General features: G+C 39.3%; 1 protein-coding gene across 1 annotated transcript; it reads left to right on the forward strand.

The window, feature by feature from the left end:
• Positions 1 to 27,548: 27,548 nt before the first annotated feature.
• On the forward strand, positions 27,549 to 91,289 carry LOC149187817 (purple acid phosphatase 2-like). Its single transcript, XM_089411475.1, has 8 exons — positions 27,549 to 28,076; positions 28,222 to 28,422; positions 29,616 to 29,727; positions 85,710 to 85,933; positions 88,337 to 88,475; positions 90,262 to 90,482; positions 90,591 to 90,712; positions 90,874 to 91,289. Exons 1-8 carry the CDS (start codon positions 27,891 to 27,893, stop codon positions 91,067 to 91,069), a joined length of 1,401 nt encoding a protein of 466 aa, XP_089267601.1. The 5' UTR covers positions 27,549 to 27,890; the 3' UTR covers positions 91,070 to 91,289.
• The last annotated feature ends 52,890 nt before the right edge of the window (positions 91,290 to 144,179 follow it).

Consider the following 144,179-nt stretch of genomic DNA (forward strand, 5'->3'; position numbering starts at 1 on the left):
GTTAGCTTTAGCCAGAAACTAAATATTTTAAAAAACGAACCTTGCGGCTCGAAGTTAGCTTTAGCTGGAAACTAAATATTTTCCTCAATGTTTCTGATTTTCCGAGATCACACTAAGGCGCAGCGGAAAAGAGCATACACATGAGAAAAATCCTTCCTTTCTGTTTCTGATTTGCCTAGATCGCACAGAGTCGCAGGGCAAAGAGCATATGCAGAAATGAAAGGTATAGATCCGGTAATAAAAAAGCTAAATAAACCGAAACCGAAATAAACAGAGAGAAAATAACTGTAAACTGCAAATAAACATTGTATACCTCCAGATATTAAAAATGACGCAGCTAGGGCTACCGGAAACCTTTTCGCGTGAAACGAAAGGGGTTCCTCACTGGAACAGATGCTCCCAACACAACAGAGCAGTCCTCTCGGCCCGAAAGCAGTCAGAAACAGTAGATCTAGGAAACGGCAGTCGGATGCAGTTCTACCGGCTTCAGATTTGGATCACCAACGGACGCGGCCATCAAACAGATCTAATACCATGTAGGAATTTACAGGGTAAGTTCCTCAGACAGAACACCAAAGGACACCACTCACAAACAGATCACAGATCAATACACCAGTATTTTGACGTGGTTAAAACCCTCAAAGAGGGAAACAGTCCACGGCTTGAGCCAACGCGGCCACTTCAGGAAATTTATTAATAAAAGAATGAAAATTTACATATGCTTCTCTCATAGACGGATTACCCTACAAATGACCCTCCATGCACTTTAAATAGAAATCATGGACCAATCGGGTGTTAAGCCATGGATCAAGTGTCGGTAATACCGAGGAGAGAATGAACCGTCGGATCACTACATATCGTGACCGTCAGATTGTAAGTTACAAATGTACAAGGTAAAGAAACACACTTTACCTAACTCTATACCTAACTCTATACTAGACCAAGTTGTACTTAACTATTTCCTATGTGTCGAAATATCCTAACAAACATGTCTAGTCCAATTAAAACCTTGTTTACTTAATCACTCCAACTGATAATAGTATTACAACTCTGCCCATAAAGTGCCTCAAACAAACTCATCTTCAAATATTCTTGATACCCATTATTTTATTTTTTTCTAGTTAAGACTAACCTAAATACCCACGGGGGATTTGAACCGGTGACCTATCGCAAGGAGTGCTTAACAGCGCACCCATTCACCGTCAATCCAAAGCCCCGTGGGCTTCTTGATACCCATTATTATACACAAACTCTTCCCACTTTTGTTGTTGATGCAAACATACATTCTCAACCTATCCTCAAGAATTCTATTGACCCTCTTTGTTTGTCCATATGTCTGTGGATGATAAGTTGTACTTAAGGCCAACTCTATCCCCCAACCTGCAAATAACTCTTTCCAAATCCTGGAAGTGAACTCGGCATCTCTATCTAACACAATCTTCTTCGGAATACCATGCAACCTCACTATATCTTTGATGAAGACCTATGCTACCTCACTAGTTGAATTCGTAGACTTCACTAGAATAAAGTGTGCTACCTTTGCCAACCTGTCAACCACAACCATGATGGAATCATGTTGCCTAGATTTCCTCGACAAACATGTAATGAAGTCCATGGAAATGACCTCCCATTTCCACTATTGAATCAAAATTGGTTGCAGTAATCCACTTGGATACTTACACTCTACTTTTACCTATTGACAATCCAAGCATATCGCAACAAACTCTTCCACCTCTTTCTTCAAAGTCGGCCAATAGTATAAATTCTTCACAGTTATTAATGTCTTATGATATCTCGGGTGACCTGAATACGTCTTGACATGAAATTACTACAAGATAAGCATCTTGAGCTCTTTATTTTCCGACATATAGATCCTATCACTAAATATGACCAAATGACCTACCATAATATGATAATACACATCTTGTTCATTTGTACCATGTTGGTGTAACATGTGCTTAAGATGTTGGTATTTTTCATCATGTTGTCCTGCCTACAAGATTTGATCCTGTAAATTTTTCCCATATGAACTCATAGCTGCTATGTGATTTACTTGTACTCTTCTGCTAAGAACATCTGCAACCTTGATCTCTTTTCCCTTGATGTACCTGATCTCGAATTCAAACTCACTGATCGTGGCCAACCATCTAGATTGGCCAGAATTCAGATTAGGTTGGTCAAACAAGTATCACAATCCACTATGATCTCTCATCAATACAAACCTCCTGCCAAGAATGTATCATTTCCACATCTTCAATGCATGAATAATAGTTGCCAACTCAAGATCATGCTTCACGTAGTTTTGCTTGTGCTCATTCAGTTTCCTTAACTCATAGCATACTACATGTCCTTCCTGCATCAAAACCCCACCAAGTCCTCTCTTGCAAGAATTTGTACATGCCACAAACTATTTATCCGAATGTGCAATCTTTAGAACTGGAGCATTTGTAAGCAACTACTTTAATTTCTCAAAACTCACTGCGCATTCCTCTGTTCATTAAAATTTCTTTCCTTTCCTTTGCAAAGATGTAATAGGATAGGAAATCAGTGAGAAGCTCCTAATGAAGCTCATGTAGTAACATGATAACCCCATGAATGATCTGACATCATCCACATTCTAGGATCTGCTCGTTCCATGATAGCTCTGATCTTTTCTGGATCCACTATTATACCTTCCTTGGAAACCACATGCCCCAAGTAATGAACCTTTGTCTGAAATAAACTACATTTACTAAGCTTGGCATACAACTTGGGTTCTCTTAGCAATTTTAACTCTACTGCCAAATGTTTTGCATGCTCTTCCTCATTCTTAGGATATATTAATATATAATCAATGAATACAATCACAAAATTGTCCAGATAGGGACATAACACACCATTCATCAAACACATGAAAGTAGTTGGAGTATTAGCCAAACCAAACAAAACCACAAGAAATTCATAGTGCCCATACCTAATCCGGAAATAAGTCTTATAAATGTCCTCTTATTTGATGTGTACTGGTATCCTAATCTCGAATCAATCTTCAAGAACACTTTTCTCCCTTCAACTGATCAAACAAGTCATCAATTTGTGGCAAAAGGTACCTGTTCTTAGTCATCAACTTGTTCAACTGCATGTAATCAATGCATAACTTGAGAGTACCATACTTCTTCTTCACAAACAATACTGGTGCACCCTAAGGCAACACACTTGGCCTTATGGATCCCTTTTCAAGCATTTCCTTTAATTGCAACTTTAGTTCCACTAACTCTAGAGTGCTCATCCTGTAAGGTACCATTGATGCAGGTGTTTCTCCTGGTACCAACTCAATACAAAAGTCCACTTCCCTGTGAGGCGTCAATTATGAAATCTCTGCTCAGAACACATCCTAAAACTACTATAAAATAAGATACCTCTTCAAGACCTCAGCATCCACGACATTCTTACATTTATCACTGGAAATATGAACTGCAAAGAATCCACACCCTTTCCTTCGACTACGCTTTGCCTACATAGTTGTAACCATTCCAACTGATGTTGCCTTCTTCTTACTGTTAATTTTAGGTACGTTCTATGCTTAGAGCAATTTACTTCAATTTTCATAGTTAGCTCCATATCTTTTCCAGATTAGCAATCACATCAACATTAAAGTAAACTGCAAATATAACATAAACATAAATCGCAGAAGAAAATCCAAGACAAGAGGACACAAGATGTGGCGCTAGCCAGGGACAAACCCCAATGTGGAAACCCTTGATCAATTCACCTTATATGTTCTTCAATAGTTCAACAGAGAGAGAGAGAGATAGTACGTTTACAACAGAAGTCAACACTTTGACTTATCTAGATAAGAGCATAGATCATTTCTAAGAAGATGATACATGAGCTCAGTTGAACACATGCTGCTTCAACTGATTCTCCAAGGTGACTCCTTCACCTATTGTTGTGCTGCATTTCGTCATCATGTTGCACCTCACCGTGTTGCACCATGCTGCATCTCATCATGCTTCATTAATCATGACTGTACCCATCATTGTACTACATTATGTGCTATTGTTGTACCATGTTGCCATACTGACTGCATCTTGCTTGCTTGTTGTCCCTAGCATGCTTGTTGTCCTTAGCATGCTTGTTGTTACATGCTAGTTGCCCCTTGCATGCTAGCTGTAACATTGAATGCTTGGTGTATTTGCTGCTAAGTATCATACAACTGTCCCAATGTTAGTTAGTTTTCCCTTGCATGCTGCTCTCCTTTGGAGATAGATGCTCCGGTTGTTTCGGTAGTTCCCGGTAGTTTTGGCAGTTCTAGTAGTTCCCAGCAGTTCCGACAGTCCCGACAGTTCCGACTTTTCTGACAATTCCAACTTTTCCAGCAGTTCCGGCATTTTCGGATTTTCCAGCTTTTCCGGCTTTTCTGATAGTTCTGACTTTTCTAGCATTTCCGGTTGTTCCATCTTTTCCAGCAGTTCCGGCTTTTCCAGCAACTCCGGCTTTTCCGGCAGTTCCAGCTTTTCCGGATTTTCTGGAAGTTCCGGCTTTTCCGACAATTTCGGCAGTTCCAGATTTTCTGGCAGTTCTGGCTTTTCCGGCTTTCTGGCTTTCTGGCTTTTACGGATTTCCACTTTTCCTGCAGTTTGACTTTTCCGGTTTTTCGGCTTTTCCTGTAGTTCGGCTTTTCCGGCAATTCCGGCTTTCTTCCTACTGGATCAGGGCAACGTTATTCCTTAGGATCTTTACTCCTACTAAAACCTAAAGACAAGTAGAGAGAGGAAGAGATCCCAAGTGTGTTGAAATGACTTGAAGGCCACCTCTATTTATATTAAAACGTTGAGCACATGTGGGGTTTATTTGGTTGCTGGCTGACCTTGATGAAATGTCTTATAACGCAAATAAGTTCATAACTCCATGAATACTTATCGGAATCAGATGATCTTTAGATCAATCCTACACCTCTCGATGAGAGGGATCCAAGAAAAATATCAGCTGCCATAAATAATATGACCCACATGGAGTTTGGCCCTAATTTCCAATTTTAACACTCCCTCTCAACTAGGGAGAACTTCATCCGTTGATCCATATGTCCGACTGTACTATCTCTGCCATCAGTGCCCTGCTCTGCTCTGATCTGCTGAGTTCTATTCTGCTGAGCTCTGCTCTGCTTTGATCTGCCAACCTCTACTCTGCTCTGTTGAACCATGAAGAAGAAGAATTGATCGAGAATGTCTCATACCATTCTCCACTGACCTAAAGTCAGTTTCATCTGAAGAGAGTGTGTCACATCACTCTTACCGACCCGAAGTCGGTTTTATTGATCCCAGATCAATATCACAAGAGAGTGTCTGAAACCACTCATATTGATCCCAGATCAGTTTCATTGATCCCATATCAATGTCACAAGAGAGTGTCTCAAACCACTCAAATTGATCCCAGATCAATGGAGGTCATCCTAGCATAGGGAGTACGGTAGATATAGCGATGCGTCCATCGATAGTACTACTATGGTCCCTATCCTCATTTCCCTGCTCATTGATCAGATGAGAGGTACTTCCCATGAGTCCCGAACTGCATGGGTAGGATGCCTCGACAGGAGAACTAATCATCATGTTCCACAATGTCCATGGGAGAACTAATCATCCCGACCCACCGAAGAACTAATCATCCTATTCATAGCGCACCACCAGGGGAGGGTGAGTCGCCCTGTGGTCGTATGTTGCTCCAGTAAGTACCCCATTCCCCCCAGATCTCCCAGAGCTCAATGTATGCAACATGCAAGACCCTTATAAGAAGGTCTCTCAACGACTCCAAGTCATTCAGGAAAGTCACAGATTTGACCTTTCCCCGGGGCTTTGACAAAATGCCTACGACCTGTACATCAGTCTCAATGTGATGTAGCCTCCTCGCTCATCGACTTACCATATCGCAGATAAGGCAGTATCTGATGTCTATCTGCTGAAGCAATCATCGAATATAGGATTCCTCAATAATCGAATCCCCCCTCTGTTTTTCACAGAGAATCATAGTGGTATTCATCATGTGTACAAACAACTAACTTAAGAGCTTTTGCCACCATGCAGCTTCAGACAAGATCATACTCGTAGCTATGTATTCGGTCTCGACGGTGCTTATAGCAATCGAATTTTGCTTCCTGTTCGTCCATGATATCAAAGCAGAATCCAAAGAGAATCCGCACTGAGAAGTGCTCTAGTGATCGTCCACACTACCTGCCTAGTCAACATTCGAATAATCATGCAGTTTCATATTTCCGGCAGTGTATCTCAATCCATGAGAGATTGTGCCCTGAAGATATCTCAGAAGATTCTTTGCACCAATCCAGTGAGGCTCAACCAAATATGATCTCACCATGCTAACTGCAAAACATATGTCCAGAAGAAAGTTCGCCAAGAACATCAATGCAAATGAGTTTATGGAACTCAGAGGCATTTCCCAAATCTGGTTCGGCATCATCACCATATAACTTCTGAAAGTTAAGATCCTCGAGGTAGTCACGGGCTTGCAGTTTACCATTCCACATCCAGAATCCAACTCCCTCTTACTTCTGCAAGTGAGAGGGTCTGCACCTGTTTGAAATAGGTCATCCTCAGAAGGTGCTGGTATGAGAGGTCTATCATCCACAACCTTCAAACAATGGTTTGGATTGGCTTCACTCTTAGTGAATCTCAGCTTCATCTGACAACTATCAATCCTCTCATACTACGCCCGGGGTGTTTTGCTTCAAGCCATAGAGGGCTTTCTTCCACCTGTATACATGAGATTCCCGATCATGAATCTCAAACTCCTTGGGTTGTTCCAAACCTATGGATCTGCTGCATGAGGGGAATGGTCCCCTTTTTCCTTCGATACTTATCAGACATGTACCTTCATGCTCTTCTTAAATTCAGGCATCCCTATCACCATCTGACTCACATCGGGTAGGGCCCCATAGGCAGACCTCCAGTGTTATAGATGCGATATGTCAATTCACATGATCCCCAATGGACCATCCTGCAACTTGATACAAATTTCCAACCCTGAACCCATGAGAAAAAACATCTTTGAAAATTCTATTTTTTAACACGTACCTTTCCATCGATGAATGCCACCCTGAAAACTTTGACTTCCATTTCCGAGATGGACACCAAGTTCTTCTTGCGATTAGGTACATAAAAGAGATTCTGTAAATGAATCGAGTTACCGTCATTCAATTGAGGGATAACATTCCCTACACCCTTTCCGGGATAGGTGGCATCGGCTCCAAGTATAAGCCCACGATTGTTTCCATCTCTACCAAATTAGAGAGTACACCCATCTATCTGATGAAGTGCCTTGAAGCACTACAATCAATAAGCCAGATTCCCAAAGAATCTGAAGGAGAGGGCCAATACAAGATAACGCTTCTTTATCTTATCAGAAACAACATTTGATTCTTCATATCTGGGGTTCCTCGCTTTCTATGAAGAGTCGGCCATTTCCTTGATGACCTGCATTACCTGTCATTCCTTTGATCATTGAATATGTCCCTGGAATGATTGTTATCATCATCAAGTGATGTGTCCTTGCCATTCATACACTCCTTCACATAATGGTTGAACTAGTTATCTGCCTTTCCTTCCACCCTGAGATCCGGTCTTCCAATGAAGTGATCTTTAGGTATACCATATTCCATTGCGCCATTCTGATAATATTCTCTGCTTCGACTTCACCCTTGGTGAATTTGAAGAGGGATGAGGAATCCACTGATCCTTTTGTCCTTTCCCAATTGTCTTCGGTGATTTTTCTTTCACTCTTGCTTGGGCATTGTCTTCACCTCAACTTTGATACCATGTTAATTTTAGGTATGTTCTATGCTTAGAGCAATTTATGTTCTATGCTTAGAGTAATTTATTTCAATTTTCACAGTTAGCTCCATATCTTTTCCAGATTAGCAATCACATCAACATTAAAGTAAATTGTAGATAGAACATAAACATAAATCGTAGAAGACAAGCCAAGACAAGAGGACACAAGATGTGGCACTATCCAAGGATAAAGCCTAATGTGGGGAAACCCTTGATCAATTCTTCTTATATGTTCTTCAATAGTTCAGCACAGAGAGAGAGAGAGAGAGAGAGTACGTTTACAACAGAAGTCAACACTTTGACTTATCTACATAAGAGCATAGATCATTTCTAAGGAGATGATACATGAGATCAGTTGAAGACATGCTGCTTCAACTGATTCTCCAAGGCGACCCCTTCACCTATTGTTGTGTTGCATATCGTCATCATGTTGCACCTCATTGTGCTGCACCATGTTGCACCCATCATCACTATGCTGCATATCATCATGCTTCATTAATCATGACTATACCCATCACTGTACTACATTATGTGCCATTGCCGCACCATGTTGCCATACTGACCTATGTGTTGGTTGCATCTTGCTTGCTTGTTGTCCCTAGCTTTCTTGTTGTCCCTAGCATGCTTGTTGTCCTTAGCACGCTTGTTGTTGCATGCTAGTTGTCCCTCGCATGCTAGCTGTTACATTGCATGCTAGTTGTCCCTTGCATGCCAGCTATAACATTGCATGATTGGTGTATTTGCTGCTAAGTATCACACAACTATCCCAATGTTAGTCAGTTGTCCCTTACATGCTGCTCTCCTTTGGAGATAGATGCTCCGGCTGTTTCAGCAGTTCCCGACAGTTCTGGCAGTTCCGGCAGTTTTGGTTGTTCTCGGCAGTTCCGGCAGTCCCAACAGTCTCGATCGTTCTGGCTTTTCTGACAGTTCTGACATTTCCGGCTTTGCTGGCTTTTCCAGCTTTTTTGGTAGTTTCGACTTTTCTGATATTTCTGGATGTTCCGTCTTTTCTGACAGTTTCTGCTTTTCTGGCAGTTTTGACTTTTCCAGCTTTTCTGGAAGTTCCGGCATTTCCTGCTTTTCCAGCAGTTTCGGCTTTTTCGGTAGTTCCAGGACAGTTCCAGATTTTCCGGCTTTCCAGTTCTTTCGACTTTCCGGCTTTCTAGCTTTTCCAGCTTTCCGGCTTTTCTGGCAGTTCTGGCTTTCTGCCCTCTAGATCAGGGAAACACTATTCCTTAGGATCTCTCCTCCTACTAAAACCCAAAGACAAGTAGAGAGAGGATGAGATCCCAAGTGTGTTGAAATGACTTGAAGGCCACCTCTATTTATACAAAAACGTTGAGTGTTGGGTTGTGTTATATTCTTTCCACGACTAACCTACGTAGTGAACCAGGGGGGTTAGAGGGGGGGCGGAACCCCCCCTTCGTTGCGCCGATTGCGCGGCGGGGGGGGGGGGGGTGACAGGGGATGCGGTAGCCCCCCCTGTCCGGGGGGTTTGAGGGGGGCGGGTAGCACCCCTCTATGGGGTCTGGGGCAGCGCCCCGGGAAAAAAAAAATTGGACCCTATATTAGGTTGGGCAAACCTACCTATGGTTTTCGGTCCATGGTATTGGATGCTTCGGCATGTATAAATATGTATTGTAACATTGAAAGGAATATAATGAAAAATCAAGCTGGTAGTCCCGGTTTTGGGATCCAGGGGAAAATCTTTGTGTATATGTGTTTTATGTGTTATGCTCTCGCATTGTTTATTTTCAGTGTTTTAGAATCCGTATGCAGGTAATTTCTGTATAGGGTTAAAACCTACATTTGGTATCAGAGTTGTTTTGGCTTCAAGGGGACGCCTTTGTTGCTGAGGGGTTTCGCTCGGGCTTGTGGTAGACCCTGTTCAGTGGGAGATCTGTGAGATCGATTCTGGTGGTGAAAGAAGATGGCGAGCAGCGGAAAGATAGAGATCGAGAAGTTCAATGGTCAACGTTTTGAGTTGTGAAAACTCAAGATGGAGGATCTGTTGGTGGATAAAGATCAGTGGATCGTGGTAGATCCAGGTACTAAACCAACGGGAGTGACCGATGAAGAATGGAAGAAGTTGGATCGGAAGGCAAAGAGCACAATACGATTGTGTGTCTTAGATTCAGTATTGCTGAATGTATCAGGGGAAGCTATGGTGAAGGCTTTGTGGGACAAGTTAGGGACTTTGTACCAATCTAAGTCTCTGGTGAATAAGCTGTTCCTGCGGAAAAAGCTGTATAACCTGAGGATGAAAGATGGAGACTCGGTGACAGAGCATCTGAACGCATTTAATACTGTGGTAAGTCAGTTAGCGTCTGTTGATATTAAAATTTCAGATGAAGATAAGTTCATCAATTTGTTGTGTTCTCTACCAGATTCATGGGATAGTCTGGTTATTGCAATAGGTAGCAATGCAAATGCTTTGCAGTTTGATGAAATAATCTCAGCCTTTCTGACAGAGGAGATGAGACGGAAAAATATGGAGAGCCAGAATGGTGATGCCTTGTCTGTACGAGGACAGTCCCAAAATAGAAGCAAAAATAAGTCATCGAGTGGGAGATCTAAATCTAGAGGGAGATCTAAATCTCCAGGAAAACCTGTAAAGGTGGTGTGCTGGAAATGCGGAAAGGAAGGGCACTGCAAAAGGGACTGTAAATCTAAAGCTCCTGATAAAGGAAAGGGATCTGATGATGCTCCTTCTACAGAGGCGAAAACCACCTCAAATGAAGGTGGGGATGTGTACTTGGCTTCTTCAAGTACACATGTAGATCACGAGGCATGGTTGATTGATTTAGGTGCATCCTTTCACTTCACTCCCCATAGAGAGTGGTTCTGCGAGTATGAGAAATATGATGGTGGTGATGTCTTCTTAGGAGATGATAGGAAGGCTAGAATCATTGGTCGCGGAAAAGTAAAGTTGAAGTTGCAAGGTGGAAGGGTTAGAACACTTCCGGGTGTTCTGCATATTCCTGCATTGGCCAGAAATCTGATTTCTATAAGCAAGTTGGATGATGCATGTGTAAAAACGATGTCCGAGAAGGGTACCTGCAAGATGGTTCGGGGAGCACTGGTATTGATGCAGGGAGTTCGGACTGGAACTCTGTACAAGCTGCAAGGTAGCACTGTTGTTGATGGATGCAACAGTTCTGTGGTTCCTGAAAGTGGAGCTAAAAATCTAGTGGTCTCTGGAGAGAAGACCATGTTGTGGCATTAAAGGCTTGGACATATTGGAGAGAAGGGCCTTCGAATACTTCATGGTAAAGGTATGGTAGAAGGTATGAGTAATAGCTCTCTGGATTTTTATTTCTGTGAAAATTGTGTGTATGGGAAGCAGAATCGAGTGAGTTTCCCCTCTAGTGCTAAGAGGGCGAAACAGATATTAGAGCTTGTGCACAGTGATGTGTTTGGACCTGTGAAGGTTCCATCACTGGGTAAGTCTGTGTACTATGTATCATTTATAGATGACTTCTCAGGGAATACATGGATATATTTCCTTAAGAAGAAATCTAAAGTCTTTGACAGGTTTAAAGAATTTAAGGCTCTGGTGGAAAATCAGACAGAGAAGAAGATAAAGGTGCTGAGGACAGATAATGGTGGAGAGTTTTGCAGCAAGGAATTTGAAGAATTATGTAAGAAGTGTGGTATAGCACGGCAGAAGACTACTCCATATACACCTCAGCAAAATGGAGTCGCAGAAAGAATGAACAAGACGTTGATGAAAGGGCAAGAAGCATGCTCAGTGGTGCCGGGTTAGGACAAGAATTCTGGGCAAAGGTGGTGGATACTGCATGTTACTTGGTCAATAGGTCACCTTCATCAGCGTTGGAGGATAAGAATCCACAAGAAGTATGGACTGGTAAGAAACCCTCTCTTTCACATCTGAGGGTATTTGGATGTGATGCATATGTACATGTTCCAAAGGAGAAACGAACCAAGTTGGATAGTAAATCTGAAAAGTGCATCTTTATTGGGTATAAGGATGGCTTAAAAGGTTATAAGCTTTGGAACCCAGTCACACGGAAGGTTGTGTACAGCCGAGATGTGGTGTTCAGAGAGGTAAAAGATGTTATTAAACATGAAGTCCAACCAAAGGAACCTGAGAAGATAGAGTTTGAGCTAAAGGAGGAAGAATCAGACTCTGCAGCAGAGGAGGAATCAGAAGATGAAGAGCCACAAACTCCGGCTGTGAGAAGATCAGTTCGAGAAAGAAGGTAGCCAGAAAGGTATAGTCCTTCTGCTTTCTGTTCAAATTTTGCTTTGTCTATTACTGATGATGATCCCAGAACTGTGAAGGAAGCAGTAGATTCAGAGGATGGAAAACTCTGGAAAGAGGCCATGGTTGATGAAATGGCATCTTTGCACAAAAATGAGGCTTGGGATCTGGTGGAGTTGCCGATTGGAAGGAAACCCATTGGCAACAAATGGGTTTTCAAAAAGAAGACAAATGCAGAAGGGAAGGTGGAGAAATACAAAGCTCGGTTGGTAGCAAAAGGTTATTCCCAGGTGCCAAGAATTGATTTTGGTGATATTTTTTCTCCTGTTGCCAAGGTAACTTCTATTAGGTTATTTTTATCTGTTGCTGCTGCTTTTGATTTTGAGGTAGAACAGATGGATGTGAAGACAACATTTCTTCATGGGGATTTGGAAGAGGAAATCTACATGAAGCAACCCGAAGGCTTTGCGGTGAAGGGTAAGAAAGAACTGGTATGCAAGTTAAAGAAGTCTCTGTATGGGTTAAAACAGTCACCAAGGATGTGGTATCAGAAATTTGATACATTTATACGGGGACTTGGCTTCACCAGAAGCAAAGCAAATCACTGTGTGTATTTTAAATTAATTGGTGACCGTGTTATTTATCTGGTCTTGTATGTGGATGATATGTTTCTGGTTGGAAATGACAAAGAAATTATCCAGGACTTGAAGACCGAATTGTCCTCCAAATTCGACATGAAAGATCTTGGTGCTGCAAACTATATTTTGGGCATGGAAATTAAAAGAGATCGGGCAAAGAGGAAGCTCTGGTTAAACCAGAGGAAGTATGTCGAGACAATACTGCAGAGGTTTAATATGCAGGATAGTAAATCGGTGAAGGTTCCTATTCCTGTAGGTGTGAGGTTATTTGCTGAACAGTGTCCCAAGACACAAGAAGAGGAAGAGGACATGTCCCGTGTTCCATATGCGAGTGCAATCGGTAGCCTGATGTATGCAATGGTCTGTACTAGACCAGACATTGCACATGCAGTGGGAGTATTGAGCAAGTTTATGTCAAAACCAGGGAAGGAGCACTGGACAGCAGTGAAGCAGGTTTTCAGGTATTTGTGTGGAACTAGTAATTATGGTTTGTGCTACCAAGGAAGACTAGGATTGGACAGAGTGTTGGATATTTGTGGCTTGTTGATGCAGACTGGGCTGGAGATCTGGATCAGAGAAGATCTACAAGTGGGTATGTGTTTAACCTATTTGGAGGTGCAGTCAGTTGGATGAGTAAGAAACAATCTGTAGTGGCACTATCAACTACAGAGGCAGAATACATGGCAGCCACTCATGCAAGCAAGGAAGCAGTTTGGTTGCAGAGATTGTGTTCAAGTATGTGGTTAGTACAGGGAGCTATAAGAATATACTGTGACAGCCAAAGTGCAATTTTCTTGGCAAAGAACGCTGCTTATCATTCAAAGACAAAGCACATTGATGTTGAGTAACACTTTGTGAGGGATATTATAGAAGACAAAAAGGTGTTGCTGGTAAAGGTGGACACTTTGAAGAATACTGCAGATGCATTGACAAAATCTGTGAGCTCTGAGAAGTTCTCTTGGTGTAGAGAAACAATGGGCATTTTAGGGCTGGAAAAATGACTAAGCTCTCCTGTGGCCCCCTGTGGAAAGAAAAGAACAAGTGGGAGATTGTTGGGGTTTTGTTATATTCTTTCCATGACTAACCTATGTAGTGAACTAGGGGGTTAGAGGGGGGCAGAGCCCCCCCCTTCGTTGCGCCGATTGTGCAGCGGGGGGGTGACAGGGGGGGCGGCAGCCCCCCTTGTCTGGGGGGTTTGAGGGGGGCGGGTAGGCCCCCTCTACGGGGTCCGGGGCATCGCCCTGGGAAATTTTTTTTTGGACCCTATATTAGGTTGGGCGAACCTACCTATGGTTTTCAGTCCATGGTTTTGGACGCGATGGTTTTCGATCCATGGTATTGGATGCTTCGACATGTATAAATATGTATTGTAACATTGAAAGGAATATAATGAAAAATCAAACTAGTAGTCCCGGTTTTGGGATCCAGGGGAAAATCTCTGTGTATATGTGTTCTATGTGTTATGCTCTCGCATTGTTTATTTTCTGTGTTTTAGAATCCGTATGCAGGTAATTTCTGTACAGGGTTAAAACCTACATTGAGCACATGTGGGGTTTATTTGGTTGCTGGTTGACCTTGACGAATTGTCTTATAATGCAAATAAATTCATAACTCCATGAATACTTATCATAATCGGATGATCTTTAGATCAATCCTACACCTCTCGATGAGAGGGATCCAAGAAAAATATTAGTTGCCATAAATAAGATTACCCACATGGAGTTTGGCCCTAGTTGCCAATTTTAACACTTACCCTGTAACATTCTCTATTCTCCATTGTCACCCAAGCATTCAATAGTCTTTTCATAACAATCTACCTTATTCCCATGAAGATATAACCAATCCATACCCAAGAACATGTTGTATGATCCCAACGAAAGCACATATAGATGTGTTGATGTAGGCATACCATTTAAATTAAATGCACAAGCTCTTACCCAATTATGAACTCTTTTCTTAGTACCTGTAGCCAACTGCACTAACCAAGACTCTACATGCACTTCTTTATTCAAACCACACTTATCCACTAGGTCACGGCTGATATAACTATAGTTAGATCCAGGGTCAATCAAAATAGGAACGACTTGATCACAAATCTTATCATCCATCTTGATAATAGATTCCTGGTGATACGCTTGCCTATCATCCAACACTGCATAAATATGAGGAATACTTTGTCCAACATCACCTACTTTTTGTACCTCATGAACACTGTAGATCTGCAGTCTACCACCTCAATGTTGTGGACAATCTCTCCTGCAATTATTGTTGCCACAAGTCCTACACTATAAATGATTCCTGCCATCACCCTTGTTCTTCTCTTCATATTGAAATCCCTGTCTTCTGTCAGATGCATTGAACTTCTTGTGCGGCACTACATTCTCTTTGTTACTTGTGTCTTATAGTCTTCCTCGCTTCTTATCTCATTTTCCTTTAGTCTTGTCATTACCTTTCCAATCTTGTTTGGACTTAGACTTGCGGTTCAATTTCTCATAACAATGTTTCAACTTTCTGATGGCTTCCTCCAACGATCTAGGCTCATCAAATTCAATATTATCTTTGAATGCTACCAATAACTCATTGATGAATCTCTAAGTATTTGCTCTCACCTCCTTCAAATAAGGAACATATCTCAACAACTCCAAGAATCTACTAATATACTCCTCATCAGTCAGAGATCCCATCTTCAACTCATAGAATTCCTTCGCCCTGTCATCATAGTATCTCTCAGATAGATACTTCTTCCTGAAAATTCTTTTGAAACTCACTTCAAGTCAACTTCTTTTCCTGAATTCCTTTGAAATTCATCACGTCTTCCCACTAGATGTCTAATTTACCTTTAAGACTATAGATAACTATCCTAGAGTTCATGTTCTCTGAATAGTCATGCGACCTCAAGAACTTTTTCATCCCAAGAAACCAAGCTTTTGCATCCTGTGACTTCTTCATTTCTCCATCAAATGTAGATGGATTTGCTTTTTTAGACTCTTCTAGAAAATATTGCTTCTCATTGCCCTTATACAGATCATGACGGTCGTGACCATACTGTCTCTCTGAACCAAAACTAGGATATAACCCAAGATCACTACCCCTCCGGTCAGGTGTATCTAGAAATCTTCCATCTTTGACTATATCCTCTCTATCCAACCCGTGTCTTGTTCATGACCTGCTACCATATGTGTTAATTGTTTTAGGGCTATATTGTTCTTTGCTTTGATAATTGCATTTCTTCATTAACACATTACATTCACCCCATAACATCATAACATTATTTATATTTACATCATTATTCAGAAGCATATGCAACTATATATAAAGAACAATATCATCATCATCAATGCAGCGAAACATAAAGGAATAATAGAAGAAAAGAATTCACACATAGAGACACTAGGATTGGTCAGAGACTAGGGCAAAACCCACTATGGGGAAAACCCAAATTATTCTTCTTATTAGATTGCCATTGAATGATTTATCAAGAGAGAGTACAATGATCCATATCTTCATCCATACAACTATTCAACATAACTATAAAGAAACAATGACCATGACATGAGCCCAATAATGTTTATACTAAAAACCCTAATTCTGAAGCCTGTAATGAATTGTTACTGTCTGCGGTTAACTTCTGAACCCTGCAGTCAATGAGTGAAACATTTAGATGACTGAAATTTCATCATTTAGGTCCAGTCACATGGAGGAGGATTCATGTGTGAGACTAGGAGGTCCAACTGCTCCGTTGAGCCTGGAAGCCAGCGACTGTGGTCAAATTCAGTGTTTGGAAAGCCTGCGATTGCGACTCAGAAACCCTAGTTTCCAGTCGCATGGAGGACAAGATGTGCGTGCGAATGAAATGCTTTAGTTGCACATATGGTCTGAATAGCGAGCAACTGCAGTCGATATCTCTCTGTCTTGTGACTGTGACTAAGGCCCAAAACCTTAAAACATAAATGCGATCATTGTACTTTGCAATTTGTCTTTTTTGCGAACCCATTCTCTGCGGACATGCCTTAGACTTGTGCGATCCAAAACCAAGAAAGATAAATAGAAGAGTGTCTCATGATTATATCCAAATGAGGTTGTGGTCACTTGTATTTATAACCTTCCAAGAGTGTCCAATTTGCTTTAGGGTCGACCTAATCAAATATGCACATGTGGGTTTTTCTTCATAAGTACACTTTCCCTTATTCAATTTGAGTGATATTTAGGTCAATTTTGGTCCTCTCAAAAATAGGAATTCAATGTAGTCATTATCTCCATCAAGTGAGTTGTCCAAAATGGAATTTAATCTTAGTTTCATATTTTAACAATATGCACCATTTGTCATTTCCTCTTGTCCAAGACTGATCTTAAGTGGTCCATGTCTCTGCAAATCTGATAAACTCTGAAGAATCACTGCATTGACCCCTGCTGGCTTCTCATGTTCCCTAGCAAGTCTTTCATATGACTGAATGATCCTATCATTATCTGCCTTACAACTCTTGATCTTTGCTTTCAAACTTCTCGATGTATCTGCTATGTGAGGGGACTACTCATCACCATGCTACTCTTCTAATCTGTAAGGAGAGTCACGTGAATTGTAGTCCACCATTTTTATTGTCATCTTTGATCTTCTTCCTGCAACCACACTATCTTAGATAAAGCAAATATAAACATAATCAAACGTACCTCAATGAAGTTCAGGGGAGGCTATCTCGTCTGCAATATCAATCTAGATTAGCATAACATACACACACACACACACACACACACACACACACACATATATATATATATATATGTATAATGAAATTGACATGTCCATCATCCTAACAAAAAAATCATAAATTTCTACATGACGACACAAAAAAAATGACCACCACCATGCATACATAACAAGCACATATACAACCTATATGCATGCATGACAAACACACCTTGCCCATCTAGTCCAAGTGTTGAACCTAGGAGCTCTGATACCACTCTGTCACCTCTACTCCCATATCTACCCAGTTTCACTAGCCTACCATGGTAAACATGAGAGAAGGAGATACTATGACATGAATCAACTCCATAAGTACAGTTAAGGAAGTGGAATTGACAATATGAAATTTTATCGACTTTCCTTAGGTGGCACATGACCGTCGAGCTAAACAACCACTCCAGGTGCCCAAAACATGAGTTAACTTTATTTTTTCAGTGATCTGGAGCCCTAGTCACTCTGATGACAAGGTAATCCAGTGACTGTAACCTTCCAGTCACTCTGATAACCCTACCTCCCAATGACTGCAATCTAGATTTCCCATTTCCGAGCATGCGACCCTGGAATCCGAGCCACCTTTTCAGGGCCTGAATCCCAACCACAGCTCAAAAGTTAATGAGACCTTCATAAATTATAAATGACACCAATATAAATCCTTTAACACAAAACTTGATCAAGGACTTGACCTAACCTGGCCTAACCATGTTAGTCATTTCGTCAAACACATTAAGAACATGTAATCTACGGGTCGTGAATGCATATCTGGACATAAGGGTCTGATAATTATCTAAGAATCATCAAGGTCTAATGCCATCTCATAATAGCTACCATAAAATCTATTAGATCATGCATTCAATAACCATTCATTTACTAATCGAAACATGTAAGAGCCATAACTAGAATCTGTCATAAAACCATGCTTATAACAGACATAAAGCCATAATAATAAGAGTAATAGAACAACCATCAAAACCACAAAATAACAAGTACAATTACTCATGAAAATACAAGAGGAAAAGAGATCTTATTAACATATGCAAATCTAACCAAGTCAGGGACTTCCACTTACCATCCGACCATAGATTAGGTTGAACCAAATCTCTCTTTCAGCCAATCACCCCGCACCACATTCCAAGCATGGATGTGGGATCTCATGGAATAAACCAATCAAAATCAAACTAGGGCTTCCAAAGGCCAAAACACTTCAACCCTCAACCAGTGATTCCACCTCACAGTAAGACATCACTTACCATCACCTGATCGGTCTCTACCTAAGTTATCCAAGGCTCCAAATCATTTGTTCCAACCTGGCTCTAGGACTAGTAACTCAACCTACAATTGTCGCAGGGCTTTAGAGCGTTTTTCCAACTAAGGCTCGAAGACTAGTAACTCAACTCACCAAGGGCTCTAGAGTATTTCTCTAACCAAGGCTTCTAGGACTAGTAACTCAATCACAGTTGTTCCAGGGCTTCTCGAGTGTTTGTCCAACCAAGGTTCCAAGAACTAGTGACTCAACCCACAACCATAAGGAACATGAGCAACAATTAGAAACAATCAAGTGGGAAACCCACAACACCATGACTATCCAGGAAATGGAAAGGCTAGGCAAAACCATTGTTAATCTAGGCAATCCTCCATGCCAATGAGATATCAAAGCCAAATAATCACATGCATATACCATGCATGCCAAAACTAGTAAGGAAATCATACATGCAACTCAATACCTGCAAAGCAATCCCGTTGTAGCTATTGATCCTGTTGTCCCTTGCACTTTCCTGCTTTTTCTTTGCCTTCTTTTCCAAATCCAATGTAAACTAGAGTGCTCAAAGCATGCTCCAACAATGCTCCAAGATTTCTCTAAGTGTGTAAGAGTATGAGAGAGAGAATAGAAGCGAGTTCCAAGCTAAAACTGACAAAAGGTTGTACTGACAAAAATTATGAACTAATCCTCAGAAGACTTTTTATCATTGAGGCCTCTATTTTCTTCATTTTCCTCTATTGTTCCTTCAACTTTCCTCACATGCAATTTTGTGACCTTTCACCTTCCTTTTCTCCTAATTTCCATTATTTTCATAAATAAAATGCCAATTAATGCCTCTTTGCCTTTGCCAAATTCCATAGCCATTTATTAATCACAAGTGATCCATGTCACTATGTTTTTGTTCCAACATTAAGCTTGGAATACATGTTCCATGACCTTGGTCTTATTTTTCCTTTATTAACTTTATTACATGAATTTTTAACCGGGGATGTTACATTTCCTTCCTAGAAAAATTTCAATACAAGTTCCTGGAAATTAAAATCTATTGTCCCCAAACATTGTAACTATTTGACTCCTAGTACAACATCAACACCACCCGTTGGAATGGAAAACATTGGACTATTCAATACGTATTCCTCCATGGTTAGCTCGATATTAAGACACTTCCCTAAGCAATTTATAGTTCCTCCATTTGCAACCATCACTTGACACTCTTGTGTTTGATATAGAATACAATTTAATTCCTTGGCTATGTTGGAATGGATAAAATTATGGGTACTACCCAAATCAATCAACACTATTACAATTTTCTTCTTGGTATATCCTTATATATTTAGAGTTTGAGGAGCGGTAATTCTCGCCAATGCATTACAAGATATGGTGAGATTTATTTCTTCTTTCTCTAGGGTTTGTTCCTGGTCTATATCCTCTTCTTTTGGTGTTTATTGTTCCTTTTCTTCCTCCTCTCCATAATCTATGTAAAATAATTTCTTCTCAACGCACTTATGACCTTGAATGTATTTATTATCACAACTAACAAAGCCCTTGCACTCTTTTTTCCTCCAGTTGTTGTGGTGTAAACCTTGTAGGTTGTGGGAGGTTTGGAGCAACAACACTTCCATATTTATTGTTGTGAGTGTTAGACTTCCTTGTAGCCATAAATTTTCTTTCAACTTTTCTTGCCACCCTAAATGCATTCTCCAATGACATAGGTTCCCAAGGGCAAACCTCATGTTGGATGTTATATTTTAAAGTCCTTATGAAGACATAAATCATATGCTCCTTTGGAATATCATGTAACTTGATATTCAATCTTTGGAAGTCCTCAATGGGCTTAACCATTAAACCCTTTTGTTTGATATTTATCAATTGTCTAAAGAAGGTATTGCTCTTTGTATTCTCATAATGTTCTACCAATTCCTCCGTAAAAATTGTCCAAGTGATAATTGATTTATGAGAACAAATCCATCGATACCATACATTTTTTTTGGTTCTAAATATAAAGATGAAATGTGTACCTTTTGTGTGTGTGGTGTTGAAAATGCAACAAGATGATGGAGCTTAGTGAAAAGAATTCGCCTTCACTAAGTGGGCCCGTAGGCTATTTTTGGCGCAAAGTCTATTTTTAGACATATGGATCATGGTCTATGAGTTGCAGGATGCTATTTGTGGATGATTGGTCATGTTGGTAAAAATAGATGGACTTCTATTTTTAGACATATGGGCAGTTTCTATTTTTAGACTGCCAGGCTAAAAATAGAACAGTCGAATATTATTGTCTCATAATAATATTTGGACTATAAACATTATCTTATCCTCTTGGAGCACTTCAGTTTGAGCTACAGATGTGGCACATGCAGCTGTCAGAAGAAAATACGCTTTCCTTGTGGGTCAGTTGAGCTATTGCATGCAGGACTTCAGTTAGAACTCATGTGGTTGAGTTTCAGTGGAGTTGATTGTGGAGTTGATGGAGTTGTGTTCAGTTTGACTTGGTTAAACTAGTTGTATTTAGTCTAACTGCATAATACACTAGTGATGAGTGATGTGAATTAATTGTTAATTAATTCACTAATTATTAACTCATAAAGCAACTAAAGAATACATCAGTTAACTCAGTGCATGGACAGTTCAGTGGAGACAGGTGTTAGAGGTTGAGATTGCTATCAGTTGTGACTATAGTTGCGCATGAGATCTTGCACAATCAATGGGATTGAGTAATGCCAATGAGGATTGCATGGTTCAACCAAGGAAATACGAGTTTGCTTCAACGATTCATCAGTATTCTCATGCAGGATTGCGCAGTGGAGGCAGGCAAGCAGCGGAGGAGATTTGAGGCATTAGATCTGAGCTAGTTTGTGTGTAACAGGTTGAGATAGTACTGAGTACTTGTGAGGAGTATTGTACTATGTATTGTTACATGTTCTCAATCATTATAATATACGGATAGTGTGGGGTTTTCAGCTGTATGCTTTCCCCGGGTTACATATTGTGTTAATGTGCGCATGCGATTGATGTTTCATTGTTTTTAATGCTGCTAAATTGATGATCAACGTAGAGGAGGTTATGTATTATGCATACCTTCCGCAATAGTGTATAATCGGGATAATCTCTGTGAATAAGTGTCATATTATTCAAAATTTCTACATGTGGCACATCATATAGATCAAATATCCATGTTTCCGGATCCTTGTCATCCAACTTCCTCATATCGATCTTTGGAATGTGGTGGGTCTTAAACCCAACATTGGAGTCTCTAAAATCATAATTCATATTTCTTTTGTCTTCATTATGTTTTTCATGGATTGCCTTGTCACCACTGGGAAGCGTTCCTTGCAACGACTTTGTCAACCCTTCCAACTTGAAATTCATTGCGTCTATGTCTACTTTAAAAACTCCCATCTCCGCTTTTAAACCGTCCTTCAAACCTTCCATGTTGCCTTTTTTTTTTTTGCTTCCGAACCATCCATCTTAGCTTCTAGTTCATTTTTTGTTACTCTTTCCGAGAGCAATATTGCACTTGGTTTCATAATTTTGATATATCATGTTGTATTTCTTCCTCTTCTTCATGCGTCATAGTAGAGCTTTCTGGTTTCTTACTAGGTGTATCCATTTTTTTTTTAGGCATTTTTGAATCAAACAATGATACATATGCTTCACTATGCCCTTTGAGTCACTTCAAACTTATTTTCAAACCAATATTATGCAAAATAAAATAATTTATACACACATTTTTTTCTTTTAGGAGCTCGATCTTGAAACTGTTGTAGCCCTTTGAGTCTTCTTTCCAATGCCACAAGTCAAACCAATATTGGATTCTTCAAGGTAAAGTTATGCCAAATATCCCACGATGGCCTGATTATGGATTGGTTCAGTACACCAAATTTTTATTGGATTCCATGTGTCACTGTTTCATCATTCAATTGTAAAATCAATGTTTCTTCATGGACAAATTGGATGCAAGGTTGGCCCATATAGAGGGTCATCTTCAATATGATTATGATCCTCCTAATCGTCTCAGTTCGAGTGTAGAGGACCCAACTCCTGTTTCCTCCTTGGATTCTTATTGGTTTGCAAGTTTTCTAGCTTCTTTGGTTTTATGTTATGTTTTGTATTGTCTTAATATAACCAGAATGTTGGTTTTTTTTTTAGTTTCTATGTAATGAGTATGTGAGTAATTCCCTTAGTCTCTGTGGAGATAGTGAGAAACCTCATACATGGAATGAAGAATCAACAATGCATGGATACACAATGTAATTTGGTTTTGAAGACATATGAGGTAATATAATTTTTTAATTTACAAATAAATAATAATAATGGTCATCTGTGTGCCTTACTATATAAGCATCAGTGCATTTGTTTCTCAAGATCATGATACATGTTAATGATTGAGGCACATAAAATAAAAAGCCTCTACAAAAACCTTCAATTGTCCACCTCTACTAGTAACCTTAAGTATAAATAGAGAGTGGATAAATTTTGAGGGCATGTTCTGTAAAAAACCTTCACTACAAGGTGTTCTCCTTGTAGTGATTTTTTTACTCCACATCCTTGGAGATTGCTTTAACCCAGGGACTTTTGGAACTCAAACCAACTCTCTCTTTTCCTTCACTATTCCAACCAACATTAATAAGAGTGATCAACTAAGTAACATGCAATATCCACTACCTCTGCTTATAATTTCTATCTTAACCTGATACCACTAAGCATACTCCTTGTCTTTTCCATCAACATATTATTAATTCTTTCTACAACTCCATTATATTGAGGTGTGTATGGAGTATTTTCCTTTATATTATGCACTTCTTAGATAATTCTTCAAATTGATCTTCGTAAAACTCTTTGCCATTATTCGTCCTTAACACCTTTATTTTATCATCTACATGATTCTACACAAGAGCCTTAAACTCTTTACCAAAGAACTCAAATTTCCTTTGGAGGAAATTAATCATGTGTTTTTAAAGAAATCATCAGTGAATTAAACACGATACACAAATTTACCTAATGATGGAACATGCATAGGTCCAATCACATCAATATGTACCAACTCTAAGACTCCTTTCTATTGTAGCACCAAATAAGAACTTTACTTGATTCTATTTACCATATACACATTGTTAATGGAAATTGAAATTTAACATGCAATCAAACATACCTTCAACCATAACTTTACCATGTAATTCTAGAATGATCTTCTCCCTTGTTTGTCCCAATCTTTCATGCCATAGTATTGTCTTTTCTCTACAATATAGTAAGGGCTCTTTCTTATTCATTTCCACCCTGACAAACAACAATACACCCATCAACTAAAATGCTTCCTAAAATATTTCCACTCTAAACTCCCCTCATCAACACCATTCCTCCTCAAATCATTTTGCAAACTTCCCTTACAAACATATAGGTACACCCACATCACTCATCTTACTTATGGATATCAAGTTCCTAGATAATTTTGGAATGTGCCAAAACCCAAAGGATTGTTCTAATCCTTTCATCCTTGAGAAAAAATTTGAATTTTCCTCATCCCATGATTATGTTTATCAAGTCATCTCCTAGGAAAACATCACCTCCATTAAACATTTCATATTCACAAAACCACTCCTTGTGATGAGTCATATGAAAAGAAGCACTCAATTAATCAACCACACATCATGATCTAAATGTGTGCTTGAAGAAATTAAATGCACATCTCCTCCTTCCTCTGTGGATGTCTTCCCTTTTATGGAAGACACGTCATCATATCCATTTCCTTTACTAATTCTTTTGGATCTAAAATTCTTCTTATAACGCCCAAATTTACCACATTTCCAACATTTCCTAAGGGATTTTTTCCAACATTTCCTCAAGGATTTTGTTAGAGATTTAAATCCACCTCTAGAGTTAGATATCTATCTTGTTGACTTATTTTTATTTCATTCTTGGAAATGATCTCTTATATCTAAGGCATATGCACTTTGGATGTCCATGATTTTTCACCTCATTTTTTTCAACAGTAAAGATGAAACCACATCGCCAAACTTTAATCTGGTTGCATTACTTTTGATAATTACAACTAGGCTATCCCATGAAAATGACAAATAACACAATAAACTAATGCACATTACTTCATCATAAATTTTAATATTTGCATACAACAATTGACTTACCATAGTATTAAAGGCATTTAGATGCTCTATTACAAAGTTTCCATCATTCATCCTTATGAGGTACAACTTCTTTTCAAGGGAAAGTTTGTTTACTAGTGACTTAGACTAATTCAAAGTCCTTAATTTATTCCATGACACCTTGGCTGTAGCTTCTACCAAAACATTCAATAAGTTCATTAAATTGGAAAAACACAATCAGATTGTACTCCTTCCTTTCCTATCCAACTCCATCCAATCTTCCATCGACATACCCATAGGTGCAATATGAGGATCCATAACAACCCATTATTCTTTGTCTACAAGAAGATCATATATCTCAAGCATCCATAGCTCAAATATTTTCCCATTAAATTTCTCAACCTTAGTTTTAGAGCTACCCTCCATTCTCATTTATCACAAGAATGACCACAATAGAGCTCCCACTGAAACTAGGTTTATCATAGACCTAAGATAAACTTGCTCTATCAAAACAAGCTGAACTCTTAGCAACAAAAACATCCTCTTGAAGCCAATAGACTTGCTTTGTTACCAAATGCAAGTTTTCAACCTTTACATTCAACACACACATAGAGAAAAAAAGAGCAAAGTAAACACATACATCATGCACAAATAAACATCATCAGTTACGTTGGAAAACCAACAAATGTTTAGAGTTGCACTTCTAACTTTCTCATTGTATTAACTTCACCATTTACAATACATTACATAATATTGTGTGTAATCCAAAACCTTGATCCATTACCCAAACTAGATTACTTAACTATAATTGTATTACAATATGACAACAAAACATTGACTTAAACACACTGAAAATAGACTAAAAACAACCTATTTTTTTCTTTAGGGGCTCTACCTTAGAACAGTTGGCCAAAGGGGGTCAACATATAACACAATTCTCAACATCTCTACCTTAGAACACTTGGCCAAAGGGGGTCAACATATAACACAATTCTCAACATCTCTACCTTAGAACAGTTGGCCAAAGGGGGTCAACATATAACACAATTCTCAACATCTCCCTTCCAGATTTCCATTGCAAAAAGGGAAGTGTTGCTAATTCCTTGCCACAAAAAAAAGAGTCTATACGGAGGAACATAAGAACCCTCCCATTGGGAGGACTGGAGACCACATCTGTAAGTCTCCCTTAGGTGATATTATTTTGATTATATTGTCTTCTCATTGAATTAATACACACAAATTCTCTTATTTCCCTGCAAATACTCCTTTGCTCTTCTTGTTTTGAATGCATTTTTAGTTAATATATATACTTAGGCATAAATTTGATTGTTGTATTGTTCATTCACATATTTATCTACTCTTAACTCTACAATGAGTTGAGATAGGTTTTTGCTATACATATACATGAATTTAACCACCATAGCAAAGCTACACTATACTCAACAACACCTCATATTTTGCTAAGCTCATAAATATCAACACTTTTAAGATCCATTGGACTCTTGTCACCAACGGTAAGGTTGGGTGGGTTTTCATTGCTTAAATGACAAGCCTCACACCTTCCCTCATACATAATGGATCAATATGCACATGATGAAACTATAAATTAAAATCTAAACCAAGCATAAACATAATTGACTTTATCATTAAAATCATATTGAAACTTATTTCCAAAAACAAAAGGGAAATTGTTTGGAAGTAAGGAAAATTAACCTACAAAATATTTTTTTTGTTTGTTAAAGTTCTTCCTCAAATTTGATGGAGTTTTGTTGAAAGTTATAGTTCCACTTAATTGATGAGAAATTTACATGTAATGATACAGAACTATTTTAAAATGACTTAGATTGTTAGAATTAAAAAAAGAGTAGTTAAATGTCAACTTTCCATCATTGGAAACAATAAACTCATTAAAAAAGTTGACTATCTACACTTATTAACTCAATCCATCTTGACTTATTCTCAAACGACTTAAGTTATTGGAATTTAAAAATAATGATTAACATAACGTGAAATATGATTTTTTAAGTAAGAACAATAAACTTATTTAAAAGAATGAATATCCACACTTTAACTTATTCTATTATTTTTAGACTATAAACCAACACTAAACCACCAATACTTTGAACAAATTGATTATGAAAAACACCTTTTTATAACCTAATATGAAAAAACTCTTTTTTATAACCTAATAAAGAAAGACCCACTTTCTTTTATGCTCAATTTCAAATAAACATATAACACTTAAATTTCAATAAGATATAATACTTAAATTTCACATAGATGATAAACAAAAATTAAAATTAAAATAAATATATTTTAATTTCTATAATCTGCAGGGACAAAAATTTAAATGATTAAAAATGTGAAAATATTTAGCCCCTCTTGAAATATGTAAGTAAAATTCAGTACTACGTTGAATTTATACCAGATGCAAATCTTAGGGTGCACATTTTTCCAATGACGTTGTTTGAACAGACATTTTATCAATATGTACCGTCCTTTACCGTGTGTGTATATGGTTTATTTTTTCCATAAAAGTGGCCCTATTTTAGCCATTTATAGCTAAAAATCTGAGACAGAAGAATGAGAGGCTCATAATCATGGACTTTTGGACGTATAAAAAATGTGAACGAAATCGATCGGTCAAAGTCAACCAAGTGATCAGAACTAGGTACTTATCGTAATGAATGGTCTTTCATAGGTCGGCCATCTTTATGAACTGATGGAGATATTCAACGAAGCAGTTAAATTAGCTCAGGTTAAAACTAAGACTTAGCTTTCGTTTTAATGCAAACCCGCCTCTTAATGGCAAGTGTACTGTTTTTGATTGGTCAATTTTAACAGATATCCAGTCGCGCCAAAATGTTTGAGTTCTCTGTCAATGAGCCAATCCATCCGTGATCAGAAAATCAACGCTTGAACCATTTTATGGACTGTGTTTAACACAGTTTGGGGTGTGTTGTTGGGTAGGCAAAATGGAAAGAGTAGCCAAAATGTTTTGAGTTCTCTGTCAATGAGCCAATCCATCCGTGATCAGAAAATCAACGATTGAACCATTTTATGGACTGTGTTTAACAGAGTTGGGGGTGTTTTGTTTGGTAGGCAAAATGGAAAGAGTAGCACCAACCAAACAGTACTTTTTCCTGGTGTTTGTATTGGTGGGACTGAATGTTCGTATATCAGTTGAGGGGGGAATTACCAGCAGGTATGTACGTAAGCTTGAGGCATCTGTAGACATGCCCATGGAAAGTGATACTTTTCAGGTTCCCCTAGGTTACAATGCTCCTCAACAGGTGATGCTGTTTCTTCTTCTCATTTTGTTTGTCCTAATTTGGATAGAATAGCCACTATTTTTAGACCTCTTCAATGAAGAATCAATTGCTGTGTCTACTGCATGACTTTGATTTTGCTTGCCTTGATCTGCTGTTGGTTTTCCAGGTTCATATCACTCAAGGAGACCATGTGGGTAGCGCTGTTATTGTCTCATGGGTTACGCCATCGGAGCCTGGATCCACAGCTGTTCTGTATGGCCCTGAGAAATATAAGTACAAATACGAAGCAAACGGTATCGTGACCAGATATAGGTTCTATAATTATACTTCAGGATACATTCATCACTGCACTGTGAGAAATCTAGAGGTATGGATCTACTTATATAAAAGAAGAAAGTCCTTTTAGTATTTGTTAAATTATTAGATCACAGGGATATGCACACGAACAAACCTGGTGAATATGATTTCCTGTTTTGATTCTATGGTCTGCAAACTCACCCTGGGTTTATTCAGAAGGATTTCATGGGCCTAGTTACGATATCATAACAAGATGTAAACAAGGTGATTTGGTTAAAGTCACGGGTTCTCTTGGAAGAAATACATGTTCAAAACCCCATCGACAAATTTGATGCTATTACTGGAAAAAAATAATGGTAGAATAACAAGGTGGGTACTGGAACAATCAAAATGGTTTCTCATGTTAGGTGCATTCTAAAGGTTGGGTGGGGTGGGAATGATCTAACTCTTCATGTTTGTGTGCACTCTAAAGGTTGGGTGGGGTGGGGATGATATAACTGTTCATGTTTGTGTGCACTTTAAAGGTTGGATGGGGTGGGGATAATATAACTCTTCATGTTTGTGTGCACTCTAAAGGTTGGGTGGGGTGGGGATGATCTAACTCTTCATGTTTGTGTGCGCCCATGTCCAACAGTGCGTTGAATCTCAAGGATGCCTATCTAGAGTTCACACAAATGGTCCACCTGCAAATATTGCTACTTGAAATATAGAATTTGTATATGACCTGGGTTTAGATGTGTCTGTGCTTCATATTAAAAACCAATCATGAACTTGTGAAAGGCATCCATGATGTCATGTCTGAATGTTGCAAACTAGCTTTGTATCCTCTGTAATGACTGAAATTTAAGTCAAAGGATTAAAAAAAAGTAAGGCTACAAGAAAATGATATGGCTAAGAGTTTCTTGCAAATGGTCGAGCAAATTGCTCTACGAGAAAGATGGGAATAATTCTAGACGGGGAGTGTTTTGTTTGAGAAACAGAAGTGTTAAGATACTGAGGTTAGTTGCAATGATTTCTCATGTTAGTTCTGGTAACCTTGAATATTGCCCCCTAAAATGTCTTCAGGGTGCCTTAAAATGTCTTCAAGGTGCCATGAAAAGTCTTTTCATATTACAAAATTGTATATTATGTTTATTTTCAAAGAACATATTGAAATTCTATTCTGGTTTGAAAGTTTTTTTTTTTTTTTTAAATTCCAAAAACCATACATATATAAACAATACACTGCTTCTAATGTTTGTGGTTTTCTTCCTTTCGGTGCAGTTGAACACAAAATATTTCTACAAGATTGGCATGGGAAACACAACACGAGAGTTTTCATTCTTTACTCCTCCAAGACCTGGTCCTGACACTCCATATACTTTTGGGGTTATTGGTAGGGCACTAGATTTATCAGCCATTGCTTTAATGAATTATTTGTATTGGGAGTTGAATTTTTTTATTTCGTTTACTTTTCCTCTAAATTATATTGTTATTTCCATTTTTCTAACATTCAAGACCCAAGTGATAGACACAGAAGAGCTTATGTTGTCCTAATCCTAACGCATATACATATCACAGTCTATACCACAACTAACCATCAAAGTATTCACACCACAGATGGAAACAGGCCTGACCCTATGCCTCACAATCAAGCATGTTAAAGATTATCAACCTTCTGCTGGACTGTGGCAAAATTTTCTTCAGAGCAGCTAGAAAGAGTCTTGAATTTTGTCTAGGATCAAAGTATCTGGTTGATTATCACTTTGACCTCTTTTATCTCCTTTCAGTGAGGTATGTCATTTCTAAGTAACTCGGACCAATTTCCTTGAGGTTGGCCCAACATCACACCCAATGATAAGATGTACCTGGTACTCAATGAGGCCCTAATTAACAACAAAATTGGATATATGTCACAAACAGTTTCTATGCTTATGCCTCAGACGGGTAATGTTTCCACTGAATGTCATGCAGAGAACAACAATTTGTGCACTCTTATCAATGCCTCCCAATTGTTCTAGCAAATCCCAATTCCAGCATGCATGTTTCATTGACCTCCCTACACTTTGACACTGAATATGTCTTCAGACTCCTATCTGTGTTTTGAAAGCTGATGCTTAACCAAAAGAACTCCATTTGCTAGTGTTCAAAGATGTAGGTACAGTTGTGAATCTTGGTTTGCATTTGAGTGCTATTCAACTTTACAAAACTTTTGGTCCGCAGGGATTCTTCGTGCCATAAACAAGTTTAACAAAACAACTATAAATTTACCTCGTAATATGAAATTTGCCTCTTGCAACCTGAAAAATGCCACTTATGGCCTATAATCTGCCCTACTGGAATGTTAAAGTCTCAGGATAAGTCTATACCAGTCTTTGAAAGTCTATGAAATGTATGGAATGAGTAGAAAACAACAGCAGTAGAACTTAGCCTTTGTTGAGCACCCTCAAACACCAGAACCTGGGAATCTAAAACTGTGCCTTCAATACATGAAGAATCCTGCAATTCCTTTGCTAATCTATAGCACATTGATGTTGTCCACTTGCCCTGAAGTAACATCTTTTATCATTTACCTTTGTCTCATTAGCATGGTTTTAAATTCCAAAGATTGTTCATGTTTATTTCCTTCACTTTAGGGTTTATAACTTTATCACCATGTTTAACTTATCTATGTTATCATACCGCTTATTTTATGTGGTTTCATAAGCAAAAATTTAGACGATATTGGTCATTGATCTTTGTAACTTAAACAACATTCCTTCATCATTTGGAGTATAAGTCTATACTTTCTCAATTGATTACCAAATTCCCATCCCTCGCATTCTTTAACATGTAGGATGTTAGACATGCTGGGAAGGTTAAAAATTATCTAGTTAGGCAACCTACCTGAGCATTCTTACCCAACCATTGTAATACAACTTAGACAACATGTTGGAACCTATTGAGATAGTGGTCAAATTTCACCAAGACAATCTATTTATGTTTCTCTTTGACATCATTTGTTGAACCCCTTAGACATCACTCATCAAACCCCTTTGACATCAATTATTGAATCGCTTAGTCATGTCAATTCGTTTTCAAACTTTTAAGTGTAAAAGCCATATGCTAAAAAATGAAGATGGGTGTTACCCACTAAAAATGGGTAGCCCTATAGGAGAAAACTTTTCTCCTGTATTGGATAGCGAACCAGCCAACAGCCCTACACATTGCTCAATTATGATGATATGCCACATTTTTCTGCCATTTGCATAGGTCATTCACCTTGCTATTAGTTTTTGTAGCATCAGATGGTGTTTTAGTCTCAAACTTTGTGGAGAGGTTAAAACACATGAGATCTCCAATACCGATAAATCGTTTCTGGAAATTCTACCTAGAGATAGCTTAATTAAATTAATTGACCATGATTTAAATTTTTCCTAAGTCTAACTTAGGAAAACTGGTTAATTAATAGGAATTAATTGAGAAAGGTGAGAATTCTCTAGAAACTCACATGGATCAACTTAGAGATGATCTCAACCATCAGTTAATATTTAATCTTGGCCGTTGAAGTCTCAAATGAAGATTATAAGAGGAGTTCGATGAGGTTGATGGAGAACACACTAGTGTAGATACTTGGTGATTTAGATAGTTCGATTTTCCAATGCATGTGATTTAGTAGGAGAGATTGAGTAGCAGGTGGCAGAGGAGTGAGGAAGTATTTCGATGGAGGTTTCTAGTGCCAGAAGAGTCAGTTTGGGGGAGTGTGAATTTGCCCACAGAGAGGTTGTGCAGGTAGCACACAGAGATAGTTCGATATAGCTAGAGTAGGGTTCAATTTAGTTGCAAAAGGCCGAGAAGCAGTCCAGTAGGCCTAGCGAGTCATCTCCAGAGGTAGAGACAACAACAACAACAACAATCAACAATTTCCAGAGGCAGAGAAGAATGACTTGCGCAGAAGCTCATGCAGGGGCTAAGAGGACGACTTGTAGAGCGAGTTTCAGGCGCTGATTTCTGTCGTGGGGTGAGGAAAATTCTTCACAAGAATTTTGCCAGTATTTCTCTCAGATAGAAATGCCAGTTTGGCGTCCATTTTATTGTGCTCAGAATTACTGTTGCATAATAATAATAAAACCCTCATCTGCTGCACCGGTTTTCTCGCATTAGGTTTTTCCAGGGACAATTGTCACTTTTATGTGTGTGTGCTTACATTTCTCAGTTTCCAGCATTTTATTTTCCGTAGTATTTTTTTGGTGAAAAATTGCAGTGTGATTTATTCGTTATTTGCTGTATCAAATAAACTGCATAATTAATTTACAGTTAGAAGAATAAATTTCCAGTTGCTGCAATTAGACTTGTAAATTTTCACATAGAATCAGAGCACAATTGATACACAAGAGGCTCAAAGACGAAGAGGGAGATATTCGTTACTTAGAGGAAGCAACAACATGATTTCTTTAGGGGCTGCACAGTGCCTAGCCAAGCTGTGCGAATTACTGGACATGGGGTCGAATTTCTAGTTGCAGAGTGCAGGAAGTGTTTGATTTGTCTGAGAAGTAATTCCAGCAGGTAGCAGGTGAGCAACTCAGTGTTTTTGCAGAGTAGATTGATTTGGGTGCAGTTGTTTTTGCAGTAGCAAAATCAACATCAGGTGGAAGAGAAATTGCACACACAAAGGGAGTTTTATTAAAGGGTTTCCAGTTTCTAGGGAATAAAAAATTTCCAGTTGCAGAGGTAGAACTAGCAGGAAGGATTGTGCATTTCGGAAAGGGAGTGCGAATTGTAGAGTAGGTAGCCAAGCAAGAGAGGAGGAGATTCTTGTTTATTTCTTAGTTTTTGAAGATTTTGCAGCTTTGCAGAGATGGTCGTACGAGATTTCCAGAGCAGGCTGTGCGAGTTAGTCGAAATGCAGATCTGGGCAGCAGATTGACTTCCAGTTACTGGAGACAGGTGCCGAAGGAAGTATGAGTTATCTAGTGTGAGTTGCAAAGCAAAGAAGGGTCCCAACTAGGGACTAGGCTTGGAAGGAGATAGTGGGGCACCAGATCCAGGAGGAGGAGTATGAGACTCCAATGTGCTAGATGGGTAGGGTCCATTGTAGTTGCAACAAGGAGATCAATCAGATTAGTTCCATATTGTTGCAGCGGGATCATCAGCTTTGCTATAGGAGCCCACAATATTCAGTAGCAAGAGGATCAATATCAGTTGGTGCAGTCAATTCCGGTGTGATAGTTGCAGATTAGTTGCAGTTAGATGCCAAGGGGGGCAGAGCAGTGTTGATAGTAGTGCAAGAGGCACAATGCGGAGTCAACAACAACACAGATTTCCTAGTGGACAATGTAGAGGTTAGTAGTAGTCAGAAAGTCAAGAGACAGTTGCAGCACAGAGACGCAGTTCATTTAGATACTTCTCAATTGCAGTAGTTGCAGCAACAACAACAACAACAGTGAGAGGGAGTGTTAGTTGGGTTGCAGTGCAAGTGCAAAGTTGGCAACAGTACAGGTTGTACAGTGCAGCGTCAACAACAACACAGATGCAGCATGGTTAAGCTACAACCAATAGCAGATGAATTAGAGTTAGCGCAGTGGTTGATGGACAATAGTAGGCAGCTACAATTGTTAGACATCAATAATGTATATGGGAAGATGATGTAGAGACAGGGTGTTGTAGTAGTGCAACACTAGAACACCCTCATTGCTAAGAGAGAATGCTAGTTTTTTTAGCATCTGATGGTGTTCTAGTATCAAACATTGTGGAGAGGCTAAAACACATGAGATCTCCAAACCCAGCAATCGTTTATGGAAATTCCACTTAGAGATAGCTCAATTAAATTAATTGACCATCATTTAAATTTTTGCTACGTCTAACTTAGGAAAACTGGTTAATTAATAGGAATTAATTGAGAAATGTGAGAATTCATTAGAAGCTCACATGGATCGACTTAGAGATGATCTCATCCATCGATTAAGATTTAATCTTGGTCATTGAAGTCTCAATTGGAGATTATAAGAGGAGTTCAATGGGGTTGATGGAGAACACACAGTGCAAATACTTAGTGAACTAGACAGTTTGATTCTCCAGTGCAGGCGATTTAGCAAGAGAGGTCGAGTAGCAAGTGGTAGAGGAGTGAGGCAGTATTTTGGTGGAGGTTTCCAGTGCCCACAGAGTCGTTGGGGCAGTTCGATGTAGCTAGAGGAGGGTTCGATTCAGTTGTAGAAGGTCGGGAAGAAGTCTAGTAGGCCTACTGAGTCATCTGACAACAACAACAACAATCAACAGTTTCTGAAGGCAAAGTAGAAGGGCTTACGCAAAGGCTCATGCAGGGGCTGAAAGGATGGACCACAAAGCCAATTTCGGGAGCTGATTTCTATCGTGGGGTGAGGAAAATTCCTCACAAGAATTTTGCCAGTATTTCTCTTAGATAGAAATGCCAGTTTGGCGTCCATTTTATTGTACTCAAAATTATTGCTGCATAATAATAATAAAACCCTCATCTACTGCACCGATTTTTCCACATTGGGTTTTTTCGGACAATTGTCCAAAAATAATTGTGTCACTTTTACGTGTGTGTGCTAGCATTTCTCAATTTCTAGCATTTTATTTTCTGCATTATTTTTATGGTGAAAAATTCCAGTGTGATTTACTGTTATTTGTCGTAGCAAATAAACTACATAATTAATTTACAGTTAGAAGAATAAATTTTCAGTTGCTACAATTAGACTTGTAAATTTTCACACTTGCGCCATCTGACATTCCTCTTGAATGAATGAGGGCTACCACTCAACAGGTACTTTAACCACTTTGCAATCAAGTGCTTTTACTTAATGTTTTGGGCATACAAATTTGGATTAAAGGGTGATCTGAATGATTGTCCGATCTTGATTGTAAACTTGTTCTCCCACCTTACTAGCGAGGTTAGTCTTTAGCCCTAGTCTAGTGAGACCTCCTCTAAGGCCTTAGGATTATAGGAGGGGCACTACTTGGAAAACTTGGATTGAAGTAACGTATCTATTACCATTTCATATTTAACATCTTTCATCATTCCCTTGATACTACATCCATCATTCGGGTTAATTGTCATTGGTTCATTGGGATTTGGCACTCACACATCCAAATCCTTGAGTAGTATCGAAAAACTTTGCCTTGGAGGTTGATGCAACTAAAAGAATGAAAAAGAAAAAGATGGCCACAACAAAAGAAAAATAAGAGTTAAAATTCAAAATATGGTCAGGACATAATTAGCGCTTGGGCAAAAGCCTAATAAGAGCTCTACCCCACTCATTAAGTCATCACCTGGTTCTTGAGCACTTGATGCACCATCTCATCATAAGGCACCCTTGCATGTCCCAACCTTGATGAGCGAGACATTGACTCATATTAAGGGGTAAAATAAATGCTATATCATAACAAGCAAGCTTTGATCCTTGAGCTATGCACCATATAAAAGAATTATGAAAAATAAGTAAAAGGAACACTAGAGGGGTGGAAAAAGCAGGCCAAGGAAAGTGGTAGCTCATGCCTCCACGATTGCTCCCTCCATTACATCTATACACTTAGGATGTGGACCTCCATTAGTTGGTCCCTTAGCCATAACACTTAGCCATGAAGTCTTTCCCCTTTGTTGCCACTTATTTTCACTAACACCTATGAATTGAAGGGTTGACCTTGGAAATGCCACCTCCCCTTAGGGGTTGGAAGCATGTAATAAGGTTGATTATCTAGCCGCCACTACAAAGGTAGGGAACACTTTTATGGGATCGGGTCTAGTTAAATATTTGAAGATGATCCCAGTTTGAAGCATTAATATGCCCTTAACACTTAAGTATGGTCCATTTTGATGCATCTATGCTTATTGTCTCTAATGTGTAGTTGCTTTCACTTGAGTTTAAGATGGTTTTGCCAGGTGGTTTTGCACAAAGCACCTGAGGCCTTAAGGGCACACTATTCCACTCCTACTCCACTTGATGCCTAGGCCACACTACACTTTGAGAGAGCATGATGACCTTGCAATTGCAACGTTTCCCTTCTACAACAGAACATTGGGCACCTTGATGATCTCGGCAGTTGATTTACACCCTAGTGCACCCTCAGATGCTAAAATGCTAAGCTCATCTTGCTAAAGTATGGAGGATTCTTGATGATGTACCCAATAGACCCAACGTGCCCTCGAGTTGGCCTTGACAATATGAAATGCATGCCTTGATCCAGAAACTAGATGATGATGATCATCCTCAAGATGATTAGGGACGGCTTATAGTACCTAATGGAGCCTGCACAACTAGAGAGAGAGTACACTATGTTACCTAGATGGCACCCATGGAGATGACGTAGGGCACCCAAAGCTGGCTTTTGTACACATGGAAATGTTTTGGAGATTGATTTGAGGATCCTTCCTCAAGTTGAGGTTGATCATGATGCTTAGAGACACATTGAACTCTTCGATTGCACTCTTGGAGCATTTTGAGCCCTAAAAAGGCATGACGTCATCCTTAGGGAGGCCTTACGACTCACGTGTGGGAAAATGTTGGCATATTTTATTTGTTGAGCTATTCGGTTGGCTTGTAGCCCATTTACTTTGTGTCTACTCAAAGTTAAGCTTGTTTAGTGGCTTTTAGTTGAATTAATGGAAGTGATATACCTCCTATAAAAGGAGGATCACTTTATTCATTTTCTCATCATCATCTTTGTGGATTTCGACCTCTTTAGAAAAGCTCAACTTAGCCTTTGTATTTCACTAGTTGTAGAGATGTTATCTTTTGTGGAGATTTTGCTATTGGAGATTAGTTTGTGTATTGGAGACATCTTTTTGGGATTGAAAGAAGACATTTTCTTGGAAAATTTGTGAGTATTTATTGCATATCTTTTATGGTTTTACATGTAATGAAATATTGCTAGGGTTTTCTAACATTCCTTATGTAAATGCTTTTTTTATTGGAAAGTCTTGGTAAATTATTGCATGTTTAATCTATTTTCCTTAAAATCCCTAGAAAATCTCCTAGAGAGCTTTTCTTCTAGTTAATTTCTCCCCTCATAAAAGATAGCTAGGGTTTGGAAGTGAAAACTAGGGTTTTCTCCCTTACTCCATGCATGAATTTGATATCTCTAAAATTTTAGCCCATAAGACTCCATCACCCAAGTAGGGAAAGGCATTGGGATCCTATTGATGATCAAAACTCATTAAAATTTCTATCTTTTTCTCCTTTCCCAACTTTTTCGGCCCATTAAGGCAAGCTACTAGGGCTAGGGCAAGGACTGGATTCAAATAGGGCTTGAGGATGCAAAATGTTGGAGCTGATTTGGCTTGCTTTCACCTTGACTGAACTCACACGCCCAAAATCTACCTTTGTTCATGGTGAAAAGTGCCTCAGTAGGATTGACTTCATCAACCCTAGGCAATGTAGTGCCTTAATAAATCCTAGTTCTACAGAGAGCTTCAACTCAGGGCCTGTTTGAAGGTTTACCATTCCTTATTGTTGATCATATCTTTAAGTAAACCTTTTCCTTGTGTTTGCATGCCTAGATGTACCATTCTTAAGCTATACTTAAAACCCTAGGTATCAAGCACTCTTTTCTAGGCTTTGTTTATGGTACACTTCCTTTTATTAGGGAATTGTGCTCTAATATGTAGAAAAGGTACCTTGCTTAGCAATTTACATACATCACCTTGAACCAATTGACTTAGAACATCTTTCAGATGATAATCTGGGAAGCCTCTCATGTAATGAAATTCCTCTAAAGAGTAGGAGGTGGAGTGCTAAGGTGACAGTGGCAACCACCTCATTGTTGTATCTCAATCTAGCTCTTTCCTTGTGAGGCCTCTCATAATGCTTGCTAGAAATTGAGGCAATAATTGGTAAATTGAAGAAATAGATTTTAAAGGGAAATAATTCCCCCCCCCCCCCACAAGGAAAGGCTTGTGGGGAAACCCATGGAATGCTTTCCCTCCTTTGTAGATGACATCCCTAGTAACCCATTGCCATAGACTAGTGAGCATCACTTAGGGGGATACAAGTTGGGCATCTGCTAAAGGGAAATACTTATATAAAAAGTAATCTCATATATGAAGTAGACTTAGATATTTGCACTATGGAGAAGGATGAAGGGGCCCTAGGAATGACAAATGTTGACTCTCAAGGCTTGCTTCTTGATGTTAAATGGATTAGAAGATCTCTTTAAGGAAATTCTCATTGGTGAATCTATCTCTGACATCAAATTAATTCAAATTCCCATATGGCTTCAAAGGGATATCTAGTTGGCTAGACATTATTGCATTGAGAGAAATGAGGTGCACTCTATAGCTGTAGTGGAAGAGATGTGTCATATGTCTATTTGTGTCATGTGCATTAACTAAAATGGATCAAAGTGTGAACATTTAAGTTGTAATGTTAGAATAGAAAAAAGTACATTTTATAGCTCTAGTGGAAGAGGTGTCACATGTGTCATGTGCATCAATTAAAAAGGATTGAAAATGACATCTAAGTTCCAATGTCAAAATATAAAAAAAATTGATATCCATCCTCTAATGTGGATAAATGCCAACCTATGAAGATAAATAAAAAGTTGCCCTTAAAAACACTAATATCATTCCCATCTTAACTCTATAATCTTTAAGCATTAGGATTACACTTGGGTATTTTTTTTATCCCTCTTAGTGCTGAATAGATTAGGGTTTAAGATGGATCTATGCTAGTCTAATACTTCAAATTTCTTCATTTACAGATCCTTCTATGTTGAAGTTTGATGAAGATTTGGAATGCATGGCAAGAGGGCTCAGACCACCTTGACTGGAACTTCTAAGGGCATTCTAATGGTAGGGATTTGGGCCATAGTAGCATCTAGTGTTTTAGGTCTTCATTAGGTTCTATTGGCTCTCCCTTTGGAACTAAAAGGAAACTCTTAATTAAGAAGGGCTTATCTTCATGGTTAGGTCTCCAATTACAAATGTTGATGTTTGTCACTTGGGTAGGTACTATCACTGCTCAATCTAGCAGGGGTCCTAAGAAGGGTTCCAAAGGGACTACTACTAGATTAAGTGGCAACAATGAGACTGATCTGTAAACCGCTGTGGATATTCTAGTGGATAGTTCGTCACAACAAATCTAATAATAATATATTAAAATACCATATTTTTACACTATTACAGTTTTATTAAAATTCTATATCTGTAGATTTTACTGTAATTAGTGCATGCATGCGAATGGAAATTATGCAGAAAAGTAGAGAATGACAAAATAAGCTCACACACACATAAGACACAAGATATGCTCTCTGGGAAACCCTTTTGGGAGAAAACCCAACTGGAAGGTGAGGCCGCTTCGCTCTCTTTTTTTGTCTAGAAATATGGCTACAGGTACAAAGAAGTAATGCCTGTGGCCTGTGGGCTGCTACAGTGCACAAATCCTCTCTGTGTGCTCTACCTCCTATCTCTCTTGGCTATCTTTGCTTAACTATGGAACAAAATGCTCTCGAAAGAATGGAATGCCTCTTCCTCTTAGTGGCCCGATTATAACACAACCCGATAGCCTACTAGTGGTTAAGTTTGACTACATCAACTCTTAATTAGAGTTACAAAATAGACTCTTCTAAAGTCTTTTACATCACAAACATGTGGCTAGCCCCTTTTCCATGAATAATGGGGGCTGACGCGACATCCTCCCGAATTATAGGTGTGAAAACAAGAAGGTCAACTTCTGAGTGGCATAACTTTTGCATACAGACTTTGATTGACGTGCTTCTTGCACTGTTGGAAAGGTTTCAGTGTGTAGAATAGCATGAAAAAATATGGGGCTAAAACAACACTTTTTTACTCCCAAAAAACGTCGTTTGATGCCTCAAAACTCTCCTGGAATGTTTCAGAGCCCATTTCGCCAAACAGGGTCCCGCCGGTAAAAACGGTCCTGTGAGCCGATTCCTCCACTTTTTCCACTCCAAATGCATTGAGATGGATGACAAACAATATAATGATCCAATTCAGATCACTCCTCCCCATTTTGGGAGGCTTTTGGTCCCCAAAAGCTTTTACTAAATGAGGTGAGGAAATTTTTCCTCCACCTTCTCTCTGGTCTACCATTTAGCTTTGCCTGAAAGTTGTCACCTCAACCCAATCTGCCAAATGTCATGCTGCCCCTGTCTTGTAGTTCTGGACCTCTTCTGCAAAACTGTATCTTTTGTCAACTATGCTTGAGTGTCTGGTGCCAAATCCTCCATAGAAGGTAGGACCCGTTCCTCTTCCTGATCTAGCATGGAAGGCTCATAGAGATTCAAATTCTCTACATTCCCAACTGAGTAAATGCGCATATATGGTGGTAGACTGAGTCGATAGGCATTATCACCCACCATTTCCAGTATCTCAAAGGGACCATACCTTAGAGCCTTGATTTTCTTACCAGACCCCTACAACCTCTCCTTGTTCAATTGTAGCCATACTCTGTCTCCCATCTTGAATGATTTCTCTGTTCTGTGCTGATCATGCTTGGCCTTATACTTCTCCTGCGACTTCTGCAGTGTTTCCTGTACCTGTAGATGCATCTGCTTGATCTTCTATATAAAATTTTCAGCCCTTAAAGCATCTCTTGTAAGATCCTCCCTCACTCATCATGCTGTCCATATGCAATATCCAAAGGTGAATGTGGAAAATATCCAAAACAAGTCTCAAATGGGGACTTTCCTGTAGAAGTGTGGATTGCTCTATTATAAGAATGTTGTATATCTACTATATTTTCATCCCAAGCCTTTAGATGCTTCTAGTTGTATCCCCTTAGAAGTTGCACCAAAGTCTCGTTGACTACTTCTGTCTACCCATCTGTCTGTGGATGGAATGTTGTAGATCTCTTCAACTTTGTGTCCATCTTCTCCCACAGTGTAGTCCAAAATGCACTGAGAAATCTTGTGTCCCTGTCTAAAATGATGCTCCTTGGTATCCCAAAATGCATCCAAACCTATCCAAAGAACAAGTTTGTCGCTTCTTGTTTGATGATGGTCTTTTTACAGGGCATCAGAAGACACATCTTGCTGAACCTGTCAACTACCATGAACAGGTAGTCATGTCCTTTGTTGTCGGTAAACCTCCCACAAAGTCCATGGAAATGCTTTCCCAAGGACGAGTAGGTATAGGTAAGGGATGATATAGACCCTGTTTCTTGTTGCTAGGATTGTTGGTACAACAAAGCATGCATCCTCTTATGAACCTAGCTACCTGCTCTTGCATCTTGGGCCAATACACATACCTCTGCAAGTTAGCCACAGTCTTCCCTACACCAAAGTGCCTTGCAACCTTGGAGGTGTGAGCCTCTCTAATCAGCTGCAAACACTCACCTTTAGGAACACATAGCTTATCCAACTTGTAGAGTAACCCATCTTGGAGATGGTAGTCAATGGTGTTGTCGCCATCATGCACATGACTCTGACTCTACAACTACTGATACACCTCCTTGAAGTCCTCATCTTTTGAATATGCCTCTCTGTATGCATCATGGGTGAATGGCTCCATGTGCATAAGAGTCCCCAAAGTTGTAATCTTTGATGTGGGTGACCTTGAAAGCATATCATCCAACTTGTTTGTGCTGCCCTTCTTATACTTGATTGCCAAATGAAACTGCTATAAAAACCCATCCACTTGTAATGCCTGGTCTGCTGTAGCTTACTCTGGGCCTGCAAGTACTGTAACGACTAGAGATCTGTGTGGATTACTGTCCCCATTCCCATCAGATAATGCTTCCACTTTTTCATAGCTTGCACCATGGCATAAAACTCCTTATTGTAGGTAGGGTAGTTACAAAATGCCCCATTGAAATACTTTAGAATGGTAGTAAACAGGCCTTCCTCCTTGCATCAAGACAACTCCCATAGCATACCCACTCGCATCTGTCTCCACTTCAAAGGGCCGTTGCAAGTTTGGATATGCTAGAATTAGTGCTTGACTGATCTTCTTCTTTAGCTCCTCGAAAGCCTTTTGTTGACCTTTTGCCCATTGGAAACTCTTGCCACTTGCTGTTATGGCATGGAGCGGTGCTGCTACCGCTGAAAATGAGGCTATGAATTTCCTCAGGCACTGTGTTCCCCCAGTGAAACTCCTGACCTCAAAAACATTAGTAGGCATCGACCATTTCATGATGGCCTCCATCTTGGAAGGATCTATCTTAAGCTCTCCTCCATCGATCACATACTCCAGATACACCAAAGACTGTTGCTTAAACTCAAACTTCTTGAGATTTGCTAGCAACTAGTGCTTCTTCAATATTTCCAGCGTTTGCGTCAAATGTGAAATATGCTCCTCCCAGGTAGCACTATATACTAGTATATCTTCCAGATAGACAATAATAAATGAATCTATAAAAGGGCGTAGTATATCATTCATTAATCTCATAAACGTAGCTGGTGTATTACATAGGCAAAATGGCATAACTAACCACTCATACAAACCTTGCTTGCTTTTGAAGGCTGTCTTCCATGTATCTTCTTCTTTGACTCGAACCTGGTGATATCCAGACTTCAAGCCAGCTTGGTGAAATACTTTGCTTACTACAACTGATCTAGCAGATTGTCTATCTTGGGTAGGGGGTATCTGTTCTTGAGTGTGATTTTATTCAACGCCCTGTAATCTATACACATCCGCTAAGTCCCGTCCTTCTTTGGCACATTGATGATGGGTGACCCACATGGTGATGTACTCGGTCGAATGACACCTTGTTCTAGCAGCTGCTGCAATTGTTTCTTCACCTCACTTGCTTTTATAACAGACTCCCTGTACAAACCAATATTTGGCAATGGGGAGTCTGGCAATAGCTGGATCTCGTGCTCCACTTCTCTCTTAGGTGGTAACCCTTTAGGCTCTCGGAATACATCCTTGTATGCTTGTAACAACTCCTCCAATTGTTATTTATGTTTCTTAGTACACCCCTCTAGGGATGCCTTTACTCTTATTAACTCCTCTTCAGATCGACTTTCTCTTAAAAATAATAAAACATACTTCCTGCTGGAACTGATCAATTTCTTGTCTTGAATGGCACTTACTAGTGAAATTTTCGACTTGCCTTTGTGCGCATTGATGATGAACGATTTTCCATCCTTGAGTCGATACTGGTTAGCTCTCTTCATGAATATTGCATCATGAATGTACATGTATGGACTCCCAAACACGACTCCACATACATCAAGGGGAACCACATCCAAATCTACTTCATCAATAAAATCAACACTAATAGCAAATCTAATTTTGCACTGTTTTGTTACCTTCAACCCTGCATCCTTATTTACCCATCCCAATGGATATGGTTTTGGATGATCACGAACTTCCTGCCCCAACTTCTTGACCAGCTCTGCCACAATGAGATTCGCCTGTGATCTTGAGTCAAACAAAGCATCAATTTGTCTTCTTGACCTCTATCTTTATATGTAAGAGTTTGGTCATTTCTTTCTCTTCCTGTTGCTGAAGGCTACTGAGATTCACCTCCTTCTGCACTGATGTATAGACGATCTTCTCATCCATGTCCGAGCTGCTTTCAACTTGGTTGCTCGAATCAGTGGCCATGAGATTCTTCTTCTTATTATCTTTATTATTTTTCTTCGGGTTTAGCTATGGATTCAACTTCCATCACTTCTCCTCTGTATGGCCATCAATGTTGCAATGGTTGCTAGGATCTTTGCACTGGTCTGCTGTGGCTGCTGTCTTTTTATCTTTTCCCCCTTTTTTCTTGTTCCTCCCCTCCTTAGAAACTTCTTGTTGCTCCTTCTGCTTCGATCCACTTGATTGCGCTCTTTTCAGGCCTATGTTCTTGTTGTGGCCAACAACAACCCCCCTCTTATTTAGTTTTATTATTAATAATAAATAAGTGGGAACCCTTTATCCAAAAAAAAAATAAAAAATTAGTACTAGTATTTCTTTCTAAAATAAATCTTACTATCATAAACTTAGGAGAATACCTGAAAAATAAAAAAAGACTTGAGTTTTATGATAAGTTCGAAAAAAACCATTCTCTCAATAAAGAGCGTTGCATCGCAGAAAGGTAATGGATGCCATCCTACAAACGGAATCCTAAAATTGCAAAATCGCGATGCAAAATCACGCACTTAAAATAGTCATCGCATCGCATGCCTCAAATATCACTTAAGGTGAAATGCCTCAAATCGCAGATATGCGACGGCGCGTCTCGCAAATCGCATATTGCAGAAAACACATGGTAATGGATGATTGCCACACGCAACGGATTAGTGATATTGCAAAGCAAATCACAAAATCGCCTTATCGCAGATCTTCGGGCTCATTATTCGAAAAAGTTTTTCCATAAACCGATGCCTAGTTATGCGCGTTAATGTTAATCAATTAGTTAGTTGGTAATCATTAATGAAATAGGGTTTTGATTTGATCGAAGGGCCATTTCACGTAGGGTGATATATTTTATAAGATTTCGGCATTTAAAGCTTTCCCGTCACCTTTTTCTTATCATTACTCTTGCCTCATTTGTAAATTGCAGGAGCGAAAAGCAGAGAGGTATACATAGCAGTGTTCAGAATATTATGGGAAAGAAGGGTAAAGCTCTGAGTTTTGAAGATAAAGAAATGACGCCCTTGTACACAGACACCACCTGCAATAGAGATGCCGGTGTTACTACCTGGGCAAGCATGCACAACCTACTCGAGGAATAAAATCCTAGAGTAATGGAGGTTACAGCCACTGCAGATTCACGCGGGTCGTCTGAGGCGTCGAATACAGATTTAGCATGTTCGTTCTTGCACCGGATAGCGACGAGGCCCAAGATTCTTCCATAAACGGACATGGTCAAATGGGTACTGGATAGTGCTGATATCACAAACAGACAATTTAAGACTCAGAGCCAAGAACTCATGGAGTCGTTCTTTCCACAAAATTTAAAGTTTATATCCTCTAACAAAAAGCGCGCGAGAGGCGAAAAATAGCACCAGGGAAGCCCGGATCGAGAAACGGAGGCAGTTTCCAATGCGCGATTAGCATCGCTGGGCAAAACCCCTTGAAGAGGAAAGCCTCAGATTACTCAGTCGCCTGTAAACCCGGAAAAGTGTAGGAAAAAATGCTAAAGTCTAAAGGCAAAACCCGAGCTCTAAAACCCGTGGTATTTATCAGAGAAATTCTTAAGGTGGTATGTAAATATCAGAGACCACTCCAAGATTTTTACCAAATGTACAGCATCTACAGACACGCTGGAGACAGAAAGCTGAAGAAAGAGTAGAGTCCATAAACAGGTTAACCAAGTTGAATTGGGATTCTTACTGGACATACTTGGTAAAACCACACAACCAGTGCATAACTCTTAAATGTATCATTAACTCTGCCGAGAAGATGGCGCTAGCACTTGTCGATTCCGTTTTCACACGACAGCTAAAGTCGGAGGTCGGCCAACCAACTCTCCTCAAGCAAATGCTGAACGCTTGCGACTACAAGGAACAGATACATAGATAGTTAATTGCTAGTTTTTGTTTTAGATTCATTTTTAGTTTTAGTTTTGCTTTATTTTTGCCTGAAATAAGGACGGTCATTTAAACCGCTTCCTACATTTTGTAATAAACTATTTTTAGATTTAGCTAGTAGTATTTAAACCCTTCTCATGCATTTAGAGAAGGGTCCTGAAATTTATCAAAAACTTGTCCTTAGAACATGCACTTTTGCACCTTCCGAGGAGGTTTTGATGAATGAATGGAACATGATTTATTGATATCTGTGTTTAATATCTACTACTGAAATTGCACTTTTGTACTCTTAGTGGATGTTAAATTAAGAAGAGATAGATCATTATTGCTGAAGCTTATGAGTAGAACTTGTTATAAATGGTACTTTTATCTCTTAACAATTTCTGCTTATGCGTTGAAGTGATATTCAAGTTCAGTTATTTATATATGAATGCTTGAGTTATCATTTGGCACTTTTGTACGGTGATAACTATTTTATTTATGCTTAATATATGAGTAACTTATTATGCGATATGTTTTTCACAATTGTTTCGTCTAACTTTTTATACGAAATGGTTTATCTTTATTGAATTCTTTTCTTATAGCAATTGAATGATCTTTATTACCAATTGCCATTAGAAATTATTTTAGATCGCATAATTGAAAGATTAAATCCCGGGTTAGTTTTAGAATTAGATATTTCTATTCATTAGAATACAATTGCATGTTAATAAATTAGATTTAGAATAAAAGCATTTACTTAGACAATATTAGGAAGGAAATATCAATTCTCAACACACACACACATAAATTGGGAAACTGGTCCCATATCCCCAGTCGGACCCACTATACCAAACAGAAAAGGAGCTGCTAACCAAGGTCCGGACCGGGTGGGTACCCCCCTTGTTGTAGACCCGATTTTCGGGGCTTCAACATATTTGGCTTTAGAAGGAGGGCCTCGAACTGTGAATGGCAAGTAAATCTAAATCTAAATACCATTTTGAGAGTAAATAGCCCTCACCATCTCCCCCGACTTCTCCATCGCATTTAGAATCTTTAAATCTTGAACAAGAAGTCGATAAAACAACAACCACTGCCACAAACCCAAACATTTCAGAGAAATCTACTATTGAACCTCCTGAAGTTGAATCTTTGATTCATAAACTTCAACGATTTTTTATATCACCCCAAAAATCTGAAAAATCTCAAGGTAGTGTGACTTCGCAATATAACCCTTCTCATCCTCTTACCAGATTGAAGAGTGAAAATTTTGGTATTGAACCAACTGGGTTACCTCTACCTGCAAGGAAGAGAGCAAGGAAATCACCTAAAGGGTCTGATAGCGAGACTCTTTCGTCATCATCATCCATCTCAACCTCTCCATCGCGAAGTCAACCATCCACCCCTCCACTTCAGATTATTGTCCATTAGACCACTGGAACTTCGACATCTCCTTCTCAATCATCTGGAACCATAATATCCTCATCTTTCCAACTGCAAGGAACATCGTCTGCGCTTTCCTCTATTAGTAGTTCAACGATGGCCCAAACTCCATGGAATAACCCAGGGGCAGTCTTAATGCCTGCGCCCTTGAGTCAAATACCGACCCATCCTAAAAAATGGTTGCCTAAGTTCAATCCTGAAACAGGCATGCTAGAAAAAGAACATATAAATAACTTTATGTTATCTATAAATCTCAATGGGGTTACTAATGAAGACGCTATTGTTCGGCTCTTTCCTCACACTTTGCAAGGAGCAGCCGGATCATGGTATTTCTCATTACCATCCGGATCTATCACTAGCTGGGATATTTTCCAAGAACAATTCTTGACTAAGTTCGGGGATGACAGGTCTATTGCGACACTAATCAACGACCTGTCTAATCTTAGGGTTGAATCAAGGGAACCTATCAAAGATTTTAACTCACATTTCAATAAATTTTTGAACAAAATTCCTACTGCTTCCAAGCCTAGCGAAGAAGTTCGAAGTGAATGGTACATCTCTACTCTACCATCAAACATAGCAATCTTCGTTGATAGGGCTAACAAAACAACTTTAGCTGACAATATGAAAAAAGCAATAGCGGTAGAGAAACGTATCATAACCTTAGAAAAGAAAAATTCCGTTGATGAACGAAAATCTAAGAAGGTTACTTTTAAAGAAGATCCAAAGAAAAACAATCGAAAGACCCACTCGATTTAGAAGGATTGCAGAAAGTTTTGAAAACCATGTCTAACGAAATGGTTGACATTAAGAAACAAGTAGCAGAGACCTCTTCTAAAAAGCCTTACAAGCCTTATAGAAGAAATCCTTCGACTGATTCAAAGCCTCCCAATGCTATCACAAATGTTAAATCAGAAGAAGAAGAAGAAGAAGAAGAGGAAGTTTCTAACGAAGAGCCTACTGATGAAGAAGAAGTTGTAGAAGTACAGGGTATGTGGGATTTCATCCTCCCAGATGAAGAGGATCAAGAGGCATCACCAGTTAGTACTAGAAGTAGAAATCAACTCGATCCTCCACAACCTACTCCGAAACCGAAGAGCGCAAGCTCAACGTCTAAGGATAAAGTCGCAGGTAAGAAAACGTCACCCAAAGCGACTCAAACAAGCCCAGTCCAAACAGATTCACCAACTCCATCTAAAACATTGATTGTTTTTGATGAGATGGAGTATAATATCATAGAAGACATGAAGAAGACTAGGGCTAACATTACTTTTTATGAATTGAGCAAGTTAAAACATCAGCAAAAGATACTTTTGAAAGAGTTACATGCAATACCTGTTGCACCTCTGCCCGCTGCTGTAATCTCGCAAGCTTCCCACGAGATGGGAAGACCTCCAACTAATGTGACTAATAAAGTTGATCCAAACGATATTGCTCTAATTGGAGGAAGGTCAAGATCTCATACTCCCCCATTTCTTCTTACTTATGAAGTTTTCAACAAAAAATTGCATAATTGTTTAGTAGATTCAGGAGCTTCATCTAATATCTTACCTAAATCAATATGTGCAAAGTTGAATGTCCAACCTCAAAAATCTGCAGTATGCATAGTTCAGCTGGACTGGTCGCAGGTTGAAGTGATCGGTGAACTAAATCAGGTTACCATAAGGCTGTCATCTAACCCAAAGGTATGTCAAGTTATCGATATTTTAGTTGTAGACATTCCAGAATTTTATGGCCTAATTCTTAGCAGAGATTGGTCTGAAAAGCTTCATGGATATTTTGCAACTGACTAGTCGCATATGTGGCTCCCTTACAATGGTAAACCAAATCAGATAAAGGTTGAGCGAGAAAGACATCAAAAATACATAGTAACAGAATTGGAAGGAGAAAATGAACCTGTAGCATACAGCAACAACATAATTGGCAACTATTCTGTTGACTCTTTCTTAGGAAATTTTAATGCTCATACTTTGCCTTACTTAGAACATTCTGTTTTATCTCAAGTAGAAATTTTTTCTCAAACAGATAGTTCTAAATGTGTTAATTTTATAGATAGTCTCGTAAATAAATCTTTATTTTGGAAGTTATTTTTTGACGGTTCTAAGTCTAACGAGGGAGCAGGAGTAGGATGCGTGTTAGTCAGTCGAGAGGGAAACAAAACTATGCTAACTTGTAGACTTGAGTTCGATTGCACTAATAATACTGCAGAGTACGAAGCCTTAGTCCAAGGATTATACAAAGCGATCAAATTAGATATCAAGTATCTACAAGCCTTCGGAGATTCTGAAATTGTTATCAGACAGGTACGAAATACTATACATTGTCTATCAGGTCATTTAAAGCATTATCAATCTTTAGTACAAGATCTGACTGAGCATTTTATAGCATTCAATATTTCATCAATTCCCAGACTCTAGAATGCCAGTGCTGACCTCTTAGCAAACGTAGCTTCCAAGCTCATTCCCTCAGAAGACTATAGCCCAGATAGATTTTCAATCGAATTAATCTTTAGACCCTCGATTCTTGATAACATTACCAATTGGAGAATTTTCAACGATGATCCTAATATTGTAAGCTTCCTCACATCAGAGGGATCTTACACCAATCAGATAATTGATGAAGACCAACATGATAAACAATTGCAACAAGATAGCACTAATAATGCTATGCCAAAATCAGTAGTCAAATTAGAAGACCTATATGATTTGAAAGATCGATTCAAAAGATCTACCAATTCAAAACTTCAAAGTTCAACTCTGAACTATGAATTAGTAAATCTAGGAACTGATACCAAGCCACATAATATCAACCTAGGTCTTGGCCTAGCTCCTGAAGAAAGATTAGCATACATTTGTCTCCTAAAACAATACAAAAGTGTCTTTGCCTAGAACTATGATGAACTTAAGACTTACGACACTTCTATCATTCAACATACTATCCCAATGATAAACGATGAAAAACCTGTCCAGCAAAAGCTGAGAAAGATCCATCCTAATCTAGAGAACCAGATCAAATCTGAACTCAATAAATTATTGAAAGCCAAAATCATTTTTCCCGTTCGACATTCTAAATGGGTTTCCAATATGGTTCCCGTTAGAAAGAAAAACGGAGACATTAGAATTTGCATTGACTTTTGAAATCTTAACAAAGCCTGCCAAAAGGATAATTTTCCTTTGCCTCCCATGGAGCAAATATTACAGGCAGTTGTAGGATTATAATTAATGTCCTTCTTGGATGGTTTCTCTGGCTACAACCAAGTTTTGGTTCATCCCGTTGATCAATTAAAGACCACATTCAGAACCAAATGGGGTACTTATGCATATCAAAAGATGCCTTTCGATCTGATCAATGCTGGTGCCACATTTCAAAGGGCCATGGACATCGCATTTAAGAGATTAGTAAACAAATCAGTAGTAATCTACTTGGATGATATCACTGTATATTCCAAAAAAAGAGGGAATCACCTCAGAGACTTAAAACAGATCTTCCAACGTTGCCAAAGGTATGGAATTTCACTTAATCCAAAAAAGTCTTTTTTTGCATTAAGTGAAGGAAAACTTATTGGATTTATGGTGTCAAAATCTGGAATCCATATTGATCCCGACAAAATCAAGGAGATTTCCGAAATACCCTTGCCTCACAACAAGAAAAATATGCAATCTTTCCTTGGCCAGATTAATTTTGTAAAGAGATTTGTTCCCGACTTTTCAAGGATCGTATCTCCCTTACAAGCAATGATTAAAAAGAATTTAATCTTCAAATGGGGCCAAGACGAATATGAAGCATTCAATCTGATTAAACAAGCAATTGTAAACGCTCCATCTTTAGCAACTCCAAATTTTTCCGATCCTTTAATTTTGTATACATTTGCCTCTGATAGATCATATGCTCTGATACTCACCCAAGTAAATCAAGACAAGGCAGAAGCCCCAATTGCCTTTTTCATTTCAAATCTACAAGGGGCTGAATTAAATTATTCAGACGTCGAGAAACAAGCTTATGCTGTTTTCAAAGCAATCAAACATTTCAGACCCTTTTTGCTTAAAACCCATACAAAAATCATAGTACTCTTTCCAGCGGTAAGAAATCTTTTAGTACAGAAAGACATGGGTGAGAAAAGATCCAATTGGGTTACTTCCTTACAAGAATACGACGCTAAAATTAAATTAGCAAATATTGTAAAAGGTCAAGACTTTTGCAAAATGCTGGCTGGAGCATCGCTTATTTCCGAAACACCATCTACAGAAGTACAAATGTATGAGGTAAGCCTAAACGATATTGAATCATTATACGCTGATATCATATTTTATCTAAAGAATGGATATGCTCCTTCAATTCTAGATTATACAAAGAAAAGAGCTCTAAGATTGAAGGCCAAGCAATATCAGCTCATGAACGATGTACTCTTTAGGATGAATTATGATTCTGTCCTCCTTAGATGTCTTGAGAAATTTGAAGCTGAAAAGGTGTTGCAGGAACTCCACGATGGACCAGCGGGTGGACATTATGCTGGAGATGCTACAACACATAAAATCCTGCGTGCAGGCTATTATTGGCCTACACTATTCAAAGACGCACATAGCTACATAAGGAAATGTCAAGTTTGTCAAACTGCTGTAGGAAGACAAAAGAAACCATCATTGCCTTTGCAACCAGTCAACATTGAGCAACCTTTTGATCAATGGGGATTGGATATAATAGGTGAGATCGTTCCTCACTCTTCTAAACAACATAGGTATATCCTTACAGCTACAGATTATTTCACTAAATGGGTAGAAGCAGTTCCCCTCAAGACAGCTAATGCTGAACATATCATTGATTTCATAGATCAATTCATAATCACAAGGTTTGGTTTACCCTCTGCTTTAATGTTTGATAATGCATCATATTTTTCTGGCAATGCTATGACTGAATTTGCACTCAAAAGAGGTTTTAAACTTAAATACTCTGCCAATTATTACCCACAGGGGAATGGATTAGCTGAATCAATGAATAAAAACTTAATCAGAATCATTAAGCGAACCATCGATCAAAATCATAAAAATTGGCACAAATATTTAATATATGCCCTATGGGCAGACTGAATAACGCAGAAAGCCTCCATTGGTACTTCTCCCTTTAATTTAGTTTATGGGAAAGAAGTAGTCCTTCCAACTCATCTAGCGATTCCCTCTTTGGCCTTAGTTCAATTTATTGACGAAACACCAACTTCTTCTTTACAACTAAGGCAGTTGCAAATGCTTAAGCTAGAAGAGCAACAAGAACAGGCTAAAATAACTCATGCTCATCACCAAGCATTAGTAAAAGCTTCTTTTGATTCAAACATGATATCCAGAAAGGACTTTCAAATTGGAGATTTAGTTTTAAAATGGGATAAGGCTCATGAGGAAAAGGGCAAACATATGAAATTCCAACAAATGTGGCTTGGCCCGTTCCAAATTGCAGAAATCATAGGTCCATCTACTTTTATGTTACAGGATTTAACAGGAAAAAGAGAATCTTTACCTGTTAACGGGCAGATCCTCAAAAAATACTTTCCATAGGAGATCATTCTTCTATTTTTTGTAAATTAGTCTTTCCTTTATTTTTGATAATAAAACCAGTTGTAAATGGTTGCATTGGAATTCACGAAAAAGATAAGCATTTCTTTTAGATTTTGTTTTTCGCTTGTATAAATAGAACTGATTTGGAAAATTGGTCATTATTATTGAAAGGTACAGTCAAAGAGTATAAATCTGAAAATGATACTAGTTTCAACCTTGTAAATTTTGATAAAAAGCTACCTTTAGTGGGAATTTGTTTTATATCAGTCGAATGAAAGGTATCACAAACAAAACAAGGATTCTCTGTAGACAAGCTTTTTCCAAAAACTCTACAATTGTCGTCCAGAGCTATTCTTAAGGAAACAATGACTTCCTCCCCACTTAGGGAATTACGAGCTTCAAGGAAAAATCTAGCGATACACTTTAACATAAAGAATAAGAGGTCTTATCATGAGCTGACTTATCATAATCATAAGATATTATAGCTTGCTGACTTTGCCAAAACTGCATACCACAACAAGGCAATGACTCAAGATTGTTGTAATCAAAAGACAAGGGGTCTCATCACGAGCCAGCTTGTTTAGCAAAGTTATAAATCAAGTGAATGGCATTGTCATAATTTGGCTACGAAACCAAGGCATTGTTCTTTAAGAATTAAAAAAAAATAAAAGTAATAAGTGTGGATATGGATTTCCCTTTGAAAATCTTATACCTCTCCAAGTAGGATACAGGATCATTGTTGGGTAACAGGTAACCCTGTCGAGGCTATAAACTCCTGCTGGTAGCAGAGGCTCTACCTACGACAAATGAGCATATTTAAAACTGATTTACAGAGAGAATTTTGTTTTTATCTTTACAAACCAAGTAGGGGTTGATGTAAATACAATGACTAGCTCTAGGAAGTAAAACAAAATCAAAGTTAACATAGAAGAAACAAACTATCATTGATAGCTGAAAGCATGATGTACTTTATCTTTCTATAATAAAGTTTGATTTTCTCGAAAAGTTTTCTGTTTTGGAAGTTTAGAAAATCAAAAGAAAAACAGAGATAACTGGTTCTTCCAAGTGAATCGCCAATTGTTGTGGCCAGCAACAACCCCCCTCTTATTTAGTTTTATTACTAATACTAAATAAGTGGGGACCCTTTATCCAAAAATTAAAAAATAAAATAAATTAGTACTTGTATTCTTTTTTTAAATAAATCTTACTATCATAAACTTAGGAGAATACCCGAAAAATAAAAAAAGACTTGAGTTTTATGATAAGTTCGAACAAAACCATTCTCTCAATAAAGAGCGTCGCATCGCAGAAAGGTAATGGATGCCATCCTACAAACGGAATCCTAAAATTGTGAAATCGCGATGCGAAATCATGCACTTAAAACACTCATCACATTGCATGCCTCAAATATCACTTAAGGTGAAATGCCTCAAATTGCCGATATGCGATGGCGCGTCTCGCAAATCGCATATCGCAGAAAACACATGGTAATGGATGATTGCCACACGCAACGGATTAGCGATATTGCGAAGCAAATCGCAAAATCGCCTTATCGCAGATCTTCAGGGCTCGTTATTCGAAAAAGTTTTTCCATAAATCGATGCCCAGTTATGCGTGTTAATGTTAATCAATGAGTTAGTTGGTAATCATTAATGAAATAGGGTTTTGATCTGATCGAAGGGCCATTTCACGTAGGGTGATATATTTTATAAGATTTCGGCATTTAAAGCTTTCCCGTCACCTTTTTCTTATCATTACTCTTGCCTCATTTGTAAATTGCAGGAGCGAAAAGCAGAGAGGTATACATAGCAGTGTTCAGAATATTATGGGAAAGAAGGGTAAAGCTCCGAGTTCTGAAGATAAAGAAATGACGCCCTTGTACACAGACACCACCTGCAACAGAGATGCCGGTGTTACTACTTGGGAAAGCATGCACAGCCTACTCGAGGAAGAAAATCCCAGAGTAATGGAGGTTACAGCGACTGCAGATTCACGCAGGTCGTCTGAGGCGTCGATTATAGAACTAGCATGTTCATTCTTGCACCGGATAGCAGCGAGGCCCAAGATTCTTCCATACACGGACATGGTCAAATGGGTACTGGATAGTGCTGATATCACAAACAGACAATTTAAGACTCAAAGCCAAGAACTCATGGAGTCGTTCTTTCCACAAAATTTAAAGTTTATATCCTCTAACAAAAAGCGCGCGAGAGGCGAAAAATAACACCAGGGAAGTTTGGATCGAGAAACGGAGGTAGTTTCCGATGCGCAATTAGCGCTAATCGCGCATCGCTAGGCAAAATCCCTTGAAGAGGAAAGCCTCAGATTACTCAGTCGCCTGTAAACCCATAAAAGTGTAGGAAAAAATACTAAAGGCTAAAGGCAAAACCCGAGCTCTAAAACCCATGGTATTTATCAGAGAAATTCTTAAGGTGGTATGTAAATATCAGAGACCACTCTAAGATTTTTACCAAATGTACAGCATCTACAGACAAGCTGGAGACAGAAAGCTCAAGAAAGAGCAAAGTCCATCAAAAGGTTAACCAAGTTGAATTGGGATTCTTACTGGACGTATTTGGTAAAACCACACAGCCAGTGCATGACTCTCAAATGTATTATTAACTCTGCCGAGAAGATGGCGCCAGCACTTGCCGATTCCGTTTTCACAGGACAACTAAAGTCGAAGGTCGGCCAGCCAACTCTCCTCAAGCAAATGCTAAACGCTTGCGACTACAAGGAAGATATACATAGATAGTTAATTGCTAGTTTTTGTTTTAGATTCAGTTTTAGTTTTAGTTTTGCTTTATTTTTGCCTGAAATAAGGACGGTCCATTAAATCGCTTCCTACATTTTTGTTATAAACTATTTTTAGATTTAGCTAGTAGTATTTAAACCCTTCTCCTGCATTTAGAGAAGGGTCCTGAAATTTATCAAAAACTTGTTCTCAGAACATGCACTTTTGCACCCTCCGAGGAGGTTTTGATGAATGAATGGAACAAGATTTATTGATATCTGTGTTTAATATCTACTACTGAAATTGCACTTTTGTACTCTTTAGTGGATGTTAAATTATTGCTGAAGCTTATGAGTATAACTTGTTATAAATGGTACTTTTATCTCTTAACAATTTTTGCTTATGCGTTGAGGTGATATTCAAGTTCAGTTATTTATATATGAATGCTTGAATGCTTGAGTTATCATTTGGCACTTCTGTACGGTGATAGCTATTCTATTTATGCTTAATATATGAGTAACTTATTATGCGATATGTTTTTCACAATTGTTTCGTCTAACTTTTTATACGAAATGGTTTATCTTTATTGAATTCTTTTCTTATAGCAATTGAATGATCTTTATTACCAATTGTCATTAGAAATTATTTTAGATCGCATAATTGAAAGATTAAATCCCGGGTTAGATTTAGAATTAGATATTTCTATTCATTATAATACAATTGCATGTTAATAAATTAGATTTAGAATAAAAGCATTTTACTTAGACAATATTAGGAAGGAAATATCAATTCTCAACACACACATATCCCCAGTCGGACCCACTATACCAAACGGAAAAGGAGCTGCTAACCAAGGTCCGGACCGGGTGGGTATCCCCCTTGTTGTAGATCCGATTTTTAGGGCTTCAACAGTTCTCTAGGTACTATGCTTGTACACAAGCCTCGTCCACCAATTTGGGCTTGAACAATATCACTTGCTCACGCAAATGGCAGTGCACACCCCAAATACTTGAGGAGTACATCTTGGTTCTTTGGATAGATACCCAACAATATAGCCATCTTTCTGAATTCTATGGTGTACTCTTGCACGCTTTGGCCTGGATTTTGCCTAAAGTAATGCCACCGGATCCACTAGTCCTCCATGCACCCAACTGGATAAAACTGTGACTTAATGAGGGTTTGAAATCCTCCCACTTAGTCACTGGAGGTTTCCCTCCAACCTCAGGGTTTCCGTGGGGCTCTCCCACCAAGTCAGTGTATGGCCCTCTAATTTCAACTAGATGAATGAGATCTTTTGCCCTTCCTTGATCTGATGGACGCTGAAATAAACTTCTAGTTGCTGCAACCAATGGTTCAACTTCAGAGCGTCGATCTCGCCGTGGTATGGCTTGATATCAACTTTTGCTTCCATTTTGAATAGGGATTGATTCACGACATTCGAACTAGGTTAATCTTTTCCGAGTTCTTTCTTCGATTGGTTCTCCATGTCTTCCCGATCTCCCGATCCCCCTTCTGATTTGTCCTCTGCATTCAAACCCTCATCTTCTCTAAATATCCCCGGCTTATTGCTTAGCGTTGCCATGAGGAGGTTTACATTGTGGTTTATATCCACGACTTGTTGTTCGAGCTGCGAAAACCTCACCTCTGCAGGATCACGAGGTTCGTTTACAGATTCGTCACCCATGATTAGGGTTTTACGATTTTCGGCCCCGCCGATCTAGATCCCTGCAATCTCCACAAAATACCCAAAGAAACCCGCTCTGATACCAAATGATTTGTAAACTACCATGGATATTCCAATGGATAGTTCGTCACAACAGATCTGATAATAATATATTAAAATACTGTATTTTTCACTTACAATTTTATTAAAATTCTAGATCTATAGATTTTACTGTATATAGTGGATGCATGCGAATGGAAATTATGCAGAAAAGTAGAGAACGACAAAATAAGCTCACACACACATAAGACACAAGATATGCTCTTTGGGAAACCCTTTCGCGAGAAAACCCAACTAGAAGGTGAGGCCTCTTCTCTCTATTTCTCTGTTTGGAAATATGGCTGCAGGTACAAAGAAGTAATGCGTGAGGCGTGTGGGCTGCTATAGTGCACAAATCCTCTTTGTGTGCTCTATCTCCTACCTCTCTTGGCTATCTTTGCTCAACTATGGAACCAAATGCTCTCGAAAGAATGGAATGCCTCTTCCTCCTAGTGGCCTAGTTATAACACAACCCGATAGCTTACTAGTTGTTAAGTTTGATTATATCAACTCTTAACTACATCAAGTCTTTTACATCACAAACACGTGGCTAGCCCCTTTTCTATGAATAATGGAGGTTGACACTGTTGATTTGGGGTAGCATTAGATGTGCTCTAGGCCTCTAATTTTGCAGGGAGGCTTGGGCACATGTATTCCAAAGAACCCAGAAAGCGTTTTCGGAAATTCCACCCAGAGACAATTTAATTAAAATAATTATTATTTTTTAATGAGACCCTAAGTCTAAACTTAGGAAATTAAAAATATTAATGGGTATTAATTTAATTTGGGTGTAACATCTAGAAGAAGACGACGATCAAGCTAAAATAATCCTAGCCATTGATTAGCTTTTAATCTAGGCCATTGAATGTCAACGAGAAGATTATTTAAGGGAGCTTGAGGGTCATTTGGAAAACACACCGAGAGATCAAGAGATCGAATTTTTGAAGTGAGAAGTTTTAAGGAGGAAGTTCTGGTTGAGGAGATTTCTTGCAGTTGAGGGGCAGGGATAGCATCCAGAGAGAGAGATTTTCTTAGCTAGAGAATCATCAGCAGAGAGAGGCAGAGAGTGATGTAGTAGCTTAGACGCAGAGGCAGTGTAGAGGGTGAGAGAAAGTCCGAGATTTTGCTGGGGAGAGTCAGTTTCAGAAGCCGGGAGCCGGGGTGTGAGACCGGGAGGCTGAGAGCAGAGACTCTAGGCAGCAAATCGATAAAAAAACTGGGTGATGCAGTGCCTAGAGAGTTTGACGCAAGGACTGCGTAGAGGTAGCGTAGGGCCTGCCAGAGGCACTTCATCCAGAGTCCGGATCAGTCAAGATTTTCTCAGTGATTGTGTGAGGTAATCTCACAAATCTTTCTGCCAGTATTTCTCTCTGTAACTGAATAACCAGAGAGGTATTCAGAATTTGCTATTGCTTAATAATAATAAACCCTTAGATCTGCTGCACTGGTTTTCCACATTGGGTTTTTCTGAGGACATTTGTCCAAAAATAACGGTGTCCATTGTGTTGTATTTTCTTTCTTGCTCAGTCTCTTGTTTCGACATAATATTTAATTAAGTGAAGGCTGCAGTGTATGTATTACGATATTTGTCGTAGGAAACTGCAAGTAATTTGTTTAAAGGAATTTAACAAATAGGAGTAATATCATCAGTTGTTGTAGTAGGGATTCTGGTTGTGGAATTTTCACATGATATTAGAGTAGTGCAGGTGAAGCAAGAAGAGCAGAGCTGGTAGATCCAACGTTGAGCAGAAGAGGGAATTCGAAAAAGTTGCAGGAGGCAGCAATTCGAAACCCTAGAGGGTTTGCGCAGTTCTTAGCTGGAGGGCTAAAATTTCGAGGCAATCTCTCTCCGAGAGCGTTGACAGAGAGAAGGGACTCTAGATCGAATTTTTGTCAGGGCAGAGGGAGCGACGCTGAAGCCTCAGCGTAAGGAGAGTTGGTGGGATGCGGATTTTTCTGCAAGCAGTTTGCTAGGCGTAAGATCGTCAGAAGAAAGAGGAGAAGCATGACTGAGGGAATTTCTTCCTCAGATAATTCCTAGCCAAGGAATTCAAATTCTCTAGAGCTAAGCAGCAACAAGGGGAAACAGTTTTACTAGCTCCAGCAGGGAGTGCGCAGGCTAGCTCAGCAGTAGCACAAAGGAGAGAGGAGCTCATTTGACATTCTATTTTTTGGCAGAAATGGCAACCAATGGCTTGAGGGATTAGGACAGGTTGGACAGAGCATCCTACTATGTCATCTGGAAGGCAAGGATGTCATTCATTCTAGATGAGCATGCCCTCAAGACATACGTCGACAACATGGTGGTTGTTCCAGTAGATCCAGATCCGCTGCAGAAATATCGAGCTAAGATGGCGAAGGCCAGGAGGATGATCTTGGATGGAGTCAAGGATCACATGGTGTGTCACATCGTTAGCAGAGGGACTGCGAAGGAGATGTAGGATGCCTTGACCACGTTATATTAGGGATCTTCCGAGCAACGAAAGATGTACTTGGAGCAGAAGCTGAGATCTGCTCAAATGCAGAAGGGAGAGCGTGTGGATCCATTCCTCACGAAGATGAAGGAAACCCGTGATGAGTTGTTTGCTGCAGGGCATACACCTCAGGATTTAGAGTTGGTTAGACAGGTCCTCAATTCTGTCTCAGATGAGTGGCAAGTCTTTGTCCAGAGTATCCTGGGTAGAGCAACATTGCCAAATTAGAATGAGATGTTGGCAGATCTAAAACAAGAGGAGCTAAGGAGAGACTTAGTCAAGGTCAAACTTGACGAAAGTAGCAACAACAGTGGGTCGAAGTCCAAGGAGGAGGAGGAGAATGCAACCCTTGCATTGAAGGGACAACAAGAGCAGTAGAGACGTAAGAAGGACGTCTCGAAGATCAAGTGTTTTAGGTGTGGTGAGATGGGTCACTATGCTACACATTGTCCTCTCAAGAAGGACAAGGATGAGAAACACGATCCGAAGGTTGCACCCGCAAAGATCGAAGAGGAGTTTGCCATGACAGCGGAGATACCTCTAGGAGGGAGGTGAGTTGATTTAGAACTGTAGTTCGAAAGAGCTATAGATGGGCAGGATCCTTGAGGAGTCCACCTCTTGGATCAATACCTTGCTACGGGAGCCCAGTTTTGCAGTAGCAGGATTGACTAGTGTCGGATGGTGCCGAGGAGTGTCGGAGAGACAGTTGCAGTAGCTAGGAGCGCTATAATCTGAGCAGAGTTGGCAGCAGTGCAGATGGCACAGAGCAGAGGTCAGTAACAACGCAATAGATTCAGATGGTCAATGCAGAGACTAACAGTAGTCAGGCTCCAACATTCACATTCTATCATACTGAACACAATTGGTTCTATAATTTTGGATGTTTTTCCGTTGCTATCAACAACAGTTTGCAGTGTAGTGGCAGTGCTAGCAGCAACACAGATGCAACACTTGAGAGGGAGCTGTAGTACAGATGCAGTGTTGACAGTGGTAGTGTCAACAACAGTACAATTACAGTAGCAACACAGTAGTTGGGGGACAACATGTAAGACATCAACAGCGCAAAAGACGATGCTTCAGAGTCAGAGCAGTTTGCAGCAGCGTATATTGTTAGAGCACATATCTCGCTAAGAGGGAGTGTTGATTTGGGGTAGCATCGGATGTGCTTTAGGCCTCAAATTTTGCAGGGAGGCTTGGGCACATGTATTCCAAAGAACCCAGAAAGCGTTTTGGGAAATTCCACCCAAAGACAATTTTATTAAATTGATTAATATTTTTTAATGGGACCCTAAGTCTAAACTTAGGAAAATAAAAATATTAATGGGTATTAATATAATTGTGGGTGTAACTTCTAAAAGAAGACGAGGATAAAGCTAAAATGATCTTAGCCATTGATTAGCTTTTAATCTTGGTTGTTGAATGTCAACGAGAAGATTATATAAGGGAGCTTGAGGGTCATTTGGAAAACACACCGAGAGATCAAGAGATCAAATTTTTGAAGTGAAAAGTTCTCAAGAGGAAGTTCTAATCGAGGAGATTTCTTGCAGTTGAGGGGCAGGGATAGCATCCGGAGAGAGAGATTTTCTCAGCCGGAGAATCATCAGCAGAGAGAGGCAGAGAGCGATCCAGTAGCCTAGACGCAGGGCCACGCAAAGGCAGCGTAGAGGGTGAGAGAGAGTCCGATATTTTGCTGGGGAGAGTCAGTTTCAGAAGACGAGAGCTGGGGTGTGAGACTGGGAGGCTAAGAGCAGAGACTCCAGGCAACAAATCGATCAACAAACTGGGTGACGCAGTGCCTAGAGAGGTTGACGTAGGGACTGCGCAAAGGCAGCGTATGGCCTGCTAGAGGCACTTCATCCAGAGTCTAGATCAACCGAGATTTTCTCAGTGATTGTGTGAGGTAATCTCACAAATATTTTTGCTAGTATTTCTCTCTGTAACTGAATAACCGGAGAGGTATTCAGAATTTGCTATTGCTTAATAATAATAAACCCTCAGATCTGTTGCATCGGTTTTCCCGCATTGGGTTTTTCCGGGGACATTTGTCCAAAAATAACGGTGTCCATTGTGTTGTATTTTCTTTCTTGCTCAGTCTCTTGTTTCTACATAATATTTAATTAAGTGAAGGCTGCAGTGTATGTATTATGATATTTTCCGTAGGAAACTGCAAGTAATTTGTTTAAAGGAATTTAACAAATAGGAGTAATATCATTAGTTGTTGCAGTAGGGATTCCGGTTGTGGAATTTTCACAGACGCGACATCCTCCCGAACTATACCTGTGAAAACAGGAAGGTCAACTTCTGAGTGGCATAACTTTTTCATACAGACTTCGATTGACGCGCTTCTTGTGCCGTTGGAAAGGTCTGTGTGTAGAATAGCAGAAAAAAATATGGCGCAAAAAAGCGACAAAGTTCTACCCCCAAAAAACGTCGTTTGATGCCTCAAAACGCTCCCGGAAGGTTTCAAAACCCATTTCGCCAAACTGGGTCCTGCCAGTAAAAACGGTCCAGTGAGCTGATTCCTTTACTTTTTCCACTCCAAATGCATCGAGATGGATGACAAACGATATAATGATCCAATTCGGATCACACCTCCCCATTTTGGGAGGCTTTTGGTCCCCAAAATCTTTACTAAATGAGGTGAGGTAATTTTTCCTCGACCTTCTCTCTGATGTACCATTTATCTTTGCTTAGATGTTGTCCCTTCAACCCAATCTGCCAAAGGTCATGTTGCCCTTGTCTTGTAGTTCTAGACCTCTTCTACAAAACTGTATCTTCTGTCAACTCTGCTTGAGCGTCTAGTGCCAAATCATCCACAAAAGGTAGGACCTGTTCCCCTTCTAGATCTAGCATGGAAGGCTCATAAAGTTTCAAACGCTCTACATTCACAACTGGGTAAATACGCATATATGGTGGTATACTGAGTCGATAGGCATTATCCCCCACCTTTTCCAGTATCTCAAAGGGACCATACCTTAGAGCCTTGATTTTCTTACCAGACCCCTACAACCTCTCCTTGTTCAATTGTAGCCATACTCTGTCTCCCACCTTGAATGATTTCTCTGTTTTGTGCTAATCATGCATGGCCTTATACTTCTCCTGCGACTTCTGCAATGTTTCTTGTACCTGTAGATGGATCTGCCTGATCTTCTCTATAAATTTTTCAACCTTAAAGCATCTCCTGTAAGATCTTCCCTCACTCTTCCTTGCTATCCATACGCAATATCCAAAGGTGAAGGTGGCAAATATCCAAAACAAGTCTCAAATGGGGACTTTCCTGTAGAAGTGTGGACTGCTCTGTTATAAGAATGTTGTATATATACCAAATTTTCATCCTAGGTCGATGCTTCTAGTTGTATCCCCTCAGAAGCTACACCAAAGTCTTGTTGACTACTTTTGTCTGTCCATCTGTCTGTGGATGGAATGCTGTAGATCTCTTCAACTTTGTGTCCATATTCTCCCACATTGTAGTCCAGAATACACTGAGAAATCTTGTGTCCCTGTCTGAAATGATGCTCCTTAGTATCCCAAAGTGCAGCCAGACCTATCCAAAGAACAAGTTTGTTGCTTCTTGTCCGTTGATGGTCTTCTTACAGGGTATCAAAACACACATCTTGCTGAACCTGTCAACTACCACGAATAGGTAGTCATGTCCCTTCTTGGTTGTCGGTAAACCTCCCACAAAGTCCATGGAAATGCTTTCCCAAGGACGAGTAGGTACAAGTAAGGGATGATATAGACCTTGTTTCTTGTTGCTAGGCTTGCTGGTAGAACAAAACTTGCATCCTCTTATGAACCTAGTTACTTGCTCTTGCATCTTGGGCCAATACACATACCTCTGCAAGTTAGCCACGGTCTTCCCTACACCAAAGTGCCCTGCAACCTTGGAGGTCTGAGCTTCTCTAATCAGCTGCAAATACTCACCTTTAGGAACACATAGCTTATCCAACCTGTAGAGTAACCCATGTTGGAGATGGTAGTCAACGGTGTTGTCGCCATCATGCACATGACTCTGACTCTACAATTGCTGATACACCTCCTTGAAGTCCTCATCTTTTGAATATACCTCTCTGTATGCATCATGGGTGAATGAGTACATGTGCATAAGGGTCCCCAAAGTTGTAATCTTTGATGTGGGTGGCCTTGAAAGCATATCGGCCAACTTGTTTGTGCTGCCCTTCTTACACTTGATCACCAAATGAAACGGCTGTAAAAACCCATCCACTTGCAATGCTTGGTCTACTGTAGCTTACTTTGGGCCTGCAAGTACTGTAACGACTGGTGATATGTATGGATTAGAGTCTCCTTTCCCATCAGATAGTGCTTCCACTTCTTCATAGCTTGCACCATGGCATAGAGCTCCTTATTGTTGGTAGGATAGTTAAGAACTGCCCCATGAAAAACATCAGAATGGTAGCAAACAAGCCCTCCTCCTTGCATCTAGACAACTCCCATAGCATACCCACTCACATCTGTCTCCACTTCAAAGAGCCGCTGCAAGTTTGGTAATGCCAAAACTGGCGTTTGACTGATCTTCTGCTTTGGCTCCTCGAAAGCCATCTGCTAACATTTTCCCCACTGTAAACTCTTTCCACTTGCTACTATGGCATGGAGTGGTGATGCTACCGCTGAAAATGAGGCTATGAAGTTCCTCAGGCACTGTGCTGCCCCAATGAAACTCTGACCTTAGAAACATTAGTAGGCACCGACCATTTCATGATGGCCTCCATCTTGGAAAGATCTATCTTCCGCTCTCCTCCATCAATCACATACTCCAGATACACCAAAGACTGTTGCTCAAACTCACACTTCTTGAGATTTGCTAACAGATGGTGCTTCATCAATGTTTCCAAAACCTGTGTCAAATATGAAATATGCTCCTCCCAAATAGCACTATATACTAGTATATCATCCAGATAGACAATAATAAATGAATCTATAAAAGGGCGCAGTATATCATTCATTAATCTCATAAACGTAGCTAGTGCATTACATAGGCCAAATGGCATAACTAACCACTCATACAAACTTTGCCTAGTTTTGAAAGCGGTCTTCCATGTATCTTCTTCTTTGACTCGAACTTGGTGATATCCAAGGTGAAATACTTTGCTTGCTGCAATTGATCTAGCAGATCGTCTATTCTGGGCAGTGGGTATCTGTTCTTGAGCGTGATTTTATTCAACGCCCTGTAATCTATACCCATCTGCCAAGTCCCATCCTTCTTTGGCACAATGATGATGGGTGACCCACATGGTGATGTACTCGGTTGAATGACATCATGTCCCAGCAGCCGCTGCAACTGTTTCTTCACCTCACTTGCTTCTATAACAAACTCCATGTACAACCCAATATTTGGCAATGGGGAGTTTGGCAGTAGATGGATCTCACGCTCCACTTCTCTTTTAGGTGGTAACCCTTTAGGCTCTCGAAATACATCCTTGTATGCTTGTAAGTTGTAACAACTCCTCCAATTGTTATTTATGTTTCTTAGTACACCCCTCCAGAGATGCCTTTACTCTTATTGACTCCTCTTCAGACAAAATTTCTCTTAAAAACAATAAAACATACTTCCTGTTGGAATTGATCGATTTCTTGTCTTGAATGGCACTTACCAGTGAAATTTTTGACTTGCCTTTGTGCGCGTTGATGATGAACGATTTTCCATCCTTGATGAGCCGGTATTGGTTAGCTCTCCTTGTGAATATTGCATCACGCATGTACATGTATGGACTCCCAAACACGACTCCACATACATCAAGGGGCACCACATCAAAATCTACTTCATCAATAAATCAACACTGATAGGAAATCTAATTTTGCACTATTTTGTTACCTTCAACTTTGCATCCTTATTTACCAATCCCAATGGATATGGGTTTGGATGATCACAAACTTCCAGCTCGAACTTCTTGACGAACTCTGCTGCAATGAGATTTGCCTGTGATCCTGAGTCAAACAAAGCATCAATCTTTGTCTTCTTGACCTGTATCTTTATATGGAAGAGTTTGGTCATTTCTTTCTCTTTTGGTTGCTGAAGGCTATTCACATTCACCTTCCTCTGCACTGATGTACAAACGATCTTCTCATCCACGTTCGAGTGACTTTCAACTTGGTTGCTTAAATTAGTGGCCATGCGATTCTTCTTCTTATTATCTTTATTCTTGTTCTTCGGGTTTAGCTCTGGATGCAACTTCCAACACTTCTCCTTTGTATGGCCATCAATGTTGCAGTGGTTGCTAGGATCTTTGCACTGGTCTGCTGTGGTTGCTGTCTTTTTATCTTTTCCCTTTTTTTCTTGTTCTTCCCCTCCTTAGAAGCTTCTTGTTGCTCCTTCTGCTTCAATACACTTGATTGCACTCTTTTCAGGTCTATGTTCTCTAGGTACTGTGCCTGTACACAAGCCTCGTCTACCGATTTGGGCTTGAACAACATCATTTGCTCACACAGATGGCGGTTGCACACCCCAAATACTTGAGGAGTACGTCTGGGTTCTTTGGAGAGATACCCGATATTATAGCCTTCTTTCTGAGTTTTGTGGTGTACTCCTGCATGCTTTGGCCCGACTTTCGCCTGATGTAATGTCATCGGATCCATTGGTCCTCCATGTACCTAATGGGATAAAACTGTGACTTAATGGGGGTTTTGAAATCCTCCCACTTAGTCACTGGAGGTTCTCCCTCGAACCTCAGGGTTTCCGTGTGGCTCTCCCACAAAGTCAGTGCATGGTCCTCTAATTTCAGCTGCGCGAATGAGATCTTTTGGCCTTCCTCGATCTGATGAACGCTGAAATAAACTTCCAGTTGTTGCAAATAGTGGTTCAACGTCATAGCGCCGATCTCGCCATGGTACGACTTGATATCGATTTTTGCTTCCATTTTGAACAGGGATTGATTCACAACACTTGAAATAGGTTGATCTTTTTCGGGTTCTTTCTTCGATTGGTTCTCCTTGTCTTCTCGATCTCTCAATCCTCCTTTTGATTTGTCCTCTGCATTCAAACCCCCATCTTCTCCAAATATTCCCAGCTTATTGCTTAGGGCTGCCATGAGGAGGTTTACATTGCGGTTTATATCTGCAACTTATTGTTCGAGCCGCAAAAACCTCACCTCTGTAGGATCACGAGGTTCATTTACAGATTCATCGCCGATGATTAGGGTTTTATGATTTTCGTCCCCACCGATCTAGATCCCTACAATCTCCACAAAATACCCAAAGAAACCCGCTCTGATACCAAATGATTCGTAAACTGCCGTGGATATTCCACTAGACAGTTCTTCACAACAGATCTGATAATAATATATTAAAATACCGTATTTTTACATAATTACAGTTTTATTAAAATTCTAGATCTGTAGATTTTAATGTAATTAGTGCATGCATGTGAATGGAAATTATGCAGAAAAGTAGAGAACAACAAAATAAGCTCACACACACTCAAGACACAAAATATGCTCTTTGGGAAACCCTTTCTGGAGAAAACCCAGTTGGAAGGTGAGGCCACTTTGCTCTCTTTCCAGTAGCCTACTAGTGGTTGAGTTTGACTACATCAACTCTTAACTAGAGTTACAAAATAGACTCTTCTAGAGTCTTTTACATCACAAACACGTGGCTAGCCACTTTTCCATGAATAATGAGAGTTGATGTGACATCCTCCCGAACTATAGGTGTGAAAACAGGAAGGTCAACTTTTGAGTGGCATAACTTTTGCATACAGACTTTGATTGATGCACTTCTTATGCCGTTGGAAAGGTCTCTGAGTGGAGAATAACATGAAAAGGTGTGACGCCAAGGCGACAAAGTTTTACCCCCAAAAAATGTTGTTTTATTCCTCAAAACGCTCTTGGAAAGTTTCAGACCCCGTTTCACTAAATTGGGTCCCGCCGGTAAAAATGGTCCTGTGAGCTAATTCCTCCACTTTTTCCACTCCAAATGCATTGAGATGGATGACAAACAATATAATGATCCGTTTCGGATCAGGGATAAGGACCCACTTTCACCTCAGTCGATGTCCCTTGCTCTTTATGGACTTTTATTGATGGGAGGAGTCTTGATATAAGGATATCGCTAGAAATGACGAGTCAATGATAGGATAGGTAGTGATTTCTAGAGTCCATTCACGAGAGATACTCAAATGATAGGGCTTAGTTTCTTCAGAAGCAAGGTGTGGGGCTTTCTAAGAAAGGCTCAAAGGAGGCTTAGGCCTAGGGATTAAAAGTATTCCTTAATGAAGGATTCCCTAGAGCTAAGATTCTTAAAGGAAGAAAGATTATAATTGGCCTTGTGAGATAAAGAATGATAAAGATGCGGGACCTCAAAGAAGCCTTGGAAAGGTCAAAGTTTGACCCAGGGTTTATAATTTTTATCTTGCTTTCAATGGTCATGCAAGGCCAAAAAAGGAGGATGAGAAGGGCCTCGAGAGTGATGAACTTCCTTTGAGTTTTTCTAATAATGAGGCCCTTGAAATCTACCTTAACCTAGGAGGAACCTAGACAAGTATGGTCTTATGGCTAGGGCTTGGTGTATCTCCCAATCTGATTGTGGGAATGACCTCAAACTTGGAGGACCCCTAGAGGACACATCAACACAGCTACGTGCCAACTCGCTCCAAAATTGGATGGCTACAAAGCAATTTGCTTGATGCCCTAGGAGACCTACTAGGACTAGGGTAGGGTTTCAAAGAAAAAGGTAGAAAAATAAGGTTTTAGGGTGATCATCAAGGGTTAGGATCAGTGCCTAGCCTATTGGGACAAATGGAGTCAAAATGATTTCGAATTTTTGAAATTCTTAATCAAGGAGTCCTATTGCAACTTCGCATAGCCCTAAGAGGCAACAACTAGGTCACAAAGGAATTTATACTTCTTTTTGCACAATTTGATGACTTTTCAAGGTGACGATGAAGAAAATCCACCCCTAGGAACATTCATTTGCAATACCATGACATGTAACATATGCAATACTTCAAAAATCCAATTTTTCATAAATTCGCATTACATTTAGGGCATATTTCAAATTAATGAAAGAAATTCCATACATTATTCATGTGAAAAGAGAGAAATATATCATCAATATAACACTTACAAGGTAGAGCAAGTATATCCAATCATCAAAATAGCAAAAATGAAGCTCCAAGATCAAAGACAAGAATCCAAACATCGAAATGCATTAATTATCCTCCAATTCATCCACAATAGCAGGTTTGAAATCTTTAGAGAGATGCATCCCGAATCCAAGTGATGATGAGGAATGAAATGAACCTCTCATCAATTTATATGATCCTCTAAGGGATTCGAATTGCCTAATTAGGCCTAATGATGCCCCTACAATAAAAATAATGTGCAAAATAACACCCTTTTGGTGACAAGCCCACCAAATAGCTCCATAATATGAAAAATAAGCCTCTCAAGAGGGCCGAAATGGTAATACAATAGCTAGGAGGGCCATTGAAAGGCCTAGTGAAGTCCCTCATGTGCCAAAATGAGTGCAAGGGCTCCAAAAATAGTGATGAAGGGGATGACCCCTTGATCTCCAAGCAAATTACCTTTGGTGCTCCCAAGTGGTTGCGGGGGCACAAAAACATCCTCATGGGTCTCCAATTGAATCGAACAAGCATGTATCCCATCTGCAAGCTAAAACAATGATGAAAGCCCTCCCTTTGTCTCCCATGGTGTTAAAATTGGAAACTAGGGCAAAACTTCATGTGGGTCATCTTATTCATGGCTGATAATATTTTTATTAGATTCCTCTCATCGAGAGGTGTAGGATTGATATTAAGATCATCCGATTCTGATAAATAATCATGGAGATATTAATTTATTTTGATTATGGAATTATTATCAAGCCAACCTACAACTCATGTAGGCTCAGAAGCCCAACAGTCGCATCTATTTAAACACCAACGTTGTGTATAAAGACAGGAGGACTTTTCCTCATTTGCACTCACTCATCTCATCACATCTCTCTCTCTCTACTGCGCAGAAAAGAGTCTCTTCTCTACTGCGCAGAAAAAGGGTCTCTCCCTCACACATGTGAAGCCGGAAGCTGTTGAAACTGAAGCTACAACTGCAGAAGTAAAGATTGACCTGCGTGGAATAAAATATCTCCTCATCTAAACTACGTTGTAGGTTCATCTGAACCTCCTCTGAAAGCTACAACTTTTGGTGGTGGAATCAAGTCAATCCGACGGACGGTTTGCAAGATATCGACTGCCCTAGTTTGAAGCCGGACGCTGCTGAAACTGAAGCTGCAACTGCAGAAGTAAAGATTGACTTGCGTGGACTAGAAGATCTCCTCATTTGAACTACGCTGTAGGTTCATCTGAACCTCTTCTGAAAGCCGCAACTTTTGGTGGTGGAATCAAGTCAATCTGACGGACGGTTTGCAAGATATCGACTGCCCTAGTTTGAAGCCGGAAGCTGCTGAAACTGAAGCTGCAACTGCAGAAGTAAAGATTGACCTGCGTGGACTAGAAGATCTCCTCATCTGAACTACGCTGTAGGTTCATTTGAACCTCCTCTGGAGGCCGCAACTTTTTGTGGTGGAATCAAGCCGATCCGACGGTCGGTTTGTGAGATATCGTCTACCCTAGTTTTGATGATGAAGCCGCTAATGCTGATGCTACTGATCTAAGGTTTGCTACTACTGATATAAATCAGATTTATTGTACTATTTCTCTCTGCTGAATTATTGAAGATAAAAGAAGATTTGATCAAAGGGTTTCCCCACACATTGTGGGGTTTGTCCCTGGCTAGCTGCCACATCTTGTGTCTCTTGTCTTGGCTTGTTTTCTGTTGATCGTTTAATGTTCTATCTGCACTTTACTTTATGTACATGTGATTGCTAATCTGTGGAATATAATAAGAAAAAGAAGTAAACTGTTATATGCATAGAACATACCACACCTTAACATGGAATCAGAGCTGAGGTGAAGACAAAGCCCGAGCAAGAGCAAGAGCAATCACCGAAGAGAAGATTGGCAAGGCTATCCTAAAAGAACGATGGGGTCCTCAACACTCTTTCCTGCCGAAGACAAGCTCCGTGAGAAAACTGACTATCACGGATGGAAGATGTCTATCGATCTAATCCTTGAGGATCAAGGAGTATTGGATCATGTGAGAGGCAACATTGTTGAGCCTCCACCAAATGCACCTCCTACTGCCAAGAACAAATGGAAGAATGGAGAAATTAAAGCGAAGAAGATCATCCGGGACTTTATCAACAAGTGCTTGGTGGTCTACATCTCAGATCTGAACACCTCCAAGGAAATCTATGATAGACTTGTGAGTTTATTTAAAGTTAATGATGCAAATCAAGTTTTGTTTCTTAGAAATAAGCTGAAGGAAATCAAGAAGGGTAAAGATGAGAGTATGCAAGCATACTTCTTAAGAATCACGGAGATCAAGAACGATCTCCTATCTATTGGGGAGACTATTACTGGTAGAGAAATGGCACTCACAACTCTTGGAGGATTACCATTCGAATGGTCCGTGTTCAGGACTACTCTTCTGAACAATAATGTAATTCATGGTTTCGAGGAATTAATGGCTAGATGCATTCAAGAAGAAACAAGGGTAGAAGAGCAAGAAATGCCCATGCCTAAAGGTCCTCTTGTTGCCTTTTCTTCTCATGCTAAGAAAATAAATCCGTGACTAAATCGAAAAGAAAGGCTGGACCTAAGGATGGAAGAAAAGGATGATGTTACATCTGCGATAAAGCAGGTCACTATGCAAGGGAGTGCTCTGATAGAAAAGACTCACACCGGGACGATGATCAAAATCCCTCTGATGGCAATCAAAGGAATGACAAATTCAATAGCAAAGGTAAAAGGAACGTTGGAAATCAAGGAAGAGGACAACCATTCAAGAAGGCTAGAAATTCCAGGATATATTAAATGCACCTGACCTCCGAAAGAACCTGGTGTCCATCTCGACAATGGAGGACAAAGGCTACAAGGTAACCTTCAGTGATGGCAAGGTACGTATATGGAAAAATAATGTTAAAGATGCCTTTACTCTTCGGTTTCATGTTGATTCATTATATCAGGTCAATGGAAGTCCGATAGGTGTCATATCGTATGACACATCTCTTCAGTCCGAACTTCGGCATCAGAGGTTTGCCCACCTTCATTACAAAGCTCTACCTGATGTAAGACAGATGGTAACAGGGATGCCCGAATTCCAAGTAGAGAAAGAAGGTGTATGTCTGGGATGTGCCGAAGGAAAGCTCAAAAGGGGACCATTCCCCTCAAGTCAAAGCAAGACCTCCGATATATTATAGTTGGTTCACTCAGGCATACCTGAGGTTGGCATTAAGAGGGAGACTACTACACCACATACGCCAGAGCAGAATGGTGTGGCACCGTACGATTGTGGAAGCTGTCTCTATGGGTAGATGATGTAACAATGCCTGATGTGGAAGAACCAATGGATCCTATTTATCCACCTTAGCCTTCCTCTTCCAGGAAGAGGCCTTCATGGCTTAGGGGGATACTTGATGATGCTGAAAGACATGCTGCACCCCGAGGAACCTTTCGTGAAAGTAAGAAATCTAATAGGTATCAGGGATACCTGACCATCATGAGCACGATCATACAAAATAAGCCTTCATCATTCTTAGATGCCGTCAAGCATCAAGTATGGAAGGATGCTATGACCGAAGAATATGAGTCTATTATGAAGAATGATGTTTGAGAAGTAGTTCCCAGACCCCAGGACAAGACAGTTGTTACTTGCAAATGGCTTTACAAGATAAAGCATGTAGCAGATGGAAGTACGGAAAACTATAAGGCTCGTTTTGTTGCTTGTGGCTTCTCCCAGAAGGAAGGTATATGCTATGATGAGATATTTGCACTTGTTGCTAGATATACGACCATCCGCTGGATCATAGCCCTTGCCGCTTCACAAGGGTGGAACCTACATCAGATGGATGTCAAGACCGCGTTCTTGCACGACTCGATCAAAGAAGAGGTCTACGTGGAGCAACCCGAAGGATTTGAGATTTATGATCGAAAATCTCATGTATGCAGGTTGAAGAAGGCTCTCTATGGGGTGAAGCAAGCACCCCAAGCATGGTATGAGAGGATCAACAGCTACTTGATGAAGCTGGGATTCACTAGGAGTGAAGCCGATCCTAACCTTTACTTTAAGGTTGAAGATGATAAAACTCTCATACTGGTGTTGTATGTGGATCACCTCTTTCTAACAGGTGCAGACCCTCTCATTCTCAAATGTAAGAGGGTGTTGGCTTCTGAATTTGAAATGAAGGACCTAGGATTGATGCACTATTTCCTAGGACTTGAAGTGTGGCAAAAGCCAGGAGAAACTTTCCTATCTCAAGGAAAATATGTGGTGAAGATTTTGGAAAGATTTGGTATGGTGGACTGCAAACCTGTGACTACCTCGAGGATCTTAACTTTCAGAAGTTATATGGTAGTGATGTCGGACCAGATTTGGGAAATGCCTCTGAGTTTCAAAAACTTATTCGCGTTGATGTTCTTGGTGAACCTCCATTCGAACACATGTTTTGTAGTTAGCATTGTGAGCTCATATTTGGTTGAGCCTCACTAGATTGGTGCCAAGAATCTTCTGAGATGTCTTCAGGACACAATCTCTCATGGATTGAGATACATTGCCGGAAATATGAAACCGCATGATTATTCGAATGCTGATTAGGCAGGTAGTGTGGAGGATCACTGGAGCACTTTTAGTGCTGTTTCTCTTCGGATTCTGCTTCGATATAATCAATGAGCAGGAAGCAGAAGTCGGTTGCCATAAGCACCGTCGAGACCGGATACATATCTACGAGTGTGATCTCGTATGAAGTTGCTTGGTTGGGGAAGCTCTTCAGTGAGCTGTTTGATCACATACCACTGTGATTCTCTATAACAACCAGAGGTGGGATTCGATTATTGAGGAGTCCCGTATTCGTCAATTGCTCCAGCGGATAGACATCATCTGGGATATGGTAAGTCGATGAGCAAGGAGGCTCCATCGCATTAAGATGATGTACAGGTCGATACACCTTGTCAAAGCCCCGAGGAAAGATCTAATCTGTGATTTTCCCAAATGACTTGGAGTCGTCAAGAAACCCTTGTACAAGGGTCCTGCATGTTGCATACATTGAGCTCTGGGAGCTCTGAGGGCTTGCGGTTCTTATTGGAGCAACATATGACCACAGGGTGACTCACCCTCCCTTGGTGGTGCGCACTGGAACAAGATGATTTGCTCTCTTGTGGAACAAGATGATTCGCTCTCTTGTGGAATAGGATGATTCACTCTCCTGTGTAGCAGGATGATTAGTTCTCCTTTGAGGCCTGGATTGATGTGTTCTCCATGGCGATTGTAGCAGGATTGATGTGTTCTCCTGTGAGGCCTGGATTGATGTGTTCTCCATGGCAATTGTAACAGGATTGATGTGTTCTCCTGTGAGGCCTGGATTGATGTGTTCTCCATGGCAATTGTAACAGGATTGATGTGTTCTCCTGTGAGGCCTGGATTGATGTGTTCTCCATGGCGATTGTAGCAGGATTGATGTGTTCTCCTGTGAGGCCTGGATTGATGTGTTCTCCATGGCGGCCTGGATTGATGTGTTCTCCATGGCGATTGTAGCAGGATTGATGTGTTCTCCTGTGAGGACAGGATTGATTAGTTCTCCTGTCGAGGCATCCTACCCATGCAGTTTGGGACTCATGGGAAGTACCTCTCATCTGATCAATGAGCAGGGAGATGAAGTTAGGGACGATAGTAGTACCGATGGACGCATTGTTGTATCTACCGTACTTCCTACGCTAGGATGACCTCCATTGATCTGGGACCAGCGGTAGGAGTTGTACCATACTATGACACTGACTTCGGGTCGGTTGAGACTGGTCTGGGACCAGTGGTACATACTCTGAGACTAACTTCGTGTCAGTGCAGTACTGGTCTGGGACTAGTGAGAGTGGTACATACTATGATGCTGACTTCGGGTTGGTTGAGACTGGTCTGGAACCAGTGGTACACTCTCTGAGACTGCGATATTGGTTTGGGACCAGTGGTAGGAGTGGTACTTACTATGAAGCTGACTTCGAGGTCGATTGAGACTGGTCTGGGACCAGTGGTACACACTCTGAGACTGACTTTGAGTCAGTGGAGGATGATACTGGTCTGGGACCAGTGGAGTTGTACTTACTATGACGCTGACTTCGGGTTGGTTGAGATCGGTCTGGGACCAGTGGTACATACTCTGAGACTGACTTTGAGTCAGTTTGATACATCCTCTATCATTTCTTCTTCTTCATAATTTGGACAAAAGCAGAGTAGTGCATAACAGAGCAGAGCCGTACAGATCAATATAGGGTAGAACAAGACAAAGCAGAACAGGCAGAATAGAGCAGTGCAGGGCAAGGGTCAGGCTGTACAGGGCAGTGCATTTGATGGATGAATAGTAATGACCGATAGATAGATTGCAGATGAAGTTCTCCCTAGTTGAGAGGGAGTGTTAAAATTGGCAACTAGAGCAAAACTTCATGTGGGTCATCTTATTCATGGCTGATAATATTTTTATTAGATTCCTCTCATCGAGAGGTGTAGGATTGATATTAAGATCATCGGATTCTGATAAGTATTCATGGAGATATGAATTTATTTTGATTATGGAATTATTATCAAGCCGACCTACAACTCATGTAGGCTCAGAAGCCCAACAGTCGCATCTATTCAAACACCGACGTTGTGTATAAATACAGGAGGACTTTTCCTCATTTGCACTCACTTATCTCATCACATCTCTCTCTCTCTCTCTACTGCGCAGAAAAGAGTCTCTTCTCTACTGCGCAGAAAAGGGTCTCTCCCTCACACATGTGAAGCCGGAAGCTGCTGAAACTGAAGCTACAACTCCAGAAGTAAAGATTGACCTGCGTGGACTAGAAGATCTCCTCATCTGAACTACGCTGTAGGTTCATCTGAACCTCCTCTGAAAGCTGCAACTTTTGGTCGTGGAATCAAGTCAATCCGACAGACGGTTTGCAAGATATCGATTGCCCTAGTTTGAAGCAGGACGCTGTTGAAACTGAAGCTGCAACTGCAGAAGTAAAGATTGACCTGCGTGGACTAGAAGATCTCCTCATCTGAACTACGCTGTAGGTTCATTTGACCTCCGCTGAAAGCTGCAACTTTTGGTGGTGGAATCAAGTCAATCCGACGGACGGTTTGCAAGATATCGACTGCCCTAGTTTGAAGCCGGAAGCTGCTGAAACTAAAGTTGCAACTGCAGAAGTAAAGATTGACCTGCGTGGACTAGAAGATCTCCTCATCTGAACTATGCTGTAGGTTCATCTGAACCTCCTCTGGATGCCGCAACTTTTGGTGGTGGAATCAAGCCGATCTGACGGTTGGTTTGTGAGATATTGTCTACCCTAGTTTTGATGATGAAGCCGCTAAAGCTGATGCTATTGATCTAAGGTTTGCTACTACTGATATAAATCAGATTTATTGTACTATTTCTCTCTGCTGAATTATTGAAGATAAAAGAAGATTTGATCAAAGGGTTTCGCCACACATTGTGGGGTTTGTCCCTGGCTAGCCGCCACATCTTGTGTCTCTTGTCTTGGCTTGTTTTCTATCGATCGATTAATGTTCTATCTGCACTTTACTTTATGTACATGTGATTGCTAATCTGTGGAATATAATAAGAAAAAGAAGTAAACTGTTATAAGCATATAGAACATACCATACCTTAGCACATGGTGAGACACAACCCCATCTAGGTTTTGGATCAACTTCCAAGTGTGTGGTGTAATGGTGTAACCAGCTTGGCAAGGTGATCCAGGTGCATCATCATCATCAAATAAGTGGAATATGAGCGAGCAATGAATGGTGTTGAAGGATCCCATGGCATGGAAATCTGCTCTTTGCTATAGTGGAGGCCCATGGCTCTCAACACACACCCTACAAATGCCAATATGACCCTCTGGAGGGCTTGGACCTTGTATAGGGAGACCAAACCCCAAGATGAAGACCCACCTGTAGTCCTGTATAAGATCCAATGTGTCTCCTCACCTTCCAGTACAACAAATCATTAGTGCAATTGAGCAAATGAGCTTACAAGTCATGGAACCAAGTGGGCACGCTCATGCCCTTCCATAATGGGCTTTAGAGCATACAGGTGTCTCCAAGTTCAAGTTGGAGGTTAATGAAGGACCCTATTAGGTGGTTTCAACTACTAAGAGAGTGACAGGTCCATGGTACATTCGTCATGTGGCAGGTGTCATGTGATATAATGATGGAATGAAGTGGGGCATCAGAGGAAGGCTGTAAGCCACATGCCATGGTAGAAGGGTAGCTATGATGAGTAAATCCCACAATCGGGTGTAGAGATATAGATGGGAACAATCTTGGTACATGAGTTACCTCGACCTCTATTTTTCCACCCTTCTTCATATGCCTTTTTCCTTTTATTAATTTTTCTTTTATAACTGCTTGGGGCTCCAAGGGATGAGAACATGATGTGAATGATATAGTAGTGAATACCCCATTAAGGTTGGGCAATTCATCGCCTTCCAAGGGCTCGGACAATCATGGGTTCCTTAATGATGTTGGGGGCCAATATAGGGGCCTTAGGAACCAGGGTGATGGCCATAATGATAGGGGGTAGAGCCCATGTTGGCTTTTGCTCGTGTGCTAAATTTGTATGTCTCGACCATCTTTTGCATTATATGGTACATTTCCTGTTGAGGGTGGTGAAATTATGCTTTTTACTTTCTTTTAGATGCATCAACCTCTTGGCATCGTTCCAGGCCCGCCCCAAAGTGTGGACAAGGGGAGGGGGAGGCTAACTCCTTGTGGACCCAATGGAAAAATGTGGATATGGTTGGGAAATATGTAAAAAGGAGTTATAATGAGAGGAGGGGAGTGATGTATGTGATGTCAGGAAGTGGGAACGCGCAACCAAAATCAGGATTTCCCATGTTGTGCCACTCCTTTAGCTGGTAGCCAATAAAGGAGATCCCACGGGACTAGGATACAAGGTTAACCACCAAGTTGGACAAGGGTACAAGAGTACAAACCAAGCCCATTCTTTTTGCCGAATGCCCCCACTAATCCATGCCCAAAAGTGTCCATGATAAGTAAGCAAAAATACCCAACTACATGATGAAAGCCATGTTGGAAACACGATTGCTGTTACACCAAAACCCGCAGGTGTTAGTAAATGGACGCATTGCCAGAATTAACGGATCCACGAGAGGCAGTTAAGCACATGTCGCGAAACACACAGGGAGCGCTGGTTTATCCAATGTCCAACAATCTCCCCCCCAACGCGAGCCGAATGTGATTCGAACTCGAGACCTTGGTTCTAATACCACTTGTTGGAAACACGATTGTCATTACACCAAAACCCGCAGGTGTTAGTAAACAGACACATCGCCAGAATTAACGGATCCACGAGAGGCAGTTAAGTACATGTCGCAAAACACATGGGGAGAGATGGTTTATCCAATGTCCAACATTACCTACTATTAGAATATGGAATTTGATGAAGAAAAATAACATTTCATCACTAGGAACATTCATCGCATGCTATGCCATGAGTAACATATGCAAGAACCAACCAAATAACTTTCAAAAATTTCTTCAACAAAATTAGGGCACAAGAACATTTCCTTTATTTGCAACAATGACATACATTAGACAATTTCAAAGAAAGATTTCATCAACAAAAGAATTTACAAGATAGTTATGCAATATATCCATCCATATTCAAGAAGTAGCTCCAAGGCAAGATCAAAGATCAGCTCCAAATATCAAAGTGCATCCAAGATACTCCAAAAACTCTCCAAAGAAAAAGTGTGAATTAGCCAAAGTGGCTGAACATCCCAAGTGTGATGATGATAAAATACAAATGAGACTTAGTTCTATTTATATACTAAGTTGAATTATTAGCCTAAGGTCCCCAACATTTTAAAAATGTGCAAAATACAAGCCTTGGTCACAGGCCGACCAAGTAGCTTTTTCAAACTATAAATTAGCCTTCCAAATGCTAGCTGAGTTGATGATGTTGTGCTGATGTAGGGTCATTGGAGGGCCACGTTGAGTCCTCTAGGTGCCAAGATGAGAGAGAGGGCTCCATAAGTCACCAATTAGGGGATGGCCCCTAATTCTCCATGCAAGTCATCATGTGGGGCCCCAAAGTGGGTTTGGGGCACCAATGCTTGTCTCATGGGTATCTTGATGATATAATAGCTTGTAAAGCACTCCAAATGAGGGCTTTGATAATGGTGCCTGCCCTCCCATGTCTCAAGGGTGAGACAGACCTCCTCTAGGTCTCGGGTCCGCTGCCACTCCATAATGTACGCCAATTGGGCATGTTGGTCCAAGTGCATCATTTCACAAATAATATGGGGCAATAAACAAACTGATGAAGGTGCTTAGGGTACCCATGGTGTGAAATGGTGCTCAACACATGATGGGAGTCCCATGGCTCTCAATGCATCCCCTGTGGTGTGAATATGATCCTCTGATGGACTTGGTCCCAAATTACGTTGCCCAACCTATGATGAAACCATCTGCCAACTACATATAATGCCCAATGCGCCTCCTCACCTTTAGGTACAATAATTCATTAGTGCATCTAAGTGAAACCAACTTTTAAAAAAGGACACAATGAGACTCCATATTGGGTTTCCCTTCCAAATTTGGGGCTTTTAGCTCGAAGTGGTGTTACCTCCCTAGGTAGGAGTGGTTAGTAAACGACTCTATTAGGTGTTCCCAGCACCTAAGGAGAAAGACAGGTCCAAGGTACATCCTTCAATTGATAGGGGTCATGTGAATGATGATGAGATGGATGGGGACATAGGGGTCTCAAAGCCATATGCCATGTGTACAAGGGTGGCAACGACGAGGAATGTCCACATGTGGTCATAAAAATGTAGGAGGGGGCAATTGCGGATACATGAGTTACCTCAACCTTTGTTTTTCCACCCTTTTTCATTTTCCTTTGTATTATTGTTCGAGGCTCCAAGAAATGAGTGCATGTTGTGTATGATGTAAGCGGTCATTACCCCCTCAAGGTAGGGCAATTCATCACCCACCAGGGGTTGGGACGTGCATGAGTTCCTTTATAATGTGAGGGCACTCATGGACCCTAAGAACCAGGGTGATGGCCATAATGATAGGAGGAGAGGTCATGTTTGGCTTTTGCCCACTTGTTATTTTAATGTCCCAACCATCCTTTTTTTTTTTGCTTGTGGCCTTGATATACTTTTAATCTTTTTTTTTAATGTTGTCAACCTTCGGGGCAACATTTCCAGGCCCAACCTAGACATGTAGACAAAGGGGAGGGGATGACCCAGTGGTCATGTGGACCCTGAGAGGGAAGATGATGAAATAGGGCTTGTAATATGCGAAGGGGAATGAAAAATGTGAAACGAGAAATTGGGACCGTGCTACCAAATTTAGTGTTTCCTAAATAGTGCCCTTCCTGAAGCCATAGGCTAATCGGGGAGATCCCACAAGACTAGGGTTGAGGATTAGCCCCCTATTTAAGGTGAGGGAATGGAACCTCGGTCGAAAACCCTTCCTTCTTCTAAGTCACCCAATAATCCATGCCCAAAATGCCCAATGAAAAACAAGCATAAACATTTGATTGCACAATGAAAAACATACCTTCCAGGTTGGAATGCCCACCTTCAAACATATGCTCTTGACAAATGGGCGAGGGGACATATGACTGCTTCAAAGAGTGGAGATCAAATAGCACAATATATCGACTACGTCGATGGCTGTCAAGGGTTGCTTGTTGCTAGTTGAAGAGATATCTAGGAGAGAAATTCTCCTATGGGGTCACCCACTTTTGGTGAGTAACATGGCCCATTGTCACCACAAACAAAACCCCTTGCTCTTTACAAATTTTCACTGATGGGAGGAGTCCTGGTAGGATAAAGATAACTTACAATAAGTATTATAGGGTTAAGGTACAAAATGATCTTGCTAGGAGGTCTTCTAGAAAGACACAATTTTGGTTCAAGGCTTCACAAGGAAGCAATTTGCTTTCTATGAAGATACTTAGAAATAGAGGCACAAGACCTAGGGTTTGATTGATTTGACAAGTGTTGGAGTAACTCAAGGTCAAGGTGAGGAGAAAAGGTTTCTTACAATGTATATTAGCTAAGCCAAGGCTCATGAAACCTTCAAGAAAGTCCTTAAGTTGAGGGAAGAAAAACTAGGGTTTCTCTTTTAGGGAAAACACCTAGGAAAAGAGAATTTATGGATGAAATTGAAGTGGATGCCCACCAAATTGATAGGTTTTGTGGCAAAAACTATCTATTTGATGTTTAGGCTCTCCAACCACCAAAATCCCCTCTCCCTAGAAATTCGCACCAAGCCCTAGTTCCTTCTCTAGCCTTGAAAGGACCAAAATTTAAGAGGGAGAAAATATGGAGGAAAAGTGAGATTGATCACCAACAATTTGGATTAATACCTTGTCCTTTGGGAAACTAGAGTTAAGGATGTCTTAGATTAGCTAACCTTGCTTCTAAGGAGGTTGAAATTTGATGCCCAGGCAACAAATTTCAAGAATTTACCTACTCCAAGGAATAATGGAGTTTTATGGGAGAGATACTAGGAATTCACCACTAGGACAATTCTTACATGTCATGTATCAGTAATGCATGCAATATTCATCTAGCTAGCATTCAATTAATCTTCAATAAAATTAGGGCACAATTTTAGCATGAATTAAAATCAACTATTCCGTGCATTAGACATAAAAAATAGATCTTCAATAATTAAGAGGATTTACAAGAGAATATGCAAGAAATCCATCCATTAATCCAAAGAATAGCTCCAAAGAATAGCTCCAAAGAATGTCCAAAAATCAGCTCCAAACATCAAAATGCATCCAAGATCCAATATAGTCCATAAAAGAGCAAGTGTGAGTTTCCTCTATGAGGCTTGATTCCAAGTGTGATGATGATGAGAGATCAAATAAGGTCTCTCCAATATAAACCTATTTTAGCCTACAAGCCCCTCTAATAATAAAATAATGTGCAAGTAATGGCCTAGGTCACAAGCTGACCTAGTAGCTTTTGCAAAATCAACTTTATCTCCACAAATGCTAGCCGAAATCTGACATCATGCTTGCGTGGGCTTCTAGAAGGCTGACGTTGAGGCTTTTTGGTGCCATGACAAGTGTAGAAGGCCTCTAAAATTAAGATCTTGGGTTGGCCTTGTATCTCAGTGCAAATCATCCTGTGGACTCCAATGTGGGTTTGGGGCACAAAACTGGGTCTCATGGGTCTTCAAATGATAAAATCTCTGTCTCTGCTCCAACGTTGAGGGCACTTAATATGGTGCTAGCCCTCCCATGTCTCAAGGCATGAAACAAACTTCATCTGGTCCCTTGATCAACTGCCACACCATGTATATACTAGTAAGCTGGTTGGGGGAAAACTAGCCCAGGAGCATCATCCCATGAATAATAGGGAAAATGAAGGATCTCTGTGAAAATTTCCTTGAAATGTAGCAACTGGAATTTATTCTTCTAACCGATTAAATTATGCAGTTTATTTTGTTACAACAAAATAACAAATAAATCACACTCCAATTTCTTCACCATAAAAATATCGCGGAAAATAAAATTGGAACTGAGAAAATAAACCACACACAAAATAAAAATGACACCGTTAAATGTCCCCGGAAAAACCCAATGTGGGAAAACCAATGCAACAAATGAGGGTTTATTATTATTATGCAACACTAAAAATTCAAAGTACAATCTAGATGCCAAATTGTTAATCCTCAGCAAAATAACTTGGCCAAAAATTAGCAAGACAATTTTTGTCTCACCTGACACTAATCTCAGCTCCAGAACTGGCTCAACTTGGCTACTCGAACACCCCCATGTCAGCCTCTGCACAAGCCAAATCGTACTGCCTCCATAACTGCTCTGAGGTTGTCGTTCTGCCCCAACTCAACCTTTGATAATGATTCGCTTTCCCTTTTGGAATTTCTCTCGGCCTTCGGCAATTGAATCAACCCTCTCTTTAGCTAAATCAAACTCCTCTGAAGCTACCAGCACAGCCTCACTGAGGAATATCTCGGCCCTCTTGTTGCAGACCCTTTGACACTAGAAATCCATCGAAAATCAATTCTGCTGCTCCCTCTTACTTTTGCCTTCCTTTTGGCTCAAACTCTTCTTCCTTGCTCGATTTTTGCAGATAGCTTGATTTGCCAAGGAATTCATTCTCCTGATGTGTCTTCCCCTCTACCCGTCGAGTTGCTCTTATAATTTCTTGTTGGTGAACCAATGACCATGATTAGATCTCCATCAATGATTAAGATCATCTCAAACTCAATCCATGTGAGTTTCTAAAGCATTCTCACCTTTTCTTAATTAATTGCTATTAATTAACCAGTTTTCCTAAGTTGGACTTAGGAAAAATTTAAATTATGGTTAATTAATTTAATTAAGGCGTTTCACAAACTTATGTCTTGAAACCTTTTCTAGGTTCTGAAGTTCTTGTGTTCTTAGCCTCTCTGACACAAATCGAGACTAGAACACTTGTCCGATGCTACAAAAACTAAGTGGGTGCTGAAGGTGCCCATGGCTATGAATGATGCTCTACAACTCTCCAGAGTCCTATGACTCTCAATGCATCACCTATGGGTGCCAATTTGTTCCTCAGGAGGATCTGGACCCCAGTTAAGTTCCCATACCTATATATGGAAACACCTACTAATTACACACAATATCCATTGCTGCAACTTTCATTATCAGGTACATTAATCATTATGACATCTAAGTGAACCAATCTTGAAATAAATGGGCATAAAGACACTTCATATGCGTATTCTTTTCCAAAAATAGGGCCTTAGTCATGTAATGGTGTTACCTCCCTAGGTAGGAGTGGTTAATAGATGATCCTATTAGGTGTTCCCAACCCCCAAAGGGAAGTGACATGTCCTCAGTTCACCCTTCAATCAATAGGTTCCATGTGAATAATGATGGAACAGAAAGGGGAAAAGAACTCCATGGCCAAGTACCATAGTCAAAGGGATTAACTATGATGGAATACCTCATCCTAGGTGTATAGATGTGAGGAGGGAACAATTGTGGATGCATGAGTTACCTTGGCCTTTGTTTTTCCACCCCTTTATATATATATTTTTTTACTTTTTTCTTGATTTTTCCTTGTATTATTGCTCGTAGCTTGAGGAATGAGAGCTTGCTTTTTATGATGTATAACAGTTATTACCCCCTTTAGAATGTGGGGTAGTTCATCGCCCATCAGGGGTTGGGATATGCAAGGGTTCCTTGTATTCTATGAGATAGGGCAACATTGGCCCAGGAACTGGGTGATGGCCATATGGTAGAGGTAGAGCTCATGCTTGGCTTTTGCCAACGTGCTAATTTGTAATTCCCAACCATCTTTTTCATTTTGATTTTTTTTTTTTGTTTTTCTTGTGGCCATCATATGCTTTTTCCTTTTCTTTTAGCTGCATCAACCTCCCAAGGTGCATTTCTAGGCTCTACCCAAGGTATGAGGATGCGTGTATGCCAAATCCCAATGAACTAGTGGTCAATTGACCCAAAGAAGGGAGGTGGAACAGGGGCTCATAATACAAGATGGAAAGTGGTAAGCATGAAATAGGGATAGTTGGGGCTATGCTATCTCAATCATGGCTTCCCAAGTAGTGCCCTTCCTAAAGCCATGGGCCATTAGGGGAGGTCCCACTAGACTAGGATAGAAAAATAACCTCCCATTTAAGGTGAGGAAACAAGACCATGGTCAAGACCTTTCTTTCTTCTAAGTCACCCCATAATCCATGTCAAAATGCCCAAATACAAACAAGCATAAGGACCCGATTGCATAATGAATAAAGTACCTTTTGATCAGAAGCCCACCTTCCAACATGTGCTCTTAACAAATGGGCGAAGAGATGTATGACTGATGGAGATGGTGAAGATATGAATGGCATGTTGCATCAGCTACAAAGTGGCTCTCAGGGGCTACCGGCTAGAAGAGAAGAACAGGAGAAATGTTTCTCCTAGGGGTCACCCACTTCTGGTGGGTAACATACTACATGTGCTCCTCCCCCAAGTAGGGCATTCTCCAAGCAAGTGAACTCTATGTGGCCACAATGATGGGCATCCACCAAACTGTCAAGATAACTCTAACACCTAAGCAAAAAATACCAAGCCAAAACCTAATTGAGGTCAAGCAAACATTGAGCAAGCTATCTCCACTATGCAAACCATCATTTACCATCTCCTATTTTCCAATCCATCTTGGACCATTTGGGGGTTGAACATACACCATGTACCCCAATTCCTCCTCCAAGATGCACAATGCTCCTCCTCCCACATAGGGCATTCTCCAATCAAGTGAACTCTCCATGTGGCTACAATGAAGGGTGTCCACCAAACTATCAAGATAATTCCAACACATAAACGAAGAATGCCATGTCAACACCTGAGGTGAAGCAATCATTGAACAAGCTATCTCTGCCATGCAAATCCATCATGGACCATCTCCTATGTTGCAATTCGTCTTCGACCATCTAGGGGCTGATCATACACTATGTACCTCAGATCTCATGAAGCACCCCAAAACATGGTGTAAATACTTTGGGAGTAACCCCAAAAGCTGACATTTTCACCTTCTTCAAACATGAACACTCCTTTCATAAGGTCTTTTAATTCCATTTCTTCATATCAGTCATGCCTATGAAATGTATGTTGACCGTGTCAAGGATCTTTATGCTCATACACACAAGGGCATTCCATATATATGCATCAAAAGCTTTATATGATAACGGGGTGGTTCACCAAGAGGGATTATTGGACCTATATGAGTCGACTAGGCCAGTCTTAACCAAACCTAGAAATATAATATAAAATAACAAATAGCATCAACTGTGGCCTAATGTGAAGATTACACCCTTAATTTCAACACTTCTCTTCCACAAAATGTAACGTGTTAATTTCAAGTTTAATTATTTCTCTTTTTTATTCAGGTTTTCTACTTAAAAACTAACAATATTATTTTTGCAGGGGATCTTGGTCAGACATTTGACTCAAATAAGACCTTACAACATTATTTGAAAACAAAAGGACAGGCTGTTCTGTATGTGGGAGACCTTTCTTACGCAGACGACTACTTATTTCATGACAATAGAAGATGGGACACATGGGGAAGATTTACCGAGAAAAGTACAGCTTATCAACCTTGGATATGGACTGCAGGAAACCATGAGATTGATTTCCTTCCTGAAAGTGTATGTATATAAATATCTCAACTTGACATTACTTTTGTTGTTATTTTGGGAGCTTCAGCTAAGTTAGTGACTTGCCACGGGTTGGCATCATAAACCCTCAGCATTCCTAAGAAATTGATGCATTTCCTTCTGTATCTACCCTATCTATGCTGAATCCTTTCGGTTTCATCTTATGTATCCCATTTTTTTGGGTTTATTTTCAAATATTTGTTTTACCGACTATTTCTCTTCTTACAAAATCTATTACAATGACAAGTAGAGGTGGTATGCCAATCTCAGCAAAATAAGAAACCAGTCCTTTTGCGTGTTTGTTTTATTGTTTTGTTTTCAATTTTACTGTTTCTATGTGTTAATATATTCAGTCATCCATCCATAGTTATGCCTTATGTATGGAAGGAAATATCCCTCCTAAGAAGTCAAACGCTATATATGAGAATCTCATATTCGAAAACATTAATGAGATGAAACAAAACCTTGAAATGGGAAGAAAGAGGAAATACGATAAAATGGTGTTTGAGAGAAAATAAGGCTTACTGAGAGAGAAAAACTCGAAAGAATTTGAGTCATGTCATCTTCAAGCTATCTTTTTCAACTCAATGTGGGATTTCAAATTTGTGATATTGAGAACTACGATAAAGTATACCTCCAGTGCACTGTCCACAAACACAACTACGAGAGGTTTTTCCAACCTTGCAGAGTTATGGGGCATAATTTTATGACATGGTGGATGAAGATGACCAAAATTCTGTGATAAGGAATATATATGGATGCAGTGAGAATAAGATGCTAGAATATGAAATGAGGTGGACAGTTAGTCATTAAGGCAGACTCTGCTTCCTACTGCTCTTTAGTGGTTGCAACTTGCACCTAGTTTTTTGAGAAAATGCATATGGTTTTTAATTTCTAAACAATAAAAATGTACATTAAGAATGATGGATCATGTGATCAAAAGGAGCTGAAACAGGTTCCCTCGCCCTACATGAGCAAGGAGACTAAGTATGTTCGCTTCTTTACTACAATCCTGAGGAACACAACTGCTACAAATGATTGTCCGATGTTTGGAAATGGTGATTGTGATCCGCCCAGAACAGAGAATAGATAAATTGAACCTACAAAATAATCCAAACACCTTCATGGGTATTTTGGTGAGCTTCTATATGGAAATGAGCATGCAGAAGTTTAAAATAGTAAAGATTTGTTCCATTGTATTGGATCAAAGTTCTTGTGACAAGAGTAATTTTATTCATCAGCATGGTTTTATCTTAAATATGGATTTATCATGCATTGAGAGTGATCAAATCTTTTGAGGTGCAATCTTTCCTCACTTTTTTTTCCATTTAAAGAAGTTTTCACCTAAGCAACACACGATTGAAATGTTTTAAGAAATTATTTAGTTGATATTGAAATATTTTATTTATGGTCAATAGTGAAATATATTTGTTAAAATGCGACATGTCAACTCCATGTCAACTACGCATCTCCTTACACTAAGATCTACAAAGCATCTATCCACAGAATAAGAAATTTTTTAATTACTTTATATAGATATATATATATAGATATAGAGAGAGAGATTATTTATGGTTGAAATTGTTTTTTGTTTTGTTTAATTTTATGTTAGATATACCAGTGTTGAAAATAGCGGTGAGGGTCCTGAAAACATCTTATTGGCAATATTGGCAAACATAAAAAGTCATTTTTTTCAAATTTTTAAACATATAACAATAACGATATTTAGCCAAGATTTTCTAAATATCGCGATATTTTCAAATCTGAAAATATCACGATATTTACCTGCCAAAATATCGTTTGCCTGAAAATATCGCGATATTTCGTGAAATATCACCGATATTATCAACACTTTATATACATTTTTTAAGTGTCATTTTTCAACTCCATATTGAATCTGGAAGAAATTACATATCTCCCTCATACTGAGCTGTAAAAATCTCCTCTAAACCCACTGAGTATGGATTCATGAACAACAAATTAGCCGATTCTGAATAGACATAAAGTGGAAGGGATAAGCTGCAGGCATAAAGCAAATGGCTGGTTACACTTGGATCGTTTAATTGGCTACTGAGTACGGTGTATTGAAAATAAAAATAAAGTGCTATTGGTTATGATATATATTATTTTGATCTGTTGCAACTGCAAATGCTATAATCAAATAGAAATCTTTTCTCTCTAGATAGTATGTTTGGAAAGAATGATAAAGAAGATCATGGTTCATTCTTGTTTTGCTTTTGCCATTTAAACCTTTTGTTTTCTAATTTTAATTTTATAACTCGAATGCTTTTGTTTATGAAACAAGTATGATTAATAAAATAGTGAACTAATGGGGCCATTCCGTGTTACCTTGTAATTCTTTTGTTCATTTGGAATTACCATGCATCTTTGCAGGGAGAAACAGAGCCCTTCAAGCCATACAGGCACCGTTACCATGTTCCATATCGTTCCTCAAACAGTACAGCTCCCTTTTGGTATTCAGTTAAGCGCGCATCGGCTTATATCATTGTCCTATCCTCATATTCAGCATACGGTGGGTTTTTAGCAAAACGATGCTTTTAAATTTTGATCCTGCTGATTTATGATTAAGTATTTCTGAAGCAAAGTTGATTCTGTGATATTGAAATGCCGCGGATGCATCTTTTTCATAGTTGGTTCAAGGCTTTTTGTTGATCTCATTATCTCATTGGAACTTTGTTAGTCTTAATCTTATTGAAATTATATCTATTGGGTAAAGATAAAATTGCATTTGAAATTCAAATTTATTATAATGTAAAATGAATATGGTAAACAGTAAAGCATGATAACCCAAAATAAGGCATGGTAATCCTTTATATATAGTACAATATACACTAAATATTCATTTGGAACACAGTTCTGAAAAGTATCTATGAAGGATATTACGAAAATAAGGCCAAGTACCCAAGTACATCCCATTATAATAATTGTAAGCCAAATGTAATGACTCAATTTACCTTTAATCTATGCTTGTCTTCATTCATTCCACATATGGTTCCACTACCAAGTTGAGGTATATTTACACATACATTGAATCCTTATCCTTTTATATACTGCCATTAAGGTCATTACATAATGTCAATGAATGACCAAAATAGATCAATGTGACTCGAGTACAACATGCACTGATAGCTTTAAAGGAAATGCATAACACATTTCCCAGCTAAGAAAGCAGCAGAAGAAACTTAACCCTCCCCTAAAAGGTAAGAGCGGAGCTAATCACTTGTCGTCTGTGTGCATAATATATATGCCGACACCAAGAGTGTGACCAATTTAATAAAAGTTAGATAGGCTTTTAGCCTAACCTAGTAACGAGTTTGGAAAATAGGTACCTAGCAGATAGTCCATGCTAAATATATTTTGTAAAATAATGAAAAATGAAATCATTCAGAGTCTGATGAGAATGATATCTATTGAAACCTAGGAGTTGTATTGCTCCACTGCTCTTCTGCAGTATGAGGTGAAGAACATTAGGCTTCGTTTCATGTAATATCTTTTCCCTTTTCTATTTCTTTTCCACTCAAACAGCAGATAATGTATGTATATGCTTTTTAGCTTTACATGCCCATTGGTGTCTAGAAAATAAGTTACACACTTGAAAACTGTTACTTGTTGCCTTAGAAATGAAGAAGGCACAGGTTTTATGAGCATAAACTTTATGCTTCTTAGATTTGCATGATTTCTCCGCTCAATGGATTGATGACCATTCAGTAACAACGAGGAATTTCTTTTCATCCCACATCAATGTGATTGGATTTGCACCTATTGAAACCATAAATTTCATCCCGGGTAAGGTTTGATGATGGATCTGTACTTGATTACAGTGGGAAAATTCTACTGTTATTCTGTTGTAAGAATTTCCGAGTCTTTTTCAGTTTCTAATCCAAGCAAATTGCAAATACACCCTAGCACATCTCCTCTATGCTGAGGACATCCTCGAAGAACATGAGATTACATTACTAACATTACACTAAGAATGTACAGGATAAATTAAAATGACACATCTGAATTGGGTAGTCATCAATTAATTCCAACGTGCATCTGCAGAAGGTAAAGGAGAGAGTTTTAGTGATCTTCAAAAAGCTTACATATTTGAAACAATGCATCCCAATGGCTACGGAAAAAAGTTTGAAATTGACTCTGCCACTAAACTGATGGAGCTGGAAAAAGTACTTTTGCCTATAACTGTATACCAAAGATGTCTGTAAATTTAAAAGGAAATTTTCTATTGAAGCTAAAATTAAATGCATGCGTCTCTTCATCCGTTCAAGACATAACATTGTTGTTTGATCAATATGCAGGCAAGTATACTCCCCAGTATAATTGGCTCGAGGAGGAGTTTCCAAAGGTTGACAGGAAAGAGACTCCATGGCTTATTGTGCTCATGCATTCCCCATGGTACAACAGCAACAACTACCATTACATGGAAGGAGAGACTATGCGAGTCCAATTTGAATCATGGTTTACCAAATACAAAGTTGATGTTGTCTTCGCTGGTCATGTTCATGCTTATGAGAGATCTGTAAGTTCTAAAGTATTCCGTATTTTCAAATTCTTTATAAGATCGATTGGTTCTTGTTTTAATCTGACGTCAAAAATTTGGAGAGTGATCAGACAATTGGGTTTACAGAAACGTGTATCAAATGTTGCCTACAACATAGTGAATGGGGAGTGTACGCCAATGTTCGATCCATCTTCCCCTGTTTACATTACTATTGGTGATGGAGGAAATGTGGAAGGCCTCGCAGCCAAGTAAGTTGAATAATGAATATGTTTGTTCCGCCTTCGAACACTGTCATTTTAAATAATTTCGTGCCACTGTAAACTTTCAGTTTTTCAATCATATCGATGCAATTATCTAATCTCTATGAAATTATGAATATTTCAATGATTTATGTTGGAATTGGCTGCAGCTTTACTGAACCACAACCCAAATATTCAGCATTCCGCGAAGCTAGTTTTGGCCACGCGATCCTAGAAATTAAGAACCGGACACATGCTTTCTACCACTGGCATCGCAATCAAGATGGAGATGCTGTAGTAGGCGATTCCCAATGGTTTTATAACAGATATTGGTATCCCCACAATGAACCAACAACATCAAGCTAAAATTACTCACCTGTTTGACAGTATTTAAATGAGATGGATATACTGGCAAGTACGGTTAGGAATTGTGTTGCTGCCATTATTGATCAATAATCGTTCATATGATGTTATTGTAGTCCTGTAGATCCCATGGACAATGATACTTGGTTGGCTTTTAATTGTTTTGCACTGAAATTACAAACACCAGTTTAAGTATCACCTTGAATAGACAGTCTTTTGAGAATCATGGCTAGAAAAATATAGTACTATATTGAGAAAGTATGTCTCATTGCTATTGACAAGGGTAATTCGCTGGATTTCAAGGCATCCATAATCGTGTCCTATTCTTTGTTCTCTTTCCCCTTTTGGCTGTAACAAAGGTAATTAATTTAAAAAGGTCGCCTGGGCTTTCCTCAAAATAGGGAACCCTGTTAGATGGATGCAGATCAAGTACCTACTACAGACAAAATCTGAATCAAACTTCCAGCACCAAGACCTGCACAGCATAAAACAATTGTGTGGAAGATGCAGTGATTCTCTACTCATGCAAACACCTATAAAGTATATGGACAGAAGTGTTGGTATTTGTGCTCTTTAATAACATAAATAAATAAGAAAAATGCAGTTAACATATACGTACATAAGAAAATTAACATGGCAAAACCTTGAGAGTGTGTCAAGGAAACTTCCACGGGGCAAGAGATTGGAATTCTTATTTCTCCAGGTCAAAAAATGACTCCAATATACATCAAACCTCTCGGGCAATCACCGTTTTAATATGGACAATTTCGTTATGTAACTTCCTATAGTTACAAAATTCACTGAACGGTAAAATAGATTTACTCAGTTAATTACATTATTAACATTAATTGTTGTCATTTTTCAACAATCTCCACCTTGACAACAATTTTGCCCATTCGTCATCTCTTCTGCAAGCCAAGAGAAGCCAAACACCATCACAACTTCTCTACTGAAATTGGCTTCGTGAATATGTCTGCACAATTCTCCTGTCTATGGACCTTCTTGAGAGCTACTTTGCCGCCATCGATCACATGTCTCACAAAATGGCACCTTACATCAATGTGCTTAGTCTTGCTGTGATAAACTGGATTTGTGCCCAAATGAATAGCACTCTGACTGTCACAGAACACATTCACTTTCTCCCGCGTCCTTCCAATCTCATAAAGTAGACCTTTTAACCAAATTGCCTCTTTACAAGCATCTGAAGTAGCTATATACTCTGCTTTAGTAGTGGACAAAGAAAATGTTTTTTGAAGCTTTGACATCCGGCGAATTGCTCCACCCGCAAGAGTAAAAACATATCCAGTAGTAGATCTGCTCTTGTCCAAATCACCTGCATAATCAACATCCACATATCCGTAGACTGAACCTTCACTACCATTAAAGATGATACAATGGTCATTTGTGCCTCTCAAACACTGAAGCACCCATTTCATTGCTCGCTAATGTTCTTCTCTTGGATTTGCCATGAACCCGCTGACGACTCCAATTACATGTGAAATGTCAAGTCTTGTACATACCATCGCATACATTAAGTTGCCTACCACATTTGCATATGGTACACGAGACATGTACTTCTTTTCTTCATTAGTTTTAGGAATCAAGCCCGAATAAAGCTTAAAATGGAAAGCTAATAGAACATTAACAGGTTTCACATTATTCATGCCGATCTTTTCAAGTACTCTCTACATACTTTTGCTGTGATAACCAGAGCTTTCCATTATTCCTGTCTTTGTGTATCTCCATGCCCAAGATATGTTTTTCCGCTCCAAGATCTTTCATATCAAATGTCTTAGAAAGATGAGCCTTTAACTTGTTGATATCTTCCATGCTTTTGCTTGTAATAAGCATATCGTCAACATAAAAGACCAAGATAATGAATATGCCATTGAAACTTAAGTACACACAATGATCATACTCACTTCTAATAAAGTTCTGGCTTACCATGAATGAGTCAAACTTCTTGTACCATTGCCTGGGAGATTGCCTAAGGCTATACAATAATTTCCTAAGTTTGCAAACTAATCTTTTGTTGTGACCTTGTACAAAACCTTATGGTTTTCCAATATAAATCTCTTCATCCAAATCCCCATGAAGAAAAGTTGTTTTAACATCTAATTGTTCTAACTCAAGATCAAGTAATGCAATTGGTGCTAACACAGTTTAAATAGAAACAAGTTTATGACTGGTGAAAAAATTTCATGAAAGTCAAACCTTCAACCTGAGAATACCCTTTTGCTACCAACCTCGCCTTATACCTTTCGATACTTTCATCAACATTTCATTTCAATTTGAAGACCCATTTGCATCCAACAACACTTCTCCCTTTAGGAAGTTCTACAAGATCCCATGTTTTGTTCTTGGCTAGGGAATCCATTTCTTCATCCATAGCCTTTTTCCACTTTTTGTTATCGCATCACTCACTACTTCCTGATAACAAGAAGGTTCCCCATTTTCAGTAATCAATGCAATAGGTGAATCATAATCTTCATACCTTTTGGGTGTTCTTCTTTCCCGTGTAGACCTCCATAGAGTGATTGGTTGTTGAACTGGTTCCTGAACTTCTACAGTTTCCTTTGCATCTTTTTCACCTTTTCTTCAGAAGTCTCTCCTTCCTTTCGACTTTTCGAAAAAGGTTTAACCTCCAACTGAACTTGCTAATTTGGCGATACCTGTTCTTGTTCAACTTTTCAACATCTAATTTTAAAAGAGAAGATTCATCAAATGTTACATCTCTACTAATGATTATCTTATGTGAAGAAGGATCCCACAACCTGTACCCTTTCATTGCATACCCAACATAGACATAACATTTTGCTTTTAGGTATAACTTTGAATGACGACTCTTTGGAATAAGAGCATACACATCACAACAAAAAATCCTTAAATGTGAATAATCACAAGACTAACCCGATCAAACTTCTTTAAGAATTTTACAATTAATGGCAACTGAAGATGACTTGTTTACCAAATAACAAGCAATGGATACTGCTTCTGCTCATAACTCCTGCAAATTAGCATTGTTGATCATGCTTCTGGCTCTTTCCGTAAAAGTCCGATTCATACGTTCAACAATGCCATTTTGCTAAAGAGTATAAACCACAATTTTATGTCTAACAATCCTTTCATTCTTATAATATTGTTCAAATTCTAAGGAAATAATTTCATCGCCATTGTCAGTTTTAAACATTTAATTGATTTGTCTGTTTTCTTTTCCTCCATAGCTTTAAATTGTTTAAAAACATTAAATACATCATTTTTTCTTTTCATCATATAGACCCACACTTTCTTGGAGAAATCATCAATAAATGTTAAGAAGTATAATGCACTTCCATAAGGTACAGTAGGAGATGGTCCCCAAAGATTAGAATGAATATAGTCCAAAATTCCTTTTCTATTATGACTTCAAGTTTTAAATCTGTGTTTACATTGTTTTCCAGATATGCAATGTTTGCAAAAGTCCAAACCTAAGGATTTCAAATTAGGAAGCAATTTGCGATTCATCAGTGCCTGCAGACCCTTCTCACTCATGTGACCCAACCGTTGATGCCATAGGCGAGTATCTTCTTCTGCCTTCTCAAATATAGTTGCTGCCTCACTGACATGAGTACTTCTTTTAAGTCTGTAAAGATTTCCAATCTTCTTTGTCTTCATAACAACTAGAGCACCCTTTGAAACATCAACGCTCCATTTTGACCTACTGACCTATAAATTTGTAACTTTCTGAATCCAATACTCCCAAAAGAAGTAAAAAATTTCCTCAACTTAGGTACATGTCTAACATCAGTTAATGTTCTAACTATATCATCATAATTCTAACATTTCCCATCCCTACAGTCTGACAAGATACATTATTACCCATACGCACAAAACTACCATTCACAACTTGATATGAAGTGAACCAATTGTTGTGCGGACTCATTTGATGAGAAGCACCAAAATCTAACAACCAATTTTCATAATTTTGAGAGACATTGCAAACAGGTAAAGCTTCATCTACCATATCTAATTTAGCAGATAAAACTTCATCAATCATACTTGACTCAACTTGATTTGCTTCCTTCTTTGAGTTTTCAACAGATTCTTTTCTTTTCCAACAATGTTTCTTGAGATGCCCTATTTTGTTGCAATACCAGCATTTTGCTTTACACTTCTTGCCTTTTGATTTTGATCTAGAAGAACTTCTTGCTTTCTCCCTTCTTTCCTTGGACCAACCTCTGGCTACCATGGATTCTGGTGCAGAAGTTTCAATGCTAGACTTCCTCTATACTTCTTCAGATAATAGAGCTCCCATAACAGAATCAAATTCCAAAGATTTAGTTGTGCTCAAATTGATGGAAGTCACAAAGTGATCCCAAGACTCGGGCAAGGAACATAACAAGGTAATAGCTTTATCTTCTTCATCAAGTCTAACATTCATATATGACAACTGGCAAATAAGTGTGTTAAATACATTTAAATGTTCTGCAATTTTAGTACCCTCCTTCATCTGAAGGCTATGCAGTTGCCTCTTCAAATAAATTCTGCTGATTAAATATTTTTGGTCATATACATAGTTTTCAATTTTACCCACAAACTTGCTGTTGAGGTTTCTTCAACAATGTTGAAGAGAAGTTCGTCTGTTAGGCATAACCTGATGGGATTGAAATCTCGGGCATCCAAGTCCTCCCAATCCAAATCTGTTATGCGAACATGGTTCTTTTTAACCCTATATAATGCTTTATGCAACCCTTGTTGCACTAGCAAATCCCTTACTTTTAGTTTCCACAATGCAAAATTATTCTTACCAGTGAACTTCTCCACCTCAAACTTAACATTAGTCATTTTTTCCATTTCTTCTTACACAGGCTCTTTTCAAATGACCTACTAGGGTTTCCTTTCTTCTTTCAACTAGGGTTTATCCTTTCTTGTTTGGCTGGAATTTTAATGAAGGGTTTCTTTCTTAGAAAAAACTGATTATCTTTTTCAGAATAACCAATCTTCATTTAATAAACCCACTCTCTTTTGGTAGAGTGAAAAAAAAACAAACCCCTCACAAAAAATTCTTCAAGTAGCTTAAAAAACTTTCATAAACCCTATACATTGTTTTCAACCATTCTTCAAAGATTTTTTTTCCTTAGGGTTTTTATTAAAATAACATTACTTCTTGTAAAAAAAAATTCAAATAGTCTTCTTAAAAAACTTCATAAAACACCAGAAATTATTTTTCACCTCTTTATTCCATAGTCACAATTGAAAGATCTCAAAAAAAAATAAAAAAATCTTCAAGTTACCTGTCATTAGCAAACTCCATTGTAAAATTTGAGCTGGCTCAACCGAAACTTGAATCTGCAGGTTTGAAAAAAAGGTTTGTTTTCTGTTGTAGGATTATTTTTTTGCGCTATCTACACTTGGTTTAGCGTTGCAATTTCTGTTGCGACTTCAAAAAAAATTTCAACGACCCCTGCCTCCTCGTAAAACTTCAACGACTAACGACCCCTGCCTCCTTGGCTTCAGCTGCTAACGACTCTTTTATTCTCTGTCTTCAAAAAAAACATTCGAGACTCCATCAAGCAGATTCCTTTGGCGGATTTGTATGGTGGATTTCTGCGGTAAATTTGAGAGCGGGTTCCTTTGGCAGATTTATGCGGCAACGAGAAAGCACAAGTTAGTGGGGCCGCCTCGGGTTCCTTTGGCAGATTTATGCGGCAACGAGAAAGCACAAGTTAGTGGGGCCGCCTCGGCCTGCACTTCTATGCAGGCAGTGGCTCCACACAGAATCACATTCATCACGTTTCCTTTGCTTTGCTTGGCTTCAAATTTTCTATACAACTGCTTCATGACCTTCACAACCTTAGAGCTCTTCTTGCTCTGAGCTTTGATAACACTTGTTGATTTGAGCCCTTAACAACATAAATAAAGAAGAAAAATGTAGTTAAAAAGAGAAACTGAATCACATAAACATACATAAGAAATTTACATGGCAAAACCTTGACAATATGTCAAGGAAACCTCCCCAGGGCAAGGATTGGAATTCTTATTTCTCCAGGTCAAAAAATGACTCTCCAATGCACATCAAGCCTCTCGGGCAATCACCATTTTAATATGGACAATTTCGTTATGTAATTTCCTATAGTTACAAAACTGATTGAATGGTAAAATATATTTACTCAGTTAATTACATTATTAACATTAATTGTTGTCATTTTTCAACAAGAAGTCGTTGACAACTAGGGCAGAAATACACAATACAAGGATAAGTGCCTATAAATAGAAGTAAAAAAACTTTGATTTGTTTCAATATCTCTAAAACTGATTACGAAAGTCTCTCTAGACTACAAAACTGGGACACAAGCCCCAAAAATGGCTTCCAGACAATAATCAATGCCCATAGGTATGATATGGCTCCTTTGAGCACATTCTATTTCTCCCCTGTTTACTCAATTACCTCCCACAATTTATGATAAAATTATTAGCCTTAAAGCTCAACAAGGCGACATTTTGCAGTATTCAATAGAATTCCTAAAATCTTTCTACTAATACCGTGGAATTAACAACAAACTGATCAAAGGCCACCACATTTGGTTATTGTTGAGCCATTGGCAACGGACTTAATGGAGTCTTCAACATGTTGGAGAACAAAATGTATGCTCTTGCATACAAATTTATGAACCTCCACACTCATTTCATTGAGAGTAGGGAGGTGCTTTACAGTTTAATATGGAGTAGATGTTGTCACATAACGTTAAGTTACATGTCAACAAATAAATAAATAAACAATAAATAGATAACCACATATATACATGACAATATTGAAAACAATAAATTAATGTAGGTCCATCTTAAACTTGGATCTATCAAATATTAAGAGGGATCAAGTTTATGAAGGTGTAATTTTTTGTCATTTAATATGAAGAAATTAATACATGACATGGAACTAAATTATAACAAATTTACATCTTATAAAATTTGATCCCTCTCGGTGCTTGATATATCCAAGTCTAAGATGGATTTATGTTGGTAGCCATTCAATGATCTACCTTGTTATTGTTGGTATTTGAAAGGATGAATAAAATATAATTGCAAAGAAACACTGATACAAGATGAGAAATGAAGCACTCAAACAACACGAAAATTACATGGTAAAACATTGACAATGTGTCAAGGAAACATCCACGGGGCAAGGTATCTACTTATATTATTCAAGAAACAAAATCATAGTCAGGGTTACAACCATGTCCAATCTCTTGGGCTACATAGATATATCTAATGTGGCACCGTTACATGCATTGCATGAACTACCATATGTTCTTCAAACTGTGAAATATTTACTTGAAGTAAATTTAGGTTTTTACAATATAGTTTTCTTTTAATTGTTGTCACGATTCTAAGAATATCCACCTTGACAACAATTTACATGATACCTTGCCCAAGCCCATTCATTACCTTTTTTGTAAGCTCAGAGAAGATAAATGCCACTGCCACTTTTCTAACAATATTAGTTTTGTAAATATGTTTACACAATTTTCTTTGGTATGGACTTTCTTAAGATTTACTCTTTCTCCATCAATAAATTGTTTTACAAAATGGTACTTAATATCAATATGCTTAGTCTTACTATGATTAAGCTGGATTGGTAACCAAATGGATAACACTTTGAATATAATAGAATACAATGATATTGTCTTATATGTTGAAAAATCTAGGGCACTGAGATGAGATGATTTCTCTTGCTTGATAATTGTTTGTGATGTATTTTTAATTTACTTCTTCTTTTACTTGCTTATTATTATGTGTTCTCTTCATCAAGCAATGACCAAAACCATGAAGAACAATGAGACAAAGGACACAAGATGTAGGCTATCAGCCAGGGCCAAAACCTCTTCAATCTTGAGAGGAAAACCCACAAAATTCTCCTTCTTATAGAATCTTCAATTGACGAATTCGAAGACCAAGACCCTTGACTAAGAACCTCTCTAATACCAAGTCACGACTTCTCTTCTTATCCTTTTAAGTCAACGGTGGTCAAACTGACTTCTATACCATTGTTCTCATCTTCTCTAGAATTCTGAACTTCTATCACAAACCCGCAATCCTTGACCTACTTGTAATTGTCATGATGCCACACGTGTGTGCTTGATGGTGCAGATTTATGAGGTTATCCTCCTTTGCTATACTTGCACACTTCTCCTTTTGTCTTCGGCTAGTAACAATGCTTCCTTATTGACCCTTATTTTATATTCCTTCAAGATTTGGCATAACCCTACTGCAGAAACCCTAGGTTACTTGTGTGACCTAGAAGATGGACAAGACCTTCTCCTCTTTCCTTCGCTTGAATATAGGCTCCTTTTACACCAACTCGACTTGTATTTCCAATCTTCTTGACCCTTGAAACACCTTCTAAATCTGATTGTGATTTCATCCTTCTGTAGCTGAAAGTGTGCCCTAACAACAATCCGCACGTGTGAGAGAGAAGACCCAAAACAGACTCAAACAATTATGCTTTTCCTTCTTCCATGATACTCCTTTCTTCGCTAGGGTATGAAGCTCTTTCATGTCCCTTCTTGCTTGATCGAATTCTATATCTAAGTGAGGTCGAGTCCTCCCTTTTATAGGCTTCTCACCCATGCATTTAAGGTTGACAACTCCATTTGAAGGCAGACTTGCTAGTGCTACTTGGACTTGGTCTTGGAGGGTATTTTGACTCTAATATTGACTAAAAATAAATTTTCTTACAATATGTAACATGCCCACATGGGTCTTTCATATATGACAATGGATTTTAATGATTTGATGACTCAATGACAAATCCTAAGAGCTCTCAATGGGAGCTTGAACTAAAAATAAATCTTCTTTAAGCATGACACCCATGCCTCAAGATCAACAATAAAAAAATTATTTTTCTCATTACATCAAATACATAAAATCATGATTACATATGTCATTATAAAGACCTAACCTAGTTACATATTTCAACATTATATTATTCCAAACTCACCCAAAAGACTCTTCAAACAAATTGTCTCCTTGCATGCATATGAGATAGTGGTATACTCTGTATTAGCAGTGGATAAAACAATTGTTTCTTGAATCTTTGACATTCAACTAATAGATCCTCATGCAATAGTAAAGACAACTTGAAGTAGATCTCCTCTTGTCCAAATCACATAAAAAATCTGAATCAACATAACCACATATGAAATCATTATAATTGTTAAAGGTGATGCAATTATCATTTGTGCCTTTAAGATATTGAAGCATCCATTTCATTGTATTCCAATATTTTTTCCCTGGATTTTCCATGTATCTGTTGACAACACCCACTATAAGTGAAATATTTGGTCTAGACCATTGCATACATTAAACTTCCTATTGCATTAGTATATGACACATGATACATTCAATCATTTTCTTCTTCACTATTAGGATTTGAAAAAAAAATTAAAAAGGGAAGCTAAAGGGATACTTACAAGTTTCACATTATTCATATAGAATTTTACAAGTATTTTATCCACATACTTCTATTGTGATAACTAGAGCTCACCATTTTTTTCTCTGTGTATTTCTATGCCCAAGATTTGTTTTGTTGCTTCTAAAGCTTTCTTTATCAAAATTCCTAACCAGTGAAGCCTCTAACTAGTTGATGTTATTCCATGTTTTTGTTTGCAACAAGCATATCATCAACATATAACACTATGACAATGAATATAATATTCAAAATTTTGAAGTAAACACAATGGTCATACTCACTTCTAATATATTTTTGGCTCACCATGCAGGAATCAAACTTCTTGTATCATTGCCTGGGAGACTACTTCAAGCCATACAATGACTTCCTAAGCTTGCAAACAAACCTTGTTTTGCAATATTGAACTTATCCTTTTGGTTATTCCATGTACATTTTCTCATCCAAATATACATGTAAAAAGCTGTAGACCCACTTAAACCCAACAACTATCATATATTTTCAAAGTTCTACTAGGTTCCAGGTTTTCTCAACTTTCATATCTTTTGGAAGTTCTACCATGTTCTGAGTTTTTTTATTGTTGAAGGCATTCATCTCTTCTTTCATTGCCATCTTCCATTTAGCATTATCGATATTATCGATTGCTTCCTGATAACAAAAAGGTTCTCCATTGTCAGTAATTAAAGAAACAGATGAAACAAAATGGACATTGCCTTTTAGGAGGATTTCTGTCTTTGTAGATCTTGTTACCGCTCATTCTATCAGGGGTCCTAAGAGGGGTTCCAAAGGGACACCTACTAGGTCAAGTGGCCACAATGGAGCAATATCCCATTGTCACCTCAGCTAAATCTCCATGCTCTTTATGAACTTGCACTGATGGGAGGAGTCTCAGTGTGAGGGAAATCACTAAGAATGATATATCTATGATGCATATGTAGTGATTTCAAGATCCCATTCATAGGAAAGGCTAGGATGATAAGGCTAGGATCCCAGGCTTATAATGAAGCCTAGATCTAGGGATGAGGGATATTCCTTGATAGGGATGGCCCCGTCCTAAGATTCCTATGATAAATGGTTACTTAGATAATCCTTATGAAATTAGAGTGACAAGGGTGAGGGACAAGGAAGAAATCCAAGTGGACCCAAATAAGGTCAAGGATTTAAGGTAAAACTTCAAACAAAAGGCCTTGACCAAGTAAGGGAGGAGAAAAGGACTAGAGAAATTAGGTTCGAATTGAAATTTTAATGCAATGATCCTTGATGAAGCCACTAATGAATGAAACCTAAGACTAAGGGTAGAGTTGGGGCTAGGGCTTGGGATAATTCCAAATCTAGCCATGGAAAATATTTCAAAATTAGTGAGGGCCTAGAGGACACCCCAACGCAATTGTGGTCCAACTCGATCACCAAATGGATGGCTATAATTAATTTCACTTGATGCCCTAAGAGACACTAGGGTTAGGGATTAGAAAAGAGAGGAAGAGGTGAAAAAGGTATTCTTTGAGGTGATCACCAAGGATAGGATCTGTGCCTAGCCTATTGGGAGAATGGAGTCAAAGTGTTTTTAACTTTGGAATGTTCTTACTCAATCAAGGAGTCCTCCAACAAATTTGTATAGCCCTAAAGGAAACTACTAGGTTACCAAGGAATGTATACTTCTTATTGATGCAATTTGATGACTTATCAAGGCAATTATAGAGATAATATACCCCTAGGAACATTCATTCACTATACTAGACATGTAACATATGAAAAACCCTCACAAAATCAAATTCACACTTCAATTAGGGCAGAAACATAGATTCCATGAGTGAAAATTCCATACATTATACATGTGACATGAAATAGAGAAATAATCCATGAAAAAGCACTTACAAGTATAGTGAATATATCCAACCATCAAATAGAGATAAAATTGAAGGTCCAAGGCCAAGAAAGATATCCAAACATCAAAATTCATCGAAGATTTTCCAATTCGTCCTCAAATAGGTATAGCAAATTTGTCAAGAGAGAAAAGAGATCCAAATCCAAGTGATGATGAGAAGATAATGAGCCTCTCATCTATTTATGTCATCCTTTGAGGGTTCAATTTTCCTAATTAGACGTAATGATACCCCAACTAGTAAAATAATGTACAAAATAACATTACTTGGTGACAAGCCCACCAAGATAGCTCCATAACATGAAAATAAGCCTCTCAAGAGGGATAAAATGATAGATACAATAGGTTGAGGGTCATTGAAAGGCCAAGTGAAATCCAATATGTGCCAAAATGAGTGGAAGGGCCCCAAATATAATGATAAAGGGGGCGACCCCTTTATCTCCAAGCAAATGATCTGTGGTGCTCCCAAGTGGTTGTGGGGCACAAAACATCTTCATGGGTCTCCAAATGGATTGAACAAGCATGTATCCCATATATAATGGCTGGAAGAATGATGAGAGATCTCCCTTTGTTTCCCATGGTGAGACACAACCTCATATGGGCCCTGGATTAGCTGTCAAGTGTGTGGTGCAAAAGTGTAGCCGGTTGGGCAAGGTGGTCTAGGTGCATCATCATCGTCAAATAAGTGGAATATGAGTGAGAAATGAATGGTATAGATGGATCCCATGATGTGGTAATATGATCTCTGCTGTAGTGGAGGGCCATGGCTCTCAACGCTCACCCTACAAACACGAAGATGACCCTCTAGAGGGCTTGGACCCCCAGATAAGGAGACCAAACCCTGGATGAAGACCGACCTATAGTCCTATATAAGATCTAATGTGTCTTCCCACCTTCCAATACAACAAATCATTAATGCAATTAAGTAAATGAGCTTACAAATCATGGAACCAAATGGACACTTCATAGCAGCATGCCCTTCCATAATGGGCTTTAGAGTGTATAGGTGTCTCCAACTTCAAGAAGAAGGTTAACCATGGGCCCTATTAGGTGGTTTCAACCTCTAAGGGAGTCACAAACCCATTGTACGTCCCTCAAATGACAGGTTTCATGTGATATAACGATGGACCAAAATGGGGGCTTCAGGGGAAGGCTCCAAGCCACATGCCACAATACGTACAAGGGTCGCTATTATAAGGGAAGCCCACACTTGGGTATATAGATGTAAGAGGGAGAAATCGTGGTACATGAGCTACCTCAACCTTTGTTTTTTGACCCTTCATCACATGCCTTTTACCTTTTATTGATTTTTCTTTTATAACTGCTTGGGGATCTAAGGGATGAGAGCATGATGTGAAATAGCAATGAATACCCCCTTAAGGTTGGGCAGTTCATCGCCCACTAGGGGTTGGGACAATCATGGGTTCCTTAATGATGCATGGGGCCAATATGAGGGGCCCTAGGAACCAAGGTGATGGCCATGATGATAGGGGTAGATTTCATGATGAATTTTGCCCACATGCTAAATTTGTATGTCCTAACCATCTTTTGCATTTTGTTGTACATTCCTTGTTGAGAGTGGCCAAATTATGCTTTTTAATTCTCTTTCTAGATATATCAACCTCTGGGTCATTGTTCCAAGCTCGACCCAAAGTGTGCACAAGGGGAGGGGGGAGGCTAACTCCTTGTGGCCCAATGGAAAAATGTTGACCCAAATGTGAAATATGTGAAAAAGGGTTATAATGAGTGGAGGGGAGTGATGTATGTGGTGTCGGTAAGCAGGACAACACAACCAAAATCAAGATTTCGCATGTAGTGGCACTCCTAAATCTAGTATCGAATAAATGAGATCCCACGGGACTAGGATACAAGGTTAACGACCAAATTGGACAAGGGGACAAGAGTACAGACCAAGCCGATTCTTTCTACCGAATTCCCCCCACTAATGTATGTCTAGAAGTGTCAATGATAAGTAAGAAAAAGTACCCAACTACATAATGAAAATACGTACCTTTGGGCTTGGAAGGCCCACCTTCAAACTTACAATCATAAAAGATGGGCGAGGAGACATATTGGCTGGCTCATGTGGCAGAGATGGTGGCACATCGAGCTATTTGGTGCCTACAAGGGGCTGTTGGCTGCCGACCGAGGATCGTCAAGGAGAAAAATTTCTCAAATGGGTGTGTTGACGGTGTTGGACCAACCAACATTTAGGAGATCTCCCCGATATGAAATCCTAACTAGACCTCACACCGTTTGGAGTGGGAGTCCCAATAGTGAGTGGTGATGTTATGCCTTGACTGCGAAAATACGCAAAGTGAAGTATGATAACTTTGGGTAAGATCAAGTGTGTGACCTTGCGGAGAGTCAAGTGTGATGCATAAAGGCTCCAACACATGAAGGGAAAAGGAAGTGCGCCCCTTGGAAGCCTGTAATAGTATGTAGCTTGAAAGAAACACATGAGCATAATGACATCACATGCTAAGATGCAGAATAGTCCACAAGTTAAAGTGATGAATTAATACAACAACACGCATTGAACAAGATTCATACAAATGCAAACGAAATAGTTCATAAGCATAAGCGTAAATTAAATAAAATACATTGAAAATACAACAAGAATAGTCCTACTATATTAACTGTTAGGATATTCCGACACATAGGAAATAGTTAAGTTCAACTTGGTCTAGTATAGAGTTAGGTAAAGTGTGTTTCTTTACCGTTGTACATTTTGTAACTTACAATCCGACGGTCACGATATGTAGTGATCCGACGGTTCACTCTCTCCTCGGTATTACTGACACTTGATCCGTGGCTTGACACCCGATTGGTCCATGAGTTCTATTTAAAGCGCATGGAGGGTCATTGTTCGGGTAATCCGTCTATGAGAGAAAGCTTATGTAAATTTTCATTCTTTTAATAAATTGCCTGAAGTGGCCACGTTGGCTCAGGCCGTGGACTGTTTCCCTCTTTGAGGGTTTTAACCACGTCAAAAATACTGGTGTATTGATTTGAGATCTGGTTGTGAGCGGTGTCCTTTTGGTGTTCTTTCTGAGGAACTTACCCTATAAATTCCTACATGGTATCAGAGCTATTTGAGGGCCGCGTCCGTTGGTGATCCAAATCTGAAGCCGGTAGAACTGCATGCGGCTGTCGTTTCCTAGATCTACTATTTCTGACTGCTTTCGGGCCGAGAGGACTGCTCTGTTGTGTTCAGAGCATCTGTTCCAGTGAGGAACCCCTTTCGTTTCACGCGAAAAGGTTTCCGGTAGCCCTATCTGCGTCATTTTTAAGATCTGGAGGTATACAATGTTTATCTGCAGTTTACTGTTATTTTCTCTCTGGTTATTTCGGTTTCTGTTTATTTAGCCTTTTTTATTACCAGATCTATATCTTTCATTTTTGCGTATGCTCTTTGCCCTGCGACTCTGTGCGATCTGTGCAAATCAGAAACAGAAAGGAAGTTTTTTTCTCATGCGTATGCTCTTTTCCCTGCACCTTAGTGTGATCTTGGAAAATCAAAAACATTGAGAAAAATATTTAGTTTCCGGCTAAAGCTAACTTTGAGCCATAAGGTTCGTTTTTCTTTGCATATTCGTGTTGGGTTTTGTGTTTTTGTTTTGTAGAAAAAAAAGAGCTTTCTCAAGGCAAGCACGCAACCCAAGGCCCCCCCCCGCTCTCTCTCTCTCTCTCTCAAATTTTTTGTATAGCTCAATTGGTTCAAAGCTATTTTAAGAGAGTAGAGGTCTTGGGTTCAAATCTCCATTTTGTGGGGGCGTTTTTTTTTTCATTCCCACACATTCGCGCACTTTGCCGGCAACTTCAACAATTTTTTTTCAAAAAGCCATAACTTCTTCATCCGGAAGCCTTTTTCAGAGCCGTTTTTTTTTTTTTAAACAGCCTAATTTTTCGAGATCTATCCATTGGAACACTTACTTCCAGCATCTTCAGCTTCAGTTTAAAAAAAAAAAATGGAAAGTCCATGCCAAGTCATTCTTGACAGCACTAACTACTTCCAATGGATAGCCTACATGGAAGATTTACTTAGAAGTAAAGGTCTCTACAGAATAGCCACAGGCCAAGAGAAGAAACCAAAAGATGAAGACAAGGCTGCAAAATGGGAAAATAGACAAGATCAAGCACGTGGTTTGATAGGGATGTCTATTTCTCCTGATCTTAGATTCCATATTGCAGAACTTGATACTCCTCATGAAGCATTGGAACAAATCACTAAATTTTTTGGGATTAAAAATGAAATTAGAGCCCATCAACTTGAAAATGAGTTGCTTACATTGGATCCTAATAATTTTTCTTGCATTGAAGATTTCTTGTCCAAATTCAAGACCCTTAGATATCTCTTGGAAGGTGTTAAGGTTAAGAAAGAAGATAGTAACCTTATTTATTCCATCCTTACTAAGTTGGGACCAGCCTACTCTGTATTTGTTTCCACCTTCCATTCTACAAGGGAAGCTTTCATTTGTCAAGGAAAAGACTACAAGGCCCCTTCCTTTGACTCTTTTTGTGTTTCTTTAATAAGAGAACAAGAAAAACTCTTACACCTTGGTCTTCTTAATCTTGGAAACTCTTCCAAGAAAGCATTAGCCGCCCAGCAGCAACCAAATTCAAAGAATCCTAAGAAGTCATATCCTAAAAAGAATGGTCCTAAACCAAACAAGGGTTCTAAGCAAACTCAACCTCAAAATGAAAGATCATTTCAGCAAAATGATAGGACCAATAAAAACAAATGGAAGAAGACTGATAGACATTGTAACTTTTGTAATCGAAATGGCCACTTAGAATCTAAATGCTTTAAGAAGATGGAAGCCTTGGAAGCCGCAATGAAGAAACATAACATCCATGTGGAGCATTCTTCAACTTCAACCTCATCTTTAGGAATGACACTTTCTGCATGTCGTTGTCAATCATCTCAGTCTGGTTATGCATTAAATGTATCTTCTTCTTCTCATTCTCATTAGTGGCTCATTGATTCTGGAGCCTCTTATCACATGGCCAAAAACAAAGCCATGTTTTCTTCTTTAAATGATTGTAACACCAAAAATATATATGTTGGTGATGATAGATCTCTTAATGTTGTAGGGACTGGAACTGTTCATCTAGACAATGGTCAGTTTAATGATGTATTATGTGTTACAACCTTATCCTGCAACCTTCTATCTGTATATCAGATAACTCATTCAGGTGAAGGTAAAATTGTTGAATTTTCACCTCATGATGTTGTAATCAAGGATCTAAGAGATCCTAAACAGATTCTAGCTACTGGTATTGCTGATGATTCCACAAGGTTGTATAAGTTTCACAACTTTGGGTCATCAAAACTTCCATCAGTATTTGTTGCTCATAATGATGAAGTGAGCAAACTTTGGCATGAGCGATTTGGTCACTTAAACTATCGCTCCCTTCAGCATCTATGTAAAGAAAATATGGTGACAGGTCTTCCTATGGTATCTTGCAGAGATGGTGTTTGTTCCGGATGTGTACTCGGAAAACATCATCGGGACAGTTTTGAAAAACGTGCCTCTTGGCACGCCTCAGCCCCTTTACAGCTTGTGCACAGTGATTTATGTGGTCCACTTCCTGTTGCTTCATTCTCTGGCTGCAAGTATTTCTTAACTTTCATTGATGATTTCTCCAGACGCACTTGGGTATACTTCTTAAAACTCAAGAGCGAAGTATTTAACACATTTTTGGCCTTCAAAGCCTTTGTTGAAAAACAATCTGGACATCAAATTCTTAAGCTAAGAACTGATAATGGTGGAGAATATGTTAAAAACACATTCATCAACTTTTGCACCGAAAATGGAATTCAAATGCAACATACTGTTCCATACACTCCACAACAAAATGGTGTAGCTGAAAGGAAAAATCGCACCTTAAAGGAAATGGCTAATTGTATGCTTCAATCTAAAGGACTCAGTCTTAGTTTTTGGGCCGAAGCAATTAATTGTGCAAATTATATAATCAATCGCACTCCTACTAAGGTTCTAAAGAATATCACTCCAGAAGAAGCTTGGAGTTCCATTAAACCAGATGTAAGTCACTTTCGTGTTTTTGGAAGTGAAGCATGGGCCCATATTCCAGATGAAAAGCATAAAGCTTTAGAACCTAAGAGTGAGAAATATACTTTTGTTGGATATTCTGAAGATGTAAAAGGTTATAGACTTATTCCATTTAAGTCCAAAAATGTTATCATTAGAAGAGATGTAAAATTTGATGAAAATAAATCGGCCTGCGAGCCTAGTCCGGCGGATGTGCCATCTCTTCCTATCTCTTCTACTTTTGAAAACATTTCTTCTTCAGATGATGAAAGTGAGGATGACAATCCTCCCCCACCTTCTCAGGATCCTCAACTTCCAAGATGGGTCCGTGCTACTCGGGATGCAGCAGGTGATCTTGCCGGTGATCCTACAGATCAGCGACGTACACGTTCTCAGTTTGAAAGAGCCTCTTCTTTACTGGCTCAAGCTCCAGTAAATCATGATCCTGACACTTTTGCAGAAGCTTCAGGCCATCCACATTGGGAAGCAGCTATGAATGAAGAATATCATTCATTGTTGGCAAATGATACATGGGATCTTGTTCCTCTACCAAAGGGACGCAAACTTGTTAGATGTAAATGGTTTACAGAACCAAGTATGGACCAGATGGGAAAGTAGATAAACATAAAGCTCGTCTTGTTGCTAAGGGCTTTTCACAGGTTGAAGGCATTGACTACACTGAAACCTTCTCCCCTGTTGCCAAAATGAACTCTATCCGCCTTGTTCTTTCCCTTGCTGCCTCTTTAAAATGGGAAGTCCATCAGATGGATGTTAAATCTGCCTTCTTGCCTGGGGACTTGCATGAAGAAATCCATATGGAACAACCCATTGGCTTCATCCAAACAGACTCCAGCCTTGTATGTCGACTTAAGAAATCCCTTTATGGTCTCAAGCAAGCTCCTCGGGCTTGGTATGCCAAAATGGATAGCTTTCTTTTAGAATCTGGCTTTTCTAGGTGTTATTCTGACAATACTGTCTACACCAAGAAAGTGGGCAACTCTCTTATCATCTTTGTTCTTTATGTTGATGATCTTATTCTTACTGGTAGTGATCCCAACCTTATAAACCATGTGAAGTCCAGCCTTAAAAAGAAATTTGAAATGACAGACTTAGGACACTTACACTATTTTCTCGGTCTTCAAGTCTTGCAATCCAAGGAGGGTATTTCCCTTTCCCAGTCCAAGTATGCTTGTGATATTCTTCGTCATTTTCACATGGAAGACTGTAAGCCAGCCCCTTCTCCCTTTCAGTCTGGAGTCAAACTTTCAGTCTCTTGTACTTCTCCTGAAGTTGATGCTACCTTATACCGTCAACTTGTAGGAAAACTCTTGTATTTAACCCATACTCGTCCTGATCTTTCCTTTGCTGTTGGCCTTGTTGCTCGTTTTATGCAAAACCCCCGTGAAAGTCATTGGAAAGTAGCTAAAAGAATACTTCGTTATGTTCGAGGTACAGTACAGTTTGGGATTCATTACAGTGTCAAAGCAGCTCCTCTATTAGTTGGTTTCACTGATTTTGATTGGGCTGGTGACCCTGATGATCAGAAGTCTACTACCGGTTATGTCTTCACTCTTGGTTCAGGACCTATTACATGGGATTGTAAGAAACAGGCTGCCATTTCTCTTTCGTCAGCAGAAGCAGAGTATCGTGGTGCCGTGGAAGCCAGTAAGGAAGCCTTGTGGCTTCGTCAGATCCTATCAGAGTTTGGCTTTGAGCAGCAGCATCCAACCGCACTTTGGTGTGATAATCAAAGTGCCATTCAGCTATGCAAAGATCCAGTCCAGCATCAGCGCAACAAACACATTGAACTACACATGCACTTCATCAGAAAGCTCATTCATGACCATGTTCTTGAAGTGCAATATTGTTCAACAGATGATCAGGTTGCAGACATCTTCACAAAGGCTCTCACAGAGGCGAAGTTCACTAAACTTCGATATATGCTTGGAGTTCAGGAAGTTGTCACTAAGGGGGGATAGGCTCTAGTGCCTCCTTCCTTCTCCTATTGTGTCATATTTGTAAATCCTTCAATCCTATCCCAAGTTGTTCTTAAGGGGGGATGTTAGGATATTCCGACACATAGGAAATAGTTAAGTTCAACTTGGTCTAGTATAGAGTTAGGTAAAGTGTGTTTCTTTACCGTTATACATTTTGTAACTTACAATCCGACGGTCACGATATGTAGTGATCCGACGGTTCACTCTCTCCTCGGTATTACCGACACTTGATCCGTGGCTTGACACCCGATTGGTCCATGAGTTCTATTTAAAGCGCATGGAGGGTCATTGTTCGGGTAATCCGTCTATGAGAGAAAGCTTATGTAAATTTTCATTCTTTTAATAAATTGCCTGAAGTGGCCACGTTGGCTCAGGTCGTGGACTGTTTCCCTCTTTGAGGGTTTTAACCACGTCAAAAATACTGGTGTATTGATTTGAGATCTGGTTGTGAGCGGTGTCCTTTTGGTGTTCTTTCTGAGGAACTTACCCTATAAATTCCTACATTAACAACATATGCATGAAAACGTGTTGGATATGATATTATTATTATAAGTGAAAATTCCATTCATACATACACCATTGAAAAACCACTAGCCCCAATACTGGAACATTAAAGTCAAGAACACCTGCTCCTCCTATTGAGGCAAATTAATTACCTATCATTTAATTGTCAACCCGGGGGTTTCGTAAAACTTGCGAAGCATGCTTGCACTATATATGCTAGAAATTAACTTCCAATTTAGATCAATCTAACTACGAAACAAAATTTACCTATTATAATTCAACAATCATTTCAAAATAAATTATAGTACAGTGTGTGGAATTGAAATCTTAATCTATCGCACTTGCAAGAATTGAAATCTTGATCTAACACACTTGTAGAAATTGAAATTTTGATCTATCACACTTGCAGGAATTGAAATCTTGATCTACCACACTTGCAGGAATTGAAAGCACACCACTCTTTCAGAAATGAAATTGCATAAAATGAAATCTACTGTAAGGGATCATGTGTGCATCATCAAATCAGGATCCTATGAAATGAATAATCAAAAACACATGATATGAAATGAAAGCACAAACAATCATTCTTAACCTCTAGATATGAAAGCAAATAAAAACAATCATTCTTAACTTCTAGATATGAAAGCAAATACAAATAATCACTCTTATCCTCTCACACAGGAAAATATATGAAAGAAATAAATCTGAATCTATGAAAGAAATAAATCTTAATCTATGAAAAACAATAAATCTCACACATTATAGATGGCCAATCCAAAAGCATGAGGGATGGAAAGTTGAGAGGCTCCAAATACAAGTATAACCAAATCAAAGTGAATATCACTCATGAGCATGGTGCCAAATCCAAATTCTATATTCAAAACATGAGCATTTCCTCAACTTTTCACATCAAAACGATAGGAGAAAATTTCCCCTATTTATACAAAAAGATGAGAAGCTATCTCATTAATGAGAGTCCATGAATCTCTCCCTATATCTCTAGAGTTACAATCAAAATAGGAAATGATAAGACACATCTTCTTAGAGTTTCAATACAAATAGGAAATGAGACACATATCCTTATGATCCCACGATCTTCTCCACTCAAATTCGAATTTGGTTTTGGGAGGCCACATAAGGGTTTTTTAGAAGCTTCCTTTTGACCTACACATGTCAACAATCTCATCCCACTTGTTATAGGTATAAGCATATGCATATTGTTTTTAGTTTTTAACCATAGATTCACTTAAAAATGCTAAGAATTAATAAAGTTTGGAAAAACATAAATGTGACCCAATAATGATAATGGTAAGGTAAATGTAATGAAATGGAAGTAAATTTAATGAAGTAGAGGTGGAGTGAAGGTGACAATATGGAATTATAAGTGAAAATGTAATGGAAGTGAATGACAATTTCAAGGTCCAACACTTCCAAAGAAGTATACTGGAAAATTAAAGTCAAGAACACCTACTCCTGCCACAATACTCCCAAGCTCCTTCTAAGCCTAAGCCTAGCCAAAATCTTGGCTCCCAAAAGCCCTTTACATGAGTTATGAGGTTCTATTTATAACAAAAGGGGGTGAATCTTCAACTCCCCTTTGTGACCTTTGGACTACCCTCATGAATCTTCAACTTCTTTACAAAATGACTCATCACATTACATGATGACTCTTCATATTCCAATATTGGCGCTTGGAATTTCACTTGCAACATAATCACAAATAATAACACATCTTACACTTGTATCCATATAAGACAAAATAGGGTAGTGATAACTTGATAGCCTAACAAGACACAACACTATAATGCTTGAGTTTGGGAAAACTCTAGCTCAATAACTTCCTCTTGATGCTTCTTGGTGACATATTGGTGCCAAGCTCGATACTGTATGATGACATCCCCAAACTGTGTGATGGTGTTTGGCTGGAAGAGGAATCTAGCCTCCATAATATCTGGGTACAATAAATTGGAGCCAGTTTTAACATCTTTCTCAACCAAGAGCAACATTGTTCTAATTTGAACAGGACCACCAATGTAGTTTTGCATGTTGTCTATTAAGCTCCAATTCCTCCTTGGTGGCAATTTGTTTAAGCTGCTCCAAATACTTTTCAATCTCTTTCCTAACTTGATGTTTGCACTTAGCTTTTGTGAGTGGGCTAATTAATGGGATCGCGTGGGTTCTCACCATGACATCAAAAATTTTGTATAACTGTACATATGAGGCCTGAATACTACCAATGAAAGAGGCGAGTTGCCTATTGTTCTGAATCAACACTCAAACCTTCACTTTCTCTGGCTCTACCTATGGCTTCATTTTCTTTCCCAAGTTAAATCGTGCCCCTTTGTATCACATTGTCCATTCATAGACGGATGCGATAACAACTTGTATATTCCTAAGAGTTTTGACGAAGTCTTTGCCCTGATATTGCAAGCCATGCAAGGAGACAACTACCTTATGTATGGTTATGATCTCCTCATAGAGGTCCCACATGGTCTCTCCAAGTGTTGTTACTTCACCAAGTATTGCCGCTCTCATTTCCTCCAAGTAAAATGGTGCAGAAAATGTGTTTTGTGTTGTTGCACAGAAACCTGTAAGTTCTGTGCCAATTTCTTATTCTCGACCGTCAAATACTGCGTGTTTGATATCATTGCACCTGCGAAGGCCAAGTTGGCTTCGAAAATGGCATTTGGATCCTTGCTAGTGTCCGCCACTATCACTCTCTCTATAGTGAATGCATGTGATGCATGATCATCCGAAAAATGCTTTCTCCTTGCTTACACAATTCTCTTTTGGAATTCATCATAATACAAATTGTACAAGTCCATTACCAGATCATCGTCAAGAGGAACTATGTCCCCTTCCTCGCTTGGGGCTAACTCTACAGTTGGAGGTGGTGGAGACTAAACAATGACCTTCAGTGCACTAAGCATCAGATCAATATCTTCATCTTGCAGCTTTGGTCCCAACTCCATGTTTGCAACTTCAATCAAATCTTCGATTGGATGAGAAAGCTACCGGTCCTGCATAATTACAAATAATAACACATTTTACACTTGTACCCATATAAGACAAAATAAGGTAGAGACAAGTTGACATACTAACATGACACAACACTATGATGCTTGAGTTTAGGAATGTAGAAATTCCCAATGTAGATCAAAGATTATGCAATATACTAAGCAAAATACAAGATCTACTTCTATAACAAACTTGTGGAAGCTTAATCGATTTTAAGCAAGGTCAAATAGAACACATATAACTGAGAATGAGAAAGAAATCACACATGAACACAAAAGAATACTCTGGGGAAAGCCTCAGCTAAAAACCCCGATCTCTATATTATCATACAAGTGGGAATATGTTCAGATTACACAAAGCATTAGCTCACAAGCTATACTGCTCTCAGTACAATCCAAAAATACAAATCACAGACTGAATAGACACAAGATATGCCTTCCCTCAGCCCTCTAAGCCTCCTATTTCCTTTCGTAGTTTCTCTTGGGGTCCAATGCTACCACTTGTGTGAATTGGCCTCATCACACACTCATCAAACTCAAAAGTAACTGTGCAATCTCCAAGGAATGAATTCCTTCTGCATGCAAGAGATATCCTCCATGGAATATTCCTGCAATTGATAATACACCGTCCCATCATCTGATCTCAACTGGGTCTCTGACTGAACTGACATGCATGAGTTATTTATGAGAGAATATTCAGTTATCTGAAGTGCAGCAGTTACATGCATGCATGCATTAACTAACTGAACTCACAATTAGTTCAACAAACTATTTGAACTAATTTAACTGGACTTAACTCAGTTAACTGAGCTAACTAATTACAACTCATCTGATCTCCTTTAATCAAGGGATAACTTCCTCAACCAATGGAGAAACTGTTGCATGTCTTCACATAGACTTCATGTTTGATTTTCTACAACTAATTAACTCAAGATGAATTAATTAATTATTTTACAAACAACTGCTAAGATCAAATTCGAATTTTACTTCTCAATTTTAGTTTAGGGACTAACTAAAGTTGGAATGTATCCCGAAATGATATTTATAGCAGTGCTACTTTTAGCACTTCTATTTTCAGCATTTTTTGTTGCTATTTTCAACACTCCCTCTCAACAAGAAAGGGATTATCAGTCACCCCAATCCTGTTTTTGTGGAATTCGAATTTGCATTTTGACGATGCCTTAGTAAAAATATCTACATCCTGTTGCTCGGTCGAAACATACAGCAACAACATGATCCTCTTCACCAAACAATGTTGAAGATGATGGTATCGGATATCGATGTGCTTGGACCTGTCATGAAAAACTGGATTCTTAGAGATTTTGATACAACTCTAATTATCGCAGTAGATCATAGTTGGATCCATCCTCTAACCAAACAATCCTAATAGAATATTCTGCATCCAAATGGCCTCACATGCTGCCTGACTGGTAGCCATGTATTCAACCTCTGCTGAGCTAAGTTCAACTGACCTCTGTTTCCTACTATACCAGGAAACTGCAGCTGAACCAAGGTTGAAGATTCCTCCAGAAGTGCTCTTCCGGTCTGATGGACTTCCTGCCCAATCTGCATAAGTGAAGCCCTGAAGCTTCACTCCCTCTGTCCGTCTGTACCACAATCCATACTGAGATGTGCCTCTGAGGTATCTCAACACATGCTTCATTGCCTTCCAAAGCAACTTGGTAGGCTGAACCATAGCTCGACTGAGTTGGTTCACCGCAAAACATAAGTTTGGTCATGTGTTCACTAGATACATTAGTGAACCCACAAGCTACCGATAAACAGTAGGAGCGACTACCTCACCTGAAGTAGCATCCTCCTTCCTCTAGTTCCCAGCTAGAGGAGTCTGCATGGGCTTGCACTTCTCCATGTGGAAGCGCCTGAGTATCTCATTGGCATACTTGCCTTGAGACACAAATATTTCCCCATCTTTCTGCCACACTTCCATGCCTGGAAAGTAGTGCATAAGACCCATGTATTTCATCTTAAACTCTCTTGCAAGGTCCTCCTTGCAAGACTTGATCAACTAATCATCACCTCTTAAAATCAGATCATCCACATAAAGAATAATGATCAATGGCTTACCTTCTACCATGATGTGGTAAAGGTTCGCATCTGCTTCACTCTTGGTGAAGCCCAACCTGGTGAAATAGTTGTTGATCCTGGTGTAACAAGCACAGGGTGCTTGCTTCAGCCCATACAAAGTCCTCTTGAGTCGGCACACATGCGACTCACGATCGAAAGTCTCAAAACCTTCCAGTTGCTTAATGTACACCTCTTCCTTAATCTTCCCATTGAGGAACGCTGTTTTCACATCCATTTGATGGACCTTCCAAACCATATGAGCTGATAGTGCCAAAATTGATCTGATAGATGAGTACCTTGCTACAGGAGAAAATGTCTCATCGTAGTTGATCCCCTCGACCTGTGAGAAACCACGGGCAAAAAACCTTGCCTTATGTTCCTCAACACTGCCATCAGCTGCCTGCTTTACCTTGTAAAGCCATCTGGAAATCACCACTGACTTGTCCTGAGGTCTTGGGACAACATCCCACACACTATTCTGAATGATAGAGTCGTACTCCTCTACCATTGCATCAACCCAGACTGGTTGCTTCACTGCTTCCTCGAATGGAGAAGGTTCGGCGTCTACACACTCCCTAACCAGGGCCATGTAACCAGTGTACCGCTCAGGTGACCTCCTCTGTCTGTGTTGAGAAGATGGTTGTCCCACATTCTCTCGCGCATCCAACATCAACCTATCAGCCTCCCTTGAGCATTTCCGCCCATCTCTGGAAGACTCAGCATGAGTGGATGTCTCCACTCCCGGATCCTTTGCATGCGGCTGCTCCGCATCAATCTGAGGCTCCTCCTCCTTAGGAACTAAAAGTTCCTCCTCTGCATGCAACTTGAGCTCCCTCTCAAGTGATACTCGCATGGCTTTCTGCTCGTCGAACTTCAGATCTTTGCGTACCACTGTCCTCTGACTGATAGGCAGGAACACTTGATAGTTGCGGGGTGTATCAATGTACCCCACAAGTATCCCCAACTCAGCTTTTGGATCTAGCATCTTCTGGGCATCTTTGGTCACATGGCAATAAACCGATGATCCAAATATCCTGAAGTGACTCACATCTGGTCGCTTCCCGGAAAAGGCCTCCATATGTGTCTTTATTCCCAGTATACGGTGCAGGCTTCTGTTTTGCAAGTATACTGTTGTATTGCATGACTCAGCCCACAAATGAAGTGGTAGGATTTGTTCATGCAACATCACTCGAGCTTCTCCCAGAATCGATCTGTTCTTCCTTTCGACCACCCCATTATGCTGTGGGTTATGGGGTGCCGTCAACTTCTGTTTAATTCCTTCTGCATTGTAGAAGTCCTTAAACTGTTTGGAGACATACTCTCCACCATTGTCACTACGCAAGGCCCTTATTTTCTTTCCAAATTCTTTCTCTACCAAGGCTTTAAACTCACAAAACCTCAAGAAGGTCTGATCCTTCTTTTGCATAAAGTAGATCCAACATCTACGAGAAAAATCATCAATAAAAATAACATAGTACCTTTGTTTAGCGGTGGAGGCTGTAGAGAATGGTACACAAACATCTGTGTGAACTTGCTCCAAGATTTATCTAGCTCTACTGTCTTGATCCTAAAAGGAAGATTTTGCATACTTACCCAAGGTACAACTTTTGCATGTATCTGTCTGCTCCAGTTTTTCCTTGGGAAGTACAGTAGAAATCTGCTGCATGATCTTCAAGGCCCCATGGTGCAAGTGGCCCAATCTTCTATGCCATAGCTCACCAACATCTTGGCTTTGCACCACCTCTGCTTTGGAACTCAATGCAGCACAGTCGTCTACCTCCAGCTTGTAGAGATTCTTTACTCGAATCCCAATCCTCTTGGTTTGTCCACTACCGATATGCCCCAGGAATACCTTTCCTTTACTAAAGACTACATCATAGCCTTCATCTTCTAGCATAGCGACAGACACAAGATTCTTCTTCAGACCCAGCACATACTTTACATCAGTCAGGGTGAGAGGAGCTCCATGCTCCCTTTGAAGCACAACTGTACCTTCCCCTGAAACACGATACTTTCCATCATCGCCCATCTTGATCCGCATTTGGAGATCCTTCTCCTCTAGGGTATTGAAAAGATTCTTGTCGCCGGACATGCGGAAAGAGGCTCCAATGTCCAGGTACCAAAAACATCCCACGATGGTTGAAACCATGCATGGGATGAGAGAGAAATCCAACTCGAATTGTGAGGCCAGTGCCTCACCGTTTGATCCCTTCAAGGATCTTGGATTTCTTCTGTGGACAATTCGTAGCATAATGGCCCACCTCATGACAATTAAAGCATCAAACTTTCGATTTGTCAAACTTCTTCCCACCATGGGAAGAACTGGATTTGGGATGGGACGCCTTCCCTTTCCCTTTCCTCGCCTTACTCGCTAAGGCTAGATTTTCTTCATCATCTTGCTTTGATGAAGATCCATCTCTGGTGCTTCTTCTTATCTCCTCTTACATTAGATCCGACCAAAGTCATTCCCTATCTCGCAGTTTCTCTCTTCCATTAACCGAGTTTTGGCAGCTATGCCATCTCTTAGGAAGACCAAGGAGAGAAAGACTCACCATGTCATCATCGGCGGAAGTGATCCCTACACTTCCAAGCTTATCCCTGTAGGTGGTGAGCTTGTTCAGATATGTAGAGATCGTGTCGCCCTTTTCACACTTGATTTTTTGAAGCTTGTCTTTCAGCGCCAACTTCCTCTGATTGTTGCTGTTCTGATATAGATCTTTCAATGTTTTCCACATTGAAAACGATGTCTCCTTCCCATGGAGGCTCAAGACAATGCGGTCTCAAACTCCCCCTAGGAGGATTTTCCTCGCTCTGGCCACACATTTCTTCCATTCTGCCAATTCTGTAGCATTAGCCACTGTTGGCTTGGGGACTTCTTGATCAATGAAGTCCTTTAGACCATTGTCCTCTAATACTGCTTCCATGCGATCCTTCCAGGCTAAATAATTCGAGTTGCCATCAACGACATACTCGAGTCTTAAACCGTTGAACGCCATTGGGGAAATTTGAGATGTGATAAGAATTCAAATTCTATAATCAGGAACTTGAAACTTTGAACTTCTCCCTTCTTTGTATATTGTTCTTTGCTTTGATCACCTTTGCTCTGATACCATGGAGAAATTCCCACTATAGATCAACAGATTATGCAATATACTAAAGCAAAATACAAGATCTACTTGTACAACAAACTTGTGTAAGCTTAATTGATTTTGAGCAAGATCAAATAGAACACATATAACTGAGAATGAGAAAGCAATCACACATGAACACAGAAGAATACTCTGGGGAAAGCCTCAGCTAAAAACCCCGATCTCTGTATTATCATACAAGTGGAAATATGTTCAGATTACACAATGCATTAGCTCATGAGCTATCCTGCTCTTAGTACAATCCAAAAATACATCTCACAGACTGAATAGACACAAGATATGCCTTCCCTTAGCCCTCCAAGCCTCCTATTCCCTTGCGCAATTTCTCTTGGGGTCCAATGCTGCCACCTGTGTGAATTGGCCTCATCACACACTCATCAAACTCAAAAGTAACTTCACAATCTCCAAGGAATGAATTCCTTTTGCATGCATGAGATATCCTCCATGGAATATTCCTACAACTGATAGTACACTGTCCCATCATCTGATCTCAACTGGGTCTATGACTAAACTGACATGCATGAGTTATTTATGAGAGAATATTCAGTTATCTGAAGTGCAGTAGTTACATGCATGCATGCATTAACTAACTGAACTCACAATTAGTTCAACAAACTATTTGAACTAATCTAACTGGACTCAACTCAGTTAACTGAGCTAACTAATTACAACTCAAAGTACAACTCATCCTGATCTCCTTTAATCAAGGGATAACTTCCTCAATCAATGGAGAAATTGTTGCATGTCTTCACATAGACTTCATGTTTGATTTTCTACAACTAATTAACTCAAGATGAATTAATTAATTATTTTACAAAATGCTGCTAAGATCAAATTCGAATTTTAATTCTCAATTTTAGTTTAGGGAATAACTAAAATTGGAATGTATCCCGAAATGTTATTTATAACAGTGCTAGTTTTAGAATTTCTTGTTGTTATTTTCAACAACTCTAGCTCAAAAACTTCCACTTGATGCTTCTCGGTAACATATTGGTGCCAAGCTCGGTACTGTGTGATAACATCTCCAAACTACATGATGGTTTTTTCTTGGAAGCAGACTCTAGCCTCCATGGAATCTGGGTGCAATAATTTGCAGCCAATTTTAACATCTTTCTCAACTAAGAGCAACATTTTTCTAATCTAAATATGACCACTAATGTAGTTTTGCATGTTTTTTTCTGTTTAGCTCCAAATCCTCCTTGGTGGCAATTTGTTTCAACTGCTCCAAATAGTTTTCAATCTCTTGCCTAACTTGATGTTTTCGCTTAACTTTAGTGAGTGGGCTGACTAATGGGATCTTATGGGTTCTCACCTTGACATCTAAACTGTTGTATAACCATACGTATGAGGCTCAAATACTACCAATGAAAGAGGTGAGTTGCCCGTTTTTATGAATCAACATTCGAACCTTCGCTTTCTCTAGCTCTTCCCGTGGCTTCATTTTCTTTTCCAAGTTAAGTGGTGCCCCTTTGTATCACATTTTCCATTCATGCACGAATGTGATAACAACTTGTATATTCCTAAGAGTTTTGACGAAGTCTTTTCCCTACTGTTTCAAGCCATGCAAGCGAACAACTGCCTTATGTATGGTTATGAGCTCCTCATAGAGGTCTTACATGATCTCTCCAAGTGTTGATACTTCACCAAGTATCACTGCACTCATTTCCTCCAAGTAGACGAGTGTGGAGACTACGTTCTGTGCTGTTGCGCAAAGCTATTCTATCTCTTATCGAGCAACCTGTAAGTTCTGTGCCAATTACATATTCTCAGGCCATCAAATACTTAGTGTTTGATATTGCTGCAGCTACAAACTCCAAGTTCGCTTCGACAAATGGCATTTGGATTCTTGCCGGTGTCCTCCACTATCACTCTCTCTCTAGTGAATGCATGTGATGCATGATCATTCGAAAAATTCTTTCTCTATTATTTTACAATTCTCTTTTGGAATTCATCAGAAGACAGATTGTACAAGTGCATTACCAGATCATCATCAAGAGGAATTATGTCCCTTTTCTCACTTGAGACTAACTCTATGGCTGGAGGTGGTGGAGATTGAACAATGACCTACATTGCACTAAGCATCAGATCAATATCTTCATCATGCGCCTCTGGTCCCAACTCCATGTTCACCGCTTCAATCAAATCTTCGATTTTTTTGAGTAAGCTCTCGCTCTTGCATCTCTTCGCTCTCTCCATCTGCTACTAGATGGTTTTTTTCTTTCTCTTTAACTTGAATCGAAGTTGTTTCATTTGCCATTGTGCCTTGCCTTTCTTCTTCGTCCTTCTTCTACTTTCTCCTCTTGTTCTACCCTTCTCTGTTTCTGTTCTTCCCTCAATTCTTGTTCTGTTTTATGCGCGCTCAGTTCTACTTCCTGCAAGCTTTGCTCTCTCTCTTCCTCTGCTCTGCTCTTTGTATCCTCTTTTTCCTCTTTTCTTCCATTGTCAAAACTTCTTGCATAAGGATTGAATCCTCTTTCACTCTACAACTTCGTTCTTCCTCTTATTCTATCAACAACCTTTCTCTTTCCCTTATCTTGTAACAGATTGTTGCCTTCTGCTATTGCTGCTGGAATTGTTGGGATGTTAGTGTTAACTCCTTTTCTATAAACAATTGAGCGTCCCCATATATTAGGAAGTTAACTAGCGCTTCCTCAACTACTTCCCCAGTATTGCTTTCAGTGGTCTCTTTTGAAGCAACTCTCTTTGGTGCCATGGTAACAGTGACTGCTGGAGAGAGGTTCTCAACAACTGTGGTACCTACGGGCTAGGAAAGAGACTCATGGAAAACAAACATCAATATTTAGAAAATCTAATTTCAAGGCATGATCAAGCAGTAAACAGGGCACCTGATGAGAGGGATTGCATAATTTTCAAAAACAAGAGGGACTGGTTGCCTATGGAAACTTCACACTGTGTAGTCCCAACAGCCAGGGATGAAGCTCGTGGCTTGAGATTGCGCAATACGCAGTTCAGCTTGAGAAGTGGTATGGGAAAGACTGCGCATTGCACAATCTCAATGTCTATGGAAGTAGAATAAGACATGAAACTACGCAATGCACTGTTGTGTTAGCTTGTACTGCGCATTGTGCAGTTCCAGAGGCCAAGCTCTTGGTTTGAGCCTTAGGATTGGGCAGTGCCCAACTAGGCAAAGTGAAAACCGGCCAAGGAAAGTGAAGATCTGCCCAAGGGAAGTGTGGTAAATGAGCATATCTGAGAGATAGTGTAAGCTTGAGTGAATCATCATAGATCAAGTGCAGAAACTGAATAAACGAGAAGAAAATCAAATTAGTGAGGAGAGTTGCCGCAACAACAACCATCTGTGCAAAAAAAAGAAACCCATGCGGCACTTGTGAAAGGAAAATGATAACTTAGAAAAGTTATTCTACAAGTTAAAATAATTTGAAACGCAAATAATCACGAAGAGAAACAAGTTAAACAACACTCACACAAGCAAAATGAAAAAAGCGGAAAAAAAGAGACAAAAGGTGATAAAAACAAAAGTCACTCGGAAAATCAATGAAAACCGCACTGAAGGTTCCTTGATCTCCCTGAGAATGCTAGAGCTCCAATATCGAGTGTGAAAATGAGCTCAAGAGGTTTCAATTAACTAAATTTGAGCAAATTAGGGTTTATGACACACATGCCTAGAATCAAGGAAAAAGCAACACTCGGCGGGAGTTTCTAAAAATAGCAAATGTGCCTCCTTCGGGAAACTAAAAATAGATCCCTACTTCCTAGGAATGCCTTTTTCCCTTTAGTTTTCTTGCCTTTCTGGGGAAACTTTCCATGCACACTATTGAGAAAGATTGCACAATTTTGGGGAACTTGGAAACTTTCTGGCTCAGTGCATTGCATAGTTTGTGAGCTCAAGGGATGCACTACACAATTTCTAGGCTTAGTTCCAGACTACCTTCCATGACTGCATAGTTTTTGATTTCAAGGCAAGCTGTCAGTCAAAACTACACAATTCCAATCATCAAGGTTGCTTGCCCTCAAGAATTACACAGTTTATGGAGGCAAGCCAAAAACTACTGAAAGACCAAGTTAGGAGGTTAGCTTGTGACTTAGAAAGATTAGTTAAGTGTGAAAATAAGTGAACATAAGAACAAGTGAAAAAGATAAGTCTCAATCAAAGCAAGAATACTCGATAGCAGTGCAAGATAAGCTCTCATGAATAGAAGGTTAGGCTCCAAATTCTAAGCATAGGAAAAATTTTGGAGGGTGGTTATAGCCGCTGCAACATTGGCAACATACTAGTAGAACTCCAACTCTATGAATGAATCCTGTCTCATGAAAAACATGTCTAACTCTTATGGAAGTATTGTTCATTTCATCGATTATCCCAGCTTCTTCACTTAGCTTGAGTTAAATATAATGTCCCTACCATTCTCTTCATCAACAACACACATACCAACCCAAGTCAGAATGAGTTGTTTCGATTGGGGATGAGGAGTATATAAATGCACAAGTAAAATAAAATGTTAGAGTCTTACTTTTCATCTCTGGTGTTTCTCCACTGCCAACAATCCTGGACAGTACCCCGACGGAGTCACTTTAGGAACAAAAACATTACTCCGCTGCTAGTGAGCCTGGATAGTACCCAACATAGTTGTTTGCTTCACCTCTCTACGTAGGAAGCCTTTCTCTTCTTTCGCCCTTTATTTCATTTTTCATTTTTTTCATTTTTATTGTTCAAAGAACTGTGCATAGACACTTATTTATTTCATGGGGGCGAAAGAGGGATCCCAACTTATTGAGAGCAGAAGAGGTTGTCCCTTCAGAGAAGGATATTTATATACACCTCTAACATACTTGTTAATGTTTTCCTCCCCTCCTTACTCTACTTGACTTAGTTGACAAGGATTAACTGAAAATAGAAGACCGATTAGAGTAGGTGGTACTAATTAAAAGTGAAAACATCATAATTTCACTATGACTTTCTTCGAAAGGAACGTATTTTCCATCAGAGTATCATCAACTAAAAGAAATGTAAGATTCACGTAAATAGAGGGAATAAACAGATAACCAGGTGTTGATAGTAGTACAACTTCCTCTTGGATTACATCAAGCTTGTTTGAGAAGCCAAACACGATCTCATGTGGAAACTATCTTATGACTGGAAAGAAAATGAACAAATGAAAAGAAGCGGAGCGAAAACAAATCAAAAGAAAAGAAAATAAAGAAAATCAAATCTACTCCTACTCATAACCTAAGAAGAGAATTGGCTAAACTCATGTGAAGTGATACTTCCAATGCAGCCACCAGCACATGGGCCATCCTGTGTGGGCGAGGGAATGCATGTCAAGAAAGATATACGAGAAAAATAGTAAACAAGAAAGATAGGACAATACAAACGAAAATGTTCAAAGTTTGAATGAACACGCAAAAAAGTAAAAATGAAAAGCACATGAAAAAAACTCTACCGATGTACCATGCTGTTTAAACACACTGCGAGTCAAAGACACGCATGCACAAGCTTTCGAACTGCAAAAACGAGTGAACATGAAGAAAGAAGAATTTTTTTGTTTTGCAACACTGCTCGCCATGTATGACTCCTTAATGGTTGAGCGATAGGATCATGTAATACAGATGGAAGACGTGAGAACTTTAAGACATAATGATTTTCGATAGGTGCAATGGAGTGATGAGGAGACTCAAAAGATTCAACACTATTTTGATCGAAAGCGAAACTAACCTCAAGACTATGGGAACCTGACATAACCATCAGTTGGGGCTAAAGTGCCTCGACAACTTGAGGAAGTTCTAACTCATCAGAAGGTAGATCATCACAAATCAGTGGCTAGGAAATATTAATACCAGAAAAATTAGATCGTGACCAAATGAATCAATGAAGAGGTTGCGAAAGCCACGATCAGAAAGTTCAAGATCATAGACAGAGGCATCCTCATGATCCGATGAATCGCAAAGAGGTGAAGATGAAAACTGATAACTTTCACCCTTTAAGTTTTCAGAAAGATGAGATGAGAGGTTGGGAAGATCAAGAGTAGAAGATTCATCCTCTCCACATCTCGATGAAACACTAACATCTCATGTGTTCTGTGAATGATCGGAAGTAGTAACATCATCATAAACCATTTTTTCACAAGATTCAATAGAAATGATAGAATCGTGGGAAATGTCAGGATGATGAAGGAGAGGTGCGAAGGAAGAGAACCATCCTTCGTCGCAGATTCTTGTTCAACTATGGGCTCCCCCACATAATCACCGTGAATGATATCACAAGTTGGTTGCTCAACACCAACTCCATTTGACACTTGATCCTTGTGAACATAATAAGAGATATTTGGAACAGGTGAACATGAAAACTCACAATTTGGAGGATCAGAGGGACTAAAGGATGGAGGATGAGGAGATAACACTTCATCATAACAATCAAGCTCACAATCCAAACTTGCGTTGAAATTATGAGTATGCGGGGTGGGTGATCCGATGGATCAAAATAGTGCTCAAAATTTAAAGTGGTGATAGAGCTCGAAACCTGAATGCCTGGATAGATCTCAGTGACCTAAATTCAACGCAACTCGTTTCACTCAAATCTGACATTGGATGCTCTTGGAATCACATTTTGTTCGTTTTGGGAAACAATTAAATATTAACCAAGGCTCACACCAATGCGCCACATATGTTCCTTGTTAAAACATTGTTTACAAATAATATTTAAATTTTGGTATATGTGCATATTGGGCAGGGGCTGGGCTAAGCCCTAGTCCTTGGCTAACCTTGCGCCACAAGACCACAGATGTGGGACCAAGGGCTAAGGACTAGCTTAGCCCTCACAACCCTTTGCATAGTTGTATGTCCACAACCTTAACCGGAGCGCAAAAGAGATGGGGGCCAACAACAAGGGGCCAACCCCAAGCCCTATGGGGCCTTAATGTGACCAAAAGAAACACGTGGAGGAAGGGCCAACCCCTAGGGTCAAACCCATGGTCATCACATGCACCACAAGACCAGGGGCGCGCATTGAGACAAGGGCTAGACAGAGCCCCCAAATTTCGACACTTTTCACGGTCATATGGCTGTCACACAACCAGGAATTTCGAGACTGGGGGCTTAATGGCGCCCTTAATGGTCATACAAATTCACCCACTGAGCGGGAATGCAGGCCAGGTTTGCGCGCCGTTTCCACATTTAGGGTGCTCAGGCCAGGTTGAGGCCGAATTGGAGGATGGTTAATTGGAGAATTTCAGAAAATGAAGAAACAAGCACAACTTTCTCGGTTTTTGGCCAGATGAGGTGTAGAAAGAACCAAAATGGGGGTTTCTGACTGTTCTGGAGCCATTGTTTTAGCATTCTGTTGAAGCCCCGAAAATCGGGTCTACAACAAGGGGGATACCCACCCGGTCTGGACCTTGGTTAGTAGCTTCTTTTCCGTTTGGTATAGTGGGTTCGACTGGGGATATGGGACCAGTTTCCCAATTTATGTGTGTGTGTGAAGGATTGATATTTCTCTTTCTAACAGTTTCTAAATGGAATACTTTTTATTCTAACTCTAATCTAGTAATATGGAAATTGTATTCTAATAAGCAGAAATATCTAAGTCTACACTAACCCGGGGTGTAATCTTTCCGTTATGCGATCTAAAATGATTTCAAATAACAACTGGTAATATAGATCATTCAACTGTTATGAGAAAAGAATTCAATAAGGATGAACTACTTCGTATAAAAAGTTAGACGAAACAGTTGTGAAAAACATATTGCATAATAAGCTACTCATACATTAAGCATAAATAAATAGCTATCACCGTACAAAAGTGCCAAATGATAACTTAGACATTTACACATCAATATATAAACAATTGAACATGAATATCACTTTAACACAAAGGCAGAATTACTTAAGAGATAGAAGTACCATTTATAACTAGTCCTACTCATGAGCTTCAAGCAATAATGATTTATCTCTTCTTGATCTAACATCCACTAAGAGTACAAAAGTGCAACATTAGTAGCAGATATTAAATGCAAATATCAATAAATCTTGTTCCATTCATTCATCAAAACCTCCTCAGAGGGTACAAAAGTGCATGTTATGGGGATAAGTTTTTGACAAATTTCAGGACCCTTCTCTAAATGCATGAGAAGGGTTTAAATATTACTAACTAAATCTAAAAATAACTTATTACAAAAATGTAGGATGCGGTTTAAATGACTGTCCTCATTTCAGGCAAAAATAAAACAAAATTAAAACTAAAATTGAATCTAAAATTAAAACTACTTCTATATCCACTCCTTGAAATCGCACGCATTCAACATCTGTTTGAGAAGAGTCGGCTGGCCGACTTCCGATTTTAGCTGAGCTGAGAAAACAGAATCGGCAAGAGCTGGCGCCATCTTCTTGACAGAATTGATGATACACTTGAGAGTCATCCACTGGTTTTTGGATTCAAATTTTACTTTTTACCTCTATTATTGCTTTCCTACAACTTTTTTGGGCTTACAGGTGACTGAGCAATTAGAAGCTTTCATTTTCAAGAAATTTTTCTCAGCGATGTGCAATTAGCACTAGGCGCTAATCGCGCATCGGAAACTGCCTCCGTTTCTTGATCTGGGCTTCCTTGGTGTGTTTTTCGCCTTTTGTGCGTTTTCTTTTAGCGGATATAAAGTTCAAATTTTATGAAAATAACGAATTCGTAAGCTCTTGACCCTGAGTCTTAAACTGTCTATTTCTGATATCAACGCTGTTTAGTATCCATTTAACCATGTCCGTGTATGGGAGAACTTTGGGCCTTGCTGCTATCCGGTGTAAGAATGAACAAGCTAGCTCTATGATGGATGCCTCAAAAGAACTATGTGAGCCCACAGTAGCAGTAACTTCCATTACTCTGGGATTCTCCTCCTCAAGTAGATTATACATGCCTTCCCACGTAGCAATACCGGCATCTCTGTTACAAGCGGTGTCTGTATACAAGGGCGCCATTTCTTTCTCTTTAGAGCTCGGAGCTTTGCTTTTCTTTCCCATAATATCCTGCGTATTGCTTTGTATCGTTCTCTGTTCTCCATTCCTGCAATTCACAAGTGAAGTGAAAGTAATGATAAGGAAGGGTGATGGGAAAGTTTTAAATGCCGAAGATGTATAAAATATACCACCTTACGTGAAATGGTTTTTCGATAAGCACGAACCCATATTCCATTAATAACTGGCAACTAACTCATTAACTAGCATTAAAGCGCATAACCAGGGGTCGGTTTATGGAAAATACTTTTTTGAACCACGAGCCCAAAAGATCTGCGATGAAGCGATTTTGAGATTTGCTTCACAATATCACAGATCACAACGTCGCGGAATCACAACATCGCAAAGTTGATAGCTCGCCATATCACATTATCGTATTGTCGCTTTATCACAAAACTGCAATATCGCAATATCGCAGGAACGTCATATATAACGATCTTCGTTAATCTGTTTTCTGCGAAATGCGATTTGTGAAATGCGTCATCGCATATCGGCAATTTAAGGTGCTTCAATGTAAGTTGTCTTTGATGTATGCGATGCGATATTTGTTTATTATCGTGTATCGCGATCTCGCAATGTTAGAATTCACTTGTAAGGAGGTATCCTGTTATCCTTTTGCGATGCGATATTTCCTAAGGAAAGATATTGTCTTATCTTATCATAGAACTTAGATTTTTAGATTTTTCAAGGGGGTCTTCCTAAGCTTATGATGGTAAGTTTTATTAGGAAAGGAAATTCAAGCACTAACTTGATTTTTTAATTTTTTAACTAAGGGTCCCCACTTATTTAGTATTAGGAATAATACTAAATAAGAAGGGGGGTTGTTGCTGGCCACAACACATTCTGAGCACTGTAACTTGATGTAAACACATATTTTTGAGCATAATGAAAGAGGCCCAACATTGGAAGTTGGACCAAGAGATGTAGCCCAGGAGGGGTGAACTCCTTTATCATTTGTTGTCTTGTGTATGCTGTTATGATATTGACGTCTTCTTTATTTTCTGCAAAATTGAGATAAAAATAATCTTTTATGTGTTTAGTAAATTGATCCTTTACCCAAAACACATATAATTTACACTTGCAAAATTGTTTAAAAAATCTTCAAGTTTACATTCAAATCATTTTGGTATCAGAGCCCAGGTTATTATGAAGATTTGATTTGTTTGCAAGTGTTTTTCTGATGCTTACAAGGTTGAAGCTCAAAAGAGGAGAAGGAGAACGCGTGGAGCCAAGATATCAAATTATTTCAAGGAGAACAAACACACCTCAAGCTTCAATAGTAATGGCACATGAAGGTCTTGAAGAGATGTTTGAAGATGAGAAGACTTTCAGAAAATAATTCTTTGAAATGTCTGAGATGGTTAAGGTTCTGTATGAGGAGAGGAATTCTAGAATGTATGGAGAAAGCTCAAAATATCATGGAGGAAAAGGAGACAAACCTCCAAAAGGGAATGAAGGTAATGGTGAAAAACCACCACCTTCACCTTCATCATCATCGTCATCCTCATCTTCATCCTCATATTCAACTTCTTCTACCTTTTCACAAACACATCCAAACTCCCCAAGGGGTCATGGTAAAACTCATTTGCTTAAGATTGACATTAAGTTTGAATTGCCTATGTACAATGGAGAGGTAAATGCAGAAAGATTAGATAATTGGATTCGTCATATTGAAGTGTATTGCAGGATACAAAGAATCAAAGATGATGAAACCAAGATTCAACTTGCTTCTCTTAGATTGGAAGGTGCAACACTAATTTGGTGGGAAGCCAAAACTCAAGAGGACATGAAGAAACATGGTAAGGTTTTATCCTCTTGGAATGATTTTGTTGTTGCAATAAGAAGGTAGTTTTATCCATTAGCATACATGAAGAAAGTTATTATGGATTGGCAGAACTTTAGGCAAGCTAAAGGGAAAAATGTGCAATCTTATACTCAAGAATTTAGGAAAAGAGCTTTGATTTTGGGTATAGATTTGTCCTCACAAGATACTTTTCTCAAATACATTGGAGGATTGCATAGTTATTTGAGACATACCATTCTCATGTTTAACCCTACAAAACTAGATGAAGTTTGTGTTCAGGCAACTCATTTAGAGGCAAGAGGGAAAAATGTTTCTGAAGAAACTAGTGAGATTTCCTTTGAGTCTGGAGAAAAAGGAAAAAGTAAGTTTAAAGAAAAAGGAAAGAAGAATTACACCATCAAGATGGAGAAAGAAAAGATCACATGTAAACACTGTTCCAAAGAGGGCCATGATGAAGATCATTGCTGGAAACTTCATCCAGAAATGAGACCCAAAAATTTTAAGAACAAGGAGAAGGAGAAGACAACTGCAACTACACAACATGATTTAGGTTCAGATTCTAGAGATGAAACCATGGGTTTGAAAGGTATGAACATTGCAAGTACTAGTTCTTCAAATTGTCTCAATGAAACTCAAGATGAAAAAACAAGAATAGAGATTTTCCATATTAGAGTTATTTCAAAACATACCAAGATAGATACACTGTTTGATAGTGATTCACAAGCAAATATTATCTCAGAAGACATTATCAAGAAGTTGAATTTAGAAACCATTCCTCATCCTAAACCTTATCCTTTAGGTTGGATATGTGACAATGAAAAATTGCATGTGACAAAAAGATGTAAACTGAAATGTGTAATCACTGCAAACTTTCTATATGAGGCAGATCTTGATGTAATTCCAATTGATATATATGGTATTCTTTTGGGAAGCCCATATCTATATGGTAGGAGAGCTATTTTTCGTCACCATGAGAACAAATATAATTTGTTCAAGAATGGGATTGAGTACATTGTTAGAGCACACAAAAAGAAGTTGAATACATCTGTTGTAAATGCGGGACAAATGAAGAGGATTGGTAATGCTAGTTAGAACTTTGCATTATTAATGGTCAAACATGAAGGTGTTGAAGAATCTAAAGCCTACCAAGGATATGATTCAAGTTTGAAATCTGATTTCATTGATGTTTCTAATTCATGTGATAATATGTTTCAGGAGTCTAACATGTTGCCTCCTAAAATAGGTAAACAAAATGAAGTGAATTTGCAGCAAGATGCATCATTTTTGGACATTGGTGTTAAAGCATGTAGAGGTCAAAGAGAAAATGCAAAAGCAAATTGACAAAGAGGACATTTGTTCCAAAACTTATTTTTTTTGGTTTCATAAAGTGTTAGCTTTGAAAAGGGATGGTGCATGGCAATGGTGATCACATTTGGTCAAGAGTCAAGCCAAGTACAAGGCTAGACTATTTAAACATCGACATGACGACAATGTTTAAGGTGAGAAGAATTTGATATTGTTTAAGTTTCCTTTCATTAGAGACTGAGGAGGGAATGTGTTTATTCTTTCAAAGGCAGTTTGTTGTTCTGCATATTTTGGGAAATTGTAGCAAGATGTCATCTATGACAACAAGACAAGGACTCCAAAATCAGGGAAAATGATGTATTTACATGAAAATATCAAAATGATAAATTTAAGCAAAGTTCAATGGATTGAGACTAGAAGGGTGAGGGAACTGTACCCTCATCTATTTGTTGACTGATAAAGAGATTTTGGAGGTCCAAAAGCTTCCAATGGGGAGGACTGATCCGATGGATTAAAATAGTGCTCAAAATTCAAAGTGTGTGACAAAGCTTGAAATCTAAACAATTGGATAGATATTAGTGACCTGAATCCAACGCAACTTGTTTCACTCAAATTCAACAACGGATGCTCTCGAAATCACGTTCTATTCGCTTTGGGAAACAACTAAAAAAATTTGAAATTTGGGTTGCAGGGATGCCCAGTCAATAGTTCATATGCTGATTGGGCCATTAATTGGAAGGATGAATGGGTCCTTCATCAACCAATGGTTTGTTGACACTTGGCATCAACTGATTGGTTGAGGTGTGGTTAATTTTTATTGGTAGTTTGTTGTTTGTGGTGGCCTAGTGAGGGAGTGTCACGTGGGCCAGCGAGTGGCTGCCACATGGCCTCCTCATGGCCGACCAAAATTTAGTTATGAGGCCGACCTGCCTCTATGGGGTTCAAAACCGAGACCTCACACATATTAACCAAGGCCCGCACCAATGTGCCACATATTTTCCTTGTTAAAACATTGTTTAAAAATTATATTTAAAGTTTGGTAGATGAGCATATGGGGGAGGGGTCAGGCTAAGCCCTAGCCCATGGCCACCCCTGTGCCATAGGATCAGGGGACCAAGGGCGAGGGCCTAGCCCAGCCCTCATGTCATTTTTCACAGTCGTATGCCCACAGCCGTAACCAGGAGTGCAAAAGAGATGAGGGCCATCCACAGGGGGCCATTACTTAGCAGGATGAATGGGTCTTGCATTGGCCAATGGTTGGTCGACACTTGGCATCAACCGATTGGTTGAGGCGTGGTTAATTTTTATTGGTTGTTTGTTTGTTGTGGTGGCCTAGTGAGGGAGTGTCACGTGGACCAACCAGTGGCTACTGCATGGCCTCCTCATGGCCGACCAAAATTTAGTTATGACGCTGACCTGCCTCTATGGGTTTCAAACTGAGACCTCACACATATTAACGAAGGCCCGCACCAATGCGCCACATATTTTCCTTGTTAAAACATTGTTTAAAAGTTATATTTAAAGTTTGGTATATGCGCATACGGGGGAGGAGCCGAGCTAAGCCCTAGTCCATGGCCACCGTTGTGCCATAGGATTGTGGGCAGGGGACCAAGGGCGAGGGCCTAGCCCAACCCTCACGGCCTTTTGCACAATCGTATGCCCACTTCTGTAACCGGGAGCGCAAAAAAGATGGGGAACAACCCCAAGCCCTGTGGGGATTCAATGTGACCAACAGTGCATGTGAGGGAAGGGCGAGTCCACGGTCATCACATGCACCACAAGACCAGGGGCGTGCGTGGAGACAGGGGCTAAATATAGCCCCCAAATTTCATCACTTTTCATGGTCATATGGCCGCCATGCGACTAGGAATTTCGGAAATGGGGGCTTAATGGCGCCCTTAACAATCCTACAAATTCACCCACCGAACGAGAGTGTAGGCTAGATTTTTGCTTCGTTTCCGCATTTGGGGTGATCAAGCTAGGTTGAGGCCGAATTGGAGATGGTTAGCTAAAGAATTTGGGAAAATGAAGAAACACGCATAACTTTCTCAGTTTTTGACCAAATGAGGTGCAGAAAGAACCAAAATGGGGGTTTTTGACTATTATGGATCCATTGGAGACATTATTTTAGCATTTTGAGTAGTGTAACTTGATTTAAACACATATTTTTGAGCATAATGAAAGAGACCCAACATTGGAAGTTGGACCAAGAGATGTGGCCCAGGAGGGGTGAACTCCTTTATCATTTGTTGTCTTATGTATGCTGTTATGGTATTGATGTATTCTTTATTTTATGAAAAATTTATATAAAAATAATCTTTTATGTGTTTAGTAAATTGATCCTCTACCCAAAACACATATAATTTATGCTTGCAAAATTGTTTAAAAAATCTTCAAGTTTACATTCAAATCAGTGGGAGAAGATGGTGGTAGATCAACAAATGAATTCTGAATCTCTCCCACCTCAACCTGTGGAACTAGAGCTATATGATGAGAAGAGGACGGAGGGTCACTTGGAACAACAACCTTGTTTGTCGTAGATTTAGAAGCTCTAACACTGAGGTATGTTGGGAGTGGTTCAAAAGATTCTAACTCATGTAGATTTTCTGAAATGTGAACAAGATATTGAAATATTCCTGATAATAAATTCCAATCAAATTCATATTTTGGGAATTCAAAGCAAATATGCATGAAACGATTGTGAAAATAATGCAGTGATTCATCAGGTGATTTTCGCAATTCTAAAACTTTCTTGCACAATGTTTACGATCATACATATCAAAAGCGCGAAACAATTATGTGACAAGATGTTCGAAAGAGTGTATGGAGGAATCGGTCAATGTGTGACACCATTTCCTTACACGCCCTTCGAACATGAGGATGAACAACCTACAACCAAATCCTCATAGTGGATGTTGTGCCCGATGTAGAATTCAAGAAAACTAGCAATATGCTCAAATAAGGTTGCCTCACCCTTGCCATCGAATCTATGATACTCGTCGAGACTTGCAGACTTACGTTTTTGGAAAAAAAATGTTGAGGTTATGATTGTGGAAGAATTCATTAAATGAGAGCAAAAATTCAAAACAAACTTCAAGGGCCTAGCTTGTCTTCTGACCCTCCTTCTAGTGCCAGAAATTTTAACGCTGATGGACCTGGCAACATTCAGGGGATCTCCCTGATATGAAGCCCCAAATAGGCCTCACACCATTTGGAGTAGGATTCCCAACAGTGGGTGGTAATGTTATGCCTTGACTACAAAAACGCGTAGAGTGAAATATGGTAACTTTGGGTAAGAGAAAGTGTGTGACCCCACAGAGAGTCAAGTGCGATGCCTGAAGGTTCCAACACTTGAAGGGAAAAGGAAGTGTGCCCCTCGGAAGCCTGTAATAGTACGCAACTTGAAAGGAACACATGAGCATAATGACATCACAGGCTACGATGTGGAATAGTTCGCAAGTTAAAGTGATGAATTAATAAAACAACACGCATTCAACAAGATTCATACAAATGAAAACGAAATAGTTCATAAGCATAAGCGTAAGTTAAATAACATATATTGAAAATACAACAAGAATAGTCCTACTATATTAAAAACATATTCATGAAAACATGATAACTTTGATTTTATTATTATAAGTGAAAGTTCCATTCATACATACACCATTGACGGAACACTAGCCCTAATAGTGGAATATTAAATTCAATAACACCTGCTCCTCCAAAGAAGTATACTTGCTCTACGCTACGGAGAAGCCAAGGCTCTTCACAATACTCCCAAGCTCCTTCTAAGCCTAAGCCTAGCAAAAATATTGGCTCCCAAAATCCCTTTACATGAGTTATGAGGTTCTACTGATAACAAGAGGGGGTGACTATTCAACTCCCCTTTGGTGACCTTTGGACTACCATCATGACTCCTCAAATTCTTTACAAAATGATTCATTACATTACATGATGACTCTTCATATTCCAATATTGGCACTTGGAATTTCACTTACAACATAGTTACAAATAATAACACATTTTACACTTGTACCCATATAAGACAAAATAGGGTAGAGACAACTTGATGACCTGACATGACACAACACTATGATGCTTGAGTTTGGGAAAACTCTATCTCAACAACTTCCACTTGATGCTTCTTGGTGACATATTGGTGCCAAGTTCGGTACTGTGTGATGACATCCCTAAACTGCGTGATGATGTTTGGATGGAAGCGGATTCTAGCCTCCATGGAATCCGGGTACAATAACTTCGGGCCAATTTTAACATATTTCTCAACCAAGAGAAACATTGTTTTGATCTGAACAAGACCACTAATTTGGTTTTGCATGTTCTGTCTGTTCAACTCCAAATCCTCCTTGGTGGCAATCTATTTCATTTGCTCCAAATACTTTTCAATCTCCCACCTAACTTGATGTTTTTACTTAGCTTTGATGAGTGGGCTGACTGACGGGATCTTGTGAGTTCTCACCATGACATCAAAACTGTTGTATAACCATACATATGAGGCTTGAATACTACCAATGAAAGAGGTGAACTACCTGTTGTTCTGAATTAACATTTGAACCTTCGCTTTCTCCAGCTCTACCCGTGGCTTCATTTTCTTTCCCAAGTTAAGCGGCGCCCCTTTGTATTGAATTGTCCATTCATGCACGGATGTGATAACAACTTGTATATTCCTGAGAGTTTTGACAAAGTCTTTTCCCTACTACTTCAAGCCATGCAAGAAGACAAATGCATTATGTATGGTTATGAGCTCCTCACAGAGGTCCCACATGGTCTCTCCAAGTGTTGATACTTCACCAAGTATCGATTCTCTCATTTCCTCCAAGTAGACTAGTGCGAAGACTGTGTTCTGTGCTGTTGTGCGGTGCTATTCTATCTCTTGCCAATAAACCTCTATGTTCTATGCCAATTGGTTATTATCAACCGTCAAATACTGAGTGTTTGATCTTGTTGCACCTACGAAGGCCAAGCTGACTTAAAAAAATGGCATTTGGATTCTTGCTGGTGTCTGCCACTATCAATCTCTCTCAAGTGGATGTAGGTGATGCACGATCATCTGCAAAATGATTTCCCTTTTCTTGTACAATTATTTTCTAGAATTCATCATAAGACAGATTGTACAAGTCCATTACCGGATCATCATCAAGAGGAACTATGTCCCCTTCATCTCTCGGGGCTAACTCTGCGGCTAGAGGTGGTGGAGACTGAATGATGACTTACAGTGCATTAAGCATCAGATCAATATCTTCATCCTACGGCTCTGGTCCCAACTCGATGTCCGCAACTTCAATTAAATATTCGATTGGTTGAGTAAGCTCTCGGTCTTGCATCTATTTGCTCTCTCCCTCTGCTGCTAGATGATTTTGTTCTTGCTCTTCAACTTGAATCGACGTGGTTTCTTCTACCATTGCACCTTGCCTTTATTCTTCTTCCTGCTTCTGCTTCTCCTCCTATTTTCTCCTTCTCTGTTCTCGTTCTTCCCTCAGTTCTTGTTCTATTTTATGCGCCCTTAGTTCTACTTCCTGCATGCTCTATTCTCTCTCTTTCTCCACTCTTCTCTTTGTATCCTCTGCTCCTCTTTGCTTCCGCTACTAAATCTGTTTGCATAAGGATTGAATCCACTTTCACTCTACAACAAAATTTTTTCCTCTTATTCTGTCATCCACCTTTCTCTTTCCCTTATCTTGTAACAGATTGCTGCTGGAATTGATGCCATGTTAGTGTTAACTCCTTTTCTATAAATAGTTGAGTGTCCGCATATATTGACAAGTTAACTGGCATTTTCTCAACTACTTCCCTAGAACTCCTTTCAGTGGTCTCTTTTGAAGCAACTCCCTTTGGTGCCATGGTAACAATGATTATTGGAGAGAGGTTCTCAACAAATGTAGTACCCGTGGGATAGGAAAGATACTCATGGAAAACAAACATCAGTCTTTAGAAAATCTAATTTCAAGGTGTGATCAAGTAGCAAACGAGGCACTTGATGAGAGGGATTGCTCAATTTTCAACAACAAGAGGGACTGGCTGCCTATGGGAACTATGCATTGTGCATAGTTCCCAATAGCTAAAGTTGAAACTCGTGGCTTGAGATTGTGCAATGCGTAGTTTAGCTTGGGCAGTGGTCTGGGAAAGACTGCGCATTGCGTAGTCTCAGTAGCCAGGGAAGCAGGCTGAGCCCTGGAACTGCGCAATGTATCGAGCCCTGGAACTGCGCAGTATCGAGCTGGCAAAGATAAAATTGGTCATGGAAAGTGGAGATCTGCCCAAGGGAAGTGTGGAAAATGAGAAAATTAGAGAGATAGTGTGAGTTTGAGTGCACATTTAACTGAGTATGAATGAATCAAAATAGATCAATTTGTGATTACAAGGATAAAATCCCTCAACTAGAGTGACATGTCTCTCCACAAGACGTTATCCTTTATGAACTCTCGCTCATATGGGCCCTCCTTTAGCATGGCAAGATATCAAATTCTCACATGAAGTGGAATATAAGTATCCTCCAACAAAATGTTAAACAAGGATCTCAACATCAAAATCATCATATCAACAAATCAAAGAAAGACATGGCATCATTGCATCATATACCTCCACTTCCAGGGATGGCATGAAAATGCACAGACCTGCTGAAGAAATGGACTGCACCGTTGAATTTGTGGCGCAAAATTGTGTCCAACTACTGTAAACTCGACCCCTTTCTAACATAGTCAAAGATTCATTCTCACTGGTTGACTGAAATTCTGCTGCTTAGATGACAAATTTGACTTCACCACTACACTCCTTGTGAAAAACTGAGTAAAATGAGTATAAAGTCGGCCTGGTTATGAAATTTTCAAAATCTGCCCCTTAGGGAATCTTTTAGATTCCTCATGATTCCAAAAAGATTCCTCTTTGAAAGTTGACTGAAATTTTGCCACATAGATCAAGAATTCGATCACTCCATTAGACTCTTAAAGAAATTCTGGTTCGTTTGAGTATAAAGTTGGCATGATTATGTCACTGAGAAAATTTGGCCCTAAGGGAATCTTTTAGATTCCTCATGATTCGTCAAAGATTCCCTTCTGCAAATTGACTGAATATTTGTTACTCAGATGAGGAAACCGATTACACCATCAGGTTACTTGTGAAAAAACTGAATAATTTGTGTATAAACTTGATATACTTCTGCCTCTGTAAAAAATCAGCCTCCAAGGGAATCTTTCAGATTCCTCATGATTCCCTTGGGTTAGGTTTCCACCTCGGTTTACATGGAGCTCAATGTTCCATGCGCCTTTTTTTACATGCTCGACCTCCATCCTCTATTTCTGGGTGAATGAATAATTTGGGTTTAAATAACTTGTAGCGGGCGGATCTTCCAAGGTTTAGCCTGTTGGGCTCTATTGTCACTGTAAAAAAATAGGGCGACGTAGGCCCGAGTTCCAATCCCGTGGCCTCCCCGTATTGGTGTGGAAGTTTGATTTTTGGTTACGACGCATTTTTTAGTGGCGGTTAGTTAAAGTTGGAGGGTCGCCAATTGGCGGGCCGACTAGTTTGGTCGAATGGGTCGAATCCCACCAAGCCTATTATTATGTATAGTGGTTGAGCTGTGGGTGGGGTCCTGGGTCAGAGCCGCGGGCCCCATGCCAAGTTTTTCTTTTTAAATATAAATATAAAAATTGGGGTGGTGGGGTTGGTGGCCTGCCACCATTTTTTTTTTGGATATTTTATAGATAAAATTGGCAAAAAACCCGTTGACGGATTTTAAGGGCCACCAACAAAATTAAAGATGAGATAAAATCACCCATTCTGGTTGTTGGAATCTGTCATCGATAAGTTCCAAATTCTTGCCTTGTTAGTAGCCTCCAAATTTAGCCGACCTCCAAACTTAGTTGGTGCTCTGCCAAATTTAGCAAGGGGACCTAGTTTGACTAAACCTTTGACTGGCCATAACTTTTACATGCGATGTTGGATTAAGGTTCCGTTTGTGCCGTTGGAAATATTGCAACGAGCTCTTCGATTTGACCCTAGTTTTGATGCAATCCAATAATTTTGATTTTTGAGCCTTTCCTGAGCCCTCTTTGATCATTGAGTGTTTCTGGAGCCATCTGGATCAAGAAGATAACCACAGGCCTCCCTAAAGGAGCACTTGAGCAATAAGATACAAGTAAAGGGTGCACGTTGGGGAAGTACAAAAAAGCGACATTCCATGGTTGGGACAACAAAGCACATGTAGTCCTTGAAAGGATCCACTCTGATGTCTATGGACCTTTATCAACAACCTCCACTGCTAGACACAAATATTATTTTATCCTTGTAGACAAATTCTCACAGAAGTGTTAGATATTATTTATACAGAAGAAGGATGAGAAATTCTCCAAGTTTGTAGAATTCAAAGCACTGTTTTAGAAATAAACCAACAAGAAGGTGAAGGCTATCAGGAGTGATACTGGAGGTAAGTACGTATGGAATGAGTTTAAATTTTTTTGTGCAAAAGAAGAAATTCAACGGGATTTGACAACACCACACAACCCACAGCAAAATGGGGTGGCTGAGAGAAAGAACTGTAGTATTCTGGGAGCAACGAGGGTGATGTTGCATGACCAAGGCCTACCAATGCCTTTGTGGGTAGAGGCATGCAACACAATAATATACTTGCAGAACCAGAGTCCTCATAAGATTCTAGGAATGATTACACCAAAGGAGGCTTTCTCGAGGAGAAAGCTGGATGTGTCTCACTTCAGGATTTTTGGAGCATCTATTTGCTGCCATGTCTCCAAAGATTTTAGGAAGAAGTTTGAGCTAGTAGCTGAGTTGGGGGTATTTGTGGGTTACAAAGAAACTCCTAAAAACTATCATGTGTACTTACCATCCCTCAGAATGACAGTTGTACAAAGGGATGTAAAGTTTGATGAGGATAAAGTGAAGCAGTGTTGTGTTGAGAGGGAGCTTCAGATTCCACCAGTGGAGGAGTTTTTAGCTCCAAAGGAGGAACCTTAGGAAGATGTGGAGGAACCACAAGTTGAGGAACAGAGAGTGGAGACAACCACTCAAGTAGAACCGTCCAGAGAAGGAAGAAAACAAACCATAGAAGCTGAGAGGTTATTGCATGCTACTAGAGAGAATGTGGGAACACCCACTTCAAAACGCAAATAAAGAAGGTCACTAGAATGGTACACTAGCTACATGGATCTAATGGCTGAGATAGTAGAGACTGAGACAATCTCTTTTGAGGAAGTAGTAGAGAAACCTATATGCGTTGATGCAATGGTGGAGGAATACAATTCCATTGTAAAGAACAATGTTTGGGAAGTGTTCCCAAGACCAACAGATAAATTAGTTGTGGGTTTGAGATGACTCTTCAAGGTAAAGCATGTAGGAGATGGAAGAACAGAGAAGTATAAGACTAGGTTTGTGGCCAAGGGATTCTATCAGGTTGAGGGAATTGAAAACGATGAAACCTTTGTTTCTATAGCAAGGTATTCATCCATTAGATCAATTCTTGCACTATACGTGCAAACGGGGTGGAAGATCCACCGAATGGATGTAAAAACAACATTCCTCAATGGAGCTCTTGAGGAGGAGGTGTACATTGAGAAACCAGAAGGTTTTGAGACCTTGGATCGTGAGTATCATGTGTGTAGACTCAAGTGAGTGTTGTACAGTCTCCCACAAGCACCCTGTGCTTGGTACACCAAAATCGACAAATATCTCACTGGTTTGGGCTTCACCAAAAGTGAAGCGGATGCAAACCTTTATCATATCTTGGTAGAAGGTAAATAGCTAATTATTGTCTTATATGTTGATGATTTGATTTTAACGGGTGATGATAACTTGATCAAATATTGTAAGGAGGACCTGGAAAGAGAATTTGAAATGAAGGACATGGGACTCATGCACTACTTCCTCGGATTGGAAATATGACAAGGAGATGGGGAACTGTTTGTCTCTCAAGGAAAGTATGCAAATGAGATACTAAAGAAGTTCCACATGGAGAGTAGCACACCCATGAAGACAACTCTAGAAACCAACTGGACGAAAGAGGATATTACTTCAGGTGCAGTAGTGGAGGCTACCATTTATCGGCAGCTAGTGGGTTCACTAATGTATCTTTTGAAAACCCAACTAGATATATGTTATACAGTTAATCAACTTAGTCAAGCTATGGTTAGGCCAACCAAATTATTTTGGAAAGAAACTAAGCATGTTCTAAGGCACCTCAAAGGCACCACCAAATTTGGACTATGGTACAAACAAACTGAGGGAGTGAAGTCGTGTGGCTTCACAAATGTAGATTGGGCGAGGAGTCTATTAGACTGTAAGAGTACATTATGATTTTTGTAAAGTGTTGGGTCCGCAATGGTTTCCTAGTACAACGAGAAGAAAATATCAATGGCACTCAACTCAGCAGAATGATAATACATGGTTTCCAGTCAAGCAGCATGTGAGGTGATATGGATGAGTAAGATTATTGTGGGACTGTTTGGTCAGATGATAGATCCTACTGTGATCTACTGTGATAATCATAGTTGCATCAAGCTCTCTGAAAATCCCGTCTTTCACGATCGACCCAAGCATATAGATATCCGATATCACCATCTACGAGATTATGTGCAAAGGCAAATAATGTTGCTAGATTACATTCCAACAAAGGAACAAGCAAGTATTTTAACAAAGGCTTTGTCAAAGGGTAAATTCGAGTTCTATAGAGGCAGGATCAAGGTAGTCGAAAATTCCTTTCTTGCTGAGAGGGAGTGTTGAAAATGCAACAAGGACAATTTCAGTTTGATTTTCCTTTGTCAAATTAGAGAAAATTAGAGTTTCCATTTCAACAGACAACTTGGATGAGTTAATTTGAGTGACATGGCTTGTGTCACCCTGTTAGCTTAGTTAATTCGATTTAGAATATTTGAGTTCAATTATGCATGAGTGATTGCTAATTTGTAGCAATCTAATTTAGTTAAATTGAGTTATTGTCAATTAAACTAGTTTTAACTGTTGGAGGAACTAGTGGAAGGTCAAGTTGTGCAGTGTGACTTCAGTCATACTCAGTGATCATCTAGTTAACTGATCAATCAACCAAAAATAATTGCTGCATGTAGAGAATTCAAGTTACCCAGTTGAGATGGAGATTCCAAGGCAGTGTACTATCAATTGTAGACTATTTCAATGTGTACAGGTGGTGCATGCAGTCAGAGGATCAACCTAAAGGAATTGTGCAATTCAATTGAAGGAAATTCCTAATTAATAGGGAATTAATTCCTCAAGGAACAACATAAGGAAATATGAGCTTGGAGGGCTTGAAAATTGACTAAGTGTTGGCCAGAGTTAGCAAGTCAGGCAAAGGGATAAACTACACACTTGTAGGTTGTGCTTAGGCTTGAGCAAGCATATGCATTCATCTCTATTCTTTGATTAATGCAATATAGATAGGAAGGGGTTTTGAGCAGTTGCTTTCCCCTAGATAAATCTCTATGTATGTGTGTTATTTATTGATACATGGTTATAATTTGTGTTCTAGATTGTGGATTGAATTCCGTAGAGAAGTAGAATAGATTTGAGTCTTATGATTTAGTAAATTTCATGAGCAGTTTCAAATCTACACATAATTTCTACAATTTGCTCATACATTGGTTGGAGTGGGGGGGTCTTAATTTAGACAGGACGATATATTTTTTGAGCAAAGAGATGAAGTTAATGATGTTGTTTTGCAATTCCCATCATTAGTCCTTTCCCCACATTCCTGAAGATTTTTGCTTAGACATGGATTATTCGCATCAGTTTGGCTTGTGGCTGAGTAGCGTGACCTATTTAATAACCTTTCGAGTCTACACATGCATCTATGAGGGTACGTTCCTTCCTGGAAACTGGTTCAAGGTTGGTGAGTTTTCCAATTGTTTACAGTGGGCGTCCTTGGGCATGGTGGAGGCCCAAAAGATTATGGAATTTGGAAATGATGACAAAATGCTTGACAAAATCCTGGACTTTGCTAAATCCTTGATAGACGCCAGACAGAGGCATGACGATATGGCTGAAAGGCAATGTCATTCATCCAGCTTCTTATGGAAGTGAAGCTTTTGCAACACCTTAATGACATGGATAATTCTATGAATGGGTTATGGGAGGATAATTTTTTTCTTAACGCTCGAGTTACAACTATGGAAAATATTATCCCTGGTAGTTCACAACTTGGTTCGGGTGTATTGGCCTTGGGGCTGCTTCTGAGAAGAAGAATGTTCATTTCCCTTGCAGAGATGATTTTTCTAGAAATGGATGTAACTGATGGTTGAAGTTTCAGAGGTCTTTTTTGATTGTCTCTTTCTTAAAACATTTTTATATTGCCGTGCAAATTCTGCCTAATCCTTAGGACTTTTTATCATATTTTCAGTTGTAATGTCTTTAGTGCATATAAGAATTGAAATGTCTTCATTGTTTTTTTAAATAAATAAAGAGCTAAAAATATTTATGACCAAATTTCAGTAATCTATTATAAGAATTTTAACCCAAAATCCAATTTTTATTAATACAAAACCCTTACCATCTTTTTTATAATAATAATAATTTTTTCAAATTTAATTTAAACTCAATATCTTTATATAATTAATTATTACAAATTTATTTATTGTAAATAATTTATTTAGTAAATATACACCTTAATTAATTATACAAAAATTATGTACCAACATGTGAACCAATAACTAAAATATTCTCAAATTAAATATACCTAAATTAAATAACTACTCATTCAATATTAATTACTAATTTATTAATTATGCATAGTTAATTTATTACATATACATAATTAAATTAATTTTTTTTTTTTGTCAAAATCATGCATTAATATACCAACCAATAATTAAAAATTCTTTAAATTAAACATGAACTTAAAATCTATTCATCTATTT

Source organism: Pinus tabuliformis, chromosome 3_1, assembly GCF_031772625.1.
Source record: "Pinus tabuliformis cultivar Carrire ecotype Pingquan chromosome 3_1, CPIR1, whole genome shotgun sequence".
Lineage (NCBI taxonomy): Eukaryota > Viridiplantae > Streptophyta > Pinopsida > Pinales > Pinaceae > Pinus > Pinus tabuliformis.

Bases quoted from the DNA above. Each gene is read 5' to 3' on its own strand.
- LOC149187817 (XM_089411475.1), top strand. From the start codon at position 27,891: ATGGAAAGAGTAGCACCAACCAAACAGTACTTTTTCCTGGTGTTTGTA. The intron at 28,077-28,221 runs GTGATGCTGTTT...TTGGTTTTCCAG, and splicing joins GTTACAATGCTCCTCAACAG to GTTCATATCACTCAAGGAGA. The intron at 28,423-29,615 runs GTATGGATCTAC...CTTTCGGTGCAG, and splicing joins GCACTGTGAGAAATCTAGAG to TTGAACACAAAATATTTCTA.